A 121896-nucleotide genomic window follows, 5' to 3' on the forward strand; every position below is an offset into this window, starting at 1 on the left:
GGGACCAAGGTATATCCCGATGGGGTGGTGGCCACGGGAGGAGCGGAGGGAGTGGGTACTGAGATTGGTATGTGAAATGAAAAAAGATTTTCTTTTTAAAAACATAAAATAAAATATTTAAAGAGAAATAACAAAATATTTGATGTGGGCCTCCATCATTTCTACAAGTCTTTGGTGAATGCCAGAACGCAGAGTGTCTGAAAGTGATTTCATTGTGGTTCATATAACTACCATTGTCTGCCCTCTTACTCTGCACCAAGCTTTTATGTTGTGCCTCTTCTAGGATCATTTGTTCACATGTACATTCTTCAACACAAAGTCATCAAAGTAATTTTGTTCTCCTATAGATGAAACTAAGTCCTCACTGTGGATCTTGAAATGTTCCTGTAAGGCAGTCCAACTTTTATCAAGTACAATCAAAGACCTAGAGCATGTATGAGTACCTGTGACCTGAAGAGTAGAGCCAAACCTAAAGACTTTAGTTAATTTCAATAACTCACCAAAACTACGATACAAGGCATTTTCAGTACTTCCCAACCGAACATCGTCAGTCGTGACTACCCAGAGACTTCTCAGTCTTCCACTTAAGAACATTCCAACGAACCCTAAGGCAATGTAAGGTACTCACAACTTCTGCAGAGTACAAACTCCGTATGTGTGTATGTGTGTGTGTGCAAACATGCATATCTGTGTATGAATATATATAATATATTAAACATTTTTAAGATTTTTTTATTAAATTTTTTTAATTAAAAATTTCTGCCTCCTCCCTGCCTCCCTTTTCCCTCCCCCTCCCCCCACTAACCTCCTCCCTCCTCCATTCCAAAGAGCAGTCAGGGTTCTTTGCCCTGTGGGCAGTTCAAGGTCCCTCCCCCTCCATCCAGGTCTAGGAAGGTGAGCATCCAAACCGGCTAGGCTCCCACAAAGCCAGTACATGCAGTAGGGTCAAAACTCAGTGCCATTGTCCTTGGCTTCTCAGCAGCCCTCATTGTCCACCATATTCAGTGATCTGGTTTTATCCTATGCGTTTTCAGTCCCAATCCAGCTGGCCTTGGTGATCTCCTAATAGATCAGCCCCACCGTCTCAGTGGGTGGATGTCCCCCTTGCGGTCTTGACTTCCTTGCTCAAGTTCTCCCTCCTTCTGTTCCTCATTTGGACCTTGGGAGCTCAGTCCATTGCTCCAATGTGGGTCTCTGTCTCTATCTCCATCCATCACCAGATGAAGGTTCTATGGTGATATGCAAGATATTCGTTAGTATGTCTATAGGATCGGGCCATTTCAGGCTCTCTCTCCTCAGCTGCCCAAGGACCTAGTTGGGTACATGTCTCTGAACCCCTGGGAACCTCTCTAGAGTCAAGGCTCTTGTCAACACTAAAATGGCTCCCTTAATTAAGATATATACTTCCCTGCTCCCATATCCGACCTTCCATTATCCCAGCCATCCCATTCCTCCAAGTTCTCCCTATCCTCCCCTTCTCACTTTACTCTCCCCATCAACCCTTTTCCCCATCCCACCCCACCCCCCAGTTTCCAAATTTTTGTCCAGCAATCTTGACTACAACCAATATCCAGGGGGATAACTATATGTTTTTCTTTGGGTTCACCTTCTTGTTTAGCTTCTCTAGGATTGCGAATTATAGGCTCACTGTCCTATATTTATGGCTAAAAGCCAATTATGAGTGAGTACATCCCATGTTCATCTTTTTGGGTCTGAGACACCTTACTCAAGATAATGTTTTCTATTTCCATCCATTTGCATGCAAAATTCAAGATGTCATTGTTTTTTACTGCTGAGTAGTACTCTAATGTGTATATATTCTACACTTTCTTCATCCATTCTTCCATAAAAGGGCATCTAGGTTGTTTCCGGGTTCTGGCTATTAAAAATAATGCTGCTATGAACATAGCTGAACAAATACTTTTGTAGTATGATAGGGCATCTCTTGGGTATATTCCCAAGAGTGGCATTGCTGGGTCCTGTGGTAGGTTGATTCCAAATTTCCTGAGAAACTGCCACACTGCTTTCCATAGTGGTTGCACAAGTTTGCATTTTTACCAGCAATGGATGAGTGTACCCCTTACTCCACATCCTCTCCAGCAAAGGTTATCATTGGCGTTTTTGATTTTAGCCATTCTGACAGGTGTAAGATGGTATCTCAAGGAATGGAATCGAGTAGAAGACCCGGATTTTAACCCACAAACCTATGAACACCTCATTTTTGATAAAGGAGCTAAAAGTATACAATGGAAGAAAGAAAGCATCTTCAACAAATGGTGCTGGCAGAACTGGTTGTCAACCTGTGGAAGAATGAAAATAGATCCATATCTATCACCATGTACAAAACTCAAGTCCAAATGGATTAAAGACCTCACTATCAGTCTGAACACACTGAACCTGATAGAAAAGAAAGTGGGACCTACTCTACAACATATGGGCACAGGAGACCACTTCCTACATACAACATCAGCAGCACAGACATTAAGGACAACATTGAATAAATGGGACCTCCTGAGACTGAGAAGCTTCTGTAAAGCAAAGGACACTGTCACTAAGACAAAAAGGCAACCCACTGACTGGGAGAAGATCTTCACCAACCCCGCAACAGACAAAGATCTGATCTCCAAAATATATAAAGAACTCAAGAAACTAGATGTTATATTAAACATTTTTATATTAAAGTGAGCATTACTATAAACCATGTCACTGGAGTTAGACAGTCACTCAGAGAACAGCAAGGTCCTATGTTCACTAAAACCCTGATATCAGGTTCATTGACATAGACCCTGCTGTGGATCCAGAAATTGTTAGTAAAATAGCTACAAATTCACCAAGCGTTGACCCACTAGTCCTATATCCCACTAAAAAGGAAACTAAATTAAAATTTCCATTGACACAAATCCAAGTGAAACAAAGTAAAATTCTAGAAATAAATGTAAAAAAATATTTTTAGTACAAAAGTTATAGATACAGCACAAGAATCATAATCTACAAAGAATCGCAAAACAGAAATGCTTCTCATTATTCTGAGTTTTTTATTGTTTGTTTGTCTATTTGTTTTGTTTTTAATTCATATTTTTAATTTTTTCTATTTTAAGGGGACACAGTAGGGGAAGAGGGATGGATATTGAGGGAATGAGATTGAGGTGTATAATGTCACTTTCCCAATGATTAAATAAAATATGTTAATTTTGTGTGTATATGTGTGTATGATGACTTATTTTGTTTCTCAATAAAAATGGCTTAACATTATCGGGAAAAAAGATGTCAGAAAAATTCAAAAGAATTTTTCCTTTCAACTGTAGTTATTAGCATGTGTCAACCATTAAAAGTGTGGTACATTTCATAGTATTTTCACCTTACATTTTAATACAACTTTTAGTTCATGATAAACGCACACACACACAAACACATGCACTATACTTCCTTTTGAAACAAGATGAGATTTTTAAGTAGATTTATTCTAATTATTTTCATAAATATCTGCTGCCTGAATATTCTATAGAATGAATAATTGAATGTCCCTATACATAATAATCCCTACACAAAATAAGGGTCAGTTTGGGTACCTGTGTGCATAATAAGAGAAAAAATGTAAGAGGAGGCTAACCGCTTGTTCTTCCCAGCCGCCTGTCTAGCTTAGCCCTGAAATAACCACACAGAAACTGTATTAATTAAATCACTGCTTGGCCCGTTAGCTCTAGCTTCTTATTGGCTAACTCTTACATCTTAATTTAACCCATTTCTATTAATCTGTATAGCGCCACACGGCAGTGGCTTACCAGCAAAGATTTGATATGTCTGACTCTGGCGGCAGCTCCATGGCAGTTTCCTGATGCTGCCCTTCTTTCTCCCAGCTTTCAGTCCAGCTTTCCCTGGCTACCTAAGTTCTGCCTTTCTGTAGGTCCAAAGCAGTTTCCTAATTCATTAATGGTAATCAAAGCACAGAGAAAGGACTGCCACATCAAAAAAATAAACAAATAAAAGGCTCTCATCAAACATAACAAAACCTTGAAGGTCATTGCTGTTGGTACCTTTGAGAGAAAAGATCTTGAGTTTGTTGTGCAGAAATGTCTTATGGAACCAAGTGACTCAGTATGGTCTAGCTGGCCTTCCCCAGGGGACATACATAGACTATGGTGTGCTTCCCAGCACTCATTCCTAGTATACTGAAAGTGAAGAAGATGTTTGCTTCCCAGTCAGATATCCAATATGCAGAACAAGTAGCTTACCGTAGAGCTAGTATACTATAATGTACTTCCTGATAAACTTTCTAATTGAAAAGGAGTACTGGACTTGATAAACAGAAAAGGAAGTAATGAAATGGTTACTTTCAGTTGTTCAAATTTTACTCAAGAGGAATGAAATTATTCCAGATTTCAGTGTATTAATAAAAGGAATTGAGCCTTTTGGGGATATCTTGAATTTCTTTCATCTGTCCCATTGGAGAGCAACTTAAGAATCTTTGCTGAATCATCTGAACACCAGCATTCCATTGAGACAGTAACTAAGAACCAAGTACATGGAATGTCTGGATCATTTGCCCTAGATGCCAACTGCATTAAATCTCACATTGTCAGTCACTATTTCTTCATCTCTTTGGGCTAGTTCCAGAAGGTCAAGCATCTGAATGTTCTTCATTTTGTTGTATATAATTGCCTGGCCACACAATTATGTTCTTCAACATAAATTCATTGGAATATTTTTCTTCACTTTTAGATTGGCCCACTGAGATAGGCCTTACAGTAGCTCTTTATATGGCTCCTTAAATCAGATCAAGCTTACCTCAATTGTTTTCAAAAAACAATATTGAGGAATATATGTATTATGACCATATACATATGGATTTGGCCTTATTTCCAGAGTAATTTAAGTCCTGATTCTTAAAGAAAACACTATTCTACAATCCCGACTGAGGAAAGTGACCCACTTTATGGTCCATTGTACCATCTCATTCTTAATGGTATTGGATGTGTAAATGACCAAGCACTCCCGGAGACATGTGAATTCTATATAGTATATTGATTATTTTAGGTGAGACATTAGTCTGATTGTTTCCACATCAGCATGATACCTGACATTTAACAAATGCTGAGGCCATGTTGAACAGTTGTGTCTTCAGAAGCACTGGAAAAAGATAACCCTTGGAAATCTATATCCCTCATCTGTGCAAGATGCTTAACTGAAGAAGAAAAATGGTTTGTTTACAGAGATTTCCTTTACGACTGTGCCTTTGTTCTCATGGACAGAAAAAAAATGCCCTCTTACTGCTCAGAGGACAGCTGTTTCACTGTGTGACAGGTCCTTTCCATAAATTACATAATTGTCTTAATTTTTAGTACACATTGAAACTAAATAAATATTAAGGCATGAGAAGTTTAAGGGCTGGGATAACACTGTCATAATTTTTCACGTGTATCTGCTAGTTCTCATTTGTTCTCTATTCTCCTCTGACTGATATTGTATTCTACAGTATCACTTAGTAAACCATAGATATATTCCTTTTCGTTAGTTTCTGGAATACTATCTCAAATTCCTGATACCTCCATCCCTATTGTCATGAGGAATGGGGCTCTAATTTTGCTTTTAAAAAAGGTAATAAATACTAACCTAAGTCTGTGCTCTGGTATTCTCATGTAAAAGCCATTTTCACCTTACTTTTCTGCACTCATAATAATGTGATTTTGTCACTCAAAACAGGTCCTTTCTGCAGGAAGTTTGTGCACTATAACCTGTAACATTATTTCTAGGGTTTTTTTTGGGGGGTGGGATTTTTTTATCCTGGTTTCTTCATAGACCCAGAACTTTGGTTATTAGGGAAACAATCAAAATACTTTGATTGAAATGATCACTTAAATTATTACATATACTGTTGTGTCAGAAGTCTGGTTTTCATTGTGTAGTTAAACATGGCTAAAATGCTGGCCAGATTTTTACAAGTGTAGTATCCAAGACTTTATTCCCCCTCCCCAAATGGGAAACACACCAGTTTTCTCAAGTCTGACCTTGTGAAATTTATAGTGTGAATAAACTAAACCTTCTTCACAAAGTCAATTGTCCCCAAAGATTGATGTACTAACTGAAGATCGATTACGTTGGACAGATGATGTGTGTCATAGCAGTGCTCACAACATGAGATTTACCATGGTATAATATGGCTCAAGTGTGTGGAAAACCAAATCAGAGGAATTGAACCAACATCTATGTTGCATGCAGCAAAGAATCGAAGGAAATGGTCTTCAGCCCTCTGGAGAAACTGCTTGATTTCTATAAGTCTTGATTTTCTCATCTGTAAATTCAGTACAATTTAAAATGCCAGCCTAATAGATTCATTATAAAAACTAAATGTGAAGTCAAAGACATTTGATGACTAAGTCTCTGGATTTTATTGTAAATCTCACATCTCTGCTTCTTAATGATTATATGGTTAATCAACATTTTTGTTCTATGTCCAGACAATCTTCTGCAAATTAAAATGTAGACTGAGACTGTGCTTGTTTCCCACTACCCAAACCTGAATAATCACACAGAAATTATATTAGTTACAACACTGCTTGGCCAATGGCATAGAGGTATTCCTAGCTAGCTCATATATATTAAATTAACCATTTCTATCAATCTGTATCACAATGAGGCTGTGACTTACCAGAAAGGTTCAGGCAGCATCTTTGTGCTTTGCCCGCTACATGGCATCTCTTTGACTCTGCCTGCTCTGTCCATATATCTCTGTTCAGATTTCACACCTGGCTTTACTCTGCTAAGCCATTTGCCAAAGTAGTTTCTTTATTAACCAATGGTAGTAAAGCATAAATATTCACAGCATACAGAGGGAAATCCCACATCATTAAAAAATAATGGTGCCACTTTATTAGGTTTCTGAAGGATATATAAGTTCGTATATAATTTAGTTATAATAGGTGTTTAAAATGCCAAGCATAAATTATTATTTGCTACATAAGCTAAAGAAATAAAAACGTCTTTGTAAATGGAGACTGCTAGTTAATTTCTAGAACATCCAGACCCAAATAATCACACAGAAACTATATTAATTACAACACTGTTTAGTCAATGATTTAGGCATATCTTAGAATGAGGTAGCAGCCTTGCCCACTCACAGAAGCCAAGTCATATTTTATTTCCTGATTCTTTCTTCTCTCTCATAGTTTGCCTAATGATATTTACTGCTTATTATCTACATTCTTAGTAAAATTGTTCAAATATTTATTCAGTTTTCTAGTAGTGTTTCTTCATAGTAATAAAATATTACAGTGAAAACTCAAAATTCAGAACTACATAATTTCATTTCCATTTAACTTACCCTTGTTAACTATCAGTCCCAGTATAAATTTTTACTGAAAATAGTATACACTTTCATGATATAGACAGCTAGGCATTTTCTGTCTTGTTGGAATTTACAAATGTCTCTAACTCCTTGTAACTCCAAACTCATTAAACTAGGGAAAAATAATTGAATTTTAGTGTCTTTCTGATATTATATTCTTATCAGTATTTGCTTTAGAGGTCCCATAACATAGCAAAACTCTCATCCTTTACAGTCTCATGATGATGGTCATGTTGATTAAAGTAAGTCTTGGCCATGGGAAGAATGTGAAATCCATTTTGAGACAATATTTCTATTTTTTACAAATTCTAATTTGTTCATGGATATATACTGAAAAAACAAGACTGATGCACAGACATTAACAGTAATACAGAAAATTTAAAATGTCCCTTGTAACTCTCTGTAAGTATTGATGTTTACATCTTGCAAAATACTCTATTTTTAAATGTATATGTAATTATTTCTAGAACTCAAGCCAAATCATGTAACTATGTTATCTATTATTTTTTAAAAATGGGAATTTTTATGGTTTTTGAGACTTAAACTTACTCTTGGATATGTATAACATGGGTAATATTTTCATAACATTTGTTAGGAAGATTGACGCAATACACTAATTTAAGGTTGATAACTCTGAACACATCTCTGTAGAATCACAATGCTGACATCATTCGAGAGATTGTGGTGGAGTGTGTGTTAAGAACATGATGCAAAGAGTCAGTGCTGAATTCACACTCTTCTGTAAAATGCTATTCTAGGGAGTCGCCATGATTCTCCCACTCCAGACAGATGCAGGTTAAGATCATTCCTGGTAAGCCAGCTCGTGGGCTACACAGATTAATAGAAATGGGTTAGATCAATATGTAAAAGCTAGCCAATAAGAAACTGAAACTAATGGGTCAGGCAGTGTTTAAAAGAATACAGTTTCCGTGTAATTATTTCGGGTAAAGCTAGCCGGGTGGCGGGACACAGCCCGCCGATCCGTACTTCAACAGAGTGGTACCCAACGTGCTAATGAACTCCATGTAAAACCTGAGAGGGCTTAAAAAGGAGAGAGAGAGAATTTAAGACAGCTTTTTGCTGTTTGTGGGTTGCGTGCCGCAAAGAAATTGTCCTGACTCAACAGCAGGAAAAAACTGGCTGTTTTAAAATGCCGGCTTTCTGGGCTGTGCCGCCATTGCGATCTCTGTCTGGCTCCTGTGGGAGACAGAGCTTTTGAATGGAGCATTTGGAGTAAAGCTCTACCGCTTGCTTGATGGCAATGTGGACTGCTGTGTGCCTGGAACTGTGTGTGGCTCAGGGGCACCAAATGGCTCTGAGGCAGGAGCGGCTTGGCTCAGCTCTGCCATGCTGAACTGTGCTGGTCCCAGGCAGGAACTACCATAATTACCATAAAAACAGAGCAGTTAATGTTTCAACTGGGCAGGACACAGGCGGTACCGTATTACCTGTACATGGCGCAACTTAAGTTTTTAAGAACTGCTTAACATTTTAAGAAATGTTCCTGGATAGTAAAAAAATGTTACAGATTCACAATAAAACAGATTCAGACATAAAAGACCACACTGTTGGATGAATGCACATAGACTTGAGAGAGAGAAGAAAAAGAATATAGAGATAAAGTTAATGGTTTAAAAAAAAAGGTAAAGTCTTTAAAGAGACAGAGTACAGATAGTTAAGAGATTAAAAGAAATAAAGAAAAATAAGCCACGTAAAAATGGAAAATTCACAGAGAGTCTGGATTATGTACATTGTGTTTTCTTTAAAATTTTTGACTGTGAAGGAGCTAAATACAGAGAGACATTTCATTCTATGGGCTGCCAAGTGGAACCAAAACAGATATCATGAGGGTATGACTTCAGAATTTGGGTCTAAGGATATGATGCTTTGGAAAGGGTCTTCTTTTGTTTTCACAGAGGACCAGACCCTGTGGATTACATCTATCCCGATATGGGATGATAGACCACGACCTCCGGAAAAGTTCCTGTGAACACCCTCAAAAGATTACTTCACTCAACTGGCAACTGAGATAAACCTGGCACACAGGTTACACCCTAAATGATCTGATTAACAGCGCCCCCATTCAGCAGGAAGCAGTTTGGAGAGAAAAAACTGCGCCCATGTTCCCAAAATATTGTTTGTAAATGTTCTTTTACATTTAAAGGGGGAAATGATATAGGTATGAGTAATTTGCATTGGTGTGGATTTTACAGTCAATTTTGTTATATGTATATGTATTTCTGATCTTGATTAAGGTATTGTGATTGTGTAGTTCATTTAAAAATGTAATGTATAATTAAGAAATATAGGTTAATGGTTAATCATCAATAATAGTCAAGCTTGTAGTCATGTTAGTTAGATTTTCTAGATAGAGATACATTTCAGTTAGATAGACATTCTTCATATCTTTCAAAGACTGCAGAATATGGCATTTAATGTTTTAATAACTTAGGACTTTTCATGACAATGAGACATATCTGCTCCTGGTGGCACCAATCTACTTCGAGAGGAAGATGGGCATCAAAGAGGATCCTTATGGAGTTTGATAGCCATTTGGGCAAGAAACTGCTCTTGCCTGGACTGTTGCATAAAATGGACACAGAGAACCCGCAGAGAGAGGACTGCTGAACTTGCCTAAGGTCTTTTGGGGTTCATGACTCATGAAAGAGTCTGCGAGACATTATGCAGGACACAGCAGATAGTGACTGAACTGTCTTTGAAATTTCCTGCTTCATGGAAATGTCTGCTGGATACTATGGGCCTGAAGGCTGAAGATGGATGCCCCAACCATACAAAAGAACTTTGGGTGACTGTCCAGGCAGCAAGATGTCTCTGTCATTTCTAGAGTTTTCTTATTTCTTGTTTACTTAGGTAGTATTATATCCTTCTGGAGTCTTTGATGGAGTTAAAGAATAAATAGATAGTTATAGTTTTCCTTAGTTATGATAAAAGATAAAATAGATATAAATATTGTAACTGTAATTCTTGCTTGATAACTGTTTTGCTATATGTAATTTTACTATGTTAAAGTTAAAGCCTTTCTTTTTTGTTTAAACAGAAAAAGGGGAAATGATGTGGGAGTGATTTCTTATTAATAAAGAAACTGCCTAGACCCATTTGATAGGCCAACCCTTAGGTAGGCAGAGTAAACAGAACGGAATGCTGGGAGAAAGAAGCTGAGTCAGGGAGTCGCCATGATTCTCCCACTCCAGACAGATGCAGGTTAAGATCATTCCTGGTAAGCCAGCTCGTGGGCTACACAGATTAATAGAAATGGGTTAGATCAATATGTAAAAGCTAGCCAATAAGAAACTGAAACTAATGGGTCAGGCAGTGTTTAAAAGAAAAAAAAATGCTATTCTACTTCTCAAAGGCTCACTTTTCTCATTCATAAACGGGGTAGTTTTACAAAACACTACCTCATAGATTCTTTGTGAAATTAAATGTTGAAGCCACATGGTTTTAGAGATAAACTCCTTAGAAGCAAACGACCTCAATTTTTCTTCATGAGTAAATGGGTAATCTACTTTCTATCTTTGCTCAGGAAATGTATCCACAAAATAAAACAATAGTGGCAATTACATGGGTTGTTGTAAGAAATTTGTGAGTTCATATATGCAGCTAAAATTTAGCCTGACACACAGAAGTCACAAATTATTGTTTGCTACACAAATAAAATTAAGGCAAATATCTTGACATCTCCCAGAAGTTCTATAATAGCAATGACTATTTCTGTCGTTTTACTGAGGTGAAGTGGTCCCACAGTTGATACATGAGTATATAAATGTAAGATTAAGTGAAAACAGGGTTTAATATGAAGCAATCAGTTAAGCATCATATAATGAATACTAACTGTGGTATGGCTAAAGGAAATTATCACCTATCTCTTGAATTGAAAGGTCTATGAATATATTCTGACAGTTGCCTTCCTCAGAGCATCCTTTACATCTCTGTTCCTCAGACTGTAGATGAGGGGATTTAGCATGGGGATCACCACTGTGTAGAAGAGAGACAGCACCTTGTTCTGTTCAGTAGAGTAGCTGGACTTGGGCATCACATAAATGAAGGTGATGGTCCCATAGTAGAGAGTGACTGCAGTGAGGTGGGAGGTGCAGGTGGAGAAGGCCTTCTGGCGGCCCTCAGTGGAGCGCATCTTCAGGATGGTGATGAGGATATAGATGTAAGAGACAGCTATGACAAACACTGTCACCACTATAATGGAGCCAGAAGAGATAGAGGGGATGAATCCAATAACAGAGACATCTGAACAGGACAGTTTCAACAGAGGGGAGAAGTCACAGAAAAAATGATCTATCTGATTTGGTCCACAGAAGGTCAGATTTAACAAACAACCAGTAAATGTCCAACCATTCATACAACCACCAACATAAGAAACTCCCAACAGTAGAAAACAGACTCTGGGGGACATGAGCACAGAGTAAAGGAGAGGTGAACAGATGGCTACATAGCGATCATAGGCCATGGCAGCCAATAGGAAGCACTCAGCTGACCCAAATGACACTGAAATACAGAGCTGGGCTTCACAGGCAGCCACAGGTAGGACCAGTCCATGCCCAAGGAGTTCCATAAGCATTATAACAGAGACTGAGGTTGAATAGACAATATCTACAAAAGCCAGATGGCTGAGGAACAGGTACATGGGTGTGTGCAGCTGGGAAGAAATTCTTATCAATGTAATGATGCTGATATTTCCCACTAACGTGACAATATATACTCCTAGAAATATCACAAAAAAGACTATACACAGTGTAGGATCTTCTGTTAGTCCCAAAATGATTAGCTCTGTCACAGTGGTGTAGTTTCCAGTCTCCTTCTTTTGTGTGAATTGTCCCTGTTGAGGGAAATGAAAATAATTTGTTTTTACATTGTTCTGATTTTTTCACATTGCTGAATTGTTATCTCCTCTGTTCAACACATAAATGCCATATTTTTTGAAATTGTGGTTTTGTCCTTTTATCTTTAAATAAAATAAGAATGATGAACCTCACTTTCTGTCATTTGCTATTTTTGTATGTACTATTTCTTAAACGTTACTATTCAATACTTCACTATTGTGATCTATCTCCAATGGTCCATGTCAATAATTTCACTGATAAGTTTATTTTCATGATGCTCATTGTTTATTAAAAATCTCACAAAAACCTCTCACAATGTTTTCTGATACTAAACTAATCCTTTCCTTCAGTCATTCCACCTATATTTCATATCTGAGTGCTGATTTCATCCATCATCTCCTGTCTGCAACATGGGAGCCTTCCTAGCTTTTTTCACATTGTGCTACATATAACAAAATATAATTATATTTCACTTATTTCCCAATATTATCACTTTGTTAACATAAAAACATACCTATCACCTCAACGATCATATAACTAATTTATTCTGTAGTCAAATGAGTGATCATGGCCCTGGAACAGGGAGTGAGGTTGCCCCTACTACCATTATCCTATGTGACAAGAGTTTATAAGACTTTTGTAGTTACAGAGCAAGAGAAATCCATAACTCAATTTGCTTTACAAATATATTTGTAGAAAACATCGGGTAGATAGCTTACAGCCAGAGTGGAGAAATCTCTGTTATAGGCCACAGATGCTATCTGATTACACCCTTAGCTTTGGTAGAGGACAGGAGTCTAAGCATACATCCCAAAATATTTCTTCTAGTAGTCACAAGGATGTTATATTAGACACAGAAATGGATAATGAATGCCAATAAAAGGATATAGGACAGCCCAAGAATATTTAATGTAATTTTGGCTTTTTTTCACTTCATAGTCTCATCTCTGTTTGTTATCATAGTGATCAAGGTGCTGATCATTCTGCTTAGTGTTTTTTCACATTTCCCTTTACTTCTGCATTTTTCCTTTATGTTTCACTATAATATAAAATAGTGACCCCTTCCTTCATTAAATTCTTTCAATAACTTCTCAACTCTTTATACTATAACATAACCTTATTAAGACAATGCACATTACATATGCCCCGAATATGACCTTACCTCTTAAGGTATTTTACCCCTACTCACACCAAACCAGCTCTTCATCATTTTCTGGTGGTTTATCCTCATCTTTCAACATTATTTTCTCTAGAAATCATTCTCTGACTCCTAAAATAAATCATATTATCTTTCTTCATATTATAGATGTCTCCATTCCCAGTGAGAACACTGGGCTTTTGTTATTGCCCTTTTAGTCTTTTAGTCTCTCATTCTCAAACAGCATAGTCTCATTAATAAGGGTTTTATCATTCTGTTACAAATATCCAGTGCTTGAGCATAAAATTGAATTTTAAAATGGTGCATGCATGCATGAACAGTGAACTGAATGGACTCTGGTGATCAAGATAAGAATATAATTCACATCTACTCACCCACCCACAAATAAAGAGACCTCGGAGAAAAAAGGAGTCAATGAATATTCTTTTACTTCAAGGAAAGTGCTGCCATGGTACTACAAAGGATGGTTCTTTAGTTCTGATTTTTTAAAACTTATGTAACAATAATGGAGGAAAATTTGAAAATTCAAAATAAACACCATACATATTAAAAATAAGAAATTTGGTAGAATAAACTTTCCATTAATATAAATTAATTTGCATACATAAATATATAATACTTGTGCATGTACACACACATACACACAGTGTCTTGCTGTGTCTCCTAAAATGGCCTCAAATTTCAATCCTTCTGTTTCATCTTTGTAAAAGCTATGTATACAATAACAGGTTATGTGCCATATGTGCAACTTAGGCATATTTTAATAGTGCTGTATTTAGTTAAAGTTGCAATATAGAAATTTAGTTTACATTGTCAATACTTATCCACCTAATTTTTGACTTATGTGTGATAAGCTCTGACAGAGCAGAACATAGCTTAATTGATTTCTATTTTTCAGATATTTATCCTTTACAAGGGTTAACTGTCGTCACACCTAAGAATCCCAGAATTACCTCAACCACCATGATGATAACATGAAAAACATAATAAATTATCCAAATTATATTCTTTTCAAGAGTCATGTTAGAGAATGCTGATTATGCATAGTATATAATTTTCTGTTAACAATGTTTATGCACCTTTTAGTACTTAAACATTTACCACAACCAGTAATGTCAGTATTAAATATCTTTCAAATATATCAATTCCCTAAATCTTTCCATCTTATACTTAACAATAAGCATTTAGTTTCTCTGATAGTCAGCCAGAGTTCTTTCAATAAGCTTTTTGCCTGATTTTTTTAGAGAAGTAAACTAAAACAATTACCTTTTGGAATACAAAGTAGGTTTATCTACTTAATTTTCAGTAATGAAAAACATTAAGTCAAGTAATTCCCCATAGCTCATTTACTGGTAGAATTTTTCTTGATTGAAGAATTTAGGGTACTTTATAACCCTCAATACATTCAGATATATGAAATAATGCTTAAGAACCTCTACTATCCTCTTTGACTTGATACTAAGAACTTTACAATCTACATTAAAGCAATTCTCTAAATTTATCTTTCTATAACATATACTCCCTTCAAATTAAATACTTTTCAAGAGTCATGTTAGAGAATGCTGGGATTATGCAAAGTATACAATTTTCTTTAACAATGTTTATGCACCTTTTAGTATTTAAACACTTACCACAACCAGTAATGTCAGCATCAAATATCTTTCAAATACATCAATTCCTTAAATCTTTCCATTTTATACGTTGGTAACAATAAGCATTTAGTTTCTCTGATGGTCAGCCTGAGTTCTTTCAATAAGCTAACTATGAAGAGCAATGAATCAATAGTTGGACATCTGTAGCCCAGTCAAGAATATCTTTAGTCTTCTCTCTGATGGATCTTTTTTTTTCACTAGTAACAGTTAGCTTACTGCCTTGATGTCAACTCTACCATTAAAAATCTGTCTTACGTTGTATTAATTGTCAATATTGCAATGGTACAAATTATAATACATAAAATGATTGAAACAGTTGCATAAAGCTATCATGCCTCCATTGCTTTCTCTATTCTAAAATTAATAGTCGTAATTTCTTAGAAAGGTATTCCTAACTCTATCAAGCTTGCTTGGTACTTTGAAATCTTTCTTTTCAGACTCTGATCTGAAGAACAAGACTATGCACATAGTAGCATTGGTGCTCTGTGCTTCCTGCCTCTATCTCAGTTCCGTGGTGGCAATGCTGCTTTCATTATGACAACATTAAGAGTCACTCTGTGCTGCTTCAGAGTCGTAGGAAATGGAGTCAAACAAGGCAGCCTGTCAGTTGAGTTAACCTGAACATGGGAATTTCTTTGGCTTCCATTTTTGTGTTTTCAGTGATGTTACTTGTCCATATACTACAGCTTTGTTTTGGAATTAGACAAAATGATATCTATAAACCAACAGAGGTATTTTGTCACATAGCTGTGCTAAGTAGCTTCTTTTTCCCTCATTTACTGAAAATAGATTTTTATTTTCACATAGTATATCCTGCTCATGATTTTACCTTTCTCTACTCCTCCCAGTTCCTCCCCCACCTCTCCTCCTGTCTGGATCTACTCCCTTTCCATCTTGCATTAGAAAACAAGCAAGTACCTAAGATAATATGAAATTATATATTATATAATATAATAAATATGATATAATATAATACAAGAGATAAGATAAAAACAAGTCAAAAACTAACACCTTGGAATTGGTTAAAAACAAACTGAAGGAAAAGAGACCACGAGAAGAAAGAGAGACCCACTCATTTGATCATTTGGGAATCCCATAAAAACACTAAACTGGAAGCCATAGTATATATGCAGAGGACCTGGTGCAGACCCAGGCAGACCCTGTGCATGCTGCCTCAATCTCTGTGAGTTCGTATAAATTTTGAACATGTTGATTTAGAGAACCTTGCTTTCACGGTTTCCTCCATGCCCTCTGGCTCCTGCATCTTTCTGCCTCCTCTTTTGCAGGGTTGCCTGAGCTCTGAAGGGAGAGATATGCTGGAATTAAATAAAACTGAAATGTTGGTAGTTTCAGTTGGTCCACAGTTTGAAGAGCATAGCTTCCCTTTCTACATGCCAGGACTTCAGAACACTCATTTCCAAGTAAACAGCCTCTAACACTGCCCCAGTCTGAACTAAGACTTGTGCTATTCTGATCACTACTTGCCCTTCTCTTCCCTCCCTCCTACACACCTAAGTTCCTGACCTCTGGACTGGCATTAATTCTTGTCACAACAGTTCAGGGTCTCTGACCCTCTAATATCCTCTCTTCTAGTGGATCAAACATTTATTGCGGTAAATAAAGGGCATAGGTCTAGGAACCTAATTCAATCTAGTAACAGACTTTTCCTCCAGATTTTGTTTTTCATATTCTCAGCTCTCAATTTTAGCTGTGATTTGGCTGCCTTAGTCCCATATTTCGTGGGTCCCCAGGTCCAATTAGTATAGCTATATTAGGAACACCACAGGACCTCTCTTGCTTACATTCTTAAACCAATGAAAATCCATCTCAATAAAACGCATGGCTCTTGCACTTACCATTTAGAAATGGAGTTGTGATGCTGAATTCCAAGAGTGACTTTAGGAAAAAGTATTCCATTTTCTTGTATATATAGTTGGAGGCTGAATACAATGTGAAATATCGAATACTCTCACTGGCAAAAGGATACACATGCAGTGGGGGTGATGATGAATGTTCTTAACCATGATGAGAGAAAAGAGGCTCTCAGCAAACATGGTAAACCCTTGGGGCTATTCCTGCATGTTCCTTTGAGAGATAGATACCTATGATTTTTGTACATAAATGATTTCTGGAACAAGGTGACTCATTTAGACTTGGCTGGCCCTCTCTAGGGGGCATCTATATGCTACAAAGTTCTTTGGAATTTTTTTTCTTTCTTTACTGAAAGCCACTGAAATGATTTGTGGTTTACCAGAGGACTACAGGGTATTCATAAAAATAACATATTTTTAACTGATGCTAGCAAATGTGGTGAGTTAAGAGGACTTCTCAATTAAATTTTCAATCAAATTGAAAAGCCTTGTTCAAATTGAAATATAAAATAGTACATAATGCTTTGACCAATTTTTCATTTTTCTGAAGAAACATTTAGAAGATTATAGAATTCTATATATAACATTCACTCCTTTTAGGTGTCTTGAGCCTATTTCTTCCCACGTCTCAATACAACAACATAGGAAGACTTCCTGAAACACCAGAGCATCAACATTGCATTGCAGGCAATAGCCAAGTACATTAAATACATGACTGAATTCACCCAATTACTCTACCTTTCTTCTATGTCTTAAAGATTTGATGTAGGCATCCATCATCTCTACATTCCTTGACAAATACCAAAATGTAGAGCATCTGAAAGTGATTCATTGTGTTACACAATAAATGATAGTTATATCATTGTCTGCCCTCTTGCTCTGCACCGTGCGTTTATGCCATGCCTCTTCTGGGATCATTCGCTCATATACACATTCTTCGACACAAAACCATCAAAGTGTTTTGTTCTCTGACAGATGACATTAAGGCCTCACAGTGGATCGTGAAATGACTCTTTAAGACAGCTCCAACTTTTTTCAAGTACCATCTAAGTCCTACAGCTTGGATACATAAAGGTACCTGTGACCATAGAGGCAGACGTGAAAATTTTAGGTTCATTTCAATCATTCACGAAACTGTGGTAGGTACATGTTCAGCATTTCCCAACATTGTTAGTTCTGACTGCTCAGAGACTTCTCAATCTTACACTTAGAAGCACTGCCATGGACTCTAGAGGACTGTAACAAATTGACCACCTCTGCAGAGTCCATACTCCGTGTGTGTGTGTGTGTGTGTGTGTGTGTGTGTGTGTGTGTGTGTGTTTTAAAGTAAGCATGCATTCTAACTCTGGCCCTGTGGACCATGTTACTGGAGTTAGACAGTCACGCAGAGAAGAGCAAGGTCCATATTCACTAGAACCCTGATATCAAGCTTTTGATGCAGGTTCTACTGTGGATCCAGAAATTGTTAGTGAAACAGTTTAAAGTTCACCAAGTTTGGAGACTGACCCACTAGTCCTATGTCCCACTATAAAAGAAGACAAACTTAAAATTTTCATTGACACAAATCCAAATGAAAGGCAGCAAATTTCTAGAGATAAATGTAAAAGAAAATATTTTTAAGACAAAAGTTTTAGGTACAGCACAAGAATCATAGACTACAAAGAACTGCAAAACAGAAATGCTTCTTATTACTCTGAGTTTCAACATTTTGAAACCACATTTTGTAAATAACCAAACCTTTTTCTTTCTGCCTACAACTATTTACCTTGTTACTGGTATTCCAATTCACAAGAATTTTAGGATTACCACAAAACCATTTACAAAATTTCTCCAATTTTGTCATAATTTCAATGACTATATAATTAAATTTATTGCATAAAATTCATTTCATATTATCTTACTAATTTTTAAAGATTTATTTTCATTACTTTATCATTACATTATTTATATCTTTATATGGAATATGTACATGAGTTCAGATGTCTGGAAAATCCAGGAGAAGGCATAGTATCCCTTTAAGTTTGAGTACCTGGCAATTATGAACCACCTAATTTGCATACTGGGAAGTCCAGGAGAGGGCATCAGATCTCTTGGAGGATGAGTAACTGGCAGTTATGAGTCACATAATTGAACTTGGGTCCTCTGGAAGAGCAATACAAGCTTTTAACAACTGGATCATCTCTCCAATTCCCTTTTATATTAAATTTAAGCTAGGATACAAAGTAATCAGTTCCACTATGGCATTTTTGTACACATTTATCATTATACTTTGGCTTTCATCACCCAACTGCTAATGTTATCCCTGATGTCTCTCTTGCTGGTCCCTAATCATCCTCCAAAGAGTCCCCTTTTCTGCTGTCATGTCATATGCATTCCATTACCCTCTCTTCTCCCTCCACATCTCCTTTCCCTTAAGACTGTTTTCCCTCTCTTGTTTAACCCCATTCTTCTTTCACATCCTATAAACATACATGTATACATGCACACTTAAACATATATAAAATTCAATCTAGATTCAGTGTATGACATAAAATATGGTGCTATTGAAAGGATCACGGGGTGGGTACAACTAACTCAATTGGTTAGGCTGGCTTGGGAGTTTTGGACAGATTGTATATTCTTCTTTTCCCGTGATTCTTTTCCCTCTCCCTTACTTTCCTCAAGGGTGGTGACCTGTTTTCTTTTCTTTGGAGGGTTTTGGTGAAAATCAGCACTTTAAGGCAATGATGGTTGGAATGGCTCCCAGAGGGTAAATTTCCCCTTTCTCTAACAGAGCTCTATGGATCAGAATTTCTATCCTGTTCCAGGTGTCTCAGTCAAAGGAACTGCCATAGGGCAGCCATGGAGCGATCCTGAGGAGGTAAATCCACATCTGGAGGGCTTGACTGTCAAAAAGATTAAGGCTTCTACTTTTAAATAGAACCCACAAGGACTCTGAAGCAAGATTTTATTTAGAAGAGGATTGCCTTATATTAAATGAGAGTACACTCACCCGTGGACCGATTGGCCCATCAGAGATTCTTCTACTGAAGTAACCATTCCTCACACAGGGTACTAGTCTGCCGGGATCTCTGGCAGATAGGGCTGAGGCAGAGCCGGTCCTGCCAATCTCTCCCTGGGGCTGAGTGGGAGAGAGAAACTTGCTGAGTCGGGAGTCTTGCCAAAGCAGGATCTCATTTTATTGTAGCAGGCAGGAACTTATATAGGGTTGTGATAGGAGGTGGGAGTCTTAGGGTTAGGGTGAGGTGGAGTGGGGAATAAGGACCAATAATATTTTAACACGTTAGCAGTGGCTGGACAGAGGTGGATTGGTGTCGGACTGTACTGAGTCACTCATATGCAGAAGTTTATAGCCAAAGACCAGTCACCAAGCTTGAGTAAGGCTCAGGAAGTTACACTGGGCCTGACACTCGGGCCTTATGACAGCCAACACTTCATGACTTCTGGGAATTATCTACTGTGCCACCACTGTCCTTTACATAGAGTCCTTCATGTCTGTATCTTGAAGTACTTTTCTCACATTGTCCTCCAGCTAGTGCAGGTTCCAGATCTTATGTTTTTGTTTGTCTTTGATCCATTTTAACTGATTCTTATAAAGAAAAAATTTATGGGAATTTTCTTCTTTGTGTGGAAATCCAATTTATGCAGCATTATTTGTTAAGGAAGCTTGCTTTTGCCAGTCTAGTCATTGAGGCCTTGTCAACATTGGATGGCAGCAGCTGTTTACGTTTATTTCTGTATTCTCCATTTTATAGTATTAGTCTATATGTCTGTTTCTGTGCCAGTATAATACTGCTACTTTGAGCCTGTCATATAATTTAAAACCAAGGAATTTTACACATAATAACAGTGACGTTAGGTGTCTGTGTGACTCATAAAAGAGAAAAGAGGCTTTTGTCAAACATGACAAAGTCTTGGAGAATCACTGTTGTTTGTGCCTTTGAGAAAAAAAATTTAAAGGTCTGGAAAAATAAATATCCTGAGTTTAATACCCAAAAGCCATATGATGTCTCACAATCATCTATAATAGTATCTGATTTGCTCTTCCAGCATGCAGGTATACATGAGGAGCACTCATACATGAAATATAATAAATAAGATTTTTAAAAAAGAGGCAGAAGTTCTTGAGTTTGTTGTGCAGAAATGTCTTATGGAACCAAGTGACTCATTAAGGTCTGACTGGCCTTCCCAAGGGGATATTCATAGACAGTGGTTTGCTTACCAACACTCATTTCTTGTATGCTGAAAGGGAAGAAGATGTTGGTTTCCCGGTCAGAAATCTAATGTACAGAACAAATAGCTTACATGCTTCAGTAGAACTGGTATAATAGAAGGGTATTTCCTGATAAACTTTCTCTTTTTTCTTTTCTTTTCTTTTTTATTTATTTATTAGAGATTTCTGCCTCCTCCCCGCCACAACCTCCCATTTCCCTCCCCCTTCCCTGACCAAGTCCGCCTCCCTCGTCTGCCCAAAGAGCAATCAGAATTCCCTGACCTATGGGAAGTCCAAGGACCACCCATCTCCATCCAGGTCTAGTAAGGTGAGCATCCAAACTGCCTAGGCTCCCACAAAGCCAGTTCGTGCAGTAGGATCAAAAACCCATTGCCATTGTTCTTGAGTTCTCAGTAGTCCTCATTGTCCGCTATGTTCAGCGAGTCCGGTTTTATAGCAGGCTTTTTCAGACCCAGGCCAGCTGGCCTTGGTGAGTTCCCGATAGAACATCCCCACTGCTTCAGTGTGTGGGTGCATCCCTCGCGGTCCTGAGTTCCTTGCTCGTGCTCTCTCTCCATCTGCTCCTGATTTGGACCTTGAGATTTCTGTCCTGTGCTCCAATGTGGGTCACTGTCTCTGTCTCCTTTCATCGCCTGATGAAGGTCAATATTCAGGAGGATGCCTATAGGCATGTTTTTCTTTGGGGTCACCTTCTTGTTTAGCTTCTCTAGGATTGTGAATAATAGGCTCAATGTCCTTTATTTATGGCTAGAAACCAAATATGAGTGAGTACATCCCATGTTCCTCTTTTTGGGTCTGGCTTACCTCACTCAGGATAGTGTTTTCTATTTCCATCCATTTTCATGCAAAAATCAAGAAGTCATTGTTTTTTACTGCTGAGTAATATTCTAATATGTATATATTCCATACTTTCTTCATCCATTCTTCCGTTGAAGGGCATCTAGGTTGTTTCCAGGTTCTGGATATTACAAACAATGCTGCTATGAACATAGCTGAGCATATGCTTTTGTTGTATGATAGGGCATCTCTTGGGTATATTCCCAAGAGTGGCATTGCTGGGTCCAGGGGTAGGTTGATCCCAAATTTCCTGAGAAACCGACACACTGCTTTCCAAAGTGGTTGCACAAGTTTGCATTCCCACCAGCAATGTATGAGTGTACCCCTTTCTCCACAACCTCTCCAGCAAAGGCTACATCATTGGTGTTTTTGATTGTAGCCATTCTGACAGGTGTAAGATGGTATCTTAAAGTTGTCTTGATTTGCATTTCCATGATCACTAAGGAAGTTGCACATGACCTTAAGTGTCTTTTGGCCATTTGAACTTTTTCTGTTGAGAATTCTCTGTTCAGCTCAGTGCCCCATTTTATAACTGGGTTGATTAGCCTTTTACGGTCTAGTTTCTTGAGTTCTTTATATATTTTGGAGATCAGACCTTTGTCAGTTGCAGGGTTGGTGAAGATCTTCTCCCAGTCAGTGGGTTGCCTTTTTGTCTTAGTGACAGTGTCCTTTCCTTTACAGAAGCTTCTCAGTCTCAGGAGGTCCCATTTATTCAATGATGTCCTTAGTGTCTGTGCTGCTGGGGTTATACTTAGGAAGTGGTCTGCTGTGCCCATGTGCTGTAGAGTACTTCCCACTTTCTCTTCTATCAGGTTCAGTGTGTTCGGACTGATAGTGAGGTCTTTAATCCATTTGGACTTGAGTTTTGTGCATGGTGATAGATATGGATCTATTTTCATTCTTCTACAGATTGACATCCAGTTTTGCCAGCACAATTTGTTGAAGATGCTCTCTTTTTTCCATTGTATACTTTTGGCTCCTTTATCGAAAATGAGGTGTTCATAGGTTTGTGGGTTAAAGTCAGGGTCTTCTATTCGATTCCATTGGTCGACTTTTCTGTTTTTATGCCAATACCAAGCTGTTTTCAATACTGTAGCTCTGTAATAGAGTTTGAAGTCAGGGATGGTAATGCCTCCAGACAATCCTTTATTGTATAAGATTGTTTTGACTATCCTGAGTTTTTTTTTCCATATAAAGTTGATTATTTTCTTCTCCAGATCTGTGAAGAATTTTGATGTGATTTTGATGGAGATTGCATTGAATATATAGATTGCTTTTGGTAGAATTGCCATTTTTTACTATGTTGATCCTCCCAATCCAAGAGCAAGGGAGATCCTTCCATTTTCTGGTGTCCTCTTCAATTTCTTTCTTCGAAGACTTAAAGTTCTTGTCAAGTAGATCTTTCACTTCCGTGGTCAGAGTTACCCGAAGATATTTTATGCTAGTTGTGGCTATCATGAAAGGTGATGCTTCTCTGATTTCCCTCTCTGCTTCCTTATCCTTAGTGTACAGGAAGGCAACTGATTTTTTGGAGTTGATCTTGTATCCTGCCACATTACTAAAGGTGTTTATCATCTGTAGGAGTTCTTTGGTAGAGTTTTTGGGATCGTTTTGTATACTATCATATCATCTGCAAATAATGAAAGCTTAACTTCTTCCTTTCCAATACGTATCCCCTTGATCCCATTATGTTGTCTTATTGCTAGAACTTCAAGCACTATATTGAAGAGGTATGGAGAGAGTGGACAGCCTTGTCGTGTTCCTGATTTTAGTGGGATGGCTTTGAGTTTTTCTCCATTTAATTGAATGTTAGCTGTTGGCTTGCTGTAAATAGCTCTTATTATATTTAGGTATGACCCTTGTATCCATAATCTCTCCAAGACCTTTATCATAAAGGTGTGTTGAATTTTGTCGAATGCTTTTTCAGCATCTAATGAAATGATCATATGATTTTTTTCTTTCAGTTTATTTATATGGTGGATTACATTGATCGATTTGCATATGTTGAACCAGCCCTGCATCTCTGGGAAGAAGCTTACTTGATCATAATGGATAATTTTTTTTTTCTTAATGGATAATTTTTCTAATGTGTTCTTGCATTCAGTTTGCCAGCATTTTGTTGAGGATTTTTGCGTAAATGTTCATGAGTGAGATTGGCCTATAATTCTCTTTCTTGGTTGAGTCTTTGTGTGGTTTTGGTATCAGAGTAACTGTAGCTTCATAAAAGGAATTTGGCAATGCCTCTTCTGTTTCTATATTGTAAAATACATTAAGGAGTATAGGTATTAGCTCTTCTTGGAAGTTCTGCTAGAATTCTGCATTGAAACCATCTGGTCCTGGGCTTTTTTGGAAGGGAGATTTTTGATAACAGTTTCTAGTTCTTCGCAACTAACAGGTCTATCTAGATAGTTCACCTGGTCTTGGTTTAGCTTTGGTATATGGTACTTATCTAAAAAAATGTCCATTTCCTTTGCATTTTCCAGTTTTGTGGCATACAGGCTTTTCTAGTAAGATCTAATGATTCTCTGAATTTCCTCTGTGTCTGTGGTTATGTCCCCCTTTTCATTTCTGATCTTATTTATTTGTGTGTTCTCTCTCTGTCGTTTAATTAGTTTGGATAGGGGTTTATCAATCTTGTTGATTTTCTTCAAGAACCAACTTTTTGTTTCATTGATTCTTTGGACTGTTTTCTGTGTTTCTATTTTGTTGATTTCAACCCTCAGTTTGATTATTTCCAGTCTTCTTCTCCTCCTGGGCACGTCTGCTTCTTTTTCTCTAGAGCTTTCAGGTATGCTGTTAAGTCCCCAATGTATGCTTTCTCTGTTTTCTTTAAGTGGGCACTTAGTGCTATGAATTTCCTCTTAGCACTGCTTTCATCATGTCCCATAGGTTTGAGTATGTTGTCTTTTTATTTCCATTAAATTCAAGGAAGACTTTAATTTCTTTCTTAATTTCTTCCTTGACCCAGGTGTGGTTCAGTAGTTGACTGTTCTGTTTCCATGTGTTTGTTGTCTTTCTGGGGGTAGCATTGTTGTTGCCTTCTAACTTTAGTCCGTGGTGATCTGATAAGACACAAGTGGACACTGATTTTTTTTTTTGTATCTGTGGAGGTTTCCTTTGTTTCCGAGTATATGGTCAATTTTTGAGAAGGTTCCATGAGCTGCAGAGAAGGTATATTCTTTCCTATTTGGGTGGAGTGTTCTACAGATGTCTGTTAAGTCCATTTGCTTCATTACCTCCAATAATTCTCTTAATTCTCTATTAGGTTTCTGTCTGATTGACCTGTCCATTGGAGAGAGAGGTGTGTTGAAGTCTCCTCCTACTAGTGTTTGTGGTTTGATGTCTGCCTTGAGTTCTAGTAATATTTCTTTTACATAAGTGGGTGCTTTTATATTAGGGGCATAGATATTCAGGATTGAGACGTCCTCCTGATGAATTGTTCCTGTTATGAGTATAAAGGGTCCATCTCGATCTCTTCTGATTGATTTTAGTTTGAAGTCTGTTTTGTTAGAAATTTGTATGGCCACACCTGCTTTTTTCTTAGGACCATTTGCTTGAAACACCTTTTCCCAACCCTTTACTCTTTATAGATGCCTGTCTTTGTGTTTGAGATGTGTTTCTTGCAAACAGCAGAATGTTGGATCCTGTTTTCATATCCAATCTCTTAGCCTGTGCCTTTTTATAGAAGAATTGAGACCATTAATATTAAGTGATATTCGCCTTTAATCCCAGCACTCGGGAGGCAGAGGTAGGCGAATCTCTGTGAGTTCGAGACCAGCCTGGTCTAGAGAGCTAGTTCCAGGACAGGCTCCAAAGCCACAGAGAAACTCTGTCTCGAAAAAACAAAAAACAAAAAACAAAAAAAAATATTAAGTGATATTAATGACCAGTGGCTGTTTACTCCGTTTATTCTTATTGTTTTGGTAGTAGAGTTTCTGTGTCTCCCTTCTTTGAGTTGTGCTGCTGAAGGGTCGCTAGATGCCTGAGTTATTGTAGGCAGTGTTAGCAATGTTGGATTCCTTGGGTTGTGATTTTCCTTCTATTACTTTCTGTAGGACTGGATTTGTGGCTATGTATTGTTTAAATTTGTTCTTATCCTGGAATGTCTTGTTTTCTCCATTAATAATGAACAATAGCTTGGCTGGGTATAGTAGTTTGGGTTCGCATCCATGGTCTCTTTGCTTCTGCAGTACATCTACCAGGACCTTCTGGCTTTCATGGTTTCCATAGAAAAGTCAGGTGTAAGTCTGATCGGTTTACCTTTATAAGTTACTTGCCCTTTTTCCTTTGCAGCTCTTAATATTCTTTCTTTAACCTGTATATTTTGTGTTTTGATTATTATATGGTGAGGGGATGGTTTTCTTTGATCTAGTCTGTTTGGTGTTCTGTATGCTTCTTGAATATTCAAAGGAATATCTTTCTTTATGTTGGGAAAGTTTTCTTCCATAATTTTGTTTAAAATATTTTCTGGGCCTTTGAGCTGTGACTCCTCTCCTTCTATTCCTATTATTCTTAGGTTTGGTCTTTTTATTGTGTCCCATATTTCCTGAATGTTTTGTATTGAGAATTTGTTGGCTTTGCTGTTTTCTTTGATCAGTCTGTTTATTTTCTCTATGGTGTCCTCAGAATCTGAGATTCTTTCTTCTGTCTCTTGTATTCTATTGCTTATGCTTGTTTCTGTAGACTCTGCTCGTTGACCTAGATTTTCCATATCCAGCTGGTCCTCAGTTTGTGTTTTCTTTCTTGCTTCCATTTCATTTTTCAGTTCTTTAACTGTTTCCATTACCTGTTTGATCGTTTTTTCTTGGTTTCCCAGGGTATCATGTACGTATTTACTCATTTCTTCAAACTTTTTGTTATACTTCTCATCAATTTCTATAAGGGCATTTTTTACATGTTGTTTAAGGGACTCTATTGCTTTCATAAAATCAATTTTTTCCACTTCTTCTGTGTTAGGGTGTTCAAGTCCTTCTGTTGTAAGATCATTGGGTTCTGGTGTTTTCATGTTGTTTTTCAGATTGTTGGGTGAATTCTTGCCTTGGTGACTGCCCATCTCCTCCTATCCATGCTATCTAGTGGGTCTTTTAAAACCTGATCAGGTTTCCCTGCTGGCCAGGTGCTCCACTTACAAAATGCCCTCACTCCATTTCCTGGCTCCTGCCGTGGTCCAAGATCCCTCTCACCACACAGAAGGGTCTTCAGGAACAGGACCAGGCTCCCTGTTTACCAGGTACCTCGACAACAAAGGCCTACCTGTTTTATTTAATTGTAGTGGGGCGATCTACTCTCGGTGTTGCACGCTGGTCCCTGCCGCTTGCATCTGCTGCTGCGCCAGTCCCCGCCGCTTGCTTCTGCTGCTGATAAACTTTCAATCAAATTGAAAAGAAGTGCTGGATTTGATAGACATAACAGGAAACAGTGAAATGATTACTGTCTGGTGGTTTTTAATGTTGTGAAGAGATACCATGACCATAGCAGCTCTTTTGTTTGTTTATTTTTGTTTTTCAAGACAGGGTTTCTTTGTGTAAAATTTCTAGATCAGTGGAGACATTCAGTTATTCATCCTATAGAAGATTTAGCTTCCATATATTTATGAAAGTAAATAGAATAGATCTACTTCTAAAATCTCATCATAATTTCATGTAATCCTCAGACTCAGAGATCCACCCTCCTTTGCCTTCTCAGTCCTAGTATTAATCATACCTGGATATAAGCTTCTCTTTAGTTTTTTTTTTACAAAAATTGGAAACTTTTCTGCGTGGGATCTTGCCATGAGGTCACCACCCCCTTTATTCCATTTCTTAATCCACTTGGCATCTTGAAAGAGGGTTTTAGCTCCATTTTACTTCCTGGCATTCCTTTCCTCCTCAAAATTTACTTTTTGTAATTTACCCTGCTGAGCTTGCTCCTTTTCATTATAAATCTTCATTAGAGTTACCATTAACAGCAACATGACAAAGTCTATACTGGTCTATTTTGATGTTTCTTCTGCCAATGAAATTAATTCAAAACTCTTCACTTTATCCACAGGCAGACTCTTAAGACAAGAGCAAAAGATAGCAGCCACTTGCTTCACCAAAACATCACAAAAATAATTTTTAGGTAACATACTAAAATTTCCTCCCCTGAAACCTCTTGAACAGGCTCCCACCATAGTTCATCAAATCACATTCAGCATCACCATCTTCCATGTTCCTACTAATATGATCCATGAAGCAGTACCTAAAACATTCCATGGATTTCATAACACAAAGTACAAATTCCTGCAAAACACATGGTCAGGTCTATCACAAGACTATCCCAGTCCCTGGTACCAACTTCTGTCTTATTTATGGTTTCTTTTGCTGTGAAGAGATGCCATGACTGTGTCAACTCTTACAAAGAAAATATTCAATGTGTTGTCTCACTTACAGTTTCAGAGGTTCAGTCTATTACCATCATGAGGTGCAGCATGGTTACATGCAGGCAGACATGGTGCTGGAGGTAAGAGTCCTTCCATCTTGATCAGAAGTCAGTTGTAACACTGGATGGTATCCTAAGCATAGTAAAACCTCAAAGACCACCCCAGTGACACATTTCCTCCAACAAAGCCACACTTCCTAATAACGTCACCCTCTATGAGCTTATTGGGGCCAAATACAGTGAAACTACCACAATTACTTTTACTAGTTCTGCATTTTTGTGAGGAAGAATAAAATTATTCCAGAATTAAGTATATTAATTAGAGGAATTGAGCTTTTTTTATGTCTTTGGCCTCGTTCTTCCCACCCCATTGGAGAGCAACTTAAGAAACTATGCTGAGGAGATGGAGAGATGGCTCCCAGATTAAGAGCACTAGCTACACTTCCAGAGGTCCTGAGTTCAATTACCAGCAACCACATGTAGCAATTAATAAATAGATAATCTATGCTGAAGTGTCTAAGCACCAACATTCCATTGAGACAGTAAGCAAGAACCTAGCATATGGAATGTTCAAATCATTTGCCCTAGATGCCACTTGCCTTAAATGTCTTGAGTGTTCATATTGCCAATCATCATTTCTACATCTCTTTGGATTAGTTCTAGAAGGTCAAGCATCTGGATGTGATTCATTTTGTTGCACACAGTAATTGTCTGGACACACAATTGATTACGTTCTTTAACATAAATCCATTGGGATATTTTTATTTACTTACAGGTTTGTCCACTAAAACAGACCTTACTGTGGATCTTGATATGATTCCTTAAATCATATCCAGCCAACCTCTAATGCATTTGCTATGGGAATTCTTTCAGCCAATAGCCTTTAAGATACAAGCCCATTTGTGTGTGGGCTCTGATACTGTAAATGCAGCCATAAAGCTTGCATATGCTCTCTTTCCCTCTCCACTGCTGGATTTGGTTCCTGTTCCCATTCATGCAGATGATTGATCTGTGAGTTTATCCCTGAATAAAGAACCCTTGATTTCACTTCCTAAATGATTATTTGCCAATACACCATGGCAATTTGGCAATTTTCTGGGCTCACATATATTCCTTTCCCCTATCCCCCACCACTTTCCCTGCTATGTGGTGACTTGTACAACATCCAGTTTGTGTTCCCTGCTCCTTCTTATGAACTCTGGGCTTCTTTTTCTATATATGGAATTGATTTAATTGCTCTTATTTTGTCAAGCAAAGCATATTTGTTAGTATTTAACCAGGTACTAATGCACAGACCTAAAGCAGTACAAGATTCCTCATGCCACCACCAGTCACATCTCTCTGCCACATGGCTTCAACTATGATGTCTGCTGGCCAATAAAGATTATTATACATACAACAATTTACTAAAATCTATAACAAAGGTAACTAATTAATAAATAAATCAGTAAATTGAAAGTTATTTAATGGAAGACATATTACTATCCATGAATTTAATAACCTTCTTGCTTATACTATAGGTGGTATTCTGCAAGGCATATATGGTTATTCTGATACTATCATTTATTGGATATTAGGACTTAACTTTTCTTTTCATAGTATATCCTTAAGAAAATGGTTTTATAACAGAGCCAAGAATCAGGCACTTTTAGAAATGATACAGTCTTTACAGAGTAATAATGAACAACTAACTGACAGGATAAATACCATCAAAGATCAGAATTTACCTGAAGAAAATTAATACCATTGAAAAGGATAAAATTAATTTGACAGACAATCCATGTCAAAGGGTACTGAGAAATTATCTGAAAGAATTCATACTGTTGAATTTGGCAATCAAATTCTATTAAAAAGTTATGATAGGTTAGCAGATTGAGTGTCTCTCCAAAAGGCAATCTGCAAGCCATCCAAATAATGTCCAAGGATCCAATATTATGTTTAAAGGGAAAACATCAGATCTTGGAATCACATATGCAAAATGAGGACCAGAGGCTACATATGTCAATGAGATCACCAGAAATATATATAGGCCAAGAGATTCAGCCTTTATAGAAGACAATAGTAAAAATATTTGAAACAACTGAGGAAATCACCAGAGCTGATGATCAGGGGAACAAAGGTACAGGGACAGAATTCAGCAAAACCAGTACATATCAGAGTCAGAGATAACTTATCCATGATTTTAGCTTCCTACCCTGCATTCACCTCTGAAAAAATATCACGTTCTAAATGCCCAAAGGGATCCAAAGAATGTAGATGAAAACCTATAAGTATGACTGATCTAAACAAAATTAAGCAAGCAGCAGTATCTTATGGTTTGCATTCAGGATTTGTTAGGGGGATGGTATAATAAGGCTACCCCACATGATTGGCTTTAAATAGTTTCAGCAGTCCTGGAAGATAGGCTAAAACTACTGTGGAAATGCTATTAGCAAGAAGAGGCAACAATTTTAGAACAGCCGGGAAAAGAAAAAGGACTTGAGATTTCCCAAGATCAAATTCTTGGTGAGGGCACTTATGCTGATCCACAGGATCAAGCTTTTTACAACAAACACTACTTGTGCCTATGCCACAAAGCAGTCTTAAATGCTTGGGACAGGATTCAAGAACCAAGAAAATTAATTGAATTGTATATTAGGGTTAAATAGGGCAAAAGAAAACTGTTTAGTGACTTTCTACAAAGATTAACTAAGGCTATACAAATAGGAGTAACAGACCCAAAAGCTAGACAAGTACTTATTGAATCTGATTTTTGAAAAATGTCAATTTAGAATGCAAAAAAAGATACTTGTGCTTTAAAAGTTAGATAAACACCAATGGATAAATGGATCCTGCATACAATGAACTTTGGAACATTTGACTATAATATTGAGGCCTGGGTAGAAGAAGCAATTTCCAAAGTTATGAGGAAACATCAAAATGTCAAATGTTATAATTGTGGTAGAATAGGACAGTTGAAAACGGATTGTAGATAAGGATTCCTAGAAATAATGTCTTCTCTTGGAATGGCAATAATAGAATGTCTCAAACTTGTGGATTATGTAGGAGAAGTGGCAAAGTCCAGCATTGGACCAATGAATGTCAATCGAAAAAAGACAGACAAGGCAATTCAATACCATCAGGAAATTCCTTGGGGGGCCTCCTGGAGGCCCTCAAGTTAAACATGGTTTAGTCTTTCCCAGTCACTGTGAATAACATGTTTCACCAGGAAAATTAAAAAAAATCTGTTGCCTGCTGTAAAAAAAAAAAAAAGAACCATACTGTTCTAGATAATGAAATAAACATGAAGGATGAATCAAAAATTCCAATAGGAAATAGGAAGCATATATTTTGATCAAGGACCAAATACAAGAGTGCATATAAATAATATTTAATTCAGGGATTACTGGACAGAAGTGTAGATGTGCATATCATTACTCCAGAAATTTGTCACCTGAATTGGCTTCTTCAAGTGGCAAATGTTCAATTCTAAGGAACTGGGACCCTGTCTAAAGTAAAACAGGATGGGTTGAATGTATAGAACCAGAAGGACAGAGGAAGACTGAAGACATATGTAGCAATATTGCAGTCAATTTATGGAAGAATGACCGACTGCAGCAATGGAATACCCAAATTAACATTCTTGAAGTCCCAGAAACTCATATTTCTGGGAAGGATATTTAAGGTACTACACACAGAGGTCACCAGCCATTCAAGCTGTTCAAGGACACACAAAAAAATATAGCAAACCTTTAGAGATACCAATGATCTTACCTTTAAAATAGTTAACTGAGAAACCAAAATGGGTTTAACAATGACCTTTAACAGAAAAGAAACTGCAAGCTTTAGAGCAACTGGTACAGGAGCAATTAGATGTTCACCATACTGATGAATCAAACAGCTCTTAGAATTATCCTGTATATGTTGTTAAAAAGAAATCTGGAAAAATGGAGAATTGTGCCATATCTAAGAGCTGTTAACAATGTAACCCACTACACAATGACCTAACTTCCTTCATCGTGATACTATTTCTCATTTTTAACATGAGAAACAACATTTTTAACTAACTCCCCTTTAAGAATTTCCAATTGCTCTTAGGGTTCTCCTTGTTACTTTGCTTCTCTGGGGTCATGGACTATAGGCTTGTTATCCCTTGCTTTACAATTAGTATTCACTTATGAGCGCACACATATCATGTTCCTCTTTCTGGGTCTGAGTTAAATCACTCAGGATGGTTTTATTCTAGTTCCATCTCTTTGCAGGCAAATTTCAAGATGTCATTGTTTGTACCACTGAGTAGTACTCCATTGCGTAAATGTATCACATTTTCTTTATCCATTCTTCATTTGGGGGTCATCTAGGTTGTTTCCAGGTTCTGTCTATTACAAATAATGCTGCTATGAACATAGTTGAACTAATTAGTCCTTATAAGAGAAATATAGATCCCTCTGAGAAGATGAAATAGATAATATCTCCTAAAAATATTAGGAGCATGGGGGTGGAAATAGAAAGGAAGGCAGAAAGTGAGGAGGAGGGGAGAAGGGAAGGTACTTAAGGGAAAGGGATGGTGAAGATGGGGGAAGGACAGAGACAAAGAGCAAGCAAAGAAATATCTTGATTGAGGGAGCAATTATGGGAATAGCAAGAGCTAGAGAAATTCCCAGGAATCCAAAAGAATGACACCAACTAAGACCCTAAGCAATAGTGGAGAGAGTGCCTGAACTGGCCTTGCCATGGAGTCAGACTGATGATTATCTTAAATGTCACCATAGTACCTTCATCTAACAACTGCTGGAAGAAGAGGCAGAGATACACAACAGAGCACTGGGATGAGCTCCCAAAGTCCAGTCAAAGAGTGAGAGGAGTGAGAATATGAGCAAAGAGGTCAAGACCATGATGGGGACACCCACTGAAACAGTTTACCTGAGCTAATGGGAACCCATCAACTCTAGCCTGACAGTGAGAGAACCAGCATAGGACCAAAGTAGGCCTTCTGAATGTCGAAGACAGTTGCATGGCTAGGGCAACCTATGGGACCACTGGCAGTAAGACTAGCATTAATCCCTACTGCTTGTACTGGCTTTTTGGAGGCCATTCTTTTTGGAGGGATACCTTGCTCAGCCTAGATATAGTAGGAGGGTTTTGGTCCTGCCTCAAAGCAATGTGCTAGACTTTGTTGCCTCCCCCATGGAAGGCCTTACTCTCTTTAGGAATTAATAGGGGTGAGTGGAGGGAAAGTGGAAGGTGTAGGAGGATAGGAGGGAGTGGGAACTGGAATTGGTATGTAAAATAGGAATAGAGAGTTTTTTTAAGAATAATTAAATAAAAAAGAATTTCCAGTGTCTCGTCAGAACTGATGATGATGAGAATGAAGTGTGAGACTTAATGTCATTGTGTAGCATGTCTATACAGAGAACTCAGGCGGTTGCACAGCCTGGTTGCAGCTGCTCACATGTAGCTATAAACTGAGAGTATAGTGGTTCCAACAACAAAAGAAGTCCAAGAGGGTGTCTAGGTGGCTAACCTAATGTACAGTAACCAGAGGAGGGAATGTAGGAGAAGTCAACTACCCATGGGGAGAAGGTGCCATCCATCTAAAAAAGAAGACACAGAGGATGGGCAGGAAAAGCAATTTTGGTGGGAACTACCTATAGGCAGCGCAATGCAGTCATGGACAGGTAGCTCCATTTGGAGCCCAGTCACCTCTGGAGTTTAAGGACTGTGGAGTTTGAGTAGCAGCTGGAGGTTATTGTAGAGAAGCTGCAGAAGGGAAATCCCAGGCTCAATCAGAGGGCTTGGGGCAAGAAAAGAAAAGTCACCTAATGGCATAGTGGCTCCAATGGCCACAGAAATAGAAGCAGTTATAAAGGCTTCAGTGCTAAGGGCAAGCAGATATTGGGGTGAGAACTTGAATGATCAAAGAAGCTGTAGATAAATGACCTCCTATTTCCTCTATTCCTCCATCCAAAAGGGGCTGAGATCCTCTTTCAGCCCTGTCTTACTATTCCCTATCTCCTATCTGTCATCAGTCCTCCAAACCCTTATGGTTAATTTTGGTCAGCTAGTGGCTAGTTCTCCCGTCTGATACAGAGCAGCTTTATTGTCAGAATGTAATAAAAATACACACAAGAGTCCTGGAAGCATTATTCAAAATACTTTGATTGCAGAATGGTCTTCTAAATTGTTACATATACCATTATGCCAGAAGTCATGTTTTTTAAACATACTTTTGATTCTTTAGGAATTTCACATCGTGCTCCCCAATCTCACTCATTTCCCAGTCCCTCTATATCCACCCTTCACCCTTGCGATGTTCCAAATTTGATTTTCCTAAAGAAATACAAAAAATATTGTAATTGAAAACAAAAACAACAAACAACCACTTCACTCCTCCATATTTCCAGCCTCTCCAAGTCTTCTCCATTCATCCTAATGCCTTTGGTGTGCCATGCAGTATAAACTTTTACCCACCCAGCTTACTTGAATATGTTCATTGCAATGAGTTGTTGATCTGGTTCAAGGCCTCTGGCTTCTGGTACGCTGTCACTACTGGGCCCTTACTAAACTTCTCTCAGATATCCTGCTGTTGCCCCCAGTCATGAAGATCCTGTGGCTATGGTTCCATAGAGCCAGTCCTCTCAGGCACTCCAGCGGGTCATAGGTGAGGGAGATGTTGGGGTGGGACAACTCAAAGTCCTGGATGTGGGTCTAGGTGGCAGCAGAGTTGGTCAGTCCAAGCCACTAGGACTGTCCCCTCAATTGAGAGGCACAGCCATCTCTTTTACACCCATGCCACCAGGGCCAGCTCTCCATGCCTGTAGTGAGAGGTGAAGCCATCTCTCTCATGTGTGGATCCAGCTCTCCCATAAGGGACAGAACCAACTTTACTGCTGCAGTGGCCAGCAAGGGTCAGGACCAGCTACCCCAGGGCCAGCAAAGGGCAGTGCCAGTTCATCACAGTCCTCATATTTCAACATGCACGGTTCCTATGAACCACTGGGGTAATATGGGTCATGAAGATTAACATAAACCCCAACTGTGGTAGAAACATAGACACAGATATGGCCCTCAGCAGCATTTGGCCTAGATATCACCATGGAGCCAGGTAACCACATAGGCCAACCAGATCAGTATGGCCCCACTGGCGTCATGAGCCTAAGACACCAACATGGTCTCTGGTAGCTAACCAGTTCATAGGCACCTGCATGGCCCTCGATGGTAGCAGAAGCCATAGACATAAACTCAGACCCTTACTACTTGCTGTAGGGCCTTGATTCAGACATGGTACTTGGCAGCAGCCTAAAATCAGATGTTACCATAGTCCTGACTGGCAAGCAGGTCACCCACATCGGCTTGTCCCTCACCACTTTTGTTTCTTCAGTTGTACATATTTCCACAGCACATGAACTGATCCACTTCTTTTTCTCTCCCATTTCTCCACCATATAATTGCTCAACATAATGGCTCATTTTCCAGGTGGGCCTGTGCTGTTCTCAGCCAGCCTGGGACACAGAAGTCTGTTTTAATGTGTATTTAAACATAATTAGAACACTGAAAATTAGGATAAATGTGTTATCAAGACTTTATTTTTCCCAAAATTGGAATCAAATCAGTTTCCCCAGGTCCAACGTGGTTATGATGTGCATAAACTAACTATACCTTCTTTATAAAATCAATTGTCCCCAAAGATTAAAGTGACGTACTAACTGAGGCTTGATTGCCTTAGGCAAACCTTGTGTATCATAGCAGTAATTACAACATCAGATTTATCATGGCATAGTAGGGGTTAAGTGTGTGGGAAATAGCAGAACTGAATCAACACTTGTGTTGCATAGAATACAGAATCATAGGAGATAGCTCTTCACTTCTCTGAAGAAACCGCTTTGTTTCTCCAAGGCTTGTACTGTAAATTTAGTACAATTTAAAATGCCAATCTAACAAATTTATTTTGAAAACTAAATTGGTTACTAAGTCTCTGAATTTCACTATTGAACTTACATCTCTGATCCTTCATGATTATATGGTTGAACCACATTTATTTTTCAATGTCCAGACAATCTTTTAAAAAGAAAAATGATACCACTTTATTAGGCTTTTGTCAGGATAAATGGGTTCACATATAATTTATTTCTATAACAGATGCTTAGAATGTCAAGCATAAATCATTGTTTGCTACATAAACTAAACATCTTGATATATACCAGCGTTCCATAATAGTAATAATCGCTGCTGCATTATTACAACTTGAATGATTTCCAAGTGTCTTCTTACTACATACAAGTGTATAAATGTGAGTTGCTGCAAAGGATTTTAACTTACACAATCAGTTGAATAGCACATGATAGTACTAATAGAGGCATGCACAAGAAAAATCCTTATTCTCTTGTATATATTTTGATGGTGACCTTTCTCAGGGCCTCCTTTACATCTCTGTTCCTCAGACTGTAAATGAGGGGGTTAAGCATGGGGATCACCACTGTGTAGAACACAGCCATTATCTTGTTCTGCTCAGTAGAGTAGTTGGACTTGGGCATCACATAGATGAAGGTGATGGTCCCATAGTAGAGAGTGACTGCAGTGAGGTGGGAGGTGCAGGTGGAGAAGGCCTTTTGGCGGCTCTCAGTGGAGCGCATCTTCAGGATGGTAATGAGGATGTAGTTGTAGGAGACAGCTATGACAAACACTGTGATCACAATGATGGATCCAGCAGAGATGGAGGGAATAATTCCAATAATGGAGACATCTGAGCATGAAAGTTTCAACACAGCAGGAAAGTCACAGAAAAAGTGATCTATGTGATTTGGCCCACAGAAGGACAAACTCAACAGGCAGCTAGTAAATGTCATTGAATTCACAAAGCCACCAACATAGGAAACCCCAACCAAGAGGAAGCAGATCCTAGGGGACATATGTGTGGAGTAGAGCAAGGGTGAGCAAATGGCCACATATCTGTCATAGGCCATGGCTGCCAGAAGGAAGCATTCGACTGTACCAAATGTCACTGCAATGCAAAATTGGGCTTCACATCCAGCCACAGAGAGTACCATTCCATATCCAAGGAATCCTGCAAGCATTATAGGTGTGACTGATGTAGAAAACCCAATGTCCACAAAAGCCAGATGGCTAAGAAACTGATTCATGGGTGTGTGGAGCTGAGGGCAGCTTCTTATTAAAGTGATGATGCTGATATTGGCTACTAAAGTAACAGCATATATTCCAAGAAATACCATAAAGAGAATGATACGCAATGTGGGGTTCTCGGTTAACCCCAGAAGAATGAACTCTTTCACAATGGTGTGATTTGGAGCCTTCATCTAGAGTGTAAAATGTCCCTGTTGAAGGAGATGAGAAGAAATACATTCGTTTAGTAATTATTCAATGTTTCCTATATTTTTTCTATTACTCCACAGATTCTATAATAATCCCTTTCTTTTACCAAATTATAAATATCTATGATTTGCATGATTAGAGTTTTTGTTCCTTCTTGAATAAAATGGAAATAGTTAAGTCTCACCCTGCTATTTCAGGTATCTTCTTCTCTTTATGTAATGCTTATACAAGGTATCCTCAAACCTTGACTCCAAATATCCTCCCCTCAAGGATGAGATCTATAATTTCGATGATCTCTTGAACTTTTCTTCATGCTCCAATCAATTAGAAGTTCCTCAAGTATCTCAAACGATGTCATTCCATACTCATCTTCAACTCTTTCACCAATATTCTATAATTTTGATGTATTTATTTATTCTTATGTATATGATTGTTTGGCTTTCGTGCATGTTTTTACACAAAATACATGCTTTGTACCCACAGAAATCAGAAAAGTGCATTCATTGAGTTTCCTGGAAGTGGAGTTATGGACAGTTGTGATCCACCATGGGGTTGATGGAAATTTAATTCAGGTCCTCTGAAAGAACACTCAGTGCTCTTAACTACTGAGTGTCTCTCCAAGTCCCTCACCCCAGTCAGCTCATTCATTCATAATCTCATGTTTGCAACTTTGCAGCCTTCCTGGCAATCTTCCTCACATTGTACTCCTTCTAGTAAAATACCTTGGCTTTTGTCTATAATTTAATGGTTTTTCTTTCTTCATCTCCTGTTTTCCATCCTCTGTGTCACAACTTGGCTTAAATCCTTGGTCATTTTCACTCTGTATTTTTTCTGTATTCTGTCTGTTGATTTACCTAACACACATTCTAACTCTAATGCCTATTTATTCTAACTCACATCATTTCCTCTTGTAGTTTATAATAGTATGATTAATTACTTCTTTCTAATATAAAGCAGATAAGGCAAAATCTAATTCTTTTGGTGGTTTTTCAGGTTCTGAGCTATGACCTCATTGGCACAACATTTAGTATTCTTTCTGACCTTTCCCTGCATTTAACTACGCTTCTTGACATCTTTCCATGCAGTTCTTACACTAACCCAGAAATCCATCAATATTCCAGGTGCTTAGCTTCAGCCTTCAAATTATTTTCTTTACAAAAGCTTCTCTGACTAATAAAGATGAACCTGATTCACTTTCTCGGCAGACATCTGCTTCTGCAAATGATCCAGTGGCCGCTGTGTACACTAGACCATGGCTTACAACTTGCTTACCTTTCATTTTCTCAATTAGTACATGTTTCCATTAATAATTTTATCTTTGTCTTAAAAACCCAATGTTTGTGCAGAAAGTGTGCTAAAGTTTTGGGTGAGCATATGCATGATTAATGTGGTAGCAAGGTTCTGGCAAACAAGGTGTAATTTATATTCCCTGCCCAGAAAACTAAACTTCAAAGAGAATGAAGTGAGTGAAAGGTTTGATAGAAGAATATCTTACAAAACAATGAAATCAGGTCTCATTTATCTAATTTTTAAATAAAAATGAAATAACAAAGATGGAGAAAACAGTTGACAATTCCTTTGAATCATAGCTCCTATTACACATTTCGATCTATAGATATTTACTACATTTGTTTCTATTTACTTTTAAATATTTTGATATTTATTTTAGAAAATCATAAGGAGAGGGAGAGAGAGAGAGAGAGAGAGAGAGAGAGAGAGAGAGAGAGAGAGAAAGCCCAAGTGAGGTCTTCTTCAGGCAAGGTCTTACTATGCATAGACTAGCCCTGGCTCTTTTAAAACTTGTGATAATCCTGTTTCAATATGAGATTACAGGCATGTGTCACCCTGCCTGATTTAGCTACATTTTAAAAGTACCATGCTTAGCTCTTTTTCTGAAGGCAAAAAAATTGAAGAGTGCATTCTGTGCTTTGTGGTAAGTTCACCACTAAGATTTACATTAGTGAAAACATTAAAGGAAATTGTTCCCTATTGATCACTGATGGGTTGTGTTGTTGACTGCATTTTGATTGAAAGTGTTAATATTTTCATCTCCCTAAACATTGCATAATATTCATATAAGTGTATTAGTCTGCTCGCAATATTTTAAGAGTTCCAACATAGTTGAACTTTTACCAGACACAATGCTATCAGTATTAAACGTCTTCTAAATGTTTTGGACCTTTTGATTTTTTTCAGTTTCGTCAGAATAAATAAACATAAGATCCAACTGTTCACCAGACGTGATGAATTGGGAGATTCGGTGAATCAATCCACCACTCATTCAAGAATGTCCCCTGTATCTTCTTTGATGGAATCTTCCTGTTTAAGTTACTATTGTAACTTATCTCTGATGTTAGCTCTATTATTAGGTGTTTTTCTTTTAAACTTATCAGTTGGTCAGCATACATTTAATGGTACAAATATTCAACTTTCTATTTAAAATCATTGAGAAGTTTGAGGCTGTCACACCACTATTGGTTTCCCATTTCTAAAAGAAAGCACCCAGAGTTCCTTTTTCTATCCTGCCTACAACGTGGTTCCCAGTTCTCTTGAAGACTTCTTCTTCAGATTGAACACAGTCTTACTGTTCTTTGCGTTCTGATTCAAGCAGGGTCAAGGTAACAACTTTGTTTGCATTCTAGCTCTCACTAGCCATTCTGCACTGATTGCCAAGTTCTAAGTGGAGGTAAACAAGGCAGACACACAGGTCATCTATAACAAATTGCACATGGCACATAAACTCTTTGGTGCTTGGGATAATTTTTTTAACTTGAACAATGAGAGAACTGACCTCATAGTGCAGTTTTGTTGTGAGATTAAAGAAAGGGATATCTGTGAAATGCCAAAGTTCTTCAGATATATAAAGGTTAAGCATGTCTTTAGTTATTAAATGCAAGAAGTTTGAGTAGTTTTGCAATTACTTAGTGTTTGGATGACAATAGTTTTGTTTTCAACATGTCAGGTAGTTTTACCATAAATACAAAAATAAGACATAGGTGCAATATGTCTGTGTCCTCTGTCCTAAATTCTGATATTCGAATGTAGAGTATAAAAACTAATACTTTTTCTTTCTTCCTTTTCCTCTCCACTGTATGCTTAATATCTAGAATTCTCGAATGGCTTTCCTGATTATTGGCTTAGATCAGGAATGCTGAACACTCAAAATCCTGTTCCTCAAAGGATCTGTCACTGTTATGGGAAATAGAGGTCAATGAACCTTACCTAGTTGAAATCAGGTTGTTGCTTCTGATTTCCTCTTCTTGTCTCAGTTCCTGTGTCTAGTAACAATAATGGTTGCCACCGGCCATCCATGCAGTACCCACCTGCCTTAGGAAAACCAGTCTATGTATGCCAGGAAACCACTACACAGTATCTCTAGGTGATCTAAAAATTACATTACACATTTTCAATTTATTCTTCAGTTATTTAAAAATCTATCCTAATGAAGTCTATCAGTCTTTCATTTACCATTTAAAGTCAATATTTACATAAAACCCAATAAGGACTTTATGAAGTGTATTTTATTTATGTAGAGAAAGTTGGGATCTCAAAACTCTGCAATGTGAACCATCAATATACTCACTGGTCAAAAAGCATAGTCACACACTTGAAGAAAATACAAGGTTGGATGTCTTTGTATGCATGTTAAGGGGAGGAATAGCTATAATCTAACAAAGCAAACCTTTAGGGATCATTGTTATGTGCCTATTAATAGAAAGGTCAATAGGGTTCTGAAACAGAAGAGACTTATGGAACCAAGTGATTCATTAAGTCCTAGTTTGCCCTCCCCAGGTGACACCCACATGTCTTAGCATCCAATGGAATTCATTTGTACTTGTTTACTGAAAGTGAAAGAGACAGCACATGTCCTCACAGAAGAATATTTGCCATTGAACGTAATAGCTTATTTAGTTAGTTTGTGGTAATGTTCTGATATCACTTCCCAATTAAAATAACCTTTGAATCAAATTTAAAAGGAGCCTTGAGATAGATGGCTAGAATAGGGATGAATGAAATTGGTACTTGGATTTATTACCCATTTGCAGAAGAAATAGAAAAATGATTCTTTTTTTTATTGAGAAAAGGAAGAAAAAAAAACAAGTTTCCACCTCCGCCCAGCCTCCCATTTCCCTCCCCCTCCTCCCACACTTCTCCCCCTCCTCCCATCCTTCTCCCCCTCCTCCCACTCCTCTCCCCCTCCCTCTCCAGTCCAAAGAGCAGTCAGGGTTCCCTGCCCTGTGGTAAGTCCTAGGTCCTCCCCCCTCTGTCCATATCTAGGAAGGTGAACATCCAAACTGGCTAGGCTCCAACAAAGCCAGCACATTGCGTAGGATCAAAACCCCGTGCCATTGTTCTTGGCTTCTCATCAGCCCTCATTGTTCGCCATATTCAGAGAGTCCAGTTTTAACCCTTGCTTTTTCAGTCACAGTCCAGCTGGCCTTGGTGAGCTCCCAGGAAATAGCTCCACTGTCTCAATGGGTGGGTGCACCCCCCGTGGTCCCAACTTCTTTGCTCATGTTTTCCCTCCTTCTGCTCCTCATTGGGACCATGGGAGCTCAGTCCAGTGCTCCAGTGTGGGTCTCTGTCTCTATCTCCATCCATCACCAGATGAAGGTTCTATGATGAAATGCAAGATATTTGTCAGTATTGCTATAGGCTAGGGTCATTTCCGGTTCCCTATCCTCAGCTGCCCAAGGAACTAACTGGGGACCTCAGCTTGGGCTCCTGGGAGCCACTCTAGGTTCAAGTCTCTTGCCAACCCTAAGGTGGCTCCCTTAACTAAGAATTGTGCTTCCGTGCTCCCCTATCCAACCTTCCTTTATCCCAATCTTCCTTGTTCCCAAGTTCCTCCCATTCTCCCCTTCTCACTATTCTCTCCCCATCTCCCCTTAACCCCATCCCACCCCACACCCAAGATCCCAATTTTCTCCCCGGCCATTTTGTCTACTTCCCATAGCCAAGAGGATAACTATACGTTTTTCCTTTGGTAGAACTTCTTAATTAGCTTCTTTAGGATCACCAATTGTAGACTCCGTGATTTATGGCTAGAAAACAATTATGAGTGAGTACATCCCATATTCATCTTCTTCGGTCTGGGTTACCTCACTCAGAATAGTGTTTTCTATTTCCATCCATTTACATACAAAATTCGAGAAGTCATTGTTTTTTAACGCAGCGTAGTATTCTAATGTGTATATATTCCACACTTTCTTCATCCATTCTTCCATTGAGGGGCATCTAGGTTGTTCCCAGGTTCTGTCTGTTACAAATAATACTGCTATGAACATGGTTGAACAAATGTTCTTGTCATAAGATAGGGCATCTCTAGGGTATATTCCAAGGGGTAGTATTGCTGGGTCCAGGGATAGGTTGATCCCGAATTTCCTGAGAAACCGAAACACCGATTTCCAAAGTGGTTGCACAAGATTGCATTCCCACCAGCAATGGATGAGGGTTCCCCTTCCCCCACAGCCTTTCCAGCAAAGGCTATCATTGGAGTTTTTTATTTTAGCCATTCTGACAGGTGTAAGATGATATCTCAAAGTTGTTTTGATTTGCATTTCCCTGATCGCTAAGGAGGTTGAATATGACCTTAAGTGTCTTTTGGCCATTTGAACTTCCTCTGCTGAGAATTCTCTGTTCAGTTCAGTGCCCCATTTTTTAATTGGGTCAATTAGCATTTTAAAGTCTAGTTTCCTGAGTTCTCTATATATTTTGGAGATCAGACCTTTGTCTGTTGCAGGGTTGGTGAAGATCTTCTCCCAGTCAGTCGGTTGCCTTTTTGTCTTGGTGATAGTGTCCTTTGCTTTACAGAAGCTTCTCAGTTTTAGTAGGTCCCATTTATTCTATGTTGCCCTTAATGTCTGTGCTGTTGAGGTTACACATAGGAAGCGATCTCCTGTGCCCATCTGTTGTACGGTACTTCCCACTTTCTCTTCTATTAGGTTCAATATGTTCTGACTGATAGTGAGGTCTTTAATCCATTTGGACTTTAGTTTTGTGCATGGTGATAGATATGGGTCTATTTTCATTTTTCTACAGGTTGACATCCAGTTATGCCAGCACCATTTGTTGAAGATGCTTTCTTTCTTCCATTGTACACTTTTGGCTCCTTTATCGAAAATGAGGTGTTCATAGGTTTGTGGGTTAAATTTCGGGTTTTCTATACGATTCCATTGGTCGACTTCTCTGTTTTTATGCCAGTACCACACTGTTTTCATCACTGTAGCTCTGTAATAGAGTTTGAAGTCAGGGATGGTAATGCCTCCAGACAATCCTTTATTGTATAGGATTGTTTGGCTGTCCTGGGTTTTTTGTTTTTCCATATAAAGTTGATTATTGTCCTCTCAAGATCTGTGAAGAATTTTGATGGGACCTTGATGGGGATTGCATTGAATCTATAAATTGCCTTTGGTAGAATTGCCATTTGTACTATGTTTTCCTCCCAATCCAAGAGCAAGGGAGGTCCTTCCATTTTCTGGTATACTCCTCAATTTCATTCTTCAATGCCTTAAAGTTCTTGTCAAATAGATCTTTCACTTCCTTGGTTAGAGTTACCCCAAGATATTTTATGTTGTTTGTGGCTATCGTGAAATGTATTTCCCTCTCTGCTTCCATATCCTTTGTGTATAAGAGGGCGACTGATTTTTTGGAGTTGATCTTGTATCCTGCCACATTACTAAAGCTGTTTATCAACTGTAAAAGTTCTTTGGTGGAGTTTTGGTGGTCGCTTATGTACATTATCATATCATCTGCAAATAACGACAGTTTCACTTCTTCCTTTCCAATTCGAATCCCCTTGATCCCCTTATGTTGTCTTATTGCTCTTGCTAGAACTTCAAGCACTATCTTGAAGAGGTATGGCGAGAGTGGACAGCCTTGTCGTGTTCCTGAGTTTAGTGGGATGGCTTTGAGTTTCTCTCCATTTAATTTGATGTTAACTGTCGGCTTGCTGTATATAGCTTTTATTATATTTAGGTATGACCCTTGTATCCATAATCTCTCCAATACTTTTATCATAAAGGGATGTTGAATTTTGTCAAATGCTTTTTCAGCATCTAATGAAATGATCATATGATTTTTTTTCTTTCAGTTTATTCATATGATGGATTACATTGATAGATTTTCATATGTTGAACCAGCCCTGCATCCCTGGGATGAAGCTTACTTGATCATAATGGATAATTTTTCTGACGTGTTCTTGGATTCGGTTTGCCAGTATTTTGTTGAGGATTTTTGCATTGATGTTCATGAATGAGATTGGTCTATAATTCTCTTTCTTGGTTGAGTCTTTGTGCGGTTTTGGTATCAGAGTAACTGTAGCTTCATAAAAGGAATTTGGCAATGCCTCTTCTGTTTCTATATTGTTAAATACATTAAGGAGTATAGGTATTAGGTCTTCTTGGAAGTTCTGGTAGAATTCCGCATTGAAACCATCTGGTCCTGGGCTTTTTTTGGTAGGGACGTTTTTGTTTTTTTGTTTTTTTTTTCTTTTTTTTTTTCTTTTTTTTTTTTAAATTTATTTATTTATTAAGGATTTCTGCCTCGTCCCCACAACCGCTTCCCTTTTCCCTCCCCCTCCCCCGATCAATTCCCCCTCCCTCATCTGCTCGAAGAGCAATCAGGGTTCCCTGACCTGTGGGAAGCCAAGGATTGCCCACCTCTATCCAGGTCTCGTAAGGTGAGCATCCAAACTGCCTAGGCTCCCACATGCACAAAACTCAAATCCAAATGGATTAAAGACCTCAATATCAGTCCGAACACACTGAACCTGATAGAAGAGAAAGTGGGAAGTACTCTACAGCACATGGGCACAGGAGACCACTTCCTATGTATAACCCCAGCAGCACAGACACTAAGGGCATCATTGAATAAATGGGACTCCCTGAGGCTGAGAAGCTTCTGTAAAGCAAAGGACACTGTCACTAAGACAAAAAGACAACCCACTGACTGGGAGAAGATCTTCACCAACCCTGCTACTGACAAAGGTTTGATCTCCAAAATATATAAAGAACTCAAGAAACTAGACCGTAAAAGGCTAATCAACCCAATTATAAAGTGGGGCACTGATCTGAACAGAGAATTCTCAACAGAAGAACTTCAAATGGCCAAAAGACACTTAAGGTCATGCTCAACTTCCTTAGCGATCAGGGAAATGCAAATCAAGACAACTTTAAGATACCACCTTACACCTGTCAGAATGGCGAAAATAAAAAACACCAATGATAGCCTTTGCTGGAGAGGTTGTGGAGAAAGGGGTACACTCACCCATTGCTGGTGGGAATGCAAACTTGTGCAACCACTCTGGAAAGCAGTGTTTCGGTTTCTCAGGAAATTCGGGATCAACCTACCCCTGGATCCAGCAATACCACTCTTGGGAATATACCCAAGAGAGGCCCTATCATACAACAAAGGTAGGGACGTTTTTGATAACCGCTTCTAATTCTTCGCGACTAACAGGTCTATTTAGATTGTTCACCTGGTCCTGGTTTAACTTTGATATATGGTATTTATCTAAAAAAGTGTCCATTTCCTTTACATTTTCCAATATTGTGGCATATAGGCTTTTGTAGTAAGATCTAATGATTCTCCAAATTTCCTCTGTGTCTGTTGTTATGTCTCCCTTTTCTTTTCTGATCTTATTAATTTGCAAATTCGCTCTCTGCTGTTTGACTAGTTTGGATAGGGGTTTGTCAATCTTGTTGATTTTCTCCAGGAACCAGCTTTTTGTTTCATTGATTCTTTGGACTGTTTTCTGGGTTTCTATTTTGTTGATTTCAGCCCTCAGTTTGATTGTTTCTAGTCTTCTACTCCTCCTAGGTGAGTCTGCTTCTTTTTTTTCTAGAGCTTTCAGGTGGGCTGTTAAGTCTCCAATGTGAGCTTTCTCTGTTTTCTTTAAGTGGGCACTTGGTGCTATGAACTTTCCTCTTAGGACTGCTTTCATAGTGTCCCATAAGTTTGAGTATGTTGTTTCTTTATTTTCATTGAATTCCAGGAAGACTTTAATTTCTTTCTTTATTTCTTCCTTAATCCAGGTATGGTTCAGTAGTTGACTGTTCAGTTTCCATGAATTTGTAGGCTTTCTGGGGTAGCATTGTTGTTGAATTCTAACTTTAATCCATGGTGATCTGATAAGACACAGGTGGTTACTAATATTTTTTTGTAACTGTGGATGATTGCTTTGTTACCAACTATGTGGTCGATTTTTGAGAAGGTTCCATGAGCTGCAGAGAAGAAGGTATATTCTTTCCTTTTGGGTGGAATGTTCTATAGATGTCTGTTAAGTCCATTTGATTCATTACCTCCGTTAATTCTCTTATTTCTCTGTTAGGTTTCTGTCTGATTGACCTTTCCATTGGTGAGAGAGGAGTGTTAAAGTCTCCCACTATTAGTGAGTGCGGTTTGATGGCTGCCTTGAGTTGTAGCAATGTTTCTTTTATGTACGTGGGTGCTTTTATATTAGGGGCATAGATATTCAGGATTGAGACTTCATCCTGATGAACTGTTCCTGTCATGAGTATAAAATGCCCCTCTCCATCTCTTCTGATTGATTTAAGTTTGAAGTCAACTTTGTTAGAGATTAGGATGGCCACACCACTTGTTTCTTAGGTCCATTTGCTTGATAAGCCTTCTCCCAGCCCTTTACTCTGAGTAGGTGCCTTTCTTTGTGGTTGAGGTGTGTTTCTTGTAAACAGCAGAATGTTGGATCCTGTTTTTTTATCCAATCTCTTAGCCTGTGCCTTTTATAGGTGAGTTGAGTCCATTGACTTTAAGTGATATTAAGGACCAGTGGTTGTTAACTCCGGTCACTTTTTTAGTCATAGATTTTGTGTGTTTCCAGTTCTTTGATTTGTGTTGGTGAAGGGTCTCTAGATGTCTGAGTTATTGTGGTCATTGTTGGACTCCTTGGTTAGTGATTTTCCTTCTGTTAGTTTCTGTAAAGCTGGATTTGTGGCTGTGTATTGTTTAAAATTGTTTTTATCCTGGAAAAAATTATTTTCTCCATTTAGAGTGAACAAAAGCTTGGCTGGGTATAGTAATCTGGGCTTGCATCCATGGTCTCTTAGTTTCTGCAGTACATCTATCCAGGACCTTCTGGCTTTCATGGTTTCCATGGAGACGTCAGGTGTGAGTCTGATAGGTTTACCTTTATAAGTGACTTTGCCTTTTTTTCTGTATGCTTTGTGTTTTGATTATTATATGGCGAGGGGATGTTTTATTTATTTTTTTTTGATCCAGTCTATTCGGTGTTCTGTATGCTTCTTGAACCTTCATAGGTATATCTTTCTTTAGGTTGGGAAAGTTTTCTTCTATAATTTTATTAAATATATTTTCTGGACCATTGAGCTGCACTTCTTCTCCTTCTTCTACTCCTATTATTCTTAGGTTTGGTCTTTTTATTGTGTCCCATTTTTCCTGAATGTTTTGTGATGAGAATTTGTTGGACTTGCTGTTTTCTTTGATCAGAGTGTTTATTTTCTCTATGGTATCTTCAGAATCTGAGATTCTGTCTTCTAACTCTTGTATTCTGTTGGTTATGCTTGTTTCTGTAGACTCTGTTTGTTTACTTAAATTTTCCATGTCCAGCCGGCCCTCTGTTTGTATTTTCTTCTTTGCCTCCATTTCAGTTCTCAAGTCTTGAACTGTTTCCATTATCTGTTTGATTGTTTTTCCTTGGTTTTCTAGGGTATCATTCACTGATTTATTCAATTCTTCAAACTTTCTGTTATATTTCTCATCCATTTCTATAGGGCATTTTTTACATGCTGTTTAAGGGCGTCAATCACTTTCATGAAGTCAATCTTTTCTACTTCTTCTTGATTAAGGTGTTCATGTCCTCCCGTTGTGAGGTCGCTGGTTTCTGGTGGCTTCATGTTGCTTTTCAGCTTGTTGGGTGAATTCTTGCATTGGCATCTGCCCATCTCTTCTTCCAAATGCTCCCTTATGGATCTTCTTTTACCAGATCAGGTCTCCTTGCCTATTGATGTACCTTCCCAGTGATGGCTCTCCCCAGTGATGGCTCTCCTGGTGCTGAGATCAGATCTCCGTGACCACTGATGGCTCTCCCCAATGCTGGCTCTCCCCAATGTTGGCTCTCCTGGTGCTGAGAGATCAGGCCTCCGTGCTGATGGGGCAGCTTGCAAACAAAGCGCCTACCCCCAAGCTGTCTCTCTGTGCTGATGGAGCAACTTGCAAACAAAGCGCCTACCCTGCTTGGTGCAGGCAGGCCATAGAAGCAAAGGAACTCCAACCCGCTTGGGCTCCCCGAGGATTCGGACCCAGTGCCCAGATAGGCTGGGCTGGGTGATGTTATGTGCCGAAAGAGGGCGGTGGGGCCGAAGTGGGCAGGTTTCTGGATGGAAGCTGGGTGGGCTAGAAAGAAAGAGGCAGTAGGCAGGGAGGAGAGGCCCTGCAAAGAGCCCAGGAAGGATAGGGGGCCAAGGAACCTCTGAGCTCCCTGTCCCAGGCTGGCACCGGGCGGGGCCAGAAACTCACCTCAATGCTGGCTCTCCTGGCGCCTAGAGATCAAGCCTCCGTGCTGATGGGGCAGCCTGCAAACAAAGCGCCTACCCTGCTTGCTGCAGGCAGGCCATAGAAGCAAAGGAACTCCCACCCGCTTGGGTGCCCCGAGGATTCGGACCCAGTGCCCAGACAGGCTGGGCTGGGTTAGAAAAATGATTTTGAGTCTTTCAGATATACAACTGTCATTTTAAAAGGTGTTTGAGCCTCTTCCTCACTGCTGCTCAGTAGAACATCTTATGACTCTCACCTGAGACACCTGAGCACCCACAGTTCATTGTGTCATGACTCAATAAAGCCATGTGAAAGGAGAAAAAGTGTGCCTCCAGTTTTATCCCTCACTTAAGATTCCTTCCTCTAGAGTTAAGCTTCCGGCGCGAAGGTCACGGACAAGATGGTGCCCCCAGTTCAGGTCTCTCAGCTCATCAAGCTCGGCCGATACTCAGCCCTGGTCCTCGGCATGGCCTACGGTGCCAAGCGCTATAGTTACCTAAAGCCCCGGGCAGAGGAGGAGAGGAGGGTGGCTGCGGAGGAGAAGAAGAGACTAGATGAGCTGAAACGGATTGAAAGAGAACGGGCAGAAGCTCAAGATGACAGCATACTCAAGTGAAGCGCCAGTGAGCTTGCCTTTCTTAAGTCGCTGAGAATGAATAAAAGCTTTGTCATGTGAAAAAAAAAAGATTCCTTCCTCTAATTGGTGTCTTTCTGAATCCATAGAAATTTAAGCATTATTTTCACCATTTCTGTAGGGAAAGCACTGAGTTCTGATGGGAGTTACACTGATTCTGAAGATTGCTTTGTGGAGTATGGCTATGTTAAAGACTGAAATCTTCCAGCTCATGCCTAGCAATGTCTGTCTCTGCGTCAGTGTTTTTCTCACTTTCTTTCATTAATATATTAGAGTTTTCAGTACAGAGATTGTGTACATCCTTCGCTGGTTTTCTGATAGCCTTTATGCCTGGAAAAGCGGGATTCACACAACTAAAGCACCATGTCTCATGGAGTCAAAATGGACCACCAACGTTCCTGTGCACTATTAGAGGTGTTTGTCAAAAATGAGTGCCGTTGGACAGGAGCTATGGCTCAGCAATTTAGAACATTTACTTCTCTTCCAGATGACCACCTTTTGTTTCCAGCACTCATTTATAACAACTCACAATCACCAGTAACTGCACCTCCGGGGAATCTAACAAGATCCTCTGACCTCCATAGGAACCTGGACACATGTGGCATATATGTACTCACACAGGTGCCTACACACCAAGCTTGGTGGTTCATAACTACTATGTAAGCACTTAATAGGCCACAGAAAGGAGTTCTGTGAATATAAGGCCATTCTGGGCTACATGGTAAGCATGAGATCAATATCTAAGACAGAATGAAATTCTATCTAAAATCCAAAACAGAAGCTTTTATGCATATAGAGCTAGTCTTTCCCAGGGAAAGCATGCCAACTGGTTATATAATATCTAATGGTCAGCCATGAAAAAATACATTCAGTAGCATTGTGCATACTGAGTAGGTTAAATTTAGAAATATATGTGTATACATATACATATATGCATTTAACAACAATTAATGAAAGGATAGGCCAAAATCTATAAGAAAGCAAGGAAAGGTATATGGAGGGTTAAGAGAGAGAAAAGGGAAGTGAGAGATTTTGAATAATATTAAACATAAAAAAGAAAAGAAAAATATTCACATGGAAACCAAGAAAAAAAGATAAAGTCTAGGAATATGTTCCCCAGAAAACAAAGGGGAAAAGATCCTACCTTGTGAGCTAGAACAGTGAAAAATGGAGTGGGCACATGTACAAGAAAAGGTTAAGTAGGGTAGGATTCAGATGAAATTGAAGAGGGCTCATCAGTATATGATGGTGTGGTTTCTACATCTTTATTTGGTCCTTTAACCTCACACTCTACTCCCATGAAGAAAGGTGTATAATCAAGATACTGAAGAACTTTGCAAACACATGTTCTGGTTTTTATATCAGCTGTGCAAAGGTTCATCCATAGGAGAATGGGGTAACAGTAGTACCTACTCACTGCAGCCAGGCCGTAGTTGATTTCCTGATTCTTTCTTCTCACTTATTGTTGGTCATTCTCCTAACCATATCTACGCCTAGTTACCTAGATCCTCAGCAAAATTGTTCAAATATTTATTCAATGTTCTAGTAGTGTTTTGCACAGTAATAAATTATTAAAATACAAATTTTAAATTCAGAACAACATATCATTTCCATTTAACTTACCCTTGTTATCTTTCAGATTCCAGTATAAATTTCATTGCTAATACCATACACTTTCATATTATAGACAATTAGGCATTTTCTGTATTGTTGGAATTTATAAATATCTCTAACTCTTTGTGTCTCTAATTCTCATTACACTAAGGGAAAACAATTGAATCTAAGTCTTATTTTCCATTATTATATTTTACTCAGCATTTGCTTAATAGTTTCCATAACCTAGCAAAACTCTCCTCCTTTACAGTCTCATGATGATGGTCATGTTAGTTAAAGTAGGTCTTGCCCTTGGGAAGAATGTGAAGTTCATTCTGAGACAATATTTCTAGTATTTTTTACAAGTTCTAATTTGTTCACTGATCTATACCAACAAAACCAAGACTGTGGCGTAGACATTAACAGTAACACACAAAATTTAAAATGCTCCTTGTCACGTTATGTAAGTACTGATATTTACATCTTGCCAAATACTCTATTTTTAAATGTGAATGGAAATATGACTAGAACTCAAGTCATATCTTGAAACAATATTATCAAGACCCGGTTTGCTAAGAAATGGGAATTGACCTGGTTTTTGAGACCTGTGCTTCGAAATGTATTACCTAGGTAATATTTGCATAACATTTGTTAGAAAGATTGACTCAATGTACTAACTTTAGATTGATAACTCTGAACACATCCTCTATTCAATGACAGTGGTTATTAGACAGGTTGTGGTGGAATGAGTGTTAAGTGCATGATGCAAAGAGTCAGTGCTGCATCCTTGGGAAAATATTCTTTTTCTCCGAGACTACTTTTCTCATTTATAATACCCTATCTTATGGATTCACTGGGAAATTGAATGTAGAAGACACATAATTTTAGAGACCAACTTCTTAGATGCAAATGACCTTAGTTATTCTTTTTTTTTCTTCATGAGTATATGGGCACTCTACTTTCAGTCTTTACCTGGGAAATTTATCCAGAAAGTAAAACAATAGTTTCACTTACTTAGGTTGTTGTGAGAAATAGGTGAATTAATATATGCAACTAAAATTTAGCCTGACACACACAAGGCACATAAATAACATAAAAGAAAAGATCTTGACTTATTGAAGAAGGTCTATGATAGCAACAATTATTCCTGTCATTTTACTGATGTGAGGTGGTCCCACAGATGATACATGAGTGTATAAAGGTGAGTTGTAAACATCATGTGATGGATGCTAACTGTGATATGGCTAAATGAAATCATCACGTATCTCCTGAATTGAAAGGTCTATGAATATACTCTGACAGTTGCCTTCCTCAGGGCCTCCTTTACATCTCTGTTCCTCAGACTGTAGATGAGGGGGTTAAGCATGGGGATCACCACTGTATAGAATACAGACAGCACCTTGTTCTGTTCAGTAGAGTAGTTGGACTTGGGCATCACATAAATGAAGGTGATGGTCCCATAGTAGAGAGTGACTGCAGTGAGGTGGGAGGTGCAGGTGGAGAAGGCCTTTTGGCGGCCCTCAGTGGAGCGCATCTTCAGGATGGTGATGAGGATATAGATGTAGGAGATGGCTATGACAAACACTGTCACCACTATAATGGAGCCAGAAGAGATAGAGGGGATGAATCCAATAACAGAGACATCTGAACAGGACAGTTTCAACAGAGGGGAGAAGTCACAGAAAAAGTGATCTATCTGATTTGGTCCACAGAAGTTCAAACTTAACAAACAACCAGTAAATGTCCAACCATTCATACAACCACCAACATAAGAAACTCCCAACAGTATAAAACAGACTCTGGGGGACATGAGCACGGAGTAAAGGAGAGGTGAACAGATGGCTACATAGCGATCATAGGCCATGGCAGCCAATAGGAAGCACTCAGCTGACCCAAATGATACTGTGATACAGAGCTGAGCTTCACAGGCAGCCACAGGTAGGACCAGCCCATGCCCAAGGAGTTCCATAAGCATTATAACGGAGACTGAGGTTGAATAGACAATGTCTACAAAAGCCAGATGGCTGAGGAACAGGTACATGGGTGTGTGCAGCTGGGAAGAAATTCTTATCAACGTGATGATGCTGATATTTCCTACTAATGTGACAACATATACTCCTAGAAATATCACAAAAAAGACTATACACAGTGTAGGATCCTCTGTTAGTCCCAAAATGATTAGCTCTGTCACAGTGGTGTAGTTTCCAGTCTCTTCCTTTTGTGTGAATTGTCCCTGTTGAGGGAAATGAAAATAATTTGTTTTTATAATGTTCTGATTTTTCACATTGCTGGATTTTTTAAATTATCCTCACTCTTATTCATGGTTTTATCCTCTGCTCCACACATAACTACTGAGTTCATTGGAATTGTGGTACTTTTTCCTTTTATCTTTGAATAAAATGAAAATGATGAACCTCACTTTGTCATTTGCTATTTTTTGCATGCACTATTTCTTAAATGTTACTATTCAATACTTCACTATTGTGATCTATCTCCAATGGCCATGGTCAATAATTTCAATGACCAATTTATTCTCATGATGGTCATTTTTATTGAAAATCTCACAAACCCCTCTCATAATTTGTTCCTATACCAAACTGATCCTTTCCTTCAGTCGTTCCACCCATATTTTATATCTGAGTGTTGATTTCATCCAGCATTTCCTCTCTGCAATGTGGGAGATTCCTAGCTTTTTCTCATTGTACCACATACAAAAAAAAATGTAATTATATGCCATTTACTTACCAATTTTATCATTTTGTGAACACAAAAACATAACTATCACATCAAAAGTCATAGAATTAGTTTATTTTGTGCTCAAATGGGTGATTCTGGCCCAGGATCATGTAGTCAGGTTACCCTGACTATCATAATCCTATGTGATACATAAGGTTTTTGTAGTTACAGAACAAAACAAAGCCATAACTCAGTCCACTTCACAAATATATTTGTAGAAACATCAGATAGGTAGTTTACAGCAATTGTGGGAATCCCTCTGTAATAGGTCTCAGGTGTCTTCTGATTTTATTCTTAGCTTGGGGTTGGTAGAGCTAGTAGTCTAAGAATACATCCCAAAAGATTTTATATAGTAGTCATAAGGATGTTATATCAGACACAGAAAGGGGCAATGAATGGCTATAAAGAGTTAAATGATAACCCAAGAATATTTAATATAAGTTTGGTTTTTTTTAGTTCTCATTCTCATCTCTTTTTGTTACCACTGTGGTCTAGGCTTTGGTCCTTCCTCTTTTGTATTTTGTTGCATTTGCCTCATTTTGTTCATTATTTTTCTTTTATGTTTCCCACTAAATAGTGGCATATTTATTCATTAAATTATTTGAGTAACTTCTCAAATATTCATAATATAATATAATCTCACTAAAACCATGCACATCACATATCATTGATTTGTGGCGTTTTTATTGATTGAAGAGTGTTTGGTAAATGCATGTTCCCTGAGTGATATTCAGGTATATGAAATACTTCAAAGAACCTACATCATCTGCTTTGGCTTGGTATTCAGAACTTTGTAGTCTAGATTCAATCATTTCTCTAAATTTATCTCCCTATAACATATACTCCCTTACAATGATATGATTTTCAAAAGTCATGTTAGAAGATGCTCTGATTGTCTTCTCATACTGATATAATATGCATAGTATTCAATTTCTGCTAACAATGTTTATGCACGATTAAAGTATGTAAACATTTACCTAAACTAGTAATATTAGAAATAAATACCTTTCAAATATATCAGTTCTTTAAATATTTCAATTGTTTTTTTCTTTTGTAAAAATAAGCATTTAGTTTCTCTGATGAAGAGCCTGAGTTCTTTCAATAAATTAACTATGAAGAGCAATGAATCAGTAGTTGAGCATCTGTAGCCCATCAAGAATATCTTCTATCTTTTCTGTGATGGATCTCAGTTGTGTCCAAATGACTCTAGTAACAGCTTACTGCCTTGAGGTCAGCTCTACCATTAAAAATCTATTTTTCATTGCACTAATTATCAATATTGCAACAGTACAAATTATCTATTTTATACATAAAATTATTTAAATAGTTGAATAAAGCTATCATGCCTCCACTGCTTTTTCTATTCTAAAATTACTATTCATAATTTCTTAGAAAGCTCTTTCTAACTCTATCAAGCTTGCTTGGTACTTTGAAATCTTTCTTTTCAAACTCTGATCTGAAGAACAAGACTATGCACATAGTAGCATTGGTGCTCTGTGATTCCTGCCTCTATCTCAGTTCCGTGGTGGCAATGCTGCTTTCATTATGACAGCATTAGGAGTCACTCTGTGCTGTTGCAGAGTCCTAAATGGAGTCCAATAAGGTAGCCTGTCAGCTGGGTTAACCTGCACACGGGAATCTGTTTGGCTCCCATCTTTTTGTTTTTTCAGTGATGTTAATTGTCCATACACTGCAGTTTTGTTCTGAAAAACCAACAGAGGTATTTTGTCACATAGTTATGCTAAGTAACTTGTTTCCCCTCTTTTATTGAAAATGGAATTTTTTTCTCACATAGTATATCCTGATTATGGTTTCCTCTTCCTCTGCTCCTCCCAGTTCCTCCCTACCTTTTCACCCATCTAGATCTACTTCTTTCTATCTCTGATTAGAAAACAGACAGCTGTCTGAGGGAATATAATATAATATAATATAATATAATATAATATGATAAAACAAGACAAAAATTAACACATTGGACTTGGAGAAAAACAAACAAAAGGAAAAGAGCCCAAGAGAAGAATTAGAGACCGACTCATTTGAACACTTGGGAATCCCATAAAAACACTAAACTGGAAGCCATAGTATATATGCAGAGGACCTGGTGCAGACCCATGCAGGCCCTGTGCATGCTGCCTCAGTCTCTGTGCTCACATAAACTTTAAACATGCTGATTTAGAAAAACTTACTTTCTTGGTGTCCTCCATCACCTCTTACTCCTGCATTTTTCTGCCTCTTTTGCAGGGTTCCCTATCCCTGAAAGGCAAGATTTGCTGGAATTCAATAAAAATAAAATGTTGCTACTTTCAGTTGTTCCATGCTTTGAAGAACATTGTTTTTTTTCCTACATGGCAGGACCTCCTGCCACACATCTCTAAGCACAATCTCTAACACCTGCCAAGGTCTAAACTAAGATATTTTATGTGTACTATGCTGATCACTACTTGCCCTTCTCTCCCTCCCTCCTACACACCTAAGTTCCTGACCTCTAGACTAGCATTTATTCTTGTCACCATAGTTCAGGAACTCTGACCACTCTAATATCCATTCTCCTTACTGGTTCAGTCACTTGTGGTGGTAAATAGGGGACACAGGACTAGGAGCCTAATCCAACCCTAGTATCAAGGTTTTCCTCCAGATTTTGTTTTTCACATTCTCAGTTTTCAAACTTAGCAGTGGTTTTGGCTCCCTTAGATCCATGTTTCTTGGGTCCCCAGGTCCAACTAGTATAGCTATACAAGGAACACCACAGGGTCTCTTTTGCTTGCCTTCTTAAACCAGTGAAAATCCATCTCAATAAAATCCATGGCTCTTGCACCTACCATTTAGAAACAGAGTTGTGATGCTGAATTCCAAAAGAGACTTTAGGAAGATGTATTCCTTTTACATCTATATATATATATATATATATATATATATATATATATATGTATGTATGTAGGCTGAATACAATGTGAAATATTGAATACTCTCACTGGCCAAGGATACATATGCGGTGAGAATGATGATGGATATCTTTGACCGAGATGGGAGAAAAAAGATGCTCTCAGTAACATGGCAAACCCTTAGGGCTATGTTTGCCTGTCCCTTTGAGAGATGGGTACCTATGGCTTTTTGGTACAGAAATGAATTCTAGAGCCAGGTGACTCATTAGGGCCCAGCTGGCCCTCTCTAGCGGGCATCTACATCCTGTGAAGTTATTTGGAATTCCTTTTCAGTGTTTATTAAACACAAGTGAAATGATTTGTGTTTTCCCAGAAGAATACAGGAAATTCAGAACAAATAATTTATTTTATTAATTGGTGGTAGCTAGTGTGGGGATCTAAGAGGACTTCTCAGTTAAACTTTAAATAAAATTGAAAAGCTTTGTTCAAATGAAAGGTAGAATAGTACATGATGAATATATTACTTTGACCTATTATTCATTTTTCTGAAAAAAACATAAAGATTATGATAGAATCCTGTTTAAGATTCACTTCACTCTTTTTCAGGTATCTGGAACCTATTTTTTTCCCACTCCTCAATACAACACCACTGGAAGGCCTTTTGAGCATCCACATTGCACTGCAGGCAATAAGACAAGTGCATTAAATACTTGACTCAACTCACCCAAATACTCTGCCTTCCTTTATATGTTTTAAGGATTTGAAGTAGACAGTCATCATTTCTACAGTCTTTGATGAATACCAGAATGCAGAGCATCTGAAAGTGATTTATTGTGGTACACATAACTACCATTGTCTTGCCTCTTATTCAGCACCACGCATTTATTTTATGCCTGCATTAGGATCATTTGTTCACATATACATTCTTCAACTCAAAGCCATCAAAGTATTTTTGATCTCCTACAGATGAAATTAAGGCCGCTTTGTGGATATTGAAATAGCCCTATGAGGCAGCTCCAACTTCTGTCAAACACAATCTAAGACCTACAGCCTAGAGATATAAAGGTACTTGTGACCATAGAGGCAGACCTAAATACTTTACTTTCATTTCAATAACTCACCAGATCTATGATATGATTTATTTTTAGCACTTTCCAACCAGACATTGTCAGTTGTGACTGCCCAGAGACTTCTCAGTCTTCCACTTAGGAGTATTTCCATTGGTCCTAATGAAATGTAAGGGACTCACCACTTCTGCAGAATCCAAACCGTGTGTGTGTGTGTGTGTGTGTGTGTGTGTGTGTGTGTGTGTGTGTGTGCAGGCAAACAGGCATATATGTGTGTATGCATATATATATATATACATTAAATATATCATATTAAATATTTGTATATTAAAGTGAGCATGCATTGTAACCCCAGCCCTGTAGACCATGTTACTGGAGTTAGACAGTCACTCAGAGAACAGCAAGGTCCTAAGTTCACTAAAACCCTGATATCAAGCTCAAGGTCATATCCAAGACCCCACTGTGGATCCAGAAATTGTTAGTGAAATAGCTACAAATTCACAAAGGATGGAGGCTGATCCACTAGTCCTATATCCTACTACAAAGGAAACTAACTTAAAACTTCCACTGACACAAATCCAAATGAAACAAAGTAAAATTCTAGAAATAAATGTAAAAGAAAATATTTTTAGGACAAATTTTTAGGTACAGCACAAGAACCATGAACTGCAAAAGAAGAAATTGTTCAGGCTACTCTGCATTTGTACATTTTGAAACCATATGTTGTAAATAATCAAACCTTTTTTCTGTCTAAAACTATTTCCCTTTTTTAATTGGAAATAAAATCCATATGAATTTTAGAACTAACTTAAAAACATTTACAAACTTTACCCAATTATATCATAATTTTAATGACTCTATAGTTAAATTTCTTACATGAAATTATATTTTATATTATCTTCTTACTTTTTAAGATTTATTTTTATAATATTTCATTGCATTATGCATATATATGGAAGTATGAGCACATAAGTGCAGGTATCTAGAAAGTCCAGGAGAGGATATGTAATTGAAGGTTTCTTTCCTGACCACCAATTCTCAAATAACCATACATAGGCTTATATTAATTATAAACATCTGTCAATGGCTCAGGCTTATTGCTAGCTAGCTCTTACATTGAAATTAACTCATGTTTCTTATCTATATTTTGTCATGTGGTTAATGGCTTGTTACCTCATTTTCTACATGTCTTACTTCCTCAGCAGTTGACTGGCATCTCCCAGACTCCACTCTTCTTCTTCTGTATCTCTGCTTGGATTTCTTTTCTGGCTCTATCCTGCCTTTAGATAAGCCAGATCAGCTTTATTTATCAACCAATGAAAGCATCACATATTTACAGCACACAGAAACACCATCCCACAGTAAGGGCATCAGATCACTTGGAGGTTGAGTAACTGGCAGCTATGAGACACATAATTTTGCTTTGGGACAAGTGTCTTTTATCCTGTCACTTGTGTTATTTTTAATAAAATGCTGATTGTCCAGTATCCAGGTGGGAAATATAGGCAAGGCAACCAGGCAAGAAGTAGAGGCAGGGCAACAAGAATGCTGGGAAGATGGAAGTGCAGTCTGCAGTTGTGACCCAGACAAAGAGGAAGCAAGATATGACTGCCTCACCGAATAAGATACCAAGCCACATAGCTAACTCAGGCAAGAATTATGGGCTAATATAAGTTATAAGAATTAGTTAGTAAAAAACCTGAGCTTATGGGCCAATCAGTTTATAACTAATATAGACCTCTGTGTGAAACTTTGGGACTTAACAGCTACAGGACCAGGCAGGACAGAAAAAACCTCAGTCAACAAATGGTGCCCAACATGGGGCAACTGCATCCACATAAATCTTGAGAGAGTTTGGGAAGTAATTCTAGACAGAAAACAATAGAGTATAGCACAGCTTATTGATATGAGCCCTTTCTTCAGTAGACTCTGCTTGTTAGAGGCAAGTGCTCTCTTTTAAGAGGGGCTTCCTGACTCAGTTTTAGCTGCAAAGTCTTGCAGCTCTTTTAAGAGTTCTGCCATGAAACACTCAAATGGTGTTAATGAAAAGCTGACTGACTACATGCATTTTGGTGGTGGCAGGGACCTTGAAATGCCATAGAGTTGTGGCAATAAACATGGCTTCAACCGGTACTTCCATCATGAGACTGGAATCTCAGAAAGATGAAAAATGGGCTGCATCCAGCCATCAAAGCCACAACTTTAATCCTAGCCATGTTGCTTGGCAAATTTAAGGCTCGTGTAGTCAGAAAAAGAGAGATATCCAGTAAAGATAGATTCAAAGGCAAAGAAAAACCTCTAAATGGCTTACAGTGTGTTTTAAAATATACGTAGGCTTGGAAGACACAGGAAAAGGATAAAGTCCTTAAAATAAGAAAGAGAGTAGTTGGGTGTGGTGGCACACACCTTTAATCCCAACACTTGGGAGGCAGAGGCAGGCAGATCTCTGTGAGTTCAAGAACAGCCTGGTCTACAGAGTGAATTCCAGGACAGCCAAAGATATAGAGAGAAACCTAGTCTCAGAAAACCAAAAATTAAAAATAAAAATAAAAGAAATAAAGTTTAAAATAAAGACAGAAAATACACAGAGTGCCTGGATACTGTATATTATTGTCTTGTTTTGAATTGTTTGATGGCTGAGGAAGGGGCAACAGTTGATGAAAGACATTTGTTTATAAATGCTGCTGAATTAATCCAAGATAGGCATTTTAGAAATATCTTGACTTCAAAATTGAAGTCAAAAGGTAAGTTACTTTGGAGAAGAGGTTTTGCTTTTGTTTCCACAGGAAATGAGAGGCTATGTATTCATTCTGGATTAAGAAAATAAGGTTTGATCAAGGAAAACCCCCCTGAAAAATCTCTGATAGGAACAGATGGCCTATCTGAGTTCTACATCCAGAACAGATTCAAGACTGCTGCCTGAGATGATCAAGACTCAAAAAAATACACCAGTCATGACTTTATCATAATTCTAAATTTTCCTTAAGTCTCCATAAGATTATTAGTGTCCCCAGTCAACAGGAAATAGCCTGGAAAACTATACCCACATCCCCAAAAAATGGATTATGGATATTTTCCTTATTTAGAATGTTGGTTACAAGTTGTTATGAATATATGTTATGGATATTGTCAGGAAGAAAGCTAAACAAAGGAGATTCAATTCAGAATTCTTGTTTTGAAGAAAAAGTGGGGGAAGTGCTGTGGGATAATGGTCTTTTATCCTGTCACTTGTATTATTTTTAATAAAATGCTGATTGGCTAGTTGCCAGGCAGGATGTATAGGTGGAGCAACAAGAATGCTGGAAAGAGGAAAGCACAATCTGCATTTGGGACCCAGATACAGAGAAAGCAAGATGTGACTGCTTCGCCAAATAAGGTACCAAATCACATAGCAAACTCAAACAAGAGTTATGGGCTAATATAAGTTATAAGAATTAGTTAATAAGAGCCTGGTGATGGTGGCGCATGCCTTTAATCCCAGCACTCGGGAGGCAGAGGCAGGCAGATCTCTGTGAGTTCGAGACCATCCTGGTCTACAGAGCTAGTTCCAGGACAGGCTCCAAAGCCACAGAGAAACCCTGTCTTGAAAAACCAAAAAAAAAAGAATTAGTGAATAAGAAGCCTGTGCTAATGGGCCAATCACTTTATAACTAGTGTAGACCTCTGTGTGATTCTTTGGGACTTAACGGCTGCAGGACTGGGCGGGACAGAAACCCTTGGTCAACACAATTTGTCTACTAGCAATTGAACTTGGGCCCTCTGGAAGAGCAATACAAGCATTTAACCACTTGGCCATGTCTCCAATCCCCTTTTATAATAAATTTAAGCTAGAATGTAAAGCAACAAGTTCTTCTATGACATTTTTGTACACATATATCATTATACTTTGGTCTACATCACCCAACTGCTTATGCTATCCCTGATGTCTCTCTTGCTGGTCCCTTATCATCCTCCAAAGAGTCCCCTTTCTACTATCATGTCATATGAATTCCATTACCCTCTCTTCCCCTCCACATCTCCCTTAAGACTGTTTTCCCTTTCTCATTTTACCCCATTCTGTTTTAAATCCTACACACATGTATACACCTATATAAATTAAATCTAGATTCAATACACCAAATAAATTGTAATATTTGCGTTTTAGGAGATTAAATATTCTTTTATAGTTATGTCCTACTGAATCCATACTGCATTTTATTATTCATGACTAAAAAGTAAATTCCAGGGCATGTGCCTATGTATGCCTGAATGTGTGTGTGTGCCTATGTAACATATTTCTGTGTTTATTCTTGTGTTTATCAACACCTAGGTTGGTGCCATAGTATAGCTATGTTGTGTGATGTTTTACTCTTTTGGTTTATTTGAGGGGTCCACCACTCGGCTCCCAAATAAATAAAACACAGAGGCTTATTGTTAGTTATGAATGCCTGGCCTTAGCTTTGCTTGTTTCTATCCAGCTCTTCTTATGTTATCCTGACTGCCTTTTGCCTCTAGGCTTTTATATTTCTCTATTTCTGTATAACTTTTTTACTTCTTTCTCCATGGCTTACTGTGTAGCTGGGTGGTTGTGCCCTGATTTCCTCCTCTCCTTGTTCTCTTGTTGTTCTTCCTTCTCTTTCATTTCTCCTTCTACTTATACTTTCTGTTAGTCCCACCTATGCTCTTCCTTGCTATTGGCTGCTCATCTCTCTGTTAGGACCATCAGGTGTTTTAGACAGGTACAGCAGCAGAGCTTCACAAAGTTAAACAAAAGTCACACACCTGAAAATAATATTCTCCAACATTTCCCCCATTTTCTTTCTAAACAAAAATGAAAATTTTTAATTTTAACATAGTAAGACTGTATACAATAAGAACAAATATCAAGTAAAGACTATATTCACAATGTAAAGAATTCCAGTTAATTTGAGTCTGGCAAATTAAAAGAAAATACCATCCTATCTTATTGAATCTATAGTTTTATACCTATTTACTCTCTATCATAATTAAGGAAAACTGCAACTATAATTATCTAGTCTTCAACTTCATCAAAACCCACAGAAAGATACTATTATTTGAGTAAACAAAAAGTGCATTGCAAACAACTTCCAAAAACTCTAGAAATGGCCAAGACATTTGCCTGCCTGGACAGTCACCCAGAGTTCCTTTGCAATGTTGGGTCATCTATCTTCAGCCTACAGGCCCTTAGTATCTGGCAAACTTTTCATTTAAGCAGAAAATTTGAAAGACTCTCCAACCTATATTGATTGTTTATCAGTCACTTTCCTCTGTGTCCTTCAGATTGTCTGGCAATTTCTTCTATGAAGCAGGAACCCGAAAGAACCATTTCACTTTTTCAGTCCAGCAAAGTTCACTGGTCCCTTTCCTGTAGGTTCTGCATGTCCAGTTTATAAAACATACTCTCAAGAAGTCCAAGCAAGAGGAACTTCTTGCCCAAATGACTATTACCACAGAAAATATTCAGGAAATATGGGACACAATAAAAAGACCAAACCTAAGAATAATAGGAGTAGAAGAAAGGGAAGAAGTGCAGCTCAATGGTCCAGAAAATATATTTAATAAAATTATAGAAGAAAACTTTCCCAACCTAAAGAAAGATATACCTGTGAAGGTTCAAGAAGCATACAGAACACCGAATAGACTGGATCAAAAAAAAAATCCCCTCACCATAGAATAATCAAAACACAAAGCATACAGAATAAAAAAAGAATATTAAGAGCTGCAAAGGAAAAAGGCAAAGTCAATTATAAAGGTAAACCTATCAGACTCACACCTGACTTCTCCATGGAAACCATGAAAGCCAGAAGGTCCTGGATAGGTGTACTGCAGAAATTGAGAGACCATGGATGCAAGCCCAGACTACTATATCCAGCCAAGCTTTCGTTCACTATAAATGGAGAAAATAAAATTTTCCAGGATAAAAAATTTAAACAATATGCAGCCACAAATCCAGCCTTACAGAAAGTAATAGAAGGAAAATCACTAACCAAGGAGTCCAACAATGACCACAATAACTCAGACATCTAGAGACCCTTCACCAACACAAATCAAAGAAGGGAAACACACAAACTCTACGACTAAAATAGTGACTGGAGTTAACAACCACTGGTCATTAATATCACTTAATGTCAATGGACTCAACTCACCTATAAAAAGGCACAGGCTAAGAGATTGGATAAGAAAACAGGATCCAACATTCTGCTGTTTACAAGAAACACACCTCAACCACAAAGACAGGCACCTACGCAAAGTAAAGGGCTGGGAAAAGGCTTATCAAGCAAATGGACCTAAGAAACAAGCAGGTGTGACCATACTAATTTCTAACAAAGTTGACTTCAAACTTAAATCAATCAGAAGAGATGGAGAAGAACATTTTATACTCATAACAGGAAAAGTCTCAATCCTGAACATCTATGTCCCTAATATAAAAGCACCCACGTACATAAAAGAAACATTACTAAAACTCAAGACAGCCATCGAACCGCACACACTAATAGTAGGAGACTTCAACACTCCTCTCTCACCAATGGAAAGGTCAATCAGACAGAAACCTAACAGAGAAACAAGAGAATTAATGGAGGTAATGAAGCAAATTTACTTAACAGACATCTATAGAACATTCCACCCAAATAGGAAAGAATATACCTTCTTCTCTGCAGCTCATGGAACCTTCTCAAAAATCGACCACATAGTCGGTAACAAAGCAATCATCCACAGTTAAAAAAAATATTAGTAACCACCTGTGTCTTATCAGATCACCATGGATTAAAGTTAGAATTCAACAACAATGCTACCCCCAGAATGCCTAAATACATGGAAACTGAACAGTCAACTACTGAACCATACCTGGATTAAGGAAGAAATAAAGAAAGAAATTAAAGTCTTCCTGGAATTCAATGAAAATAAAGAAACAACATACTCAAACTTATGGGACACAATGAAAGCAGTCCTAAGAGGAAAGTTCATAGTACTAAGTGCCCACTTAAAGAAAACAGAGAAAGCTCACATTGGAGACTTAACAGCTCACCTGAAAGCTCAAGAAAAAAAAAAAAGAAGCAGACACACCTAGGAAGAGTAGAAGACTAGAAACAATCAAACTAAGGGCTGAAATCAACAAAATAGAAACACAGAAAACAATCCAAAGAATCAATGAAACAAAAAGCTGGTTCCTGGAGTAAATCAACAAGATTGACAAACCCCTATCCAAACTAGTCAAACGGCAGAGAGCGAATTTGCAAATTAATAAGATCAGAAATGAAAAGGGGGACATAACAACAGACACAGAGGAAATTCAGAGAATCATTAGATCTTACTACAAAAGCCTATAGGCCACAATATTGGAAAATGTAAAGGAAATGGACACTTTTTTAGATAAAAACCATATATCAAAGTTAAACCAGGACCAGGTGACAATCTAAATAGACCTGTTAGTCGCGAAGAATTAGAAGCGGTTATCAAAAACGTCCCTACCAAAAAAAGCCCAGGACCAGATGGTTTCAATGAGGAATTCTACCAGATCTTCCAAGAAGATCTAATACCTATACTCCTTAATGTATTCCACAATATAGAAACAGAAGGGTCATTACCAAATTCCTTTTATGAAGCCACAATTACTCTGATACCAAAACCACTCAAAAACTCAACCAGGAAAGAGAACTACAGGCCAATCTCACTCATGAATATCGACGCAAAAATCCTCAACAAAATACTGGCAAACCGAATCCAAGAACACATCCGAAATATTATCCATTATGATCAAGTAGGCTTCATTCCTCAGATGCAGGGGTGGTTCAACATACGAAAATCTATCAATGTAATCGAGCATATAAATAAACAGAAAGAAAAAAACCATATGATCATTTCATTAGATGCTGAAAACGCATTTGACAAAATTCAACATCCATTTATGTTAAAAGTATTGGAGAGATTAGGGATACAAGGGTCATGCCTAAATATAATAAAAGCTATATACAGCAAGCCAACAGCTAACATCAAATTAAACGGAGAGAAACTCAAAGCCATCCCACTTGACTCAGGAACACGACAAGGCTGTCCACTCTCGCCATACCTCTTCAATATAGTGCTTGAAGTTCTAGCAATAGCAATAAGACAACATAATGGGATCAAGGGGATTCGAATTGGAAAGGAAGAAGTTAAACTTTCGTTATTTGCAGATGATATGATAGTGTACATAAGCGACCCCCAAAACTCCACCAAAGAACTTTTACAGCTGATAAACAGCTTTAGTAATGTGGCAGGATACAAGATCAACTCCAAAAAATCAGTCGCCCTCTTATACACAAAGGATATGGAAGCAGAGAGGGAAATCAGAGAAGCTTCACCTTTCACGATAGCCACAAAAAGCATAAAATATCTTGGGGTAACTCTAACCAAGGAAGTGAAAGATCTATTTGACAAGAACTTTAAGGCATTGAAGAAAAAAATTGAGGAGGATACCAGAAAATGGAAGGACCTCCCTTGCTCTTAGATTGGGAGGATCAACATAGTACAAATGGCAATTCTACCAAAGGCAATTTATAGATTCAATGCAATCCCCATCAAGGTCCCATCAAAATTCTTCACAGATCTTGAGAGGACAATAATCAACTTTATATGGAAAAACAAAAACTCCAGGATACCCAAGCAATCCTATACAATAAAGGATTGTCTGGAGGCATTACCATCCCTGACTTCAAACTCTATTACAGAGCTACAGTGATGAAAACAGTGTGGTACTGGCATAAAAACAGAGAAGTCGACCAATGGAATCGTATAGAAGACCCGAATTTTAACCCACAAACCTATGAACACCTCATTTTCGATAAAGGAGCTAAAGGTATACAATGGAAGAAAGAAAGCATCTTCAACAAATGGTGCTGGCATAACTGGATGTCAACCTGTAGAAGAATGAAAATAGACCCATATCTATCACCATGCACAAAACTCAAGTCCAAATGGATTAAAGACCTCAATATCAGTCCGAACACATTAAACCTGATAGAAGAGAAAGTGGGAAGTACCCGACAACAGATGGGCACAGGAGATCGCTTCCTATGTGTAACCCCAGCAGCACAGACATTAACGGCAACATAGAATAAATGGGACCTACTAAAACTGAGAGCTTCTGTGAAGCAAAGGACACTGTCACCAAGACAAAAAGGCAACCGATTGACTGGGAGAAGATCTTCACCAGCCCCGCATCAAACAAAGGTCTGATCTCCAAAATATATAGAGAACTCAGGAAACTAGACTTTAAAATGCTAATTAACCCAATTAAAAAATGGGGCACTGAACTGAACAGAGAATTCTCAGCAGAGGAACTTCAAATGGCCAAAAGACACTTAAGGTCATGCTCAACCTCCTTAGCGATCAGGGAAATGCAAATCAAAACAACTTTGAGATATCATCTTACACCTGTCAGAATGGCTAAAATAAAAAACTCCAATGATAGCCTTTGCTGGAGAGGCTGTGGAGGAAGGGGTACCCTCATCCATTGCTGGTGGGAATGCAATCTTGTGCAACCACTTTGGAAATCATTGTTTCGGTTTCTCAGGAAATTAGGGATCAACCTACCCCTGGACCCAGCAATACTACCACTGGGAATATACCCTAGAGATGCCCTATCATATGACAAGAGCATTTGTTCAACTATGTTCATAGCAGTATTATTTGTAATAGCCAGAACCTGGAAACAACCTAGATACCCTTCAATGGAAGAACGGATGAAGAAAGTGTGGAATATATACACATTAGAGTACAACACTGCGGTAAAAAAACAATGACTTCTCGAATTTTGTATGTAAATGGATGGAAATAAAAAGCACTATAGTGAGTGAGGTAACCCAGACCCAAAAAGATGAATATGGGATGTACTCACTCATAATTGGTTTCTAGCCATAAATAAGGGTCACGGAGTCTACAATTGGTGAACCTAAAGAAGCTAAGTAAGAAGGTGAACCAAAGGAAAAACATATAGTTATCCTCTTGGCTATGGGAAGTAGACAAAATGGCCGGGGAGAAAATTGGGATCTTGGGTGTGGGGTGGGATTGGGGTAAGGGGAGATGGGGAGAGAAAAGTGAGAAGGGGAGGATGGGGGGAACTTGGGGAAAAAGGATGATTGGGATAAAGGAAGGTTGGATAGGGGAGCACGGAAGCACAATTCTTAGTTAAGGGAGCCACATTAGGGTTAGCAAGAGACTTGAACCTAGAGTGGCTCCCAGGAGCCCAAGGAGATGTCCCCAGTTAATTCCTTTGGCAGCTGAGGATAGGGAACCTGAAATGACCCTATCCTATAGCAATAATGACGAATATCTTGCATATCACCATAGAACCTTCATCTGGTGATGGATGGAGATAGAGACAGAGACCCACACTGGAGCACTGGACTGAGCTCCCAAGGTCCCAATGAGGAGGAGAAGGAGGGGAAACATGAGCAAAGAAGTCAGGACCACGAGGGGTGCACCCACCCTCTAAGACAGTGGAGCTGATCTATTGGGAGCTCACCAAGGCCAGCTGGACTGTGACTGAAAAAGCATGGGATAAAACCGGACTCTCTGAACATGGCGAACAATGAGGGCTGATGAGAAACCAAAGACAATAGCATGGGGTTTTGATCCTACTTAATGTGCTGGCTTTGTGGGTGCCTAGCCAAATTGGATGTTCACCTTCCTAGATATGGACGGAGGGGAGAGGACCTAGGACTTACCACAGGGCAGGGAACCCTGACTGCTCTTTGGACTGGATAGGGAGGGGGAGAATTGTGGGGGAGGAGGAGAAGGGTGGGAGGAAGGGGAGGGAAACGGGAGCCTGAGAGGAGGCGGAAACTTGTTTTTTTTTTTCCTTTTCTCGATTAAAAAAAAACTGCTTAAAAAATATTAGTAATAGAGGCAATAGAGCTATTTTGTGGTAATATAACAAGGAGATCAGCTCAGAATAAGTATAATTATATTTGCTGAGTAAACAAAGTGATTGCCATCTACAGTGCAATAACAGTGATCATTTCTGCTACCATTATATAAAGGATCTCAAGGAAAGAGCAGACAGTCCAGACCTCAAGACATGACCACAAATCGAATTATGAGTTTTGTTAAGACAGTGATTCCTCCATTTAAATGGTTTCCAAAGAATAAAAAAAAATCCTACCTAATCACCCCATGTGACTCAGTGGGTAGAGACTGGGTAGGTACTGAGGAAAAGGAATAACACCAGATCTGAGAGTCTCGGTTTGGCATTCTACAGCCCCGGGATTGAAATTAGGAGAGCATAGATACCAACAAGCCCTATACTACAATTGGCAGGAAACTCAGATCAGGGAAAAATATGCATAAAGACAAGTTGATCCTCAACAGCCCACAGCAGATATTATCACCTGAGGATCACCTTAGAGCTCAGTAGCTCTGAGCCTGCATCCCAAAGGTGGATTGGCATCTGCTATTCATTGCTGTGGAGCCTGGGAACTCTGATGCTTCAGCAGTGTGCTGAAATACCCACAGCTGAATTGCTGCATTGGAGTGATTAATACATAGGGCATCTTGAAAGCATGAAAATATGCCCTCCATATATTCACATCCCAGTTCTATGTCGGTAAACAAATCCCCAAAACATGTGTGAGACATTTCTGCTGTGAAACTAACACCCCAGGGGTTTATGGCCTGGCACTGTGCAAGAAACATACAGTGCAAACCTGTGTGTGGCCAGGAGAGGTCCCTGGTACCAAAGAAGGAAAGCAACCAAAGTGAAGACAGCTTTGTGGGACCTCAGAAACTTCAAAAACTCATAAATCGTAGGAAAAACAACTTCCCAGATTCAGTTGACTTTCCCTCAGCCACCAGGCACTTCATGGGCACACTCCAGCTCTTGAGAACAGAAATTGCAACAACTCTTTCTTTTTTTAAAATATTTTCATGTTAGGATTTATTTTTATTTGTGTGTGCATGTGTGTACCAGATGTGGAGGCCAGAAATGGATATTTGGATCCCCTGGGGATAGCGATACAAGCAGTTGTGGCCTGCTCATTGGGTGTTGGCTATCAAACTCTGCTATGGGACAATGGTCTTGTATTGCTTTAATAAAATGCAGTTTGGCCAGTAGCCAGGCAGAAAGTAGAGGCAGGATAACAAGAACAGGAGAATTCTGGGAAGAGGAAGGAGTCAGTCTGTAGTCATCACAGAGGAAGCCAGACACAGAGGAAGTAAGATGAGAACACCTCATTGATAAAAGGTACCAAGTAATATGGCTGGCATAGACAAGAATAATGGGCTAATTTAAGATGTAAAAATTAGTTAATAAGAAGCCTGAGATAATAAGCCAACCAGTTTATAATTAATGTAAGCCTCTGTGTATTTCTTTAGGATTAAATGACTGAGAGACTGGGCAAGACAGAAACCTCTGTCAACAAAACTCAGGTAGGTACTCTGCAGGAGAAGCACATGGTTTTTATGTTTGTGGCTTCCTTTCCTGCTTTTTAACACACTTTCAACAGTATTTATACTTCATTTTGTTTTTGAAATTTATATTTTTGTAATATTTCCCTTAAAAGAGTCATTTAATGCAATTTAAACAGTATAGGGTAATATATTTTCTTTTCTTAGCCACTCTGGTTTCCTGTCTTCCCCCACCACAACTTTTATTAGCAGTTTGACATCACCTTGTCTGTTTTTTTCTAAATAAATTGTTTTTATTTCTTTTCTTACATTTATCTAATCTGAGTTCCGATTTTAATAATGATGTCATTAATGGGAAGTATTTTTTACTTTTTTTCACTAGTGTCTTGATCTTCCCCCCCATAGGTGTCTCCATATTTCCCATATTTCTTCTCTTTTTCACCACTTTCCCTTTCTTCTTCACTTAGATCTCTCATTTATTATTTTCCCACTTACCACAAATAATTTCTTCCTTCCTAGCATGTTCTACAGTGGTTTTGTCTATTTCTGTTGTATGGTGATTTGTGTTGACTTAGCAGATTTTAATCAACTTGGAGTGTATTTCTATGTCTTCAAAGGTACAATGTTACTGTTACAATGGTTTGTTTTTTTCTCTGTGTGAGGTTCTGAACATCTAGCCACTCAGTAAGATCTTCTCAAAGATAACTACACCATAAGATATGCAAATTGGAGAGGAACCCTAGAGCATGGGCTACAACTACAGAGTGGACAAAGAAGTGAGTGATCACCCATGCAGCTGGAAACCCCATTCTCTATGCCCTCTGTACCAGGTCAAAACCCCAGGCATCTCCCCCACCTGCCTCAGCTTTTCTAGCCAGCCAGCAGGCAAGCTTCCTGGAGGTAGGCTACTCCAACAGCCCAGCCCCATCCAGTGGACCCTGTAGACTATAAGTTCCACTCTGTTCCCAAACCCTCCTATCCCCATGACCTCAGAGGAAGTCTGAAGCACAGGCTGTGACTACACAGAGCAGAACAGAGTATGGACCAAGAAAGCAGAACTAGAGAGTGAACCAAGAGAGATGGCAAGAAAGACCTCAATGGCTCCCTGAGACACAGACAGTGACCGTACAGAACAGAACAAGAACAGCCCCTAAAGACACACACATCAACTACAATGATTGGACCAAGAGACAAAGACACTGCCAGCATCAATTAGTGGAAGAGATGGGTAGGCACCAATGCAAGAATTCATTCAACAATCTAAAAAGCATCATGGTAATACCAGAGCCCAGTGGTCATACAACAGGAAGACTTGATCATCCTAAACCAGAAAAAGCAGAAGAAAGTGATTTCAAATATAACTTTACGGGAATGATGAGGAAATGAAAATTCCCCATAAAGAAATGGAGGAAAAGACAAACAAAAAAAATGGAGGAAATCAAGAGATAACTTAAAGAAATCCAGTAAAACAAAGAAAAACATTCAAACAGGTAAAGCTCACAGTTCAAACAGCTCAAGACTTGAAAATTGAAATAGAGGCAATAAAAAAAACAAAAACTGAGGGAATTCTGGAAATATAAAATCTGGATAAATGAATGAGAACTGCAGATGCCAGCATAACCAACAGAATATAAGAGATGGAAGACAGAATCTCAAGTGTGATGATACTAAAGAAGGATATCCCTCTGAAGGTACAAGAAGCTTACAGAACACCAAATAGACTGGACCAAAAAAGAAAGTCCCCTCACCATATAATAATCAAAATGCAAAACTTACAGATTAAAGAAGGAATATTAAGAGCTGCAAAGGAAAAATGCCAAGTAACATATAAAGGCGGAACTATCAGAATTACATCCAACTTCTCAATGAAAACCATGAAAGCCAGGACCTGGATAGATTGTGGCAGACACTAAGAGATCAAGGATGCAAGCCCAAACCACAAGACCCAGCAAAGCTTTCCTTTACTATCAATGGATAAATCAAGATATTCCATGACAAACTCAGATTTAAACAATACCTATCCACAAATTTATCCCTACAGAAAATACTAGAAGGAAAACTCCAACCCAAGGAAGCTAACAGCATGCACCTACAAAAACACAGTCAACAAACACCCTCACACAAGCAAACCCCAAAGAAGGAAAACACACAAAAACTACCACCTAAAAATAACAAGCATTAACAATCACTGGTCTTTAATATCTCTTAATATCAAGGAAATGATGGGAGAAATTAAAGACTTCCTAAAAATCAATGAAAATGACCACACAACGTACCCAAATTTATGGGACACAATGAAAGCACTGTTAAGAGGAAGGTTCATAGCACTAAATGTCTACATAAAGAAGCTGGAAAAATCCCACACTAGTGAATTAACAGAACATTTGAAAACTTTAGAACAAAAAGAAGCAAACTCACCCAGGAGAACTAGATGGCAGGAAATAATCAAATTGAGAGCTGAAATCAGCAAAATAGAAACAAAGAAAATAATACAAAGAATTAATGAGACAAAGAGTTGGTTCTTCAAGAAAATCAATAAAATAGACTAACCTTTATCCAAACTAACAAAAAGGCAGAGAGAGAATATCCAAATTAACAAAATCAGAAATGAAAAGAGGTGGTGTGGGACAATGATCTGCATTCTGTCAATTATATTTTAAATAAATGCTGATAGGTCAGTAGCCAGGCAGGAAGTATAGGCAGGACAACCAGACAGAAAGTAGAGGTGGGTAAATGAGAACAGGAGAATTCTGGGAAGAGGGAAGTTCTTTCTCCAGTCCTGTCCCAGCCACAGGAGAAGCAAGATGTGACTGCCCTGCTAAATAAGGTACCGAGCCACGAAGCTACCACAGATAAGAAAAAAGGGCTAATATAAGTTATAAGAGTTAATAAAAAGCCTGAGCTAATGGGCCAATCAGTTTATAACTAATGTAGATCTCTGTGTAATTTCTTTGGGACTTAATGACTATGGGAACCATGCAGGACAGAAATCTCGGTCAACAAAGAGGGACATAACAACAGACATGGAGGAAATCCTGAGAATCATTAGGTCATATTTAGAAAAACTGTACTTCACAAAATTGGAAAAATTAAAGGATTTGACAACTTTCTTAATAAATATCAATTACCAAAATAAAATCAAGACCAGAGAAGCAAATTAAATAGACCTATAACTGCTAAAGAAATAGAAATAGTCATCAGAAGTCTCCCAACCAATAAAAGCCCAGGACCAAATGGTTTCAGCACAGAATTTTACAAGATCTTCAAAGAAGAACTAATACCAATACTTTTCAAATTGTTCCACACAATAGAAACAGAAAGAACTTTGCCAAACTCTTATTATGAGTCTACAATTATCCAAACACTAAAACCACACAAAGACATTACTAAGAAAGAGAATTACAGATCAATCTCACTCATGAACATTGATGCAAAAATACTCAATAAAATACTAGCAAATTGAATCCAAGAGCACATCAGAAAAATCATCCACCATGACCAAGCAGGGTTCATTCCTGAGATTCAGGCATGGTTCAACATACAAAAATCTGTCAATGTAGTCCAAATATAAACAAACTGGAAAAATATCAGATAATCATCTCATTAGATGCTGAGAAAGCCTTCAACAAAATACAATGTCCCTTCATGATAAAGTTCGTGGAAGAGCATGGATAAAATAAACATACCTAAACATAATAAAGGCAATATACAGTGGACCAACAGCTAACATCAAACTAAATGGAGAAAAACTCACAGTGATCCTGCTGAAATCAGGAACAAGACAAGTTTGTCCACTCTATCCAAATCTAATCAATATAGTTCTTGAGGTTTTAGTCAGAGCAACAAGAGAACAAAAAGAGATCAAGAGGATATGAATTAGAAAAGAAGTCAAACTTTCACTATTTGCTGATGATATAATAGTTTACATAAGGAACTCCAAAAATTCTATCAAGGAATTTCTGCAACTCATAAACACCCTCCGTAATGTAGCAGGATACAAGATTCACTCAAAAAAATAAGTATCCCTCCTTTATACAAATGATACATGGGCTGAAAAAGAAATCAGAGAAACATCACCCTTCACAATAGCCACAATAACATGAAATATCTTGGAGTACTCTAACAAAACAAGTAGAATCCCTGTAGACAAGAATTTAAAATCTTTGAAGAAAGAAACTGAAGAAAATACCAGAAAATAGAAAGATCTCCCATGCTCTTGGGTAGGTAGAATAAACATAGTAAAAAATAGCATTGTTGCCAAAAACAGTCTACAGATTCAATGCATTGACCATCAAAATTTCAGCAAAATTCTTCACAGACCTCAAAAGAACAATATTTAGCTTCATATAGAAAACAAAACAAACCCAGGATAGTCAAAACAATCCTGTACAATAAAGGAACTACTGGAAGCATCACAATCCCTGACTTCAAACTCTACTACAGAGCTACAGTAATGGAAACAGCTTGGTATAGGCATAAAAACAGACAGGAAAACTAGTGGAACTAAATCAAAAACCTGGATATCAATCCAGATTCCTATGAACACCTGATTTTTGACAAAGAAGCAAAAATATATAAAATGGAAAAAAGAATGCATATTTAACAAATGGCACTGACATAACTGAATATCAACATGTAGAAGAATGAAAATAGATCAATATATATTGTCATGCAAAAAACACAAGTCTAAATCGATCAAAGACCTCAACATAAACCACAAGAAAAGAAAGTGAAAAGTATAATTAAACGCATTGACACAGGAGGCCATTTCCTAAATATAACATGAGTAGCACAGACACTGAGAGAAACAATTAATAAATGGGACATCCTGGTACTGAGAAGCTTCTGTAAAACAAAAGGACACAGTCAGCAAGACAAAATGGCAGCCTACAGAATGGGAAAAGATCTTCACCAACCCCACATCAGCCAGAAGGCTGATCTCTAAAATACACAAAGAACTCAAGAAATTGGTCATCAAAAGAACAACTAATCCAATTTTAAAAAATGGGTATAAACCTAAACAGAGAACTCTCAACAGATGAATCTAAAATGACTGAAAGACACTTAATGAAATGCTCAACATCCTTAGCCATTAGAGAAATGCAAATCAAAACAATTCTCAAATTCCCTTATACCTATAAGAATGGCCAAGATCAAAAGCACTGATGACAACTTATGCTGGAGAGGATTGGGGTAAAGGGAACACTTCTGCATTACTGGTGAGAGTGCAAACAGGTATAGCCCCTTTGAATATCAGTATGGCAATTTCTCAGAAAATTAGGAAACAACCTACCTCAATACCCAGCAATACCACTTTTGGATATATACCCAAAGGATGCTCAATTGTACCACAAGGATATGTGCTCAGCTATGCTTATAGCAGTGCTATTTGTCATAGCCAGAATCTGGAAACAAACAAAATGCCCTTAAACTTAAGAATGGGTAAAGAAGATGTGGGGCATTTACACAATGGGGTACTACACAGCGGGAAGAAAATGACATCTTGAAATTTGCAGGAAAATAGATGGATCAAGAAAACATCATATTGAGTGAGGTAACACAGATACAGAAAGGCAAATATACTATGTACTCACTTGTAAGTGACTTTTAGACATAAAGCAAGAAAACTAGCCTACAGCCTACAATTCACAATCCTGGAGAATCTAGACAACAAAGAGGACCCTAAGAGAGACATACATGGATCTAATCTACATTAGATGAAGAAAAAGACAAGACCTCCTGAGTAAATGGGGAATGTGGGGATAATGGAAGTGGGTAGAATAGGAGGGGGAAAGAAAGGAGGGGAGTGAAGGAAAAGATGTAGCTCAATAAAAACAATAATAAATAAATATAAAAACAAAAAATATTTATAACAATTACAAGGTCAACATATAAAGAAGATGGATACATTGTAATCCTGGAATACAAGAGACATACATCAGCAAGGAAGTGTGACTTCCCTGGGAGACCCCAATCTCCTCAATTACTAAACTCTAAGATATTGAAACATGTAGACAGAAGGCTGCTTGTCCATTGTGGCTGTCCAGACCTGAAAATATCACAGAGAAATTATATTAACACAGCATTGTTTAGTCAATAACTCAAGTGTACTCATGGCTATCTCTTATATCATAAGTTAACCCATTCCTGTTATTTTATATTTTACCAGGAAGCATATGGTTTACTGGTAAGGTTCCAAGGCATCTGTATCCTTTGGTGGCTACATGGTGTCTCACTAATTCCACCTTCTTCTCTCCTTATCTCTGCTTGGAATTCTGACTTTGCTCTATTTTGCACTGCCATAGGCTTAAAGCAGCTTCTTTATTAACAAATGATAATAAAAACATACTCACAGCATACAGAGAGAAATCCCACACCACTGTCCCATTTCTGTCTAAATAAAAAGGAAAGTTTTAACTTTAATATAGTAAAATTGCATATAACAAAACAGTTGTCAAGCAAAAATTATAGTTACAATATTTAGTCCATTTATACTCATCAAATTAAGGAAAATACGCTAGCACCTATCCTATCTTTATAAGTCTAAGTTTTATATCTAGTCTACCTTTTATAATTATAATATCTTTCTTCAACTCCATCAAAGACTCCAGAAGGATATAATATTACCTAAATAAACAAGCAGTGCATTGTAAGCAGCTTGCAAAACTCTAGAATTGACAGAGGCATCTCAATGCCTGAACAGTCACCCAAAGTTTTTCTGTAACATTGTAGCATTTATCAGTCACAGTCCAGCTGGCCTTGGTGAGCTCCCCGTAGATCAGCTCCACTGTCTCAGTGGGTGGATGCACGCCTCGTGGTCCCGAATTCTTTGCTCATGTTCTCCCTCCTTCTGCTCCTCATTGGGACCTTGGGAGCTCAGTCCAGTGCTCCAGTATGGGTCTCTGTCTCTGTCTCCATCCATCACCAGATGAAGGTTCTATGATGATATGCAAGATATTCGTCAGTATTGCTCTAGGATAGGGTCATTTCAGGTTCCCAATCCTCAGCTGCCCAAGGAACTAACTGGGAACCTCATCTTGGGCACTAGGGAGCCCCTCTAGGGTCAAGTCTCTTGCCCACCCTAAACTGGCTCCCTTAACTAAGAATTGTGGTTCCGTGCTCCCCTATCCACCTTTCCTTTATCCCAATTCTCCTGTTTCCCAGGTCCCCCCTCCTTTCCTTCTACCTTTTCTCTCCCCATCTCCCTTTACCCCCATCCCACCCCATCCCCAAGATCCCATTTTCTCCCCGGAAATTTGGTCTACTTCCCTTAGCCAAGAGGACAATTATATGTTTTTCCTTGGGTTCACCTTCTTACTTAGCTTCTTTAGGTTCACCTCTTGTAGACTCCGTGGTCCTTATTTATGTCAGCCAGCAGTTCTTAAGCCGTCATGGATGTTAGACCATTTGGGCCATTGTATCAGGGAGTTTTGTTTTATTAAATCATATTAGCTGGTTAAGAATTCACAGCTTTTTATCTTCTGTGGAAACAAAAGCAAAACCTCTTTTCCAAAGTAACATATCCTTAGGCCCAAATTTTGAAGTCAAGATGCCATCAAAGTATATATGTTGGTTTAGCTTAGCAGCCTATACAATGGAATGTTTCTCTGTACTTAGCTCATTAACAGTCAAAAAATTTAAAGAAAACATAATAATATCCATAATCCAGACTCTCTGTATATTTTATACCTACATGACTTATTTTTCTTACTCTATTACTTTTTCTACAAGTTTAATATTTATTTTATTATCTTTACTCCTTTAATCTATGACTGTACTCTTTTATATTACATTTACTGTCTCTTTACTCTTTCTCTCCCAAGCCTACATACATTTATTTAACACTCTGACCCAGTTAGACATCTTTTTTATCTGAATGTGTCTTTATTGTGTATCTGTAATATTTTTCTGACCAGGAGTGCTTTTAAAATGGTAAGCAGCTTGATCACAGCAGCCCTGGATGCTGGCTCTGCCTCTCTCAGGCTTTCAATGTGGCAGAGGTAGTTCACCAGCTCTGGGACTGCTGGGTAGGAACCGTCCTCACCACCTCAACTCTGGGTAGCACCGTGTAACATATAAACCCTTTTTATTTGAGTAAAAGCTAAATCTGCCATGCAGCACGGTATGTGGCCTGGAAATATCTCTGTGTATGGTGGCAGGAATCCTGCCTGTGTACTCCTAGCAGACTCTATTCTGTCACCTACCCAGGTCGGGGTGGGGGGCACTGAGCTACAAGCATGGTCTCGGTTATTTTCCTCCCAACCCTGAGTAGGCACACAAGCATCCAGACCTTTAGTGGGTGGCAGGCATCAACTCCAAATGTTCATTGGGCACCATTCTGTATATAGAAGGCTGCTTGTTTGTTCCCAGCTGCCCAATCCCAAAATCATCACATAGAAACTATATATTGCTTGGCCAATAGCTTAAGTGTATGTCTAGCTAGCTCTTACATCTTAAATAAATCCATTCCTATTATTTTATATTTTACAAAGTGGTTCATCATTTACTGGCAAGGCTCCAGGGCATCTGTCTTTTTTGGCAACTACATGGTGTTTCTCTGACTTTGCCTTCTTTTCTCCTCTGTCTCTGCTTGGAATTCCCACCATGCTCTGTTCTGTGCTGCCATAGGCTCAAAGCAACTTTTTTTATTAATCAGTGGTAATAAAACATATTCACAGCATACAGAGGGGAATACCATATAAGAAATATAAAATAATGAAGACTTAATTTTAAAAGTTTACATATAAAAAGCTGATTAATAATTTGAATTGAGGAGTATACAAAGAAACAAATGAATTCAACCTTATACCTGGAGAGAAAATTCAAAACTCAGCAACAGAAGAAAAAGTTAGAAAAAAATTGAATGAGAACATAAGCAGTACAGATGAGAAAGTTACCAACATGACAGAAAACTTAAGCAAAGAAACTGAGATCTAAAAAAAAAGAAAAGAAATGCTGGAAGTAAAAGGCCAGTGAATCAAAAGTAAAATTTGTTAGAAAGCATCAAAAATCAACTCAATGGAGCAGAGGAAAGAGTATCAAAAATCAATATATTCAGACACCAGTTAGGAAAACATTAATATAATCACAGGAACTATGGCATACAGTCAAGAGAATGATCCTAAGAATTCATAAGTAGGAGTAGCTGAGATAAAGAATAAACAAACAGAGAATCAATTCAATAAAATGATATAGACAATTCCCCCAGAATCAAGAGAAAGAAATTGCCGTCTAAATATATGAGGGGTTTAGAGCTCTAAATAGCATGAATATACCAGAAATTCTCCACAACACACAACAGTAACAATATCAAAAACTCACAGGAAAAATATATATAAGCTGTAATGAAAAACCATGAATTCAAACACAAAGGCCAACATATCAGAATGGCATCATAGCCTTCATCAGTAACTCTGGAAGCCAGGAAAACAATATTGCAAGCCCCAAAAGAAAATAGCTGTCATCCTCCTGAATATTAACCTTCAGCAAGCGATGAAAGGAGACAGAGACAGAGACCCACATTGGAGCACAGACCTGAAATCTCAAGGTCCAAATCAGGAGCAGAAGGAGAGAGAGCATAGCAAGGAACTCAGGACCGCGAGGGGTGCACCCACACACTGAGACAATGGGGATGTTCTACTGGGAACTCACCAAGACCAGCTGGCCTGGGTCTGGAAAAGCCTGGGATAAAACCGGACTCTCTGAACATAGCGACAATGAGGACTACTGCGAACTCAAGAACAATGGCAATGGATTTTTGATCCTACTGCTTTGTGGGAGCCTAGGCAGTTTGGATGCTCAACTTACTAGACCTGGATGGAGGTGGGGGTTCCTTGGACTTCCCACAGGACAGGGAACCCTGATTGCTTTTCGGGCTGAGGGGGGGGGGGGTCTTAATTGGGGGAGGGGGAGGGAAATGGGAGGCGGTGGCAGGGAAGAGACAGAAATCTTTAATAATTAAATAAATTTAAAAAAAAAGAAAATAGCTGTCAACCATGGTTATAATAAGCAGGAAAACTTCCTTTTAATACTGGTGGAAGAATAAGGACATTTCAAAACAATCATAAAATAAGGCAGCTTATATTTATGTAATAATAACACATACATTTGATTATAGCATCTTGTATTATTGGATGATATTTCCAAAACTTTCTGTTTTCATTAAAAAATAAATTGTTGCATATTGAGGTAGATTGTTTCCTAATTTTCTGAGAAATTGCCACACTGATTTCCAAAGTGGATGTACCAGTTTGACTCTCACCAGCAATGGAGGAGTCTTCCCTATACTTCACAACCTTTCCAGCATAAGTTGTCATCAGTGCTTTTGATCTTGGCCATTCTTACAGCTGTAAGATGGAATCCCAGAGTTGTTTTGATTTGCATTTCTCTGATGGCTAAGGATGTTGAACATTTCCTTAAGTGTCTTTCTGTCATTTTAGATTCATCTGTTGAGAGTTCTCTGTTTAGATCTGTACCTCATTTTTATTGGATTATTTGTTCTTTTGATGACTATTTCTTAAGTTCTTTGTATATTTTGGAGATCAGCCTTTTTTCTGATGTGGAGTTGGTGAATATCTTTTCCCATTCTGTAGGCTGCCATTTTGTCTTGTTGACCATATAAGACAAGATCTCCTGAATAAATCGGGAGCATTGGGATTGTGGGAGAGGGTAGAAGGGGAGGAGTGAAGAAGGGAAGGGAGCAGAGAAAATATATAGCTCAGTAAAAACAATTTAAAAGAAATTTCTACTATACCCTTCAAATATACCCTTCGAAATGGGTATATTATATACAGTCCAACAAATAATGGAAATTAAATTTTCTTGGTGATCTTGGTGTTTTAGATTCTGGCATTATATTTGGTACGTAAGAGTATCTCTCTTTACATTTTCAGTTCCTTAATGAACTAATTTTGGAGCACTTTTGCATAAACTTTTTGTTCTACTGCCTCTAATGGGGTTTCTGTGAATGTTTCTGACTTAGCTTTCAGTCATCCTCTTTGTTTTTTTCTTGCTGAGATTCAGTAGTTACTGGATGTTTTTAATGATAGTCTTTTATCAGCAATGTGTCTTCTAAATATTGTCTGTCATTATGTGTTTTTTTTCTTTTGACAGCTACATCTTTTCCACATATTTTAATGAAATTTGTATAATTATGTAGATTAGTATATAGTAGACCCAAGATAAGAAATGACCTCATAGAGATAATGTGATTGACAGTAAATTGTATAAATCACTAATACTATAACATAATAGAACAATGTATATAGTAGACTATCAATTTTGTTAAAATATCAAGTTCATAGATTTATATAAAAATAATGAAAATGCATCTTCTAACTCCTCCATTCAATGTTTTGTAAGCAGTACCTCTTACAACACTTGGAATTATAGCATATCAAACATAAAAACTAAATTATAAACGTTTTTCATGGCCTATGGGTCTCTGCATGGTTTACCATGGCCTCATTTTTTAATCTCTTGAATTTCCTAGAATCTTTGCATTTGCTGTTTTTATGTCTAACAACCTTTTCTCCTGGGCTTGCATTAGTGGGTCCTTTGCCATTCTCCCACAGATATCATATGGCTGCATTTGGATTGTCTCATTAGGCTGGTAAGCTGGCACTGTAGCCACCCTCCAGCCATCATGTGAACCCACTGGCTTGTGTCTCTTCCACACCACGCTTACCATGCTCTGGGTTTATTTAATGTTTAAGATTTATTTATTTTATCTTTATGTATGTGTATGTGTTTGTTTGTGTGTATATGTTTGTGTGTGCTGGCTAGATTTATATCTTACTTGACACAAGCTAAAATCACCTGAGAGAAAGGGACCTCAATTGAGAAAGTGCCTCCAGAAGATCAGGCTGTAGCAAAGCCATTAGAGTATTTCCTTAATCAGTGATTGATGGGGGAGGATGCAGACTATCTAGGTGGTGCTTTCGTTGAACCGGTGGTCCTGGGTTCTATAAGAAAGCAGACTGAGAAAGCCATGGGGAGGGATCCAGTAATCAGCACCCCTTCATGCCCTCTGCATCAGCTCCTGCCTCCAGCTTTCTGCCTTGTTTGCACTCCAGTCCTGACTTCCTTCAAGATGGACAATGTGGAAGTGTGGATCCCCAGTAAACTGTTTCCTCCCAAGCTTGCTTTCTTGTCATGATGTTTCATTACAGCAAAAGAAATCTGAAGACACATGTATGTATGGGTTGGTTCCCACAGAAGCCAGAAGAGGGCATAGAATCCCCTGAAGTTGGAGTTAAAGACTGCTGGGAGCTGCCTGAAGTGGGTGTCGCTGCTGAAATTCCATTCCTCGACAAAAGGAGCAAGTGTCTAAACCGCTGGCCCATCTCTTCATCCTGGCATGTTCTGTGTTTATAAAGTTGGTTTATTCTAACTCTTTTTTCACTTAAGTCTGAAATCCATGAAAAAATATTTTACTCATTAGCTTCAGTATTTAATATAAATTGAAAGTACTTATAAAAATTATGTGTGTGTTTTAAATAGTTATGTTTATTTCCTCCCTGCACTTCAACAATATAATGTGCATTATGTACTGTAAACATTTATTTGTAAAATGAAGAGGTGCTGGATGTAATGTTGCCTATTTATATTTTCAATTTTGTGTTCTTTTTTAATTAATAAATTTCATAATTTGACGATTTCAAACATGAATATAATGAACTATGGTTACTCATCCCTCAACATAATTTATTCCGCCCAATCCTTGCCAGGGTTTATTCTTCCTGACAAATACCTTTCCCATTTTATACGTTTTTGTTTTGCTTAGTGTCACATAGGGCTATCTATGTGACCCTAAGTTTGGAACCCATCAGAAATTGGTGGGGTAACTTGAAATAGCAAAGTAAACTTAAGACCAATATTTAGGAATGGCACAATATGTTGTATTTCACCTACTGTAATCATTAAATAAAAGTGTGCATTGCATACTTTACAATAGACATTTCAGGATGGACAGAATCCTCGAAAATTAGATGTGTTCATATGAACTGAACTCAATATTCACTTGAGGCTGTGATCATGCTCCCTGTTGGGTTTGAATTTACTTCTGAATTTCTGGGATCTTCAGAGACCTATCCTCAGCCAAACATTATAAAAGATAGCATGGCTGTCATGTAATAATAACTGTAAGATGAAAGAATTCTTTTTTTCAAGAGGTAAGATTTGAGCTTTTGTGATCAAATCTTGCTTGTTTCCATTTATCCCTGAAGAGAACTATTCCTTCAAATGGTATCAGCATCTAAAAGCCTTCCTTTCACAGTAGTACAGATAAAACAAACAGTTAGGGAGAAAACAATTTCAGCTGGGATAAATTAAATTTCCATTGTAGAGTGTGCATGACCAGTTTACAACCCCTAAGACCAGAAACTGCATGATGTCTAACTATGTAAATTTATCACCCTGCAGTAAGCCTAAACTAGTGGATAATTACAAAGTACTTGGAATTACCTTTAGGAAATTTCTTTTAGAAAAACTTGCTTCATTTATTAATTATACAGATACTCTAGCATCCCAGACACCAAACATTTTGGGCAAAGAGTAGGAAATAAAGCCAAATTGTGGCGGAGTGGGAGTGGGGTGGCAAGAATGAGATTCAATTTGGTCTCTAGATGAGTGAGCCTGAGTATGCTTTTTAATTTTTTAAGATTCGTTTTTTATTTTATGTATTTATGTGAGTCCTGTGCGCATGTATGTGCAACCATATGGGTGCCTTGTGCCAACAGAGGCCAAAGGAGGGCCCTGGAACCCCTAGAACTGGAGTTACAGGCAGTGCTGAGACATGTAGTGTGGGTGTGGGAAGTGAACCCAGGTCCTCTGCAAAAACAACAATGTCTTAACCACTGAGCCGTCTCTCCAGCACCACTTCTTAACTTAACAGGATGGAAGTTTTGTTATCTGCATACCACGTTAAAAATCATATTTAATTCTACCACACTTCAATTGAAACATTGTTACAGTAGGAGAGATTTTAGTGTGTTTAAATAAAACTTGATAATTTTATTTGAGGTATTAGTCACGTGATATTTAAGATGATTTCAGAAAGCTATAGCTGAATTGGAATTATTGAAGCATTTTTAAAGTTTAAATAGTGACTTGACTTGTAGCTTTCACTTCCTTTCTAGATTTTCCTTGTTCTATAAAAAATATCTGACTTCTCAGTTTAAAATTTATTCTAAGAGAGTCTTGTTTAACCCACAGGCATTGTGAACTAGACAGCAAAGGTGGCACCCTGGGCTTTTGCATCAGAAAGCTGAAGAATCCAACACTGTTAACCAGCATCACTGTCACTAGTATTCACTTAGCTGCTACGATGATTTCGTTTATCATACATGATTATTTCATTTATCATACATGAGTTTCAGCTTGCCTGTATCTGATATCCCAAATCCAACCTACATCCTGTGTTAACTGATGTGAGTAACTTAACATTTTTAACCTTAGTTTCCTTGTCTATGAAACAGAAACAGTGAAAGTACTTAATATTATCCCCTGGAAATTAAAATATAGCTATACGTGAATTTTAACTTCTAGGCTGGTGATTTAGTAAGCATTTAGGAAGCATGACTGCTTCCTCTAATCTTTATCACATAACCCTAAATTTAAAAGTTGTAATCATTTTGTTATATTTATGATTCCTTTTAAAAACCTTATCTTCAAAGTCCTTTGAACACATTTAACAACATCTAAGTATATGTAATATTATATATTTTATATAAATACCACTTAAGGAAATATTTTCTTCAAAGTTGAATCTACAGAGCATACTTGAAGCAAATTATCTGTTGTTGTTGTTGTTGTTGTTGTTAAAAAAATTTTTGAAATATGAGAAGGTTCATTGGAAATAAATATATGAATTCTAAAACTGTGACATAAAATAAAAGTTAAATTTAAAAAGTTAGTTTAAATTTTCATTCAATGTGTTTTCCTGAAATTTTTCTTAAATGACATATCTGTTTATAATAGTATTCATATATGAGTTGATGAAAGTGATGCTACATATTTATAAATCCTTTCCTGGAATGTCACCATCACAGCCTTTTTCTGGCAGTAGCTACATCATCCCATGGCTTTCCTGGAGGATGGGAACCACACTGCAGTGACAGAGTTCATTTTATTGGGCCTGACAGATGACCCAGTCCTTAGAGTCGTCCTCTTCACCATCATCCTGTGCATCTACCTGGTGACCGTGTCTGGGAACCTCAGCACCATCCTCCTCATCAGAGTCTCTTCCCAGCTCCATCACCCCATGTACTTTTTTCTCAGTCACTTGGCTTCTACCGACATAGGCTACTCATCTTCTGTCACCCCCAATATGCTTGTCGGCTTCCTGGTGGAGCAAAACCCAATCTCCTTCCTTGGGTGTACCATCCAGCTTGGCTCAGGTGCTTTCTTTGGAACACTTGAATGTTTCCTTCTGGCTACCATGGCTTATGATCGCTTTGTAGCAATCTGTAATCCACTGCTTTATTCAACCAAAATGTCCACACGAGTCTGTGTCCAGTTGCTTGTAGGATCTTATATAGGGAGTTTCCTTAATGCTTCCTCTTTTATTCTTTCCTTCTTTTCTCTTCTCTTTTGTGGACCAAATAGAGTCAATCACTTTTTCTGCGATTTGGCTCCTTTGATAGAGCTCTCCTGTTCTAGTGGCAATGTCCCCATAGTTCCTGCCTCATTCTGTTCTGCCTTTGTCATTATAGTCACAGTGTTTGTTATAGCCGTCTCCTACACCTACATCCTCATCACCATCCTGAAGATGCGCTCCACTGAGGGCCGCCAGAAGGCCTTCTCCACCTGCACCTCCCACCTCACTGCTGTCACACTGTTCTATGGAACCATCACCTTCATCTATGTGATGCCCAAGTCCAGCTACTCCACAGACCAGAACAAGGTGGTATCTGTGTTCTACATGGTGGTGATCCCCATGCTGAACCCCCTCATTTACAGCCTCAGAAATAATGAAATTAAGTGTGCTCTGAAGAGACAGCTTGGTAGGAAAATATTCTCTTAAGTGATGTCTGTTATATTATAAGATTTAATACAGTAATAACATCCTACTGATACAACAATGGAAAAAACAAAATGCATGTGGCTGAAATGTATCTCCTGGTATATATAATTAGCCACTTGAAAACTTTTTATAACTGTGAGGGTGGATGTTCATATATTAAGTAATAAATCATATTTTCATAGTGTTACATGTAATATATTTAAATAAACCTATGATTAATAAAAGAACTATTTTTATAAAAAATAATTTTCTGAAAATTATTTTTTATTTTCAGTTATTTGTTTTCAAAAGTAGCTATCTGCTATAAATTACTATCATGGAACAAGCAAATGATTAAGGTCTCTGGATTTTCAATAGTAACTCCTTCTGCAATGTGCGTGGTAAGAATAGTCATTTCTGGGGATACATTTCAAGAGAAAATGACAAATAAATTTCCTGGAGTTATTTTCAGATTTATAAGTGTTGCTCCTGTATCCTGGACTTGTTCTTCCTGGAGTACTAGTAACTGCTCCTAAGGGGTTTTGTGAACTCGTAACATTCTATTCTGGGTCCCTGGTCTCTGGATTGGGGTAAGAATTAGGCTTCTCTTGAAAAGAAAGGATGCAAGATCCCTGATTAACCCACTCTCCTAATAATCTTTCATTGCCCATTGTGGTGCTAGAAATGAAACCCAGTGCCTGGTTCTTGGTTACTAAGGTCTGTATCACTCAACCATCTCTCCAGCTCCTCCTGAGAGTCTTAATTTATCTAAGTTCACTAAGGACCACCACTGTGTTTACCATTCTCCATTCTCCCTTTTACCTCCAGCTTGACCTTCTCTAATAAGGGGCTCTGGGACGCAATCCTTTTATAGATTAGAAGCATGAGCGTAATTTATTTATCTTTCTTCTCTGCACTCCTACATTTGGTTATAAATTTTTGCATGTTTGGGGCCAAGATTTGTTTATTTCTCTCTGTCTTCGTTGACAATGCCTTTGCCTCAGCCCCACGTCTTTCACAGTCAATTTCTCATAAGCAGTTCCAGTGAAAGGGTTAACTTTAGCTGTCAGCTTGATCAGAGTGTGACACCAGGTGTTTGGTCAGACACTAGCCCAAATGTACCTTTGATGCTATTTTTTGAGACATGCTTGACATTTAAACTGATAGTTGTAAAAAGAAAATTCCTAATATCAATGGCTCTTGTCTAATCATTTAAAGGCCTTTAAAGAAAGCCTGAGGTCCTCCAAAGAGGACCTCTTGGAACGCTTGACCTCTAGACTACAGTTTCAACTCTTGCCAGTATTTTCAAGCTGTTTGTATACTTAACAGACTGTGTGCTTTGCATATATATAATTTGAGAAAGTTTATATATATATACATATATAACACCCTTATATGTATAGTTAAAATGAAAGCATGGATATAAAATGTATAATAAATATTGAAATAAATATATTAGCAATAGTAAATATAGGTGCATAAATGTAAATATCAAAGTAGTTGTATATATATATATATATATATATATATATATATATATGTATTCTGTTCCAGGGAAAGCTTAATAAATACAATCCCTGATGAATTTTCCTATCTTTCCATCTTCCAAATCATGTTGCAAATTACCACCATAACCACATATACAAACAAATTACTTTCTTCATAAAAACTTCAAAAGATTCTAGTCTCTAACCAGAAAAGGGCCCATGAGACTTGGGGTAAGTGAGTCTTTAAGGAAGTGGTATGGTAAAGAACTAACTGGTAAGAAAAATATTGGGGCCCAAAGGATACAATGGGGTGGGGGTCATAATGAATATAAGAGGACAGAGAAATAAGCAATATGAAATATGTATCAAAACCTGTTACCTTGTTAATATGATTTTTTAAATAAAAATAAAATATTTTTAAAGACCTTAGATGTGGTCTTTTCCCCTCTTCTCTCTCATGGTGTTTTCTTTCCTTTCAAAATTTTGAGCATGCCCACTCTCTTCTGCCTCAAGAGTATCTCACAGTCCCACTTGCATAGCATGCTCCTCCCTTCACCGGTGCAGCAACTATTAAGTGTTGTAGACACCAATCCATCCCTTGTTAATCCACTTCCAAAAAGCCTTACTGGAACTCAAAGGCTAAGATCACCACCATACCCCCCGCCACAGAGAGAGAGAGAGAGAGAGAGAGAGAGAGAGAGAGAGAGAGAGAGAGAGAGAGAACGCTGTGTATTTGTTTTTTAGGCCACTGGAAATTAGATAGTTAGGGTTTGATTTTCACCTGTGACTAATGGAAGCTTATTATAGATGGATCAACTGGTGTACCAAAGCCTAATTTTACTTGGGTCATAGAACATAGTAAACTGAAATGCAAGTTGATATGAATGGAACAAAATACCGAATAAACTAATGGGTAAATGAATGACAAAGCTTCACCTTACTTGAACTGTTGGTGCCACTGGGTTCTTAGCCTTAGTTTGACAGAAGCTGTAACTGAGGCACACACGGCAAATATTAGGATCACAAACACAACTGTGAAACTGTGAGTTCCTGTTTTGAAATTAGAATGTTTATTAGATCGTGTTAAGATAGTCAACTTTTAAGTTTTTAAACTCGAAGTACCATTGTGACATTTTCTAACAAAACATTGTTTTGAGATTCTTTTTGTCCTATATATTCCACTCCTCGCTACTTCTGTTGCCTCTTGTAGCCCCAGCCACTGATTCTTTTCCTCTTTTGTGCCCCATCTGTATAGTTCTGCCTGACTCTCCTTCATCTCCTAAGCAGAGCCGCTTAAGATTATCTCACCACTAGGGGGCTCTGTTACAAAGTTCTTTCTAGAGTTCTGTTTCTTTTTTTTTTTAACTTTTTTTTTATTGAGAAAAGAAAAAAAAAAAACAAATTTCCTCCTCCTCCCAGCCTCCCATTTCCCTCCCCCTCCTCCCACCCTTCTCCCCCTCCCCCTACTCCTCTCCCCCTCCCTCTCCAGCACAAAGAGCAGTCAGATTTCCCTGCCCTGTGGTAAGTCCTAGGTCCTCCCCACTCCGTGCATTTCTAGGAAGGTGAACATCCAAACTGGCTAGGCTCCCACAAAGCCAGCACATTACGTAGGTTCAAAACCCCGTGCCATTGTCCTTAGGTTCTCATCAGCCCTCATTGTTCGCCATGCTCAGAGAGTCCAGTTTTATCCCATGCTTTTTCAGTCACAGTTCAGCTGGCCTTGGTGAGCTCCCAATAGATCAGCTCCACTGTCTCAGTGGGTGGGTGCTCCCCTCGTGGTCCCGACTTCTTTGCTCATGTTCTCCCTCCTTCTGCTCCTCATTGGGACCTTGGGAGCTCAGTCCAGTGCTCCAGTGTGGGTCTCTGTCTCTGTCTCCATCCATCACCAGATGAAGGTTCTATGATGATATGCAAGATATTCGTCAGTATTGCTCTAGGATCTACACTTGGTGATCCCAAAGAAGCTAAGTAAGAAGGTGAACCAAAGGAAAAGCATATAGTTGTCCTCTTGGCTATGGGAAGTAGACAAAATTGCCGAGGAGAAAATTGAGATCTTGGGGGTGGGGTGGGATGGGGGTAAGGGGAGATGGGGAGAGAGAGGGGAGAGGGGGAGAATGGGGGGAGCTTGGGGAAGGGGGAGGATTGGGATGAAGGAAGGTTGGATGGGGGAGCACGGAAGCACGGTTCTTAGTTAAGGGAGCCACCTTAGGGTTGGCAAGAGACTTGAACCTAGAGTGGCTCCCAGATACCCAAGCCGAGGTCCCCAGTTAGTTCCTTGGGCAGCTGAGGATGGGGAACCTGAAATGACCCTATCCTAGAGTTCTGTTTCTTGAGTAAGCACAAAGTTAGTAGCCCATGCATCAATGTATTTCATGGTATAGACTACGTGCAAGGAAGCTAAAACAAAGTTGAGATCATATATGTCAAGCAATATTTTGGAACTAATACTGAGGAAACTCTTAATTTCTGGCATCATCCAACTGCTGTGAAAATTTAAGTGGAAGAATAAGGTATTTGGAAAAATCAAATACTCTGAGTTTCTTATATTCTATGCACAATCTTTATGGGTTAGCTACTTACTTATGTGGGGCCTCGGGTTACTTATTTTTTAAATTAAGGCTAATAGGACTTCCTCACTGTGCTGTTTTAAGGAATGGGTGAGCTAATGAAAGTAACATGCCGAGAATGAGATCTGACATGTTGTAAGTACAGATTATCGTTTTCTAAATAAACTAAGTAAAAGAGAAGAGGATGACATCTGAAGAAAATCAATAACAGTTATTAAGACTATCTCAGATAGATAGATACATAGACAGACAGACAGACAGGTAGACACAAAGATGCATAGATTATAGACAAATGATAAATAGATAGATACAAAGATACATAGATATATAGATGATAGATACATAGTTGATAGATAGATGATAGATACATAGTTGATAGATAGATGATAGATAGATGATAGATAGATAGATAGATAGATAGATAGATAGATAGATGATATATAGATAGATAAATGATAGATAGGTAGATGATAGACAGATAGATAGATAGATAGATAGATAGATAGATAGATAGATAGAGTAGGATAGATAATAGATTATACAAGAGATCCCACTGCCTCCCAAACAGACATCTTACATGTATTTGAAACTGAAAATTGCAGTTGGGTGGTGGTGACACAACTTTACATCTCAGCACTCAGGAGGCAGAGCCACGTGGTCTACAGAGCAAGTTCAAGGACAGCTGAAGTTAAACAGAAAAAACTTGTCTCAAAAAACAAGTGAAGATTACAACACAGTATGTTCTTAATCTAAAGATCTACATCCACATCAATTGGCAGGTCCTATGGATGATAATATTATATGAAAACTTTAAGTATTCTCTTCAATTCAAAGAACATATCCAATGAATATACTCTCTAACAGTTGCCCCCCTTGAACCCTCCTTTACATCTTTGTTTTTCAGACTGTAGACAGGTGATTCAACATGGGGATCATCCTGATGTAGAACCCAACCACTTTGTTCTGATCCATGTAGTAGTTGCACATAAACAACAGAAATGGAGGCAACCAATTCATAGCAGAGAATGATAGCAGTGAGGAGAGAGGCCAAACTGAAGAAAGCCTTGTGTTACTTTTCTGTCGATCGTGTCTTCAAGGCGGTAATGAGGATGAAGACTGAAGAGGGAGAAATGATATGCTGTCCATAATGTTGGAGTCTGAAGAGATCTAGGAGACAACTGCAGTAATATATACAGCAGCATAGGTAAGGTCACAGAAGAAATGAGCTGACTGCGTCCACAAAACAGACTCACTGTCACTAACAACTCTCTAAGCACACACATAACCACCCACATAAAAAACATTGGGATACAGACCCTATAGGATATATGGGTAGAGTACAGGTGAGCAGACAGCCACTTCAGCAATTGTAAGTCATAGCAGGGAGCAGGGAGCACTCAGGTGACAACCAAAAAACACAAGGAACAGAGTCGGGTTTCAGAATACAAAAAATGTTGATAGAATTAAAGTATTTTCATTAAAAGTAATGATGTAAGGCCTTTCAGAAACCATAATAACTTTTGAAAATGAAGAAAAGCTTTAGTAAGGAAGTAGAAGTTTCACACATTAGTTTGATTAATCTCACTGAAATATATATATACTGCAAAACTTTAAGATTTCCAGAAGCATGATGATCTTGTGCAGGAGTTGCCAAGAGTTCCTGAGTCAAGTTCCATCAACAATGTCATCAATAGGATTGAAAAGGAACACTTAATATTTGCCAAGATGATAATGAACATTTTTAAAAATACAATACTAAATAGATGAGAAAGTAACCTATAACCATGGACTATCAAAATAATACAGAATGAAAGAACAAAACTGCATCACACAGGTATCACAACCATGAACTTTATACATTTAATTTGGGTCCAGATTTCAGTGCAAATAATGAACTTTACTAAAGTCATAAAAGGTATTAAGTAAGTTATCATTAATAAACATAATGCTACTGTACAATTAAAAGATTTTTTCATATAAAAGAAGGCAAACAATAAAAACTACTGCAAATGTTCCCAAAAAAGTTCATTTAAATATTTATATATACGCATTGAATATTGTTCAAAATGAGGAATGTGTTCTCACCATCAATTTCCTCATGGCCTCTTTTACCTCCTTATTCCTCAGACTGTAGATCAAGGGATTCAGCATGGGTATCACCACTGTGTAGAACACAGACACTACTTTAATTTGGTTGGGTGAATGGCTTGACTCTGGTATGACATAAACAAATGTAACTGTCCCATAAAACAAGGTGACTGCGGTGAGGTGGGAGGTACAGGTGGAGAAGGCCTTGTGCCTGCCCTCAGCAGAGCGCATCCTGAGGATGGAGTGAAGGATGTAGAGGTATGAAACAATGATGACGAACAGGGTGATGACTATGATGGACCCTGCTGAGATGGCCGGAGACATTTCAGCGATGTAAACATGGGTACAAGAAAGCTCCACCAATGGTGGGAGGTCACAGAAGAAATGGTTGACTTCATTTGGTCCACAGAAAGTCAGGCTCAATAAACAGCTGGTAAATGATGAAGAATTCACACAACCACCCACATAGGAAATGACCAATAATATGAAGCAGATCCTGGGAGACATGAAAGTGGAGTAGAGCAGGGGTTGGCAGATGGCCACATAGCGATCATAGGCCATGGCAGCCAGCAGGAAGCACTCAGCAGTCCCAAAGACCACATCAGAGCCAAGCTGGACTATGCAGCCAGCCACAGGAATGGTAGTTCTCTCCCTCAGGAAGCTCACAATCATGACTGGGGTGACTGAGCTGGAGTACCCAATGTCCACAAAGGCCAGGTGGCTGAGGAAGAGGTACATGGGGGTATGAAGCTGAGGGCTTCTTCTGATCAACATAATTATGCTGACATTGCCCAATACAGTGGTGAAGTAGATCCCCAGAAACAATACAAAGAAGATAGCACAAAGAGTGGGGTCCTCGGTTATCCCCAAAATAATGAACTCTGTTACCATTGTGTGGTTTCCAGTTTCCATCTTTTTCGAGACGATTCCCACTGAAATAAAACCAGTGGCTATCAGATACACTAAATGACTTTATAATTGATATACTCCACTTCACATTTGACCCAATAATAATAAATATGGCTCTCAGTTTGGTCTCATGTTTCTTCTCCCCCAAGTGTTCCCAAACCAAGTTACATCATGCCTGACTTCAGAATACTAATCACCATTTATCTTAAAGCTACAGATACAAACTGCACACTGACTCAGATCAGAAGACAGGACTCACAGATCTGACATTTGATCAAGTCAGGAATCCGAATGAATGCCTAGAACACTGATGTTCTGAGATCCCAAATAGTTGAGTGAATGCATAGAAGACTGGTGTTCTAAGCCTTCAAGTGGTTGAAATGATGGATGCACGTGGGTGTTTACGGTATCTAATTCAACACTATTTCTCCGTCCCTTGGAGCCCGCCCACTATTCCCCGTCTTCTTGTAGTTATGTGCCACTGTGTGGATGCCAATCTGCTGTGAAAACAAATGTGTATTAGTCTTCAAAATTAAATCAGTGTACCAATGGACAACTCTCTCTTCCTTTCCACAGTGGTGCTTTTCACATGTTACATCTGCAGTTTGGTGGCACCTCTTACCAATCTGAGCTTCAAACATGAGAACAGGAAATATACAGTACATGCACTAGAAGTAAGACAGAGCTATTATATGTTAGCTAACACTAAGTTTCCAAGGTTAATTTATTGAGATAGTCTAACACTACCTGGGTAATATAATTACAGATTATTATAAATGGAAGTTTCATGTAGAGATTAATACTTAGAAAATAATGAAAAATAGTTCTATTTAGGGGTCATTATTTGAATCTTAAGAACTACATAGGATGAACAATAAATAGAATACATTTTATAATCATAATTAGATAAGGCAATGCCTTTTTAAAAAAAATATCAAACTTATAATATGTCAATCATGTCAAAGCAAACATAGTAATAAGCAAGTAGGAGTACCAAGAGATCACTGAGGGAAAATTCATTAGGAGAATGAACAAGTAAACAAGATGAAGGCAATATTTCATCTAAACAATGCTGGTAAGAAGAAATATTCTAAAATATTTTTAATACTTATACTATTAATTTATTTACTAAAAGTGTGAAAAATGTTCAACATTTACAGTTACTACAGAGATGCAAATTAATTTCACAGTAAGATAGTACCTCTCACATCTTAGAATATTTATTACTAGTAAGATACCTGCACAGAACGTACTGGCTTTGTGGGAGCCTAGGCAGTTTGGATGCTCACCTTACTAGACCTGGATGGAGGTGGGTGGTCCTTGGACTTCCCACAGGGCAGGGAACCCTGATTGCTCTTTGGGCTGATGAGGGAGGAGGACTTGATTGGGGGAGGGGGGGAAATGGGAGGTGGTGGCGGGGAAGAGACAGAAATTTTAATAAATAAATAAATAAATAAATAAATAAATAAGAAAGATACCTGCACAGAAAGCAGGCTGCCTTAAAAGGAAGGAAATCTCATCACTGCAGTAATATAGAAAGTCCTGGAGGGCTCTGTGTTATGAAAATTAAGGGTAGATAAACAAAACAAATAATACACAATCTCATTCATATTTTGAAACTTAAAAGGCCATTTCATAAACAAGAGTAGAATGGTGATTACCAGGCAGTGAAGGCAGTAGACAACAAGGATGGAGAACAGAGAGGAGTGAACGGACTGGTACAAAGTTTAAATTAAATAGTAATAATATATTTTAGCAATGAGTTTGACATATTGTAACCATAATTAATACTGTATTATATTTTAAACTTATTAAGGAAGAGATTTGAGGTTTTTGAAATGCAATATAAAAATAACAGAGCAGTGAGGTGATGGATATGGTGAGCAGCTTTAACCTTTCTACAATGATTTTTATATAGATATATAGATATACACATATAGATATATACATCATGTCATGTTGTCCACCATAAATATACATAACTACTGTCTAATCATTTAACAATTTGATTTTTCATTCAGAATTCAAAAGTTGGATTCAGTAAAATAAAAAGTATTTTCACTGGGTGTTGATCACTAGCTACAACAGGAACACACTATCTAGAGATATGAGCCCCACTCCACACTAAGGAACTATGCTTTAACTGTACAGGCACTGGAAACAAGGGCATGAGACAGTGGGGCATGGAGAGCGGAGGCTCCCATGCCTGCCCTCACTCCATAGCTACTAAAAATGCAAGAATATCCCCCCTTTCAACCTCAATGAAAACATCCTCTTATTAGCCAAGGATGAGAAGGAAAGTTTTCTGTCTCAATCTCATCTCTGGTCAAAACCAAAACCAAACAGAAAGTAACAAAAACCCTACATGTACTCCCCTCTCCTAAAAATTTTTATACTTATTTATACTGATGTAAGATTGAACTTGAATTTATGTTTCTTATTTAGTTTAAGTCCCCAAGCTTTAAAGTATCTGAAGTAATAATACTGTCAATAAAGTAGGATTGATTACTGTGATGCTCAGTGGATATTGTAGATTGTAGATTTATTCGTGACAGACTAAAAGTGACTGCAATTTTTGTTCCTGGGACATGTACACATCAATAACAAAGATTGAATGTTACCTGCTAGCTACACGTTACAAGAAAAAGCTTCAAGAATCATCCTTGTACTGCAGGCCTTTTTTATGCAGGACTAGGGACCATTTGAAATGTAAGACCATAAATATCACCCCTAGACATACTCCTCTCTGCTAGCATCTTATTGAAAATCCAGTGGGAGAAAAGTTAATGAGACTGAGAAAATTGCATGTGTTTTCATTTTCATTTATGATTGTGCTGATCAAATCCCAGGGGCTTCATTTATTATATTTATTTTGGTAGACAGTGTTACAAGTGCAATGATCTAATTAATTTTGAGATGTGATTTGTATAAACACAATTAACATGGACTAAGCTGTGATCATCTGTGAAATCTGTGAAAAACAACCATCACTAGATGCCTAGAACACAAGAGAAATAAGACATGGAATAACATTAAAATGGAAATAGATCAAAAAATGAATAGATTAGGAAGTTCAGCATATAAGAGTCTCTTGAGAGTAGGAATGGTGAACTCACACTAAGATACTTGTAGGGGAAAGGGGCCTTCAGAGAGAAAGGGTCTCCTAGGTACAACTTCAGCAAGTTCAGCAGATCTTGGGAAACTAGCTCAATATGTTGCAGAATGCTTAGTAAATTTAAAATGTTATGAGTAAAATATGATATGACATTTCTTGAAGTGATGGAAGGAAATTTTAGTTTAACAATGCTGCCTCCTGTTGTGTTTTATTGACCTCTCATCTTGAAGAGACTCATTCTGAATTACAGATGAAGTAATTTAATACACAAAATTTGTTTCTGAAAAACAAATTTGTGGAGTGGAGTGTTGAGAGCATCAAAAAAGAAGTGAGATGGACTGGATGTAACCATTGAGGCCAGATGATGGATCTATGGAAGTCCCATATTCTACTCTATCTACCTTTGTATTTTATATAAAATTTAAGTTGGTCATCATGGTTCACAACGTTGTATGTCCTCTAGTCTCTGCATAATTGACTGTTTTTGTCATTCCTCTTAGGCATTTGTTGGATTTCCTCATTCTTTTCTGAACATGTAGGATTTCTTTTTTTCATTTTTGGCTACCACCACCTTCCTTCACCAGGCTAATTTCTATGATCTATCTTCCAGCTCTTTTGCTCCCTCTTTGTTGATGTCTAATCTACTGTTTATCTTCTTTCCAGAGTATGTATTTTGTGATTAAACTGTCTCTGTTTTGTTTCATTTTTGTTTTACATACAGAGTGTTTTGTTGTAGGTGCTTTCTTTCATTTTTGATCTTTTCTTAAAGTGTTTGTCTTTTCATTTCTTCAAAAATATTAACATCTTGTCTATTATATTTTATATTATTTAGTCTCCATAATGATCTAAGTCTTCTCTCTGACACAGTGGCAACATTTTCCTGGTTTAGTTTTTCTATTGTTGGCTCAGGATAAATTCTGATGCTAATTCCTCTATGGCTAAGAAAGCTCTGAGGCCGGGCATGTGACAGGGGTGTCTCTACATGGAAGCCCAGAAAGGCCACTGAATAAAAGCTCTGAAGGTGAGGCCTGGTTTTCATGGGAGATCCCAAAATGCTGGAGATACCAGAGTAGTGAGATACCTGCCAAGAAGAGCTGCATATAGAATCAGCCAATAAAGCTGAAAGGAGGTGGAGATCTGAAGAATGCACGGACATCAGACATGAAGATGCAGAATTTGAAGTTTGATCTGCTGGTTTTCTGTCTTGTTTTGGTCCAGCATTTCCTCACTACCCTTCCTTCCTTTTGGAATGGTAATGTATCTTCTGTGTCATTATATGTTGGAAGTGTATGATCTGCTTTTTTATTTTGATTTACAGGGGGTTACAGTTATATATTAACATGAGTCTCAGAGATTTTGAACTTTGAACTTTTAAACAATGTTGAGATTGTGATTAACTATGAGGACTGAATTGAACTGAATGCATTTTTGCATTATGATATGGCTACTTGCCTGTTGGGGACAGGGAGTAAATGTGATAGTTTGAATAAGAATGGGCCCCATAGGCTCATATGTTTGAATGTTCAGTCCCCAGCGATTAAAACTCTTCGAAAGGATTAGAAGAGTTAGGAGGTGCGACCTTCTTGGAGGAGGTGTGTCACTGAGAGTGAGGTCTGAGGTTTCAAAAGCATATTCCCGGCCCAGTCTCTCTCTGCCTCTCTGTCCGTGGGTCAAGATACAGCCCTCAGCTACTTTGTCTGCACCAGTCCTGCCTGCTGCCATGCTCCCTGTCATGATGAGGACTAAGCCTCTGAAACTGTAAGCAAGCCCCAGTTAAGTGCTTTCTTTTATAACAGATGCCTTAGTTATGGTGTCTCTTCACAGAACAATGAATAAGACAAAATGTATCCCATAAGGTAAGAGCACCAAATTCTCAATTCCCAGTTCCCTGCTGTACATAAGTGCTGATATATACTCACAGTAGAGTGTAGATATATATTCAATGTGTTGATAATATCATAACTAAGAGCAACTTGGGAAGAAAAGGTTTATTTCTTCTTACAGCTCATAGTCAGTTCATCAACCATGAAAATCAGGAATTCAGGCAGAAACCTGAAGGCAGGAACTGTTGCAAAGGCCATGAGAAGTGCTCCTTATTGCCTTGCTCTTCGTGGCTATTCAGCCTTTCTTAGACCATCCTGGACCACCTGCCCAGGTGAGCTTGGCCCTCTCACATCATTTGTTAATCAAGAAAATGTGCTACAGTCTTGGCTCTATGTTGAGCTTAGGAGGCATTTTTTGTCCCTCTTTTTAAATGGCTATAGCTTGTATCAAGTTGATATAAAACTGGCCAACACAGTGTGCCAATAATTAATTCAGGAAAGAGAAAATCTGGAAGTAATTATAGCCACTTTTCTGTGTCTAGACATCTACCACATGTAGAAGTGAATATCGTTTGTCTTCTAGAATATATTTTTAAATGGTGAAAAGTAATACTTCACAAAAACCCCAGTGGACAGCATCCTAAAATCTTAAAGGAGTGTCTATCAGTATGCCTTATGGAGTGCAATACTCAGTTACTTTTCTTCTCCTCTTCCTCACTAACACATGGTAATAATAACCGTGCAGTTACACTTGGAAAATAAGAAAAGTAAAATGTTTTAATACATTCTAGTGGACTGTTTGCAAACAGCTAAGAATGTCTTCACTTGCAAATGGACAATGTTGGTATTTGTTGTGTAGCAAATTCTTCTGAGATAAAACATTCTATTGTGGAAGGAAGTTTTTTAAGACTTAGGAAGTTCTAAAGGAAGACTGGTTAAGGCTCAAGAAAGTAAAGGCTTTAGGAAGTCCCTGAAACTGACCAGATTCACTAGACTTCTCCCACGTGCAAAACAGTAAATACTGCTGAAAGACACTCAGAACAGCTGAGCTGGCTAGCAGCTCAAACCAATAGAGTTGCCTACAAAAGACTCTCTTCAACTTGTCCAACTGTCTGTGTGCATCCACTGTCCTCTAGGTTTCCGACTTTTGTGAGCCATGCTGCAGTGGGCTTTTCTTAAAACAGATGTCTTTGAGTTCTTTCAGCTCTTGTGTGTAACTCCTCACCCATATATCTGTGATTGACTCCAATAAAACTCATTGGCCCACCAAGTTGGACATTGGCAGTATCCTCGCTTTAGTCTGTCATCAGTTCCCAACCTGGGTGAGTAAACAGTTGTTTGTGTCACCCCATGAATAGTGTCACACACCAATATTCAATCCTCTAATAGAAAACAGAGCAAGTAACAATCACAAATGAAAGCCTCAGACACAAACCACTTTGCTAAACCAGAAACACTGGAGGAAGCAACTTATTGCTGTAGGTGGAAGAGAATACGTTAAGCTGCTCAACCAAGACTTTGCTTCTGTAGTTGATGGCCCACATATTACAAAAGACATTTCTAAGAAACCACATTCAGAAACATCTTATGGACAAGGTTGAATGCCCAAAGTCTTAGTTAATAAATAAGCTTGTTTAGAGTGTTTTATTGCTCTTTTTTCAAAGATTGTCACCCTTGTTTCCATTTGAGCCTCTCCCTCTGTTAGCCTCTCTACATTTCTGGGAGAAGCTTTGAATCTCAAAATGATTGTAAGCAAGGAAAAGCTGATTCTAATACTAGGAATGGTATGTTTGGAACAAGGTAATTCTGCAACCCTTTCTTCCATCAGAGGTAAGTTTCAAATTAACTTTGTAACTACCTTCTTTCTTTGCCTGATGGAATTACTTTCTGTGAATCAGAGTAACAATTCCACTTCTTGTTCATTTTGGAATATAAGAGAAACAAATTATTTCAAAAATGTAATTGGTTTTCAAAACCATTTCTTTGAATTTTGATCCTGTGATAAGCATATGAAATTAGAGTGAAGCATTTATGGGGGGTAAGTATTTTCTACTAGTTTCATCAACAGATATGGGATTGTTCACTTATTTGAACACATTACATAATCCTGTGTTCTTTCATGAAACAATTCAGGAGATCAGCACAGCTTTACAAACATTTAGAAGCCTCAGGGAAATTATCCTGCTCAGTGACATATACCATAAATGACTTTTTCTTTGATTATAATAAGCTGAAAACAGTTGTTGGCAGACTTCTCTGTAATCAGACTTTGCCAGCATGGACTATCAATATGTTTTGTGCCTCTGCCTCAGTGACTTCAAGGAATACTAAATTTTATGTCTAGCGGATTTATGACTCATTCAGCTAAAGCAGCTGGAAAAGTTTTTGCTCATACCTACACTGGGTTCAGAATGAAAACACAAAAGATTATTTCATGTTACACTGTTATGAGCTATGTGTCTCTTTGATTTTTAGTTTTTACATCTAAAAATGAAAGTGTTTTTTGCAGGCAAGGTGTGGGGATTAAGTAATAAGTTACATTGTGAGCTTGTGTACTTTAACATTGAGCTAATTAGCTATCTTCTTAATGATATACTCTTAAGAAAAGTCATTTGCTCATTCACCCATGCTTTTCAAGTGCAATCTGCAGGCCAAGAGTTGTGCTAGACCTTAGAAGTACAAATATGGAGGACCCACATTCCTGAGTTTCTCACTCAAGAAGTCCATACTGCAGTCAGAGAAGCAAACAATTTTTTCACATAAAGAACTGCTGAAGGCTGATGAAGAGCCGGGAGAGAGAGTGCTATGCTATGCGAGAGAGTCAGAACTTAGTTTGAGGAAATCAAGGCAGACATCTCAGTTCAGATGGTAGGTAAGCATTCAACGAGTCATCTAGGTAAAGAAGCCGAGTGATGATGAGGCAGAGTCTTATATGCACTCCTGAAAACCTCATGGAAAGAACTATCTTCAAGAGTAACAAATTTATCACTGGATTGCCCGGTGCAAGTAAATAAATTTAATCTAGCCCCTTATACAAAAAGTCAAACGCTCTCTTAAATATGCACAAATGAAATGTTTTCAGGAATGAAAACTTTTCTGTAAAATTATTTCTTCCCTTTACTTGACAGGTATTTGTCTTAATACTGATATGTGAATTGAAGTTGTCTTCATGCCACTAACCCTGAACAATCTATTTTCTGTCCTACATTAAATCTGATTAGATTTGTTTATTTCTGATTTGTGGCAGGCACCACAGACCATGGTCTCAGACTCAGTCTCATGTACAAAGCAGTGGGAGGGATATGGACACAATTACAAACTGAAGCAGACTACACCATCATCAACAACTTAACCAAGCAACTCTGTACATCAGGACTTGTAATGCACATTGTGCATATGCCTGATATGGCGTTTCACACCTGTAATCTCAGCATTCCAAAGGCAGAGGCAGGAAATCGTAAACTTAAGGTCATCCTAAGCCCCATAGTTAAATGAACTTGTCTCATAAATGAGAAAAAGGAAGAAAGAGATGGAGGGAGGGGCAGAAAGAGGGAGGGAAGGAAAGAAGAAGGGAAGAGAGGAAGGGAGGGAAGGAGGGATGGAGGGAGGGAGGGACAGAGGGAAGGAAGGAAGGAAGGAAGGAAGGAAGGAAAGAAGGAGGGAAAGAAGGAGGGAAGGAAGGAAAGAAGAAAGGAGGGAAGGAAGGAAGGAAGGAAGGAAGGAAGGAAGGAAGGAAAATATTAAATCCCATGTTTGTGGAGCCCATCGTCTAGCTGGGTTGAAAGCCAAAAATAACTGCCCTGGCACAAAGTTAGTGCCATAGGGTACTAGAGAGTGCTGTGCTCTTTTTGCAGAGACCAGAGAGCTCAGAAAGAAAAGAGGCTGCATTCCTGACAACATTCCAGTACCAACCTAAACCTAGAGCCCTTAACCTTCACATTAGAAGTCATCACTTGGTCTGGGGAGACAGTTCAGTCAGTGAAGTACAAAAGACTGGGTTCAATCCATAGAAACCATTTTTAAGAAGCTGATATGGTGATGCCCATACCCAACTGCAGCTCTGGAGAGGAGCTGACCGCAGATCCCTGGGGCTATCTGGCTAGCCAGCCTAGGCCATTCGGAGAGTTCCAGGTCAGTGAGAGGCCTTGTCTCTAAAAATAAAAGGAAAGCAGCTAAGGAAGACAGTCAAAGTTGACCTCTAATCTTCATATGTACACATGAGCATATGTATCCACACACAAATGAACACACCCATATGTGCAAATAAAGCAGAATCTGTCTCCTGATGGTGCACATCTTATGTGTGACAAAACCTGAGTAATAATCTCTTGTTTTACACAACATAGCAAATCTCAACCACTAACTTAAAGCCATGTTGTAATTTTTCTACATTTACCATCTACTGCGGTTTTTTTTCTTGTTCAGATTGTTCTGTATATCTTAGTCCTAGAATCTAATCAGTGTCTGTCTTGTCTTTCCCAGCTCCTAACTGTGGGCAGAGTCTGGTTAAGCCCCAACCTCAGAATTACTTTAGCCTTTTCAGTCGCATTGTTGGGGGAAGCCAAGTAGAAAAGGGTTCCTTTCCTTGGCAGGTGAGTCTCGCAAACTCTTCTCTAGTAGGTGAACTATGATGCTCAAGCTTGTATCTCACCAGATCACATGCTACCTCTCTGGAGGGAAAAAAACCCTCACAACACTCCAAGAGCTGTGCTTTCCTAATCTTGAAGAAAGATGCTTCCCAGCCCAATTAATCAAGATTAATATTCATGGTTGAATTGTTGTTCAGTGAGTTGCCTGACTACCTTAGTTAGAGTTTCTATTGCAGTGAAGAGACACATGACCACAGCAACACTTATAAAGGAAAGCATTTAATTGGGTGACTTGCTTACAGTTCAGAGGTTTAGTCCATTATCATCAAGGCAGGACAAGGTAGCATGCAGGCAGACAGTGCTGGAGAAGGAGTTGAAAATCTTGAGGAAGAGCCATATCTTGGTCCACTGGCAGCAGAAAGTGAATTGAACTAAGCATAACTTGAGCATAGAGACCTCAAAGTCCACCCCCACAGTGACACACTTCCTCCAACAGAGTCACACCTACTTCAGCAAGGCCCCACCACCTAATAGTGCCACTCCCTATGAGCTTATGGCGGCCAATTACATTCAGACTACCACACTGACTGTCACTGATAAACTTAACAAATACTTGCTTGAGTAGACAACTGATCATTTGATCAATTGGATATCTGTTAAAATCAGAAGTTCATTTTCAAATCATAATGGTGACCCATTGGGTTTTCTTTCAGGGTTTTTGGTTCTACGCCTTTTATCCTTAGCTTCCTCTCGGTATTTATCCTTTTTGATTGTTCCTTGTTTTTTGTTTTGTTTTAAAGTTTCTAAGTTAGAACCAAAAAAGCTCTGAGAATTTACTGTACCACTGAGTTACTCAACCTTAGCAACTTTTTTCTGTGTCTCTTAGTGTTTCTTTTACTTTTTCTTTTCTATTGTTCATAAATAATTTTTGGTTAAAAAGTGAAAAATTGTAATCAACTGCCTTTTTCTCATCCTAAATGTGAGGCTATCCATTGAAAGTATGTACTTGTCTAAGTCACCCTAGAATCAAAACAATTATCATGGATAGATTGAGTTGAGAAGAGAAAGAAAGTTAATAGGGGCCAAAAAGACATTACAATGAGTAAATGTGTTTTCTACTAAGCCTGACAACCTGCTTTAGAGCCCAGGGCCCTACATGGTGGACATAGTGAACTGATGTCCAAGATTTGCCCTCTGACCTCCATGTGGGCTAACATGCGTACACACACACACACACACACACACACACACACACACACAAACTCACAGTGTACTCAAAGAGAAATGGGGATAAAAATGAATAAAATCATTTTAAGTATGTTGAAGAGGCTAACTAAAGAAAAGATTTGAAGTTCTAAGGGTCAAATAATTCATTAAGCATATGAGAAAACAGTAGGCCCAAACTACTCTCCTATAGACTGTCATCATCCCTAAATCATGATCACTGTGGTTAAGCTATCTATATCTATCTTTCAGAAAGTGCTAAGTTGGAGGTTTTAGGGATATCCCACAGCATTAACTTTTACCAACTTAAATCTGCCATCTAGGTGTCCCTGAAACAAAAGCAGAAGCATGTCTGTGGAGGAACTATCATCTCTTCACAGTGGGTCATCACAGCCGCTCACTGCATGGCTAACAGGTAGGAAAGCTTGGCTCATGGAGGAGGACCAGGTTGCCTCTTCTTTCTCTTTGGAATCAGAACCAATTACTCGTGTAAAACACAAGGAATCTTTCTAATTGGGTGTCACAAATGAAGCTCCTTGACATGTTAGAAAAGGTTTCTTTGCAGAAGTAAAATACTGTATTTACATAAACCCACTGAAGTCAACAAAGACTAGTAGCAAATGACTGACTAGTGAAAGTCTCCTACTAGTTTTGGTAAAATATTTTCATGAAGCAGCACTATCTGGTCCTTTATACATCTTAATAAGTAAATAAAAGAAAATAAAGACAGATCAATAAAATACTGATTCTCAAGTCTTCCTTCCTGTTGGTCTTGCTTCTCTGAGATTCAACCTAAGAACTTTGATTTTTTTTTTAGCAACTTTCTGGTGTGATCCAAATACCCCACTGTCAGTGTTCCATGTGCACCGGGCTGTCACCAAGATTATGCACCCACAGTTGTCCTTTCAATTTGAGTCTGAAAACATTCTTGGGATGCTCACTTACTGCCAGTTGCTAGTGTGTAAAAGACACAAAAATGACTAAGGCATGATGCCTCCCAGAGGGTCCATTGTTTAAAAGAGAAATTAGCCTGTTATGTGGTGCATATCTATAGCCATAGTTAGGTGAACAGCTGAAGCAGGAAGAAGCTTGAGTCCGGGAATTTGGGACCAGCCTGAGCAACATAGAAAGATCCTACATGTTGAGTAAAAATAAAAATTAAGGAGCAAAAAACAAATGAATAAATAGCTGGCAATATCTCTACAATACAGGTAGTGGTAAGCTAGAGATGTTATTTACTAGATCAAGTATCTACCATATCCAGGATTCAGGAACCCATTCCAAGAGAAATGATACCTTTTCCAATCATGTATAAAGAATCATCATTGAAAATGAAGGGCCCCAAAGAATAAAAACCTCAAAATACTTACTCCATCCCATTTCATCCTATCAAGTTCATCTTCCTCATTTCATGGGAGAACTATAAACTACAAATATAAAAAAGGCATAGAGACAATCCCCACTTTCTATTGTTGTAATTGGTCCCAAATTCATGAGTATCCCTAGAACATCAGAGTTAGTGTCCTGCCCTTTATAGTACAAATGCCACTTGAAATTTTTTAACACTGAAGCAACATCCTTACTGGGAATCACAAATAATTCACAAAATAACTCACTGGTATTGTGACTGGAACATCCTAATACAGTGGTTCTCAACTTTCCTAGTGCTGGGACCCTTTAATACAGTTCCCAGTGTTGTCATGACCCACAACTTGAAAATTATTTTTGTTGCTACTTCATAACTATAATTTTGTTACTGTTATGAACAATAATGTAAATATATGTGTTTCCTAATAATCTTATTATGAAATAATAATAATGACCTGTGGAAAGGTCATTTGACCCCCAAAAGGGTCATGATCCACAGATTGAGAACCACTGGCCTAATAAGTCTCATTATGTATTTTAGCTCCCCAAATTACAATGCATGTGTATCTCTCTAGCTGACTACAGATAACAAATATGAATGATATTATACCACTATCTCTACACTTTACATGCCCTGCACTGGAATGAGAATCCCTGTGTTTCGTTTTTCTTATAGCAATGGAATCATTCTTGGTTACTTTGCTCGGCACTCTCACGCTCCACATTATCCACCCATGTCAATTTGAAGAGGCCATTTGCCAGCATTTACAACCACAGTCAAAGGCTCATTGAAACCCCATCTCTTTCCTTCTGCCTTTTCATAGAAACATTGCATTAACTTTGAATGTTACTGCTGGGGAACATGACTTAAGCCAAGTCGAGCCAGGAGAGCAAACACTAGCCATTGAAACCATCATAATACACCCAAAGTTCTCCATCAGAAAACCTATGAACTATGATATTGCTCTTCTGAAGATGGCTGGAACCTTCCGATTTGGTAAATAATTGTAGTGCACCCTGATTGTCTACCCTGTTTCCCCGAATCATTTGACCTGTACTATATCCCCTACACATCATGTCATATAGCCTGAGACCAGCTATTCTGGATCATTAACTGGAAGATGGATTTTTTTCTGGAGGGTCCCCTGCCTAAAATGTCCTTTGCTTATGGTTCTGGAGGGAGGGTTATGTGGTTTTGGTGAAGAGAGCTGACAAGCGACCCCTGAAGATGCCAGTCTGATATATCACAAACCTTAAGGGGACTTTGGGGACCACCCAGATGCCAATAGGTGAATAACTATGGTATCCTTTCCTGCATGAAGGAGCCAGCCCCTCCCTTGATCTTTTCTTCAGGCCAATCTGTGAGGCCCGTGTGTCTTCCAGAGTCAGGAGAACACTTTAAGGCTGGATTTGTTTGCACAACTGCAGGCTGGGGGCGCTTGGCTGAAGGTAAGGGCCCCTGCGCCACTCTTACTAATCCAAATCAAAACTTTCTGATGGGTAACCAGAAAGTTTTTAAACAACCAGGCAAGCATTTCAAAAGGCAGTGAGTTTCAGTGCATTTAAGAAATCAAGATCCTTCCAAAAAGACACAAACCTGCATGCAACTGCTGAAGACAAAAGAACCAGGCACCTTCACCTCTGAAGAGTGCATGGCTTGACAGACCTGTCCCCTTGTTCCAGGTGGTAGCCTCCCACAAGTCTTGCAGCAGGTGAACCTGCCAATTTTGACTCAGGAGGAATGTGAGGCGGCTCTGTTGAGCTTAAGGAACCCCGTTACTGGGAAGACCTTTCTCTGCACAGGATCCCCTGATGGAGGAAGAGATGCTTGTCAGGTAAGTGGGTGCAGCTATGCTCCATGCCCAGGAAAGTTTGTTAGCAGGGAGGAGACTAAGCATGCTGATTCCAGACAAACCTGGAATCTGTTTTTCACTGAAAATAGTAGAGGTAGTCCTAAGGGTGAAGTGCTCAGGTTTCTCCCACCGTGTAAGGATGTCTCTTCTTATTTTGAGGTTTCTAGATTAGGGGTGTGGAGAATGACACTTCTTTTTAAACTTTTTTTTTTTTATTTTCGAGACAGGGTTTCTCCGTAGCTTTTTTGGTTCCTGTCCTGGAACTAGCTCTTGTAGACCAGGCTGGCCTCAAACTCCCAGAGATCTGCCTGCCTCTGCCTCCCGAGTGCTGGGATTAAAGGCGTGGGCCACCATCGCCCAGCGAGAATGACACTTCTTAATTCTTGGCATTATGAAGACTGTGGTCATTTGCATCACTAAGCAGGACATCTTTGAGTCCATGATGTGAACAGGAAAGGGGAGGAATTCTGCTGCTTTGATGAGAGCCAGGTGTGGGGAGAAGGAGCAGCAACTGACAGGCTCTGCTGTTTGAGGACTAAATGGAAATCATGTCCAGATGTTCTTCTGGAGTGCTGTGTCTAAATTATTAGAAGTTGAGGCCATGCTATGCTTGTCATTAGCACCCTTGTGGGTAAGTGGGCACTTTGAGGCCCCTCCACTGACAATCATGGTAACAGAGGCTTCCTTCTTCCTCCCACAGGGAGATTCAGGAGGATCACTTATGTGCCAGAATAGCAAAGGGGCCTGGACTCTGGCTGGCGTGACTTCTTGGGGTTTAGGCTGTGGTCGAGGCTGGAGAAACAATTCAAGGAAAAAAGAGCAAGGATCTCCTGGGATCTTCACAGATCTTAGCAGAGTGCTTCCCTGGATCCACGAACACATCCATACTGGTAATGAAGCCATCCTGCAAGCTTAGGAAGCTACAGTTCTACGGGGTAAAGAACATCAGACAAGTCGGGACTGGAGGGGGGCACTTCTGTTCTCAGTGTAACACTTGAGGATTCTGAAATGTACAGTCTAATACAAGAGCAAAACATCATCCATATCCAAGTATTAAAATATTCACTGAAGAATGAATACATTCCTCATAAATTGCTTTGTCTATGTTTGAAACTATGTTAACTGGTGATATATGCATCTCTACCTACTTTTCAACTGTTCTAGCAAGATTCACCAAGCTAAAGCAAAGTGCAGTAATGGTCAACTACTGATAATCTGACCACCAAGAAAATATTAGAAAATATTTTCAGATGTCACAATTAAAGAGGGATATCACTGCCTAGTGGATAGAGATCATGGGAGCTACTAAGGCATATACAGTGCAGCACATAGTCCCCACCATAATGAATAATCTCACTCCAAATTAATAAGGCAAAGGTTTAGAAACCCTGGTATAGAAGCAAATGTGGTAAATCTGAAGGGTGTAGTCTACATACAGTTTTCTTGTCAACCAGCCCCCCCCCAAAAAAAATTGTAACTTTGCTTCCACCTCTAAATTCAACTGTTTCCTTAACCGATGTCTTCTAGTCTCAAATTGGCTTCCATTTTATCAAAAGGGATTAATAAAAAATAACTCAGAATTAAAGGATTTTTTTCAAGAGTATTACACAATGACAGGTATCTGGTCCTCAGTGTGTGACAAAAAATAAAAAAAAAATACTCATGGTTGGAGGAAGGTTATTTCTATCTCTGGCCTCTATTCTCCTACTTCCTTGCCTCTTTTTGCTCTGTGTAATCTCCAAGTTAATCACTGTTTCTTCATTAGTGAGAATAAAGTAAGTGAAATCGTTTCAAACTGCCGGGACCTCTGCCCTACTTTGTCATTTTATCCGAGCTGCTGTTCTTCTCACAGATTAAATTTTCAGTATTTGGATATTGACTAAAACGCTCTACTTTTTAGTCAATGTTTTGTCAAGGTGGCAGAAGCTTTGAATTGCATCTTTCTTTTTGTTTCTCAGGCCATCGGAGAAAGAACTCCAGAGGTGGGTATTCCTTGCAGTCTGCCCTTGCAGGAGCATGAATTAACATACTAACACTTCTGAGTCTCAGTTCCTGTTAACATCAAAAGTCTTCCTCGGAGGTATTTCTCTGATCACTTGGTATAAAACTTCAAAGAGCACCCACATATTCCTGCCAGTCTGCCAATTCCATGGCCACAGAGCCCCATTTCATGTATCATTTTGTCAAGCCACAGCTTTGTCTAATTCAGCAAACACTAACTGATAAATACAATCTTTCAACTAGATAATAAGAGAAGAGGGAATGTGGTGCAGAAACAGTTAATAAGCTACACACCCTCCCCTGAGTGTGCCCCTACTTACACAGGGGGCATATCCCTGCTCACTATGACTTCTTGAATGAATTCACTCTGAGATCTGGGGCAAGCTCTTTCCTCGGTTATATCATCTATAAAGAAAGGAGACTGGGTCTTAGCTTACTCTTCACTGTGTCTTTGAGCTTGTAGGACTCTGTCTCAAAAAGTGATATAGCAAAGTAGACTTCCCAGAGCTAGGCAGCTCACAGATATAAATGAGCAGTGTGTAGCCTTTGGAGCAGAAGCATCCTTATCCAGGATAGGCTACAAAGGATAAAGAAAGAAAAATAAAGGATACAGCAGCAAGACAGCCAAGACAGCTCAAGGGTAGGAAGTGTAAGGAATTCTCACAAGAAAAAATGAATAGAAAGATAATTTGAGATCAAATTCTGGAACTATACATTTCGGTCAAAAAATGGGCTGCATTTTATGATGGGAACTTGATTATTAATATAAATACATTTTATCTATACCATAAGAACAGAAGAACAGCATGAAGGAGATTAAGGAACAAATAAGTCAAGGAGAATTCAAGATAGAAAAGAAAAACTGAAGGATTAAAACAAGATAAGAGCCAGAGAATGAAAAGATAAAAAGGAAAAAAGTTTAGAACCAGTTTCGTGAGGACTGAAAGGAAGGACAAGGAGGAATCCAACTGGATTCTTTATGTCATCACAGCTTTGAGCATTACAGAAAGCACAAGCATAATCAAATCAAAGGTAGCTATAATTTCACTGATGAAGAGGAGTTCCGCTTGTACCGTGTTGAGTTTCGGGAAAGATAACTGGACATTACCGTAAGTCTGACCTAATGTCCAGGAGGGTAGAGGTAAGCAATGAAGCTGCTGATGTGACTGAGCCTATGCTGAGGACCTGGATAGAAAGAGAAAAGGAAGCCTAGGCTAGAACCTGGGGAGCCCCTGCACCCACAGATTGGAGCTACAAGGTCAAAGTGACAGAGGAAGTTACAGCATCTCAAAAGTAAGCAGGACATAAAAGTCACAAAAATTCAAAACAATGAGACTTCATAGCAGCCAAGACAGGAAGCAGTGCATGAAGGATGAAAGCATAAGGAGCACCAGTGGCTCCCCGGTCTTCAGCTTCTGGAAGGTGTAATAGCCGTTAGCACTGGGTGCCAGCCCTGATGCTGTGACTTTCCCTCTCAGTTTCATGTAGTGAGCCTGATGGTCTAATAAGTGGGTCTGAGGGAGAGCTGCATTTTCCAGAAAGCCTCCACCTGTACTATGAGAGCAAGCAGTAAGTACTCCCTCTGTTGTCCTCCCCAAGACTCCACCTCCAGCCTGCCTGTGTCCCTTAACAGGACCGTGACTGTTACTTTATGTCTAGAAGTAACACCCTTTCCATGTATCTGCCTGCAGACTGTGTGTCTGGACCCTGCTGGTTCCAGAAGATATGCATATATTGCTCAATTTGTCCCACTTGGATGCAGAATCTTGTCACCACAGTTACCTGGCAATATATTCCCTAGAAGACAGGATCATTGGTGAGTGGTTCTTAACTCTGTCATCATATGGAAAGCTGTGCTAAGTGGACTTAACAAGGTCTGGTATGTCTGACCTTGACCCATCTGTAAATGCCACATTGTCCTTTTCTAATTTTGAGAGTCTTCACTAAAGTGGGGAAGAACTGAGTCTGCGCCTGCTATGGGCACTTCAGCAGCTGCGTCTGATATTTTTAAAAGCCAGGCTGCCTGGGTTTTGATCCAATTAGGACTAAAATTTACATGAATTGCTGGGTCCTCCAGCCACCCCAAGCAGGACACTGCTTACGTATGTATGCAAGTGGCTTTTATCTGCTTCAGTAGACTGGGAAGAATGGCACCAAAAAGCAAAACATATTTATGTCAAAAAGAGAAATGAAGCCAAGCAGAGTGACACATATCTGTAACCCAAATAGTGATGTCCTGTCTCAAATAAGCAATCAAATTACAGAAATGGAGTAGTGTTTCGGTGATTTTCACCCAGAAGCAACTTTGCCCACTTCATCGGGTATTTGTAGAAGTATTCTTGACTGTTGCAACTGCAGATAATATAGGTGATACTACAGACTATAGGAGAATATAGGTGATACTATAGACTGTAGGAGAATATAGGTGATGATACTACAGACTGTAGGAGAATATAGGTGATACTATAGACTGTAGGAGAATATAGGTATACTATAGACTGTAGGAGAATATAGGTATACTATAGACTGTAGGAGAATATAGGTATACTATAGACTGTAGGAGAATATAGGTATACTATAGACTATAGGAGAATATAGGTGATACTATAGACTATAGGAGAATATAGGTATACTATAGACTAGGCGAATATAGGTATACTATAGACTGTAGGAGAATATAGGTATACTATAGACTAGGAGAATATAGGTGACACTATAGACTTATAGGAGAATATAGGTATAGACTAGGAGAATATAGGTATACTATAGACTGTAGGAGAATATAGGTATACTATAGACTGTAGGAGAATATAGGTGATACTATAACTGTAGGAGAATATAGGTAATTACTATAGACTGTAGGAGAATATAGGTACACTATAGATTGTAGGAGAATATAGGTATACTATAAACTGTAGGAGAATATAGGTATACTATAAACTGTAGGAGAATATAGGTGATACTATAACTGTAGGAGAATATAGGTGATTACTATAGACTGTAGGAGAATATAGGTATACTATAGACTGTAGGAGAACATAGGTGATACCATAGACTGTAAGAGAATATAGGTGATACTATAGACTGTAGGAGAATATAGGTATACTATAGACTGTAGGAGAATATAGGTATACTATAGACTATAGGAGAATATAGGTGATACTATAGACTGTAGGAGAATATAGGTATACTATAGACTAGGCGAATATAGGTATACTATAGACTGTAGGAGAATATAGGTATATTATAGACTAGGAGAATATAGGTATACTATAGATTGTAGGAGAATATAGGTATACTATAGACTGTAGGAGAATATAGATATACTATAGATTGTAGGAGAATATAGGTATACTATAACTGTAGGAGAATATAGGTGATACTATAACCGTAGGAGAATATAGGTGATTACTATAGACTATAGGAGAATATAGGTACATTATAGATTGTAGGAGAATATAGGTATGTTATAGACTGTAGGAGAATATAGGTGATACTATAACTGTAGGAGAATATAGGTGACACTATAGACTGTAGGAGGGGCTTCTGTAAAGGATAGGACATAAACAAACATCCCACAAAAGCCAAAGAGCAGCATATACATAGAACGTTCCGGATCAAAACCCCAGCCATGCAGAAGATGAGAAGCCTAATTAGGCCATCCTGAAATTCCAGAACAAGGTCACATATCCTTGATGCATTTGTATGGTGCTGTTTTCCAGACTCTGAACAAAGACTCTTCTCACATTACAGGGAAATTCTGTGGAGAAAGCCTCCCTTCATCCATTCTCGTTGGCTCCAGTTCTATCCAGCTGAGATTCATCTCTGATGCCACAGATTATGCCACTGGGTTTAATCTTACCTATAAAGCTCTCAAGCCAAACTACCTTCCTGGTAAAAACCATTTACTTCCATCGCTCACTTCTAGGCCCTTTGCAGAAGTTTTGGCACCAGAGTTGGGTGAGGGGCAGGGATCTCCTCCCCCCACCAAGGTCTGCTGGCTCCATAATGGAGAAGGCACATTGGCCAGCTGAAGTCTCTCATGGTGATCATTGACCCAAGTGAGCTGAGAGGGCCTTAAGAACGATGTAAGCTAGGTCACAAGACTCTCCGTTTGTGGTTGGCTCTGCCACAAGCCGTAGTTTATCACCTGGTAGAGACAGGAGGAAGAACACCACAAGTCTTTCTTCAGTGGTTGCATTGGCTCTGCTCTCCTTTGTTTTAGATTCTGGCTGCGAGTCTCTAACTATCCTCTTTGAAGAAGGCACCATACATAGCCTTCACTATCCTGAAGACTACAGTGACATGGCTAGCTGTACCTGGATCTTTCAAGCCCCCAACCATTACCTAATTAAGGTATTGTGTTTGTCCTAAATTAGACATGATATAGTCACGAGACACCTGACAGACACTGTGCAGGCAGAGATTTTTGGTTTTGGTGTTCTTGTTTTGTTGTTTTTCTTTCTTTCTTTAACTTTTATTTACTTTTTAAAAAACAACCTTTTCTCATTTTACATACCAATCATAGTTCCCACTCCTTCCCCTCCTCCCGCTCCCCACATCTTCCTCTCACCCCATCTCTGCCCTCTCCTCGGAGAGGGTAAGGCTTCCCATGGGAGTCAACAAAATCTGGCACATGACTTTGAGGCAGGACCAAGCTCCACGTCCCCTCTCCCACTATCTGGGCTGAGCAAGGTTTCTTCAAAGAGAATGGGCTCCAAAAAAGCAGTTCAAACACTAGGGATAAATCCTGGTCCCACTGCTAGTGGCCTCACAGACTGAACAAGCCACACAACTCGCCCACATTCAGAGGTCCTAGTTTGGTCCTATGCAGGTTCCTTTCCCCCCTCCACTGTCCCCATCATGGTCTTGACCCCTTTGCTCATATTATTGCTCCTCCCACTCTTGGAATGGACTCTGGGAGCTAAACCCAGAGCTTTGCTGTGGATCTCTCAGGCAGAGGTTTTTATCTGACTTGTTTACAGTCATACATTAGTCCTCAGTACCTGAATAAATATTCCAATGACAACCGTGCTTCCCTGCAGCCACCACTAGATGGCACTTGCTTTCTGCAGCTCTTGTTCAAACAGAAATTCCCCAGTGTTACCTTAATGACTGACTACCTGGTGACTTTGACAAATCTTTAGCATTTTTAAGAACAAACACTCTTCCTTATAAACTCAAATTAGAGAAAAAATACAGTATTACTAATTTAAAAAGTTGATAACAATCTTGCCAGTGTCATTTCTATCTCCAAGCAGAGAAGACACAGCAAAGAGGAGCCAGCACCGAGCAGGGCAAGGTAGTCAACAGAGTCATAAGTTATACTTAGAAAGAATAAGAGAAAGTGAGGCTGAGGCCAAAGTATAGGCCTTTGAATATCATGATAAGAAAATTATTGCATATTTGACCCCATTCGTTGTTGCCAATTAAACACTCATGGACAGTCAGAGGATAGAAGCCTAAATAAATGAGGTCATCCTGGTTTTAAGAATGAGTGAAGGTGGATATTGCAGGACAGAGAGAGAATCTGCAATGATTTCCTGGATTGATCCAGTGTTTTGACTTTATAATCATCAGTGCTGAGACTTCACTTTGCAAAAATATAAAAAGACAGAAGTACATTTATGTCCCTTTCAGAAATTGCTTGCAATGCTTCTTAATCCCAAGCCAAATTTCTTTTATAAAAAATTTAAGTCAGTAACTCAAACAGAAGTTCTTAAAATCAAGTCTTCTAACACAATCTGATTCAAAGATCTGGTGAGTTGATTCATGCTGAGGAATGGTGGTAGGGAAATATTTGAATCTTTGTTTTCTGTAATAAAGCCATTGCGTTTCTATAAAAACAGGAAACTTTGTATGTGCGGCAAAAACTCCTGAAGTCATAACAGACACTGGGCTTGCATCTGGGTCATGGTGTTTTGTGCAGCATTCACAGTCATTGCATTATGCAGCTGCATGCTTAGTGTCAAGTGCACATGTTATATGTTCAGAACCAAGGCTGTAGTAGAGGCACATGATGTAACACAGACAAGAACACCAGAAGCACTGTGGATTTATACTGTGTTTGAGTTCAATTTTGCTAATTAAGAAAAATTAAGAAAAACTTACATAGCCAAGTAGCACAACCCCAAAACAGCCTCCAGAGAAGACAGTCTCTGTAGGGAGTTCAGATGTTTGCACAGATCCTCACATTTACAAGCTGGCTGTGTTTGATAGCTTCTATGTTTCACTATTTACAGAGAATCTACTGTCTTTTCCTAAGTAACTTAATCACTCAGGAATATCTCTAGAACTTTCTCAACTAAATTCTTACTCTAAAGCAGTGGTTCTCAATCTTCCTAATTCTGCAACCCTTTAATACAGTTCCTCAAGTTGTAGTGACCCCCCAACCATACAATTATTTTTGTTGATACTTCATAATTCTGCTTTTGCTATGAATCATAATGTAATATATGTGTTTTCCAATGGCCTTAGGCGACCCCTGTGAAAGGGTCATTTGACCCCAAAGGGGTCGTGACCCACAGGTTGAAAACCACTCCTCTAGAGCAAGGTAAATGACCTAGAGTTATCTGCTCATTCCTTGAGCTTTCCTTGAGATAACCAGAAGTCTTCTCAGCTGTCATTTCAGAGCCTAGAAATAGAAGAAAATGGAGACTGCACTTCTGACTATGTGATTGTACACAGTGATGTCAAGGGGGAGAAGGAAATAGGTTTGTATTCCCCTGAAGCCCTGGCATCCCCTGGTTGGTCTTGGACCTGGTCTTGGGATAAGGGATAAAATGATTTTTCTTAATTTTCCTGTGTTCCCTGACGCTCCTCCATCTCTCCCGATAGTTTCAGCACCCCCTGATTTTGTGTAGAGGAGCAAAGAACAGGGAACAAAGACTATTGGAACCAAAATGTAAAAGACCCAAATGAAGAAGAGTCAGATAGACACAAGCCTCATGGGCTAAGGAGGCAGCTCAGTGGCAGAGTGCTTGCCCAAGGCCCTTGGGCCCATCCCTAGCCCGGGCACCTCAAAAAAAAAAAAAAAAAAAAAAAAAAAAAAAAAAAACTTGCTTAGTGAATCTTGTGGCTAGAGGCAATTTCCTTAGCAGAACTTTGGGAGTATTCAGCAGATGGGAGACAAACTTGAAATGCTGGTGGAGTCAAAACACATTTTGAAGAGGCAAATCTCTTTGTTTGAAAGATGAGTTGTATTTTCAGAAAAGCTTGTCAACATGTCTAAAGCACTCATGTTTTTTTTTTTCTGTATCTAATGTTGTGTGTATTCACATTGGCTTCGCTTACCTGTGTGGGGCCTCGCAGCTCGCCTATGTGGCTATGTGGTACCCAGCCCTGTGCTGAGCACCTCCAATCAGACGAGAATGGCACCGCCAGGGGCTTCCAGGCTGAGGTCTCCTTCATTTCTAGAGCAGGTAAGAAGTTAGAATCAGCTCTTAGGTTCCCAGTTCTGAATCCTCAGATCATGGTAGCAAAGGGAAATCTGAGCAGTACAACATAGGTACCGCTGATGCTTTTTAGGGCAATTGCATCCTATAAAGTCACCAAGGATGCTAAATAGGAGACAGGAAGCCATTAAATGTTCCTAGGAATCGATGTGGTCAGGTTTTACAACCCCTGGTGTGTGTATCAGCCTGCCAGTATATAAACTTCATTAAATCTACCTTATTTAATATGTCATTTTTACTCATTAACATTAAATTCATGGAGAACAGCACTATAATGCATGTCTTTAAAAGACTTATCTAGCAGATGTATTTTGATTTGCTTTTGATTTGAGACTGGCCTGGAACTTGATATAGCCTCAGACTCACCATCTTCCTGCCTCCACCTCTTAAATGGTGGGATTACAGGCTTGTAGAGCCATACCTAGGTCATTCTTATTTTTTTTCTTTTTTTGATATGTGTGTGTGTGTGTGTGTGTGTGTGTGTGTGTACACATGCCACCACAGACATTTTGAGTTCAGAAGACAGTTTGCAGGAGTCTGTTCTATTCTTCAGCCTTGTGGGTTCCAGGAATTGAACTCAGGTCATCAGGTTTAACAGCCAACACCTTTATCAGCTGAGCCATCTTGTCTGCCTCAAGTTCATGTATTTTCTCTGTGGGATATAGTGTGGTCTTCTTCTTCCACTAGGGGGCACTTCAACCCTACACTTATGAGCTATATTAAACAGCTACATCATCAATAAAACACACACACACACAAACTACAGCAAAATGACAGAGCAACAAATAGATGTTGGTAAAACCCTTTGAGATCTGGAACTAGTGAAGGTTAAAAACACTCCCTTCTCTTGCAGAAGGGCCAGGTTCAATCCCCAGTTTTCAGGGCAGCTGATATCTGTAACTCTGATTCTGGAGAGTTGATCACCCTCTTATGGCCTCCATAGGCACCAAGCAGACACAAAGTGCATATACACGCATATACAAGTGAAACATTTATACGCATAAAATAAATCTGGAAAATAAAAAGGAGGACGGAGCAGTGGCAGAGTGTGCCTTGTACCACCTCAGCTGGTAGGTAACATGGCATCATGTGTGTCATAAAAGCACCATGACTATGACCTGTGGGGTTATTCTATTGCTGTGAAGAGACATGACCAAGATGACTTACAAAAAGAAACTTTTAATTAGGCTTGTGCCTCAGTTTCAGAGGGTTAGTCCATGATCATTGTGGTGGGAAGCATGGTGACAGGCAAGCAGGCAAGCAAGCAGGCATGACGCTAGAGCAATAGCTGAGAGCTCACTCCTGATCCACACGCACATGGTAGAAAAGAACATGGCTGGGCCTGGAGTGAGTGTCTTAGCTAATATTTTATTGCTGTAAAGAGACAACATGACCAAGGCAATCATCATAAAATAAAGGCTTTCACTGGGGACTTGCTTATGGGTTCATCCATTATCATCATGGTAGGAAGCAGACAGCATGGTGCTGGAGTAGGAGCTGAGAGCTTTACATCAGATCCCAAGGCAACAAGCAGAGAGAGGAGACTGGGCCTTGAGTGGGTTTATGAAACCCCAAAGCCCATTCCCAGTGGCACACCTCTTCAAACAATGCCACACCTTTTAATCTTCTCCAACAATTCCACTCCCTGGTGAGCAAGCATTTTAATATATGAGTCTGTACAGCCTTTCTCATGCAAACCACCACAGCAGTCAACTAAGTCCACCCTTAGTGACATACCTCCTCCAACATAGTCCTACTCCTAGTCCTTTCTAAAAAGTCCACAATCTAGGAACCGAATATTCAAATATATGACCCACTCTCATTCAAACCACCGCAAGTTACAAATACATTTTAGTAATTAGGAAGATTCATGTGTGGACTCCACGAAGAATGAAATTAGGCTGCATGCCCTTTCTAGATGCATGGTCTTAGGAATGCATGTAGACTCATATTTCCAGTCTTATGGAGAGAGAATAATTCATATTTCAGAGTGGAGTGGGGGGCTATGATCAGTGCTGGAGTATCTTCTGGGCATACATGAAGCCCTAGGTTCTACATCAAACACAGCTAAGAAAAAACAAAGGAAAAAAAGAGTGAGAGTCGGGGTTAAATCAGAGAAGATTCACTTGGCCTTGTGCCAATGTGGAGCACACACCCAGTGAAAAGATCATCTTACGACTTCATCTATCCCAGGCCCTGGGCATTTGTGCTCTTCAACCTCCATATCCTTACACTCAGGAATTTCCTGCTGTATGGGAGATCCAAAGAGCCAGTTATCTGCTTCCTGAGCTTTCCATTTTGGTTAAACCTTAAACAGCTGCTGAAGGGGAAACCAGGTTGCAGTTAAAATATTACACCTAAGAGACCCATGTAGCCCTGTTTACTGAGGTGTCTCCATGATTCTGATAAAATCACCATAAATCATTTTCTGATATACCAGGCTTCACAGTCTGTGATTTAAGCAACTGCATTATGTTTATACTCAGATTTCAATGTCTCCATATCAGAGGATGAATCAGTGCTTCTGGAAACATGGGATGTGCCTCCTGGAGCAATCAAAGTTTCTGGTAAGCTGCTTTGAGAAATTGTACTAAACAATTCACTCAGGGCACAGTAAGAGCTGGGATATATTAATGTCTTCTAAAATGTGCTGGAATTTTAATCTGCAGTACCCCAGAAGGTAACCCTGATATTTGGAGATACAGTCTTTCCAGAAGTAATTGACTAAAAATAAGGGCATTAGAGCATTCCAATCCTATATAATTCATGTCCTCATAACATGTGGAAATTTGGATGCAGAGAGAGATACACATAGAGGAACAACATAGAAGATGAAGACAAACATCAGGGGGACACAAGCAAGTGTCCTACCAAAGCAAGGGGAGAGACATGGAAGGCATTGAGAAGCATTGCAGCCCCCAGAAAGAATCAACCTGCTGACTCACTGACCTTGGACTTCTATGCTCCAGAAATGTGGAGATAATAAATTTATGCTATCCTAGCCACTGATGCAGTTTGTAGTATTCTTTTATCAGTAGCTTTAGCAAATGATTTCAAGAGAAATGGCTAACATATTTGTCAAGGCTGATTTAGCGGTCACAGCACTGGCAATCAGGAAGGAAAACCCAAGAGCACTAGAGTCCAGCTGTTCCCCCACAGGAAGCCCTCCCTTTGTACTTGTCTCTCTGTCTTATGAGGTAAGCAAGGATGATCCTCCTGCCTTCATCTCCAGTATGCTAGGATTACAGGTGACCACAGCAATGCTTGGTTTGTGCAGTGTTGGGTATCAAACCCAGGGCTTCAAGCATGATGGGCAAACACTCCTATCAGGTGAACTTCAAACCTAGCCTTCCCAACAAGGGGGAACATCATCCTGACTCTGAAGACTTTCAGTGAATCAAGCCAGGCTAACCAAGATAGTCAAGGACGGTCTGGACCTGAAGGGAAAAGGTTCGGCATTTTAGAGACTTTCACAAAATCCTTTCCCAGCAATCCCTACATGGTTGAATAACTGCAGGTGGTCACCTAGCCAAGGTGAATTATCAAAAAAGTCATCACAGAGCTGTGTGGGATATAATTACTGTCCTTCCCGCTAAGAACAGCACAAAAATATTTCCAGACACAAGAAGGGAAAAAAAAACCCCAATCCCAGGTTTGGTGAGGAGAGTTCACTGTGTGTCAAGTGCTGGCCTGACCCTAGAGGTCCTGTACTGATTACTATCAGCTGCCCTGCTGTGGTTTCATGCCAGGGAGCACTGAGAAGGGCTGCCCCTTTCTGTTACCTAGTTACTCCATGACACCCATGAACACACGTGTACCGTCCTATTTGATATGAAGATACAGATACAGTAGAGAGGGGGCCAGGCAGAGGATGGAGGTAGAAAATCTTTTATAATTTGCCGTTCTGTTATCTTGGGAGGGAGGGAGGGAGGGAGGGAGGGGGCACATCGTTTTTATTTTATTTACTTGGTGTTAATTTTCCACACTCTTTGACACATCAAGGCACAGGGTAATATGCCTTGATGGAGTGGAGAGTGAAGGCTGATTTTAATGAGAAAGGATTTGAGTAGCCTGAACCTTTTTGTTCTGGCATCTTTGACATTGACCTCTTGATGTGTAGGTGATACCCAGGGTAAAGTGTGAATGCAGTGTTTTCTTCTCTTGGCCACTAGGAGGCAGATTTAGCAAAACTATTTTAGCTTCCTAAACCAAGAATAGTATTTTCTAAAATCACATTACAACAATGAACAAGACATTCATCATTTTATTCCAACAGACTCCAGGGATGCCCAGAGCAAGGTTGGTGTCAAATAAAAATTTAGTCAATAAAATTAAACAATCCATAAATAGACCCGGAAGTCAAACTTCAGTGAGAGGCTTTCCTGACTTTTCTCACTGAACTCAAACCTTCTTTACAAATTTCTTACTTCACGCAAGCATCATAGAAACTTAAAAAGAATAGGAAAAATTTGCGTGTGTCCTATTTAAGTCCCACACACAATACAGGTAAGGACCACAGCAAGGGGACAAATGGAAACCGGACCCTTTGTCAGTTACCCACTGAAAGCATGTTGACAGCTTTGCCATAAGACTCCAGATAAGGCCTTACAGTCAGAACGCTGATAGACTAGGCGGTCCTTATGACTGACTGAGATGAATGACACACAAAGGACAGAGTGGGAGAGTTGCGACTGATGGGGGAATTCCTAAAATATATTCTCAGCAGGTTCTTAGAGTCAGCTCAGACATCACGCACTCTATCAGAGCAAAATTACAGTCACCTTATAATGAATTTCTCTCTTGGTATTATCACAAGCCCTCGAGCTCCATATAGTCTTAGGTAACCCAAGGTCACTAAGGATGGCAGTCACATAGCTGAGTAGGACATTGGCTTCCCACTGACCGCTATAGTGACCACCTTTACCATGGGGATCTGGCCACAG

The 121896-nt window shown here is 38.7% G+C and overlaps 8 protein-coding genes across 8 annotated transcripts in view; 3 read left to right on the top strand and 5 right to left on the bottom strand.

The window, feature by feature from the left end:
• The window catches only part of LOC121457363 (olfactory receptor 473-like), a 10335-nt gene extending 9790 nt beyond the window's left edge, over positions 1-545 (bottom strand). Inside the window, exon 1 of the mRNA XM_041666034.1 lies at positions 501-545. Coding sequence (XP_041521968.1) covers positions 501-545 — 45 coding nt within the window. The remainder of the gene's footprint in view (positions 1-500) is intronic.
• A 10698-nt stretch (positions 546-11243) lies between these two features.
• LOC121457364 (olfactory receptor 473-like) lies at positions 11244-14322 on the bottom strand. Its single transcript, XM_041666036.1, has 2 exons — positions 14311-14322; positions 11244-12194 (listed from the first exon to the last, which is right to left on the bottom strand). The coding sequence occupies exons 1-2, from the start codon at positions 14320-14322 to the stop codon at positions 11244-11246; spliced, it is 963 nt and encodes a 320-aa protein (XP_041521970.1).
• A 22385-nt stretch (positions 14323-36707) lies between these two features.
• On the bottom strand, positions 36708-37646 carry LOC121457775 (olfactory receptor 477). Its single transcript, XM_041666765.1, has one exon. It carries the CDS (start codon positions 37644-37646, stop codon positions 36708-36710), a length of 939 nt encoding a protein of 312 aa, XP_041522699.1.
• Positions 37647-49576: 11930 nt separating this feature from the next.
• Positions 49577-49861, top strand: LOC121458043 (ATP synthase subunit e, mitochondrial-like). Its single transcript, XM_041667161.1, has one exon. The coding sequence runs from the start codon at positions 49577-49579 to the stop codon at positions 49790-49792; it is 216 nt and encodes a 71-aa protein (XP_041523095.1). The 3' UTR covers positions 49793-49861.
• A 2824-nt stretch (positions 49862-52685) lies between these two features.
• On the bottom strand, positions 52686-60187 carry LOC121457776 (olfactory receptor 473). The gene is made up of 2 exons (XM_041666766.1): positions 60175-60187; positions 52686-53614 (listed from the first exon to the last, which is right to left on the bottom strand). Exons 1-2 carry the CDS (start codon positions 60185-60187, stop codon positions 52686-52688), a joined length of 942 nt encoding a protein of 313 aa, XP_041522700.1.
• A 25364-nt stretch (positions 60188-85551) lies between these two features.
• LOC121457781 (olfactory receptor 469) lies at positions 85552-86496 on the top strand. Its single transcript, XM_041666777.1, has one exon. The coding sequence runs from the start codon at positions 85552-85554 to the stop codon at positions 86494-86496; it is 945 nt and encodes a 314-aa protein (XP_041522711.1).
• Positions 86497-92590: 6094 nt separating this feature from the next.
• LOC121457790 (olfactory receptor 481-like) lies at positions 92591-93529 on the bottom strand. The gene has a single exon (XM_041666793.1). The coding sequence runs from the start codon at positions 93527-93529 to the stop codon at positions 92591-92593; it is 939 nt and encodes a 312-aa protein (XP_041522727.1).
• A 6677-nt stretch (positions 93530-100206) lies between these two features.
• Positions 100207-119781, top strand: Ovch2 (ovochymase 2). Its single transcript, XM_041666037.1, is given in 17 exon segments — positions 100207-100294; positions 102947-103056; positions 104601-104692; positions 106470-106642; positions 106999-107094; positions 107329-107480; positions 108199-108388; positions 109457-109480; positions 110978-111068; positions 111191-111315; positions 113253-113393; positions 113725-113855; positions 116119-116212; positions 116811-116852; positions 116855-116920; positions 119440-119515; positions 119742-119781. Coding segments are annotated over 17 exon segments (1731 nt in total).
• Positions 119782-121896: the final 2115 nt, after the last annotated feature.

This window comes from Microtus oregoni, unplaced genomic scaffold, assembly GCF_018167655.1.
Source record: "Microtus oregoni isolate MIOR12 unplaced genomic scaffold, Mior012 000016F_ref0000370, whole genome shotgun sequence".
Lineage (NCBI taxonomy): Eukaryota > Metazoa > Chordata > Mammalia > Rodentia > Cricetidae > Microtus > Microtus oregoni.

Excerpts from the sequence above, each read along its gene's own strand:
- LOC121457775 (XM_041666765.1), bottom strand. The coding sequence starts at position 37,646 with ATGAAGGCTCCAAATCACACCATTGTGAAAGAGTTCATTCTTCTGGGG.
- LOC121458043 (XM_041667161.1), top strand. The coding sequence starts at position 49,577 with ATGGTGCCCCCAGTTCAGGTCTCTCAGCTCATCAAGCTCGGCCGATAC.
- LOC121457781 (XM_041666777.1), top strand. The coding sequence starts at position 85,552 with ATGGCTTTCCTGGAGGATGGGAACCACACTGCAGTGACAGAGTTCATT.
- LOC121457790 (XM_041666793.1), bottom strand. The coding sequence starts at position 93,529 with ATGGAAACTGGAAACCACACAATGGTAACAGAGTTCATTATTTTGGGG.